The sequence below is a fragment of the Paramormyrops kingsleyae genome, chromosome 12, assembly GCF_048594095.1.
Source record: "Paramormyrops kingsleyae isolate MSU_618 chromosome 12, PKINGS_0.4, whole genome shotgun sequence".
In the NCBI taxonomy this organism is placed as follows: Eukaryota; Metazoa; Chordata; class Actinopteri; order Osteoglossiformes; family Mormyridae; genus Paramormyrops; species Paramormyrops kingsleyae.
In genome coordinates, this window is record NC_132808.1 from 11,603,868 (window position 1) to 11,724,412 (window position 120,545).

The window sequence follows — 120,545 nt, forward strand, 5'->3', positions numbered from 1 at the left end:
CCGGGTTCCCCGAGGTGCTCTGTGGGGGGTGCTTTGGGAGTATGGAGTTCAGGGGCCACTACTGTGGGCAATTCTGTCCCTGTATAAACCGAGCAGAAGCTTGGTCCGCATTGCCGGTAATAAGTCGGACGTGTTCCCAGTGCGTGCTTTTTGTGGATGATGTGGTCCTGTTGGCTTCTTCTGCTGGGGACCTACAGCGTGACCGAAAGAATGAGATCGCGGATACAGGCGACCGAAATGAGGTTTCTCCACAGCATTTCAGGGCTCTCCCTTAGAGATAGGGTGAGAAGTTTGGATATCTGGGAGAGTCTTAGAGTAGAACTGCTGCTCCTCCACGTCGAAAGGAGCCAGTTGAGGTGCAGAGCTCGCCGTTCTGCCTGTGTCATCTTCCATGTATGACCCGCTGCCTGCCTTCTGGTTGCCTGGCCATTGGAGGGAGCGTTGGCACCGGCTTGTCATCTCCCTCCTGCCCCCCGTTTGTGTCTCAAATTTTATTGTTTGACTCTCCCTGCTGGCCCCTGGAGGATGGGCTCCCCCTTTGAGTCTGGTTCCTCCCAAGGTTTCTTCCTTCTAGGGAGTTTTTCCTTGCCCCTGTCGCCTCTGTGTTGCTCACTGGGGGCTTTAGGTGGGGATGCTGTAAAGCGCTTTGAGACAATGTAATGTTGTGATAATGCGCTATACAAAAATAAATTTGTTTGTTTGTTGTTGTTGTTATTTGGACACCTGGCACGGATGCCTCCTGGGCGGCTACCCGGAGAGGTTTTCCGTGCATGTCATATAGGGAGGAGGCCTCGGGGCAGACCCAGGACATGCTGGAGGGATTATATCTCTTGGTTGACCTGGGCCTGGCATCCCCCCCGAAGAGCTGGTGGAGGTGGCTGGGGAGAGGGAGGTCTGGGTATTTCTCCTGAAGGTGCTACCCCCGCAACCCAAACCACGGACAAGCGGATGGTAATGGATGGATGGATGGATGGATGGATATATATATATATATATGCACGCACATTATGTATATCGTCAATCCTGGCTGCATATAACGTTCTATTTACTCGGCTCTGGTCCTCTGTGGTCACAGTGTGTGCAGGTTATTACACAAATGTCCCCCCTCCTCACTCAGAACATCTGAGACAAAAAAAAATAATTGTAGGTTTAGTTAGACTCCAGAAGAATTGGAGTCATAGTGAAGTGAAGATTATATTATGTTTAATAATTATTAATGGTTTGTTTTTTACTTTTGTAAAGTTAAAATTGTTACTAATGTACATTAAACTACAGGGCTGTAAGATGCAGGGGTGTGGATGTCAGATTCTAGTAGCCTGATATTCATACAGATACATGTAAATGTGCAAACTGAAGGGAATGACAGGCTGGGGATAAAGCTGCCATTTCTATGGCTGCACAAGGCAAAGTCTGGTGACAAATATACAATAACTTTTACTGATACGTTAGTTTCAATTTTAGTTTTTTTTCTTGTGCACCCAGAGCTGATATCCAATTCCTATTGTAATTAGCAGTGTATTGTAATTAGCATGTAGTCCATCTTAATTACAAATGTTTTACAATAAACAATGGAGCTGAAGACTGTGAAGAGTGAGGATTTATTTAGAATGTTGGTAGTGCAAAGGTAAGTCAGATGATCTGTCTTGTTAAGCAGTATCTCCTCAAATGAAGTATACAGACCTTTATGCTAAGCAGATATTCTGAGGCAGATATAAAATGCTGTAAAGTTCTATGTAACAACTTCACATTATACCAAGTTACATTTTGAAGAAACAAGAGGATTTGAAGAAGCCTGTGTTCTTCACAGGTGACTTTATCCTCAGGTGACTGACTAAAGATACAACATAATGGTCCTTCCCAGTGTAGTCTAGGTCAGGAGGCTATAACATTAGGAGTACACTCTTAGCAGAAAGAAGACAAACATAGTTTACAAAGGTTTGGGAAGGTTCAATATCATGGGCCTTTCATTCACCCAGTGTCACATTGCAGATAATCATGCCACTGGCCAGTGAGGGGAATAAGGGACAAGGACAGTGCAAAAGAAAAGAAAAAAGAAAAGAAACACTCTAAATAGATCTTATGGCACCTAAAACCCATCCTGATCCTGAGCAGATAATGGAACTGCTTTACTTAATTGGTTAATTGGAATAAAATTATATTATTTTAATTAATGATCTTAACTGAATAATGATCCCCCATAAAGTTCATTTGTTGTTTTTGTTATATTTTTTGGATATTGCACCCGGCAAAATTCATATTTCAAACTAGCAAGTAGATTTTTGTTACGATCGCGGTCCGACAAGCAGGCAGGACACGGGGAAATGATCACGCAGGCAAGCGAAGATCAACGGTGATGGGTTTATTCCAGACGGGCAGGACAACACAGTTACTAACATTAATGACGGATCTAGGGATACTGACACAGACGCAGACTAAATACACAAGAAAAGCCAGAAATAACAGGACACAGGTGATCACAAGCAGGAATTGACACGAGGTAATGAGGGGGCGTGGCGCACACAAGGATCGGACGGAGCTGGGCGTGACAATTTTAGTAGTTTGTCCTCATAAAAAATATGATATCAAGACTGTGTTAGCATGTAAACATCAAATTATAATATATCTGAATATCCTAGAATGTCCTGAAAACAAAGACATAAAACATACGTGGCTAACTCATGTACATACAATAGAAGCCATCAGTAAGGAAACCATGGTTTCAGTTGAGCTGGGGTACGTTTACCAAAAGCATAGTGTTAGCAAATGACATAGTTGGAACCATGCAACTGAATGGGAGCTTCTGGGTAGTGTACCCCCGGTTAGCGTGGGGTAACATCAGACCAATAACAGGGAAGACAGTCAGCTCAAGAGCTGACAATCATACAAATATACTCAGTGTGGCAGCACCAAATATCTTAATCTAACAGCAAACGGCATAAATTTCTTTAGATGTATCAATTTATAGTTCATAAGACCCAAAAAACATCGTGTCAGAAAGAGCATAACAGCATAGACAAAAAAAAACAGTGAGGATTTATTCAGAATAGTTACAGATGATTATAATGTACATATTTTTAAAAAATGTAACAGAGGTGAGATAATCACATATAAATATTAACAAGAGCCTGCTCCCAGATTGTCCTGAATTACTTCATCTTTCCCAGAATGTGTCTGTAGACACTTTTCCATGATAATTTGTGCAAGGAAATTTTGTCTGCTACCTAGCAAAGTCTCTCAAATTAAATAAAATGAATTGTAGCAGATCATGGATAATCTGGTGACCAATTATCTGATCAGCTTGGCTATCCAACAGAGAGATTGGCATCCAACAGAGTGACTGGCTTGAAACTGTAAACAATGTAAAAACAGCAAACTGACTAGGATTCTTCAGATATCGGTGCTTCTTTCCCTGTAACCTGTGAACAGCAGAAGGTGAATCTGTATTACGACAAAGGAATGTTTGCGACACTCAAAAGTCAGGAAATACCAGTGCAGACTGAAGGATGTACAGATTGGGTATTTTATCTAAAACTCAGGATACAATTTATAGCCCTCTGGAATAAAAATCAAGTTTTTATCAGAATGGTTACTCAAATTCAGAACGATCACACGCTATCTTCAAACGTGAACTCTGCCAACATTAGCCTGCTTCTAAAGCCTGGTAAAGACCCAACACTAATATCCAGCTATCGCCCAATCTCATTGATAAACGTAGATCTTAAAATAATTTGCAAAGTTCTTACCAAAAGATTAGAAAAAGTCACGCCATTCCTTATACATCCCGACCAAACAGGTTTTATCAAGGGTAGACACGCAGCCAATAATACACGTAGATTAATAAATGTTATAGACTACTGCTCCATTAACAAATCAGAAACCACAGTTATCTCTCTAGATGCGGAGAAAGCATTTGACAGAGTCAACTGGAAATTTCTATTTGCAGTTCTACACAAATTTGGATTTGGGTCATCCTTCATAAGCTGGATTAAAACACTATACTGCTCCCCAAATGCATGTGTTAGGACAAACGAATTCATTTCCCAAAGCTTCCGTTTGCAGAGGGGCACCAGGCAGGGCTGCCCGCTCTCTCCCTCGCTTTTTGTTATCTTCATTGAGCCACTAGCAGCAGCAATTAGACAAAATGTAGATACTAAAGGAATTCAAACAGAAAAAACAGACCATAAGATAAGCCTTTATGCAGATGACATATTACTTTTTCTTAGGAATTCACCAACCTCTCTTCTGAAGACAATATCACTTAAAGATAAGTTCTCATCTATATCAGACTACTCCGTCAACTGGAGCAAATCAACAGTTTTGCCTTTGAATTGTAGTTTCCAAAACACAACTACTACTCCTTTACAGTCAGGTAACCTTAGATACTTAGGCATAAATTTTCCCACCAGGCTCTCAGATCTAGTACAGATGAATCATATTCCAGTATTAAAAAAGGTAAAAGATGATCTCATGCGATGGAAATCTCTACCTATATCACTCATGGGTAGAATTGCCACCATTAAAATGATGGTCCTGCCTAAAATCAATTACTTGTTCTCAATGATCCCTAATAAACCCTCTATGGCTTGGTTTAAATCACTAGACTCAAGCATCTCGTCATTTTTATGGAAGAACAAACCATCACGAATAAGCTTGAAAACTCTGCAAAAAGCCAAAGGTAATGGTGGTCTAGAACTACCAAGTTTCTATCACTACTTCTTAGCCAACAGACTGCAGTATATATCAAATTGGATCAAATCAAGCCCGGTAGATAGTCCATGGATGGACTTAGATCAAGCAATCTGCAGAGACGTAAAATTGTCTGATTTGCCTTTTATAAGTCCTACTATTAAGCGGTATAAATGTTTTAAGAGCCTTAGTATTAACACCTCATTAATAGCCTGGTGGGAATTTTTAAAAATGACTAGGTTTCCACTTATTCCCTGCAAACTAACACCCATTTGGAACAATCCAGATATTTGCCACATTGAACTTTCCCTTATGGCATGATAAAGGGATTAGAAATCTTGAACATGATATTAAAAATGGGAAATTTATTTCATTCGACGAACTAGTCTCAAAATACGGAATTAGCAACAGTAAATTTCTTGAGTACCAGCAACTGAAGTCCATTATTCAGGCTAGGTTCAATCTTAATCAGTTTAACTTAGAAATACCTCCATGGGTGCTAGTATTTTTAAATCTTTCTAGCCCCAAATTAGTCAAAAATGTATAAGTTATTGTCAAAAATGGATGACTCAATTTCCCTTCCAATCTCAAAATTGGAGAAAGATCTATCCATCAATTCAGATCAAAACTTTTGGAAAGAAATATGTTTAAACACCTTCAAAATTACTAAAAACCCGAACTTACAGCTTATACAATACAAAACTCTGCATAGAACTATATACATTTATACAGGACAAAGGATGTTCCAAATGGGCCTTATCCACTCAAACCTATGCACCCACTGCTCAGGTGAATTTGTGGAGAACTACATGCATGCCATATGGTACTGCGCCCCAGTTCAGAAGTTCTGGCAAAGGATATGTGAGGATCTAAAAATCAAAAAATTATTTATGTGTTACTCAGTATAGAAATTTAATTCTAGATCGCATAAGTCTGGAGAGAATGTCTGATTCCCTCCAAAAAAATCAATTGGGCAAATTGGATTCTCTCTGATCCATTCTGGCCAATTCCATTACGTAGGGGGGGTGGTCGGCTGTGGTCTCGTCTCCTCTGGCGGGTGGCGGGGTTGGGCCCCCAGGCTGTGGGCGGCTAGTGGCTTCTTGGGGCTGGGGGGGCTGTGGCTGTCGTCCTGTGATGTCTGGGTGTCTGCCCTGGCTGGTGGTGGTGGGGGGGGGCTTGGGCGGGTGCTGCCTGGCAGTCATGGGGCGTGGGGTCTGGGGCGCCAGGTGGTGGCGGGGGCTGGCTCTGGGATGGGTGGTTGGCCTCTTCGGTGCGGGCTTGGGTGGGGGGGTCTGGGGCTCTGGTGCCCGGGGCCTGGCCGTTTCCTCGGTGGGTACCTTCCTGCGCAGGGGTGGCCTGTGCTCCCTCCGGGGCGCTGCCAGGGGGGGTGGGTCGGTCCATGTCTGGGGGGCCAGCCTGCGCTGTTTGGGGGGTGGCATGTCTCGAGCCTGGGCTGGTCTGCCACTTTTTTGTTGTCGAATGAGTGGGTGACTGAGTGCGGGCTGCCCTTCGGGGTGGGGGCTAGCTCTTGGCGTTGGCACTGCTCCGAGTCCACTCCATCCCATGCCGTGGTGGGGGGCTGGGGTGCCTAATGAGCCAGCTGGTTAATCTCTCTCCCTACCCCTTTTCTTCACTCATTTGCCTAATCTATCACTCCCTTCCGGGCAGCACGGCAACTGGAATATTTTACATGTATTAAATAAAATACAATAAATATACGAATAAAAAGAAATTGACCAACATGAAGGGCCTATACAGAGTTTATAGAGCCCCTCATGGTAAAGCAAATATGTCTGACACAGCAGTGCATTCAGACCATTATTCTGCTTGCGAAAGCTGCCGGACAGGACACATTAAAAAAAAAAAAAAAAAAAAAAAAAATCAAGTTCAAATCTCACATATTAATGATTTCTTCTTATACAAAAAGACTGCAGTTTCCCTTCCTAAATTCAGTCCAAAATTAACATCAACATATTAAATCAAAAAGTATTCTTCTGTTTAAACATGTATAACTGCCCCTAGTGCATATTTACCTCCTCAGTCTTTGGTTCATTGTGATCAGCAGGTGATAATGCCACCATCTCCTGATTGTCATGTGATCCCTGCAAAAGTGGATATCATTTGATTTATTTAATGTTGATAGTTTTTTTTCCAAACACAATGTAATGACAATGAAGTGAATACAGTTTACAGGACTCAAACAACCCAAGATTTATAACACTCATACTGTATGACTGTTAGAGTGGAAAATGTATTACTTTTATCATATTAAGTATGTGTGTTAGCATTATGTAATATATATGTATCAGCCCCTGCGTCTAGTGACAGGGCAGAACAAAGTGGTCCCTAGACGCCGAGGGATGAGAGAACAGGAACTATAACTCTGGGTGGGGGATAGGCTTGTCAACATGGCCAAGGAGGCCTACCCTGGGTTGTATAGCGTTTCCTGATAAACCTTTGTCTGTAAAGGTACTAGCAGTATTAACAGTTTAAACTACGCCCCATGTAAGCCCCTCCCGCCAAGTATAAATAAAGAAGCCAAGGGACTGCCCGGTGTGACACTGAACTGAGGCGCAGATACTGTCTGTTGCATCTAAGTGAGTGGGCACCCTTGCGCAAGTAAAAGATAAGAAGTGTGCTGTCTCTTTAAGTCCTGAGTCCCAGAAGTGCATGTGTGGAGTGGCAAGCGACAGCGCTTCCTCCACATAGGTGAGGGTGAGAGGGGGTCAAAGCTACGGCGCTTTCCTCCAGCTCCCCAACAATGACTACTCAGACTACTTAAATATTCACAATGCTTATGCATGGAGACAGATAGTAAAATGCCAGCTTCCTTGTGAAACACATTTTAGTGCCAGCTATCATTGTTTATAAAGGAAGGGCACAGGGTGGGTTATAGGAACCCTGGATTATAGAGAGTCCTTTACTTACCTCTGTGTTTTTTATTGTGCGGTTTGCAAAAATCCTTGAGACCATCTGTTGATGGATTTAGTATTGAAAGATTTAGTCAAACAAGTAATGTATTCACCATGAAGTGATATTTATTTTTCAGTTAATGTGCTCTTATGTACAGGTGTTAATCTTATTGAAATGGCCATAAAGTGCTATGTCCTTTATTTATATATTTACCTTATATTGATACACCTTAAAACACACTTTTTTAGAAGTCCTTTACTTACTTCTCTGTATGATACAAGGACCGCAGGATTTGCTCCGTCTTCCATCTCCAGGTTGTCATGTGATTGCTTCAAAAGTTAATTTCATATGAACAGATTTAGTCAAACAAGTAAAGCAGAGACAATGACATGGTATTTACTTTTGTTTACAGCAAGGTTAAAGGTTACCAAATAAATTCTACTTACATAAGTACTCATCAAACACTAAAACTTGTAAAATAGTGTTACGCCCCAACTCTAGACTGGGGTTGTCCGTGCATCACAACATTGATGCATGGATGGTGTAAGACATTAGCTTCCTTTGAGATTTTGACAGAGGTCTGATATAATGACCTTGACAATGTGAACACAAAGATGGCAGCATGCATGGGTGCAGAGCCTCTTTGCTCTCCAATCGGGTGCTTTGTGTGTTTGTTTGTTTGTTTGCTTGTTTTTGTGTGTCTAGCTGTGTTATGCACACTTTGTGTGTAGCCACCATGACCTAATCAACATTGGATTGCTGTACAAATCAAACATCAAAAACCACTTTCAGCTGACTTAAAACATACGAAAAGACATAGTGAAAACACCAGAGATGCCATGGATTGTAACTGGACCCAGCAAGTCGTGTAGAGTTATAGACAGACATTGTTCTTTTGACTTTTTGTCCTGCCAATCACATGCAGACCATGCTGTTCACTATGAGAGCTCACAGTGGGAATTGTGACTGCTATCTATATTCCACCAGACACAAATGTTAGCACGACTGTCACCATCCTTCTTACCATAATAAATAAACAGCAGCATGCTCATCCCTCAGGAGGAGTACAAACCAATTGCAAAGACCATCAATACAACAACAAGAACTAACAACAACAAAGAGGATCCATGAGTTTTCAAATCAGAAACCCTGGATGACATAAGAAGTACAGGCACTCCTCAAAAACTGCAACACCACCTTTAGGTCTGGTGACAGGGCAATATACTGTACACCACTGTCAGAGCCAAGCTGAGGAGAGGAATCAAAGAAGCCAGCGAGGCCTATAAGAGGACAATAGAAGGCTGCCTCACAGATAACAACCCATGGCAGATGTGGCAAGGAATTCTTCTTTCATGCTCAGCACTGGATCATATTTTGCCCCCCCGCAGGGGAAACTCAATTGAATAAACTTTAAAAAAAAAAAAAAATTCAACTGCAATGAAAAAACTAAACATCCCAAAGGTCCTATATTTTGTTTGGTTACTTATGGTTATGGTTAGGATGGGGTAGGGGGTAAGGTTGTCATAGTCTCATTAGGGTTATTCCTACATAAATGAATGGACCCTAGATATGGGCAGGCCTGTCAAACTATCAGTGATGAAGAGAGCCGGCCGGCCTGGGTCCCAGCTGACGACGGGGGGGGACTTACATTATAGTGCCATCTGTAGCCCTCGTTCTTCAGTGGCAGGCAAATGGGACAGTCATCCTGCGTGCAGTTCTCCCAGTGTGAGATGCTCTGATGGGAGGAAGCGCAGTGCTTCACTGCAGGGGCAGAAAAAGCGGTTTAGACTGTTAGGTGACAGAGACAAACCTGGCACTGGAGCAAAGGCGAATACGTGACCAAAGGTAAATTAATCCTCCTCTAACCTGAATCCACCCAGAATAGTGTAACAGAAGTGCGGTCCTGCACTCACCCTGGCAGGATGTGCCGGCCTTGCAGTAGGGCAAGTGGTTCAGGAGCTTCCTCATGATGCGACACTGGGGCTTGGAACACGACCACACTGTTCTGATGGCCAGCTTGTGCCGCTTGCACCTGCTGGCGTGTTGCAGGAGCAACAGCCGCTCGCGGAACAGTTCAGGCTTCTCCTGGTCAGTCGAGGGGCCAGGGGGGACAGTTTTTTTACAGTCACCGAAACAGCGTTCATGCAAAAGTTGTGCTTTTTCTGGTTTCTGTGTCACTGGAAAAGCTCAATATCAGGGCACAATGAACTCGCAAGACTACCAAGGCATCCTGGAGCGAAACATACTGCCTAGTGTCAGAAAGCTCAGCCTCAATCGCAGGTCATGGGTCCACCAACAGGATAATGACCCAAAACATACAGCTAAAAGAACTCAAGAATGGTTGAGAAAAACATTGGACTGTTCTTAAATGGCCCTCTATGAGCCCAGATCATAATCCTATTGAACATCTATGTGGAGACACCACCCGTCAAACCTGAGACAGCTTGAGCAGTTTGCTCAGGAGGAGTGGGCCAAACTACCCGCTAGCAAATACAGACATCTCATTGTGAAGTACAAAGATCACTTGTTGGCAGCGACTGCTGCAAAAGGTGATGCCAAAAAATATTAAATTAAGGGTACCATCTTTTTTGTCTATGTCATTTTCATTTGTTTAATTCTTTAATTCAACTGAATCAACAATCAAAAGCAAAGTCTGATTTGTGTCATGCCCTGCTCATCCGATCCTCCTGTGTGCCCCCCTTGATACCTCGTGTGGAATCCCTGTGTTACCAGCTGTTTCTCGTTGTTGTTAATTAGTCTGATGTATTTAAGTCCATGTTTGAGTATGTTTCCCCAATCCGGTCAATAATGTAATAGCCTGTTCTCTGTCCTGCTTGTCATCGCCCTGAATTAAACTCCGTATTTCCCCGATTCCTTGAGTCCTGCCTCTGCTTCCCCGGACCGTGCCCCGTGCAAACCGTGACAGATTTGTGTTAAATTTGGAATAAACATGAGCGAGAACTGAGGAGGCAAGGGATGCCATTAAACAGTGTCATAGTTCATGGCAGTTTGGAAGTTTTTTCAGATATACAGTACTGTGCAAAAGTCTTAGGCAGTCCAAAGAAATGTTTAAAGCTGTTTATCTGGGTAGCAAGTGTACTTTGGCTTAGAACGAAAAACATAATTTAACATTAGAACATGTGCAAATTAAGAGTAACAATAAAAACTAGTAATAATTTCTTCTGTTTTCTAAAAAGTTACTGATATCTAGTTGGATGGCTAGATGAACACCGCTTTGGTTCCCAAACCTCTCCTCAGGGGCACCTCAGCCATTCCATGATTTTGTTAAATTTCACCAACAGCTCAATTAAATAATTAAATAAATTTGTTTAAAAAGTCAGTGACAGATTGACTCGCTGTATGAGGTGTGCTAGTGGCCAAGTCAAAAAATACATGGCTGCACTGGACGGTCGCTTCAAATACTGGGGTGATTTTAGCAGAGGTTCTGAAATGGCTAAGCTGACACACTTTGACAGGAATAATATAGTTTTACACCAACACGAGGATAAATTAAACATCATTTTCTTTGGACTGCCTAAGACTTTTGCACAGTACTGTATATACATACTGTGTAAATATACTGTGTGTGTGTGTGTGTGTGTGTGTGTAATTTTAATGTGTTATGTCTACTCATATGCCGAGTGTGTTCCTGTCATTTATGTAAATAGCTACTGCAACAAGAATTTCCACTTGGGGGATAATTTTTTTTTTTTTTTCTGCCCACCACCACCCTTGCTCACTTGGGGGATAAATGATGTAGAGAAACAGGTCTTAGGATACCAAGCAGAGGGGCAGATGTATCTTGGACACCTACCTGGTCCAGCTCAGTGTCATGGTGTCTCTCAACCAAGTTCATCTCTTCTTTTATTCTAAGGAAAGATAATACAGGTATTACAACAGAGCTTTGTCTGTTTAAAACGTTATTATGTATATCTTATTTATGTCCAATATCACCTTAAATTTAGGTAATTCCATGATCTATAAAAAGTAACAGGATTCCTATACAAGGTTGGATTATGGAGCTGAACCGCAATGTACTGACTGAGGTGAGCTAAGGTCAGGTTGGGGAGCATGCATTGATGCAGCATGTTGCCGCACCCACCACACGGCGAAACTCCTCAGGATCCCGGCTGGTGACCCCCCAGGCAGACACATAGTCTAGTCCCACACTCCGGAAATGGTCGTCCATCTGCTTCAGACAGGTGTCACGTAGGTGTCCCCTCAGCCTGGTGCAGCCGCTCGGGTCCTCAGTAATGCAAGATGGATCACCTTCAGGGAAATGCGCCACATGGCCATAGTGCCGTAACTGACGCTCCCTCACAATGCAGGTAATGTGCCTCATTCGGGACTCCTCTATCAACCTCTCATTCAACACAAAGTCAAACCAGCGACTTCATGACCCCCCATGCTCTTCCAATCCGTCTGCTGACTTCGTAGAAAGAGACATGAATGTTGCTGCTGAGGTAGGTAAATCTCTCAACAAGGTCAACATTCTCCCTGCAGACAGACACACTACTGAAGTCATTAAAAGCCTGGATCTTGTTCTTTATCCATGACACCCGCAATCCCAGACACTCAGACTCTTCACTCAGTCACTCGAGAGCCCCAATCAGAGCCTCCTTTGACTCCGCTAAGATCACAGCATTGTCGGCAAAATCAAGATCAGTAAGTCTTTCTTCGCCAATAGACGCCCCACAGCTGCTGGACCCCACAACCCTGCCCAACACCCAGTCCATACAGGCACTGAACAGAGTAGGAACAAGAACACACCCCTGGTGAACCCCAGAATCAACTGGGAAGAATGCAGAGGTCCTCGCTGCTAACAGCTTCTGTCAATATTTGGGCTTGTGTTCAGTGTCAGGATGCGGTCAATATTAGATTTCTAAGGTGTAAAACCAGACTGCTCTTGACTGAACATTTTAACGTTTAACACATGGTTACACTATTTTGTAACATTACACTCAACTGTAATATTTTTTATTTGCTATCAAATACCAACCATGATCATTATGTTTAATGTAGATTATGCTTGTGTGTGAAAGTGGAATAAAGCATTACATTATGTTTAATATTGCACAACTACAATTAAACAAAACCCTATAGTATGGCACCCTGTAAGTCTGCCAAAAATGTAGCATGTTAACACAAGAAGAGACGCTGTAAAAAGTGTGACTGTTTTTTGCCCCCCAGTGACTCAGTGGGTAACACTGGCACCTCACACCTCCCGGCTTGGGCTCTGTGTAGTTTGCGTGGTGACTCAGTGGGTAACACTGGCACCTCACACCTCCCGGCTTGGGCTCTGTGTAGTTTACGTGGTGACTCAATGGGTAACACTGGCACCTCACGCCTCCCGGCTTGGGCTCTGTGTAGTTTACGTGGTGACTCAGTGGGTAACACTGGCACCTCACACCCCCCGGCTTGGGCTCTGTGTAGTTTACGTGGTGACTCAGTGGGTGACACTGGCACCTCACGCCCCCCCGCTTGGGCTCTGTGTAGTTTGCGTGGTGACTCAGCGGGTAACACTGACACCTCACGCCCCCCGGCTTGGGCTCTGTGTAGTTTACGTGGTGACTCAGCGGGTAACACTGGCACCTCACGCCTCCCGGCTTGGGCTCTGTGTAGTTTACGTGGTGACTCAGCGGGTAACACTGGCACCTCACACCTCCCGGCTTGGGCTCTGTGTAGTTTACGTGGTGACTCAGCGGGTAACACTGGCACCTCACACCCCCCGGCTTGGGCTCTGTGTAGTTTACGTGGTGACTCAGTGGGTAACACTGGCACCTCACGCCTCCCGGCTTGGGCTCTGTGTAGTTTACGTGGTGACTCAGTGGGTAACACTGGCACCTCACACCTCCCGGCTTGGGCTCTGTGTAGTTTGCGTGGTGACTCAGTGGGTAACACTGGCACCTCACACCCCCCGGCTTGGGCTCTGTGTAGTTTACGTGGTGACTCAGTGGGTAACACTGGCACCTCACACCCCCCGGCTTGGGCTCTGTGTAGTTTACGTGGTGACTCAGTGGGTGACACTGGCACCTCACGCCCCCCCGCTTGGGCTCTGTGTAGTTTGCGTGGTGACTCAGTGGGTAACACTGACACCTCACGCCCCCCGGCTTGGGCTCTGTGTAGTTTACGTGGTGACTCAGCGGGTAACACTGGCACCTCACACCTCCCGGCTTGGGCTCTGTGTAGTTTACGTGGTGACTCAGCGGGTAACACTGGCACCTCACACCTCCCGGCTTGGGCTCTGTGTAGTTTACGTGGTGACTCAGCGGGTAACACTGGCACCTCACACCCCCCGGCTTGGGCTCTGTGTAGTTTACGTGGTGACTCAGTGGGTAACACTGGCACCTCACGCCTCCCGGCTTGGGCTCTGTGTAGTTTACGTGGTGACTCAGTGGGTAACACTGGCACCTCACACCCCCCGGCTTGGGCTCTGTGTAGTTTACATGCTCTCCCCATGTTTCCCCAGATACTCTGGCTTCCTCCCATTCCCAAAGCATGAGGTTAAGCGAACTGGCAGCTCACTACGACAGATGGATGTGTGAATTTTCTTCTACATTTCTAGCATTGTATATAAAAAATGACCTGTACATGTACTATGTAAAATGTCTACTCACTTTGCTTTTTTGGCCAACCCTGTAATTAAAAAAGATACAATTAATCATGTTGGATCACAAAATAGTAAGACATCAGTATAGAGTTTATTATAGCTGCCAGGTTATAAGTAATGACTACTTGCATATTTATAACTACTGTATAATAATGGTTACTAACAGTTAACATTTTCTGTATTACACAGACACACTTACAGTATGCAGACATCTGTAGAACAAACCAGCTAAAGTGGATGACAGATGCAGAAATCAAGACAATCAGCCGTAGATCCAATGGCTGTTTTCCTGTGTCTGAAATGACCGCATCATAAAAATCACTATGAGCAGAGAGCTGAGTAAATGAGCAATAAGTGACAGAGATCAAAGCACAGGAATCCATATAGTATTTCCTAAAGGCTTTGTACAATTTAATTGCATTGTTTAAAGTTCAAAGTTCTAGTGTATTTACCTGCTTTGAGTTTCAATACTACAGCCAAAGCAACAGAATTCATGAGAGGGAGACCAAAAGCCCCTGAGAAATATATATATTTATGGGGTTCGACTGAAAAGGTAGAGAGTAAAGCATTAGTTAGCTGATATAAAGAAAATGAAGCCTGATTTTGCAATGGCATTGATAAAAAGCAAATGGATTCAAAAGTTGAAATAATAACAATCAAATACTTAATCAAAATTTTTTAAAATATCAAAAATAAAAAATTATTGGTACCTAGTAATTTATCCCTATGCCAGTCTCGAAAGCATGATACAACAGTAACAGTGTAGATGAACACAAACTCGCTCATCTTTACAGGTCGTCCTGTGGTCAAAATGAGTTAATTTCAGTTTTTAGTAAAACAGAGGTTATTATTATACTACACCTATGCACAGAAACAAAATGTTTACCTTAAAGCACAGCCAGAAACTATTTCATATGGACAACATTAGAATAAATGTATTTTTATTTAAAGCACAATACAATTGAATTCAGCATTCATACCAGAAATTATTACAATGCTCTATTATTTGCATCGAAGAGAATAATTTTTGATTTAAAGAATTTACAAAAACCATTAACCAAAACTGGCTGACAGTTAAATCTCTATTACAGTTGGATGGTTTGCTTACAGTTAAAGGTTTTCCTTACCTTTGTCATTTTGTAGAATCACACTTAGATACAAGAAACTTAATATTAGGTGAAGCATGAAAAAAATCCCCAAAAGGATTTTCTGAGCCAAATCTGAAAAGAATAAAAACATTATAAACAATAGATTGAATGAACAGAAAATAAAACAGGCCTTCATGAAACTGTATCCCTCTGTTTACCATTGGTGAGATATCTTTTAAGGGTGGGCACTTACAGGGGATGGATACAACAAAGGAAATATCAATATACTGTATTAAGGGCCTAATAAGGACAACAGCTTCAATCTTCCTTGGACACCCCCTGACCTGTGTGCAGTGGGATACTGGGCCATTCAGAAAGAAAAGCCCCCAGCTCTTTGGAGCATTAAGAAGGTGGGAATCGACTTCACACACTGTGCTCTAGAACTTCCCATAAAGCTTTAATGGTGTTTAGATCTGGTGGCTGGGAGGCCAAGGAAGGCATCTGACTCCATCCTGGTGCTCATGAAACCTCTCCTGAATGTGTTTAGCAGGGTGTATGGGGGCATTATCATCTTGGGATAAGGGAACATCATGAGGGAACAGTGTCTGAGCCACAGGGAGCAGCTGCTCTTGTAAAAAGCCCTCATGTTCCTTGGATGTTATAGGACCATGCAGAGCATCATCAGACCTAATGACTCCCACAAGATGGCTGTACTTTGATATTTACCAGCTACCCTGTCTGGCTGTCCCTGTCTGTGAGCTTCAAGGTGCAATCACTGTTCCTCTTTGCCAATGCAGTTTGTTTGTGTTTGGCCTGTGCCGTCATGGTTGTTCAAACTGTGCCCCTTAATATATTAATTGTCCTGCTTTTGTGACCATTGCACTGATTATTTGGCCCCTTTGGGACTATGTGTTTGATAACACACATATCCAATGCTGATTGGTTTTTATGGGGCTCACATCAGTTCTTTTCCAGTTATTTTGTCCACCCTCTATATATCTTTAAATTCAGTAAAAATGGGGACCATGAATCAAATCATTAAAATGTACTACATCAACTGATACTCAAGTCTAATCAATTAGGCAGACTAATACAGTGGTTAATACAACTACTGATTTACTACACCACTGTTATTAAATTAGTTCTGGTCCTCATTTTAATTTTTAACTTTTTAACAAAGACAGAGAATAACTGCTGAAATTAAGATATTTACATATTCACTTTTTTAGGTCTAACTTTTTAATTTAGTTTTAATTTAGTACTACACAAAAGTATTTCAAATTTTACATTTTGTGCAATGATTTTCTGGATTTTTCCATCTTGATCTTTTAATCTCACACATAGCCACACGTTGCCCGCTTTATCAAATTCTGCCTTACAATAAATTTTATTTGTAAATGAGACGGAGACCTATACTTAACAAATGTGTTGTTTTAACTTGCTGAGAGAAAAAATTAAACAATATCCTGGACTTCGGGGTAAAGGATTGCTGTTTTTAGACTTGTAGTAGAGTTTTTATCAAAGATACAGACGGGGGCTGCGTGGGCTACAAGTTAGAATTAAGTTTGTATTTTATTATCCTGCACGGCTTATTGTGCCTCATGCTGTGCAACCATGCACATGTAGTGGCCATGTAGTGAAATAACACTTTCGAACAACCCCCCCCCCCCCCCCCCCCAAATATACCTATCAGACATACAGGCAGTTACAAGACTGACGAGTTTGAACACCCCTCAAAATCCTCTTGCACTTCAATCAACAAAATCGACCAAGGGAATATACCCCCCCCCCCACCAATAATCTGGCTCACCCATAGCACCTACAACATTAAATCACTAAACTGCGCATATAAAAGTGTGTCTGTACTTAGGATGTAGGGTGGGCACTATCTGAGCTAGAGTCCTGTTTCAGTCCCATGGAAGGGTGACATCATGGATGGGAACCTACGAACTGTAACATTGTGGATAGAGACTTCAATCTGTCACCATACACAGGCTGACATTGAGAACTGACTCATTGATGTACTTTGGGTTTGCTCTTGATCACAGTTTACACTTTGCTGTTAGCAAGCAAGCCCGCTGAATGTAACAGAATGACTGAAGCCTAGTTCATACTTCACTTTTCCATGGGCACTTTCAGGCTTTTTTCTGTGTTTCACATAAGGTTTTTTTTTGCCATCCAGCACCGGATATAAAGTAGACGGTTTTCTAACCCAGAGAGCAGTGATGCATCATCTGATTTAACAGACATAGATAACTGTGTATCATTAGCATAACAATGGGACTCAACACCATAATTTCTAATAATGTTACCAAGTGGTAGCATATATAAAGTGAGCAGTAGCGGACCCAGTACTGATCCCTGTGGGACACCATATTTGACTTTAGTAGGCTTGGAAGATTCATTGTTCACACGGACACAACGATCAGTTAAATTGGAGCGGAACCAAGAGAGAGCTGTCCCCTTAATGCCAACCACAGATTCTAGCCGGTCCAAGAGGATATTATGGTCCACAGTATCGAAGGCTGCTGTTAGATCTAGTAACACCAATAAAGCCATTTCTGATGGAAAATCAGATCGGTTTCTTACTCCTCTGTTCTACCCTCCACCCCCCCAACATCCAATCCAGCATGTTTTGATTTACTGTAGCAGTACACATTACAACTATTTAGGGAGCATCACATTTTGAGAACTACAGTATATGGGTTTTAATTGTACTCTGATGGCTGATCTTTAAGACTGGTTCATTTTAACTTTGTATGTGAATTAAGACTGATTATGGTTTAGTACGACATTTCATACTTACAGTAAAATCCCTCCAAGTACATATCATAATACCACAAATAATGCCCAATAAACATGTAGGCACATAATCCTGAAGCAGCTACTGCAACTGAAATGGAATAGCCTGAAACAAAAAAGATCACATTAGTCTGTCAAGTACAATTATCCACCCTAGTCCCACATCCTATGACCTAATATGGATATAAAATATAAAAACAGACCTGTTTGTATTTCATAAATGAAATGTTTTCCTCATTTAGACAATTGTCTTTCCTTCAGCTCTCTTTACATAAGTACAATTCACAGTCCCAGTCACATGACCCAGAATTACATTGATGAGTAATAATGAAAGAAATAAACTAATTTTTCCACTATGAATACATCCATCCATCCATCCATCCCCATGCACATGTCATATTTCTTACATGTATTTACATTATTTATGTAATACATTATGTATTTGTTTCCTTTCTTTACAGCATTTACAAATGTATTTATTTCCATTATTTAAGTGATAAATACATTTATTTCCATTATTTCCATCAAAAATGTATTTAAATCATTTTACATTATTTCCATTTACATTAATTTACATTTATTAAATCTAATGTTAAAGTGATCAGAATAAACATGCTTCCACTTAAAAACACGAACAATTAGTGATCATAAGTATGAAAACTGCAGGGAAACTCACCTAATATGAATGTGTTGTGCATCCAAGCAAAAATTTGGGAATAAATTGCAAGGAACAGCATGTTAAGCAGTTTTGAATTATCTGTAAGGCAAACAGAGCAAATCAGACAACCTCATTCTCTCATCAGTCTATACAGATATAACATGATATTAAATAACAAAATGTCCTTGGGCTTTTTTTCCCCTGAGATAAATCCTGCTGTCCCCAGGGCCCGACTGCACTGTGAGGTCATGCACAGTAAGGTCCATGATCTGAGGGCAGCGGGGGTCAAATCAAAGGCCAAGGGCTTTATACTTTCCCAGATGTGTACATGTGGACATTTCTGCATCAATGGTTATGATGCTATTGATGTAAATGTGGTTCTTTGCGGTCAAACGTTTGCAGCATCAAGATTTTATGTCTGCCTAGCCAGCGACTGCGCTGGTCCTCAATCACTGCACGTTTCACATGCCCACAAAAACACAAACATGGACACGTTTGAAGAACATCTATGTGAAGAACTTCATTTGTATGACAGAACATGTTTGAATTATAAAGACTTATATACAAATTGAGATCTAAAGTAAAATTTAAAATACACCAAGTCATTTATGAAGAGAAGCAGAAAATGTACCTGAGCCAGACTCTTTTGTTGTAGTTATGAGAGTATTTGTTCTTTTGTAATAGACGGTTCAATTTGCATAACAGTTTCAAACACACAGAATTTGCAGTTCTGATAACTGTTTAATATATTTTTGTTTCACACATAATTTATAATTTTGATACTGCTTTACCTCCTTTTTAACCAAAAAAATGTAATTATTCAGAAGTCCTTTCTGTATTGCCATTTATTGCCATGACACTTTCTCATGATATGTCTGGAAAAAAAGTCATTAAATTGTATTTTGTGTTCATTGCAGCTCGTGTGTCTCTGCTTGACCACAGAAGTATAAAAAGTTCCGTGTCTAGATTCTGTGGCCGGATGCACAAACACAGTCCATGTGCAGAGAAATATGTCCAGATCTCAAAAAGCCCAACTTGCTGGCTTGGAACCTGAACGTAGAATGTGAGCCACCTAGTGGCCACTTTGAGTAAGAAGAACTGGTGCCATAGCATGAACTGAAAACTGAGTTTAGTCACCTCATGCCAATAGTCATTAGACTCCAGAGATTCATCCAACAACCACCCTGATCTAAGGCTACAGGGAAAGGTCTAAGCTACAGGAAAAATATAAGGGGGAATAAATTACCTGTATGCTAACTTGCTAAAGGTTACATTACAACAAATTTTGCTGCCCCTATATCATAGAAACTCATGTAGCAAGAATTCTCATAAATACATAAATATGTCCCAGTCAGCTGGTTTCCTTATTTTTCTCAATTTGATGAGAAGATTCCAGGGCAATCAGATGTGAAAAGTTTAAAGTTTGGGAAGTCCTTCAGCTTGCATCATTAATAATGGTATGTTACTATGGTAGCAATGCTGGCACAGTCCTTTGTTTATGGTGTTTTGATTGGATGTTTGGAAATAAATGCTTATTTCTGACACAGTAATAAGCAATTCAGCACCTTTTGCTTCTTTCACCCTCTCTGGTTCTAGCTAGATGCATTTTGACTCCACAAATCCTATTGACCCCCGTGACTTTATTTTCTGTAAGCCAATGACTGAGCGCTTGCTAATATTTGATAGGCCGATTATTGTACTCTTCCTCCAATTAGACAGATACCTTCCCTGTTTTTTCGGATTTTTCCCCCCAATAAATAGTCTGTCTGGGCTGATGTTTGTTCACCCACCACAGCCTGTATGTGATTGTTTAACATAACCCTGACACAGTACTTACACATGAAAAACACCCAGATTGCAAATATTTCTCCAGGATGGACTTTCCCAGTTGTCCTATGGGAGCGTATTATCCAAAACACACTGAAACAAACTGAAATCAAGGAAGAATCAGTAACCATGATATTCATGACAGACACAAACTAAAATACAGTACCCTATGGGGTTCTTAGTTTGAATCTCACATTGTCAATAAATGCAGATTTTTCGGTTATGAAAGGTTAAACAGGGGTGTTTCAGTTGGGTACTGTATCATAGTACCCTAACTGTGTACATGTTAATTATGGAAAATACACTTACAGTATCGATGCCATGCAAATGCTCAAGTTCAACATCAGTGTGTTTAACTTATTATAATGTAGCAAATGCGTCTAAATCTAATTCTACTGCAATTTTTTTTGTATTTCCAAAGTCTAACACAGTTTTTAAATTAATACATTTACAAAACTTGAAAACATACTTACGTGGCAATAAAACCATAAGGACTGGAATCATTAACATAGTTAAAAATGTTCCAAGTTGTTCTTTCGAAGCTGCATCTGAGTGATATTTTGCCAGGAAAACACTGACAGCAACTAAAATAATGCAAGAATAGAGTCAGTCACCATGAAATTCATGTCTGACAGAAAACAAACGCAGGCATGCTTTGTGGTCCTGTGTTTAAATCCTTGTATAGCATAACCCTGTTACCTGGGAGTTCGGAGTTTGAATCCCATGTTGGACACTGAGGTAATAAAAATACATCTCAGGATATGAATTTTGACTGTGGAAAAGTAACAAGGTTGTTTGTGTTCTGTATTTCATCATATATCCCATAATATAAATGTTAGCAAAGAAAGAAAAATATAGTATGTGTCAGGATTGGTGCTCATTTGGTCCTGTTCTATGTGTCTTGTTCCTGTTTGGCCAGCAGGTGTTGCTGGCCATCCTCTTCCCTCCTCTATCTTGTAGCCCCTTTGTCCCTAGTGTGCTTGCCTCCTCCCTGTGTGGCTTAAGTGGTTGGCCACTGTTAACAGCTCCTTTTGTGTGGTTGTGGTTTCAAGGCTGGCCAGAGGCCAGTCTCAACTAATTAATGTTTGTTGTTTTTTTAGATATCCTGGTTTAACGTTTGTATAGGTGTTTCAGTTACAGTTCATTGTCTTGCTCCTTGTTCCTGTTCATTCAGTTGTCCAAGTTATGTTCCTCTTAGGGTTTGGGCCTTTTCCCCCCTATCTGTTAATTGACCTTAATTGCCGATTAATTGTCTGTCATCCACCCCACCTGTTTCTAGTTAATCTGTATTCCCTTCGATTGAGTTGATTACAAGTTACACCTGTCATTTGTTTACTCTGATGCCTTGTGTGCCTGCCACGTTTTTTAGTCGGTCATTGTTGTAAAAGTTAGATGTTACTCTGTGTGCGCTAAGTACTGTAGCTGTGTATTGCCGCTCTGTTTAGTTCCTAGTTCTGCTCCCAATGTTATCTAATCTATCCTTATCTTTTTCTAGTTTGTTTTGACTCCTCGTGGTCCTGTTGTTTTGGTGCTTTTCCTTGGGTGTTCCATGTATTCAATAAACCCCTGTTGTCTTGGAGCTGCTAAGTGGACCATCACCCCCTGTTCCCGTCTGCTCTATGCCGTGCCGTAACAGTTTGTCCTATTTTACACTGGCCGCAAATCGTAAATTGTTAACATAGGAGCCATAATGTAATCATCCATGTTGCCTATTTCTGAAACCCAAGTTCTCTAAACAAACATTAAAAATAACAAATACATTTATCCTTCTATACGTCCATCAATCTCCCACATACACAATGGGCCGTTTTAGTCTCCATTTTACCTAAATGCATGTTTTTGATGGGTGTGGGGTGGGTGGTAGAGAACCAGTGCAAATGCAGGGAGAACATGTAAATAGCACATGTGAACTTATAAACAGACTTACTTATGGATGAAACTGTGATGACTGGATACAGAAGTGCGCATATTACTGCTATGCAGCCAAATATTAAGGAATCCTTTACCAAAAACAAATAGGTCACAACTGAAATGAGATGAGAATACAGTCATGTACCATGATATTCATGCCAGGCACAAAGACACAAAAACAGATGTGTTCAATGGTCCTGTGTTTAAAACTCTGCATCACACAGCCCTGTTAACTGGGGGTTCTGGGTTTGAATCCCATGTTGGACATTGTGGTACTAAAAGTACATCCCACTTTAATTTGCTGATGGGATTAAATGGGTTATTAAAAAGGTAACAATGATATCTGGCAAAAAGTTATATCACATATCCTATTAGAGAGTTTGCAAACCATGCTTAAAATTTGAACAGAAATATTTGTGCCATCCCCACTTATTCATTATTTAGGATATTCAAAAACATTTAGTTTCTACACATCATCCATATCTAATACATGACACCAAAACGTAACACTATGTATGTCTGCAAGTTCATATTTTAGGGCTATTTATTGTTTTTTTTTTTTACAAAATTTAATGATATGGAACATGTCATAATTTGAAGTTTAATTGGCAAATCTTAAATATATTAAAGACAGACACACAGAAGTGGGACTCAAACCAGCAGCCTGAAGGTGTCAGGCAACATTGTTGCCCACTGAGACACTGTGCTGCCCCATGGATACAGATTAACAGTGAACAAAACTGATATTTAAACAATTAAAATTACATAAATTGTCATATTTCTGTGCTTAAATAAAATGTACAAAAGAAATACCTTTATGCTTAATTCTGGTGAAATATTCCTGAAATATATTTATAACTATACTTACTTCGGAATACAAGGAAAAAGATGAACATAAATATGATTCCACCAAAAATGCTTCCAAATGTTGCTTTCTCCACTGGAGTTGCGGAATATTTCGCTGAAAACTCAATGATATAACCTGAAATGAGGTCATAATAGTCAGTCACCATGTAATTATATATAGCCCCACGTATTTTAGCCCCAATGCCAATCTTCGACAGTTTTCAATAGCTAGAAAAGCCCCTGGGTTAATGTTACTGTTTTTGTTGTGTATAGGGGTAGTTTTAGATTAAATCAGCATTGTGCCAGTGATTTAGCTTAATGTTGCTTTATTTAGTTAAATGTGGTGTTTCTTTCATTGCTTTGTCTCTTTGCTGAGCAGGTGTGGGTCTTCCGGCAGCCAGAACTGTGGGGTACATTCAGGAGGGTGCCTGCCAGGATGGGCCTGCTTTTCTGTGCTGTGGAAGAGCCGAACCTGTCTCAGGACGGGGATGATTTGCTCAGGTTTTGCTTTATTTTTATTTTTATTGATTTGCTATATACTTAGTGATGTATCTTCCTATTTTTCTTTTTTTTTTTAAGGTTATTATTGCTCATTTATGTTGGGAAAAACCATTCATTTCACATTCTGAGAAATTCCTTTTTTTCCCCTCTTGTTTGAGCTTATTATTGTTATTGTCTTTGAAATTACATTGCAAATGTAGGATGTGTGTGTGTATATACATATGACTAATTTGCATTACCAATGTTGGGTAATTACTGGGTGGGAATGGGGTGGTCTCTCAAGAGCGCACACATGCAAATGATTCTATGACTTATAACCTGTGGTTTACTTTTTGTACAAACGTTTAGTTTTTGTATGCATGTTTCCTGTCCCACCAGAATGTATGAATGTATATGTCACGTCCTACCTGCCATGTCCACCTGACCCTCCTATCTCCTCCCTAGTGTAACCCTGAGGAGCCGTGCCTGTGACTCGTGAGTCTTGCCTCTCATTCTTATCCCTCATCTTAATTACTCCCAGCTGCCTCTCCTTGACCCCCTCATTAGTCCTATATATGTGTTCTTCCCAGTTCTTTGTTCCCCAGTCCAGTTATTAATGTCGCTCCTCCTGTCTATCAGTGTTCTTCCTTCTATTATTCCTCCTGTTTTGACCCCTCACAGTCCCATTTGTTTCCTAGACCCAATTAGGTTCAGTTCAGTTTTGAGTTCAATAAAACCCCACTTTGTCTGCCCACATACCTGCCTTTTCTTCCTCCGTCCTTGTCTTACCCACCATGCTATGGACCCACCCTCTTAACTGGGTTACTGCATGAGTGAACAACCTGGTGATTCAGGTGTGGCTTGAGCACTATAACCTGTAGCCCCTAGTGACACTGCAGTATGTTTGGCATCTTCAAAAATGCACCACAGTGTGTTTAATATTTATCAGGAACTGCTGCTATATTCTGATTTACTGCTCAAGTTTCAAAACCATAAAATTACATTTTACTTATTAGTAAAACTTAGACGTTTCTTTACAGACACACACAAGTGAGAATCAGGGTTTAGGATTAGCCAATTAACCAGTGGCCTAAAAGTGATATTGTTACTCTACCAGCACTATGATTTGAACCCACAACCTTCCAGGCATGGGCACAGAACCATAACCTGCTGAGCTGTAAACCGGCCCACATAGTTACACTCAAACTTACCAGTGAATACCGCTGTGACAATGAGGGTGTTTCCTACAGACAGGGTCATATATTTCATAGAACCCACTTTATCTGCAAAATAAATATAAGAGTTACTTTAACAAATACAGCACAACACAAATACAATGCATCTCAAGTTACAATATGCATCCTTGATGATTTGGGAAGAATTATTGGTACCACTTTACAATAAGGTTCCCTTTTGCCCCTTGTAAATGGTAGTAACTCATTAATAGAAAGAAAACTGTGTTATAACTTGTTTAAAATTGTCTATTAATAATTTACAAAGTCTTACAACTTAATTAATAACCAGATTATAAACCATTTATAAACCCATTATATGGGTAGCCTTATTGTAAAGTGGCACCTGATTATTTGTGCTGATCATTATTTTAAAGTTAAACTAGATTATATCAGATTTATTAATGTACAACCACTGGATTTGCAACCATTAGATTTAATTAAAAGGTGCATGGAGGATATTGTACCCTTTAACACAAAAGTTTACCCCAACCAAAAACCATGGATTACCCGAGAGATTCATGAGGCTCTACAGTACAGGGACTGGGTGGAATCACAATTCAGCAACCGTGGGAGCATGTGGCAGGGACTAAAACCCATCACAGACAGAGGTAATTCCAGTGCGCTGCTGAGCGATGTCTCTCTCTCAGAGGGTAAACGTTTTATATTCAGTTTGAGGCAGATAACGTCTCTTGACCTGAGGGAATATGCACCACAAATACCGTCACCAAGTTCTCGTTAACTGAAGATGACATGCGCAAGACTTGTGGGTTAAACTAACAATGTGGCTGGCCTAGATTGCATGGCCTGTCATGTCCTCAGCGCCAAGCACGGGCCAGCTAGCTAGATTATCACGGACATTTTCAACCTCTCCCTCTCAATATCCATAATCCCTGTATGCTTCAAAATATCATCCCTGTGTCAACAATCACCCCAGCAACATCCCTGTATGACTGGCAGCCAGTTGCCATGATCCCCATTGTAAGCAAACGCTTCAAGAAACTGGTCAGGAACTTCATCTGCTCTGCGCTGCCTGACACAATAGACTCTCTTCAATGCGGAAATTGCCAGAACAGGTCCACCAACAACGCCATAGACCTGACACTCCCCACTGCCCTCTCCCACCTGGACAAGAGGAACACATAGGTGAGAATGCTGTTTGTGGGTTACAGCTCAGCATCCAACACCATAGCTCCCTCCAGGCTCGACAGGAAGCTCTGAACTCTGGATCTGGACAGCTCTCTGTGCAGCTGGATCCTGAACTTTCTATCAGATCAAAGCCAAGTGGTCAGACTCCCTGACCCTGAACACAGCAGTTCCCCAGGGCTGCGTACTGAGTCCCCTGCTGTACTCACTCTACACCTATGACCACACAGCCACTAAAAACTCCAACATCATTGTGAAGTTTGCTGGCAACACAGTGGTAGTGGATCTCATCTCTAACGTGGATGAGACAGCACACAGAGAAGTCGTCAGAGCCCTGACACACTGGTGCCAGAAAAACTGCCTTTCCCTTAATGTCAAGTGGACTTCCACAAACAGAAAGAGGTACACACCCCCAACGCCAACAATGGGTCTGCAGTGGGGAGAGTGACAAGCCTCAGGTTCCTCAGGGTGCACATCAATGAGGACTTCACATGGACAGTTCTCATCAGAAAAGCTGTGGATCTTCTACCTACAGTGACTAAAATGATTTGCCAAGCATCCCTGCATCCTTAGGGCATTTTACTGTACCAGCTGTAACATTGGGAGCATCCTGGATGCATCACCGCCTATTATGGGAACTGCACCCCCTACCAGTGTAGCAAATTTTAAACATATTCGGCGGAAAATTCTAGAAAAAGGAGGCATTTACAAAATTTTGGGAGTACTTTTAAAAAAATAGTAATTAGTGCATAAATTTGCTGTGTATAATAAGTAATTAGTGCAAACAGTTTCCCTAAAATGCATACAGTATTCACCAACTTATTCCAACATGAATAAATACAAAGCATATTACTGCTGTTACAAAGAGAAGTGTGCAATCATCTGTATGTGTACAAAATACCATCGATATGTGTGAGAGAAAGTAGGAGATAGTTCCATTTAGGTTTTTATTTAGCTCTTGTCTTGTGTGTGGAGCTGATGTGTCTGTAATGAAAGAATATAAGACGACAATATGAAAGGAAACACCAGGACAAGTACAAGGATCTTGTCATACAGCAGAAACTCCAGAAGGTAGAAAAATTAAAAAGAAGTCTGGTGTCACGGCAGTCTATGTTCACAAAAGCAAAATTTCAAAGTGAGGCTGCTGTTAAAGCCAGTTTTATTGTGACAGAAGCAATAGCTAAATCAGCTCAGCCATTAACTGAGGAAGAGATGCAAGATTAAAGTACGTCCAGCCAAAAAGCAAGCATGTATGTAAGCCTAAGCAGGAACACCATTGCTGATTGTGCATATGAGCCTGCTGCCAATATAAAAAAGGTGATGGGAAAGGGAAAGATTTCATCGCTTGTTTTCTTGCTCTGGATGAGAGCAGCAACTGAACCGATACTGCCTAGCTGTCATTCTTCATCTGTGGAGTGGGCCACACTTTATGCAGGCACCATCTCCCAGACGACTCCTTCCCAGCTTGCCCTGCCTGCGGTGGTCGCCTTGTCAGCCCCTGGCTCATCCGAAGCCGTTGCCACCCAGACATCTGCTGCCTGCACGTACGAGGCCATTGCTGCCAGATGTTGCTCCACACCTGAATCTTCCATCTGCTCGCCAGAGACAGTTGCCACCCAGATGGTTCCTGCCTGCTCGCCTGCAGCTATTGACGGCTTCTGTCTGTCCACCTGTGGCTGACGAGTCGGCTTCTACCTGCCTCGCCTGCGGCCATTGCCCATTGCTCCTGCCTCGCCTGCTCCCACCTCGTCAGTCTCTGCCTGCTCATGTGTGGCTGCCCCCTCTGGCCTTGCCTGTTGAGATTCTATAGGCCTCTGCCTCGCCCCCAACGGTCCCAATGGCTTCAGTCATATCTGCAGCCACTTCTGCAGCATCAGCTTTCCGGGGCTCCGTAAAAAAACAAATCAGAAATCACAATCAGTGAAAAAACCCGGGTGCATTAGTGTGCACACACCTAAGCTAATACTTTGTTTCAGCTGAAGCACTTTCTGATTTTATTTCAGCACTTCTTGAGTCTTTTTGAGTAAGAGTCTGTCTGGCACACCTGGACTATTGCAATTTTTGGGAGGGCATCTCTTGTGCACAGCCCCTCTTCAGGTCACCCCACAGATTTTCAGTTGGATTAAGGTCTGGGCTCTGGCTTGGCCATTCCAAAACATTGATCCTCTTTTGGTGAAGCCATTGCTGTGTTGATTTAGATGTATGCTTTGGGTCATTGTCATGCTGAAGCATGAAATGCTTCTTCATCTTCTGCATCCTAGCAGATGCTTGAAGGTTTTTCTCCAAAATAGACTAGTATTTGGAGCTATTCATGATTCCATCCACTTAAAGTCCCAGGTCCATGCTGCCGCCACCATGCTTCACTGTGGGTATGGTGTCCTTTTGATGATTCACGGTGTTATTTTTGCACCAAAAATACTTACTGGAATTATGGCCAAATCAGATTATCAGATCATAAAACATTTTTCCAAATGGTTCTGGGAGACTGGATAAATCTTTTTGCAAAGTATAGCAAGGGCTTGGATGCTTTTCTTTGTGAATATCTTTCTACCCTACCCCGCAATCCAGACATATGGAGAATATGGGAGATTGCTGTCACATGTAGAGAAGAACCAGTATTTGTCCGTTCCCACAATGTTGCTGTAGGCCTCTTTGAGGGCTCCCTGACCATTTTTCTCCTAGTCTTCTCATACATCTTAGAGGGACATCCTGATTTATTTTATTTGTGCTACTTCATCACTGCTGTGGGACTTTGTAAACAAAGCTTTTCCACTCACTTGCACATACCAAGTGTGAAGTGATGTGACAAAGTTATTTGATTTGATTAAATGTGTTGTATATAGTTCATATAGTGTATATAGTGCTTTTGTGTATAGTAACACATATACATGTAGTAACATATTAAACATGAAACACAAATTGGTTTTTTATATACTGAACAGCAGGACAATAAGGCTGTAAGACAGACTACAGTGTAATCATTTGAAGCGTCACCGTTATTTGTTTTATTTCACTGGATCCTCATGTAAAATGCAAACTGACAATGAGCATGAAGAAAACAGAAATGAAACATCACTTTAGCTAAAAGAGCTTTTAGGGCAAATATGCCCTAATATATGTCTTATAACTGGATTCTCACAGGGAGGACAGCTTCGGTCAGCTGGCTGGAGTGAGATTATGAATTTGAGACAAGTCTGCACACACATGCACACGCATCTGCACGCATGTCATAGTTTTATTACCTTGTAAACAGTGTTAATTTTGACAGCAGATTTCAATTTAGTTTTAGTCATAGTCTTTTGACTAAAATGCAATTTTAGTTTTAGTCATATTTTAGTCATCTGTTTTGTTTTAGTTTTAGTCTAGTTTTAGTCGACTAAAAAGCATAAGATTTTAGTCGACTAAATCTACTGTAGATTTAGTTGACTAAAATATATTGGGTTTAATTTAAATGTAATTTAGTTAAACCGTGGTAATATACAAAATATTCTAACTTAAAATTAAATAAAGCCAAGTCTCATTAAATATGTGGAATATCGTCTTTCCATAAAAACCAAAAATTAGATATGCATTGTTTAGAACTTGCATATGACATTCTGTAAAGCAAAAGTGCAACTCCAAATTATTTAAAAGAAAAACTGTATTTGGCAGTAATGCCATTGCAAATACTGCATGACCTGAAAAAATTACCTTGCAGATGTCGCTTTAGATTTGTTGTATTTTTACCAGCGATTTCCGCTCCACACGGTTTACACAAGGTCTTGTTTGTCTTGACATCAAACGTGAAATTATTCCATATATCTTCTCTTCTTTTTCTCCCAGCCATTGCCATGTCATTTTAGTTTAAGTCAGACAGACACCCACCAATGTATGCAAGATGTACTGTCGCATCTCGCGTCGCAAGGTGAATCAGTATCTTAATTTTCCAAATGTGCGTGTGCGTCTCACCGCGCCACGCACCAAGATTAATTCTGATTGGATCATTTCCAAAAACGTCCCTCACTCACATTTTCGTCTCGTTTTTATTAGTTAACGAAAATGTCAATATATTTTTATTATAGTTTTCGTCATCATCACTTAATTTTTATTTAGTTATCGTCTCGTTTTCGTCAGTGAAAATTTGTCGTTGACGAAAATTATAACGAAAATATTTCGTCAACGAAATTATCACTGCTTGTAAATAGTCTGTAGGGTTTGCAAATTACTCCAATGCTTTTCATGTGGCTAATTTTAGGTTTATAATGGAACAATATAGATTTTCCTTAAGACTTGTATGAACGTGAGAATCAGAAAGCGCGAATGTCACGTCAGATGCACGACAGTTGGCAACCCTGTTATCATCATCAGATTAACTGCAATCCACACAATAACGTTCTACAAACATCTATTTTTGACAGCAAAAAACTATAAATAAAACTGCAGCCAAGACATTAACTACATTTGGAACATTTTAAATCTGTATGTAAAATCATGCACAAGCTGCAACAAATCAAAAAAACAAAATCAAAAATCTCTTTGACTCACAGCTGAAAAGTGCACCTGATAGCAATAGCAATTAGGCTGCAGGAGAACCAGCAATCATATGGAAACACCTCATATGGAATAATGTACTATACATTAATTTATTCTAAAACTTATTATAATAATTATTTTTTCAAACTGTCACCTTAGTTTACCAGTGTATATTGGAAATTGAAGAAACCATGTGAAAATAAGCAAACATACCTGTAAATAATGCCAGATATGGAGCCATATAAAACAACAGCAGGATACTCAGCAGACTGATGACAGCACAAGTAACAGCCTCTTCTGAGGATCCTGAGAAACAGCATGAACAAGATAACTTTAAGGCCGTATTTAGGTGTAGTTCTGCAGAATGGATCCCACTTTTCCTGTCTAGGTCTTGTTTTGGTCTTGCTTTGCTGAACTGTCCAGTGAATCTTGCATTAATGATAACATGACTGACTGTTTTTGTTCTAAATTCTATAATTATTCACCAGGTGGCACTTCCCTGCTGTTGTAATTTTTTTCTGGTTGTTTATCTTATCATGCTGTGTTTATTGCTCTGTTTATACTTTCAGGGAATGAGGAAAAGCCGATACTCATTCTAAATAAGTAGTAGTAACTACAATCTGTACAAACCTACACAAAATATTTATATTGCCAATACAAATGATTCTTTGTGGGATGCTTAGAGAAATATAAGCAGTTACGTTAATGGATAAAGGATTTAAAGATGTTTATCAATCTTAAAGACAAAACAAAAGTAACCGATTCAAGTAACTATTCACAGTTATATTAACTCCATCAGTGTAACCCAGTAAATCTGGTCTTGTTTTGCTACCTGAGTAACTAGTTTAGATAATTGAAAATAGAATTTGTGTTGATAAGTTATCATGTAGCTAGATAACTGTATACTTCTAACAAATATTATGTTGCAGTAAATTGTTTTTTGGTTGGCAAGTCTTATTCTATAAAGTTTGTTTAGTGGGGTCCACCTGTCAGCCAACCAAAAAAAAAGCCCATAATTTTTCCATGAGTATTTTAGTTGGTTCACCAGCAGCAGGCACTCTCGATGGGTTCTCCCATCTTACAATTACATAAAATGAAATTAAAGAAAGGACTTATTGTTATTCTCCATTAACTACAATCATCTACTTTTGCTGTTATTCAGATACTTTAATTAAGAATACTCTCAACATATTATTTTTCTTGATTCCTATTTATATACCCATTTACAGTTTGTATGTACAATGATGATGGACACAAGGGTGCATGTACAATTCGGCAATGGAAGTACGGCATGCTTAAAATGGTTAAAGTATGGCATGGGTAACCACCAAAGATTGTGAATGCTACCTAAAAACTTGACTCTGACAAATGGTGACTGACTTTAAAATCCGTATGGTATTAGTGGGTAGAAGACATTAGCAAGTGGCTGAATATTCAGTGGCCAGATATAAACACACATTTGGTGGAGAAACCTAGCATGTACAATAAAGAGAAATTATGGGCAATCAAGTCACCAGATGCTTATGACTATGCTTTCCGTCGTCATGTACAGAACATCAAATACCATGATACAGACTCAGTGTTTTGTGTCTTGAAATCAGAAACCCTCCCTAGCCAAAGACAAGGACACAAAACCACTATGTATGAGACTTGGGTCATAATTAACACATTTTAATTGAAAAACTCACAAGACACAAATAATGAAAATCTGTCATATTTCTAAGCATTCTTTATATTTAATGGGCTCACCTTCAGTTACACCCCACAGGATGAATGCTGCGGAAACCATGATCTGCGGAACTGTGACTTGTGAACAGTGACACAACAGAGCCTGTCTGCTTTTACCTATAGATATAAATTAGAACCAAATTTAACCACAAGTTCTAACATTAAATGATAGTTCAAGCAAAATTTAATGATCTACAGTTTCAGATGGTCATTCTGCTGCATGTTCCCCTGTAGAGTGGCAGTCTCACTCTACGCACCTTAGGCCTAATCTGTGCTTCATAAAGATTGGATGAAAATGAAAACATGTTTTTGAATCACTTACCTTCTAAATTCCTGACAGAAAAAACACCGGTAAGTAGGACTACAGGTGTGACAGCGATGCACAGCCCCATAAGCAACCAATGCAGGGATGAATAACCTAAAAATGAACAGATATATCCTTTATTTATTTTCTGCATTATGCTGTTTGTGATGTTAGAGTATAATCAGCACATCCAACCCACTATTAGTCACAAACTGGAGCAGAAATTTATGATTAAATGTTTTTCAGTGCCGTGTGATTCCTAACTGTTGTCCGGCCTAAACACAATCTTATTAGAATATGAGATTTCTCATTTTTCCATATATCGTTTGGCCACATTTACACCACGTCACAGTATTGACTCAGTCATAAAAAAGGTATGACCTTTGGTCATTTGTGTCAATGCCAAACGTCGGTTTCAGTGATGCCAGCACTGCAAATCTGTGGATAATGTGAAACGTGTATTGTTCTCCGATGAGTCCACCTTCACCGTCTTTCCCACATCCAGGAGCATTATGGTGTGGAAAACAGTTGATTTGAAACAGTTTATCAGAAGATTTGCATGAGTGATGTTTTAAAATGTTCTACACAAGCTAAAGACTGTGATGTACAAGTAACCCCTGCAGATAGTGTGTCTGCAGTATGAAAGACAGTCATTAAACACTCTAGCAGGTAAGGTTCTCAGTGTGGAAGTGTAGTGTCTGCTGCTTCGTCAGCCAAGGTGAAGGCAGAAATGGAGAAAGCTGCACTAAAAGCAAAGACTGCAGCATTAAAGGAAAAGTTAGCCATTAAAAGAGAAGAAGCAGAGTAGATGAGGAGAGAAGCTGCCATAAAGGCTATAAAACAGGTACATGAACTTCAGTCTGCAATGACTGAGGCAGATGCAAAAATGGAGGTTTTGCAAAAATATGAAAATATTCAAACAGACAGGAGTGTGGCATAAGTTAGTGACATTCTGACCTCTCCACCTGTATCAGGACGTCACATCAAAGTTGAAAATGCTCTCCAATCACAACTGCCTCAAAGAGACTCATCCGCGTGAAGTGTAGAATCCAGTGTTAGGCCAGTGCTGATTTGCCTATTCAAAGCAATCACCCAGCAAGCTACCATAATAGAATATCTGCTGAAGAACCACAAAGCATCTTTTTTTTTTACCAGATATAAACATACCTACATTCAGTGGTGACCCACTTGAGTACCTGTTGTTAATACGAGCCTTTGAGCATGCAATAGACAACTGTACATCTAACAATGTATATCGCCTCTACTTCTTACAGCAGTATACAGGCCACCAGCTGCATGAACTACTGGGAAACTGGATCCATATTTAACCCTCAGCAGGCCATGCAAGAGCCAAACAAATATTAAAAGTATTATGGCGATGATTACAAAATAGAGGAAGCTTATATAAGAAAACTCTTGGTTGAGACAGATTAGATTCAAGGTTCAAGATCGTTTATTTGTCACATACATGTTTTGCAGTGAAATGTATTACCTAGGTCACTACTGGACTGTGCAGTAAAAAGAAGTAAGAAGGAAGTGCCAGCAATAACATTTTAAAATAAAAAATAACCATTAATAGGCAATTAGCACTGCAGTCTTTCTCACTGATCCTGACGGGCTGTTACAATACAATGTCTGACGTAAGTTACATGTAAGACTTGGACAATACAGTTAATATAAGGGTGCTTGCAAATAAATTGCCATACAAGCTCAAAGAAAGGTTGTGCAAAGTTACATGGGATTTACAAGAATGCATAAATAAAAGACATTCAAAGACTTCATGGACTTATTGTCAATAAGCAAGTCAAGCACATTTTGCATCCACATCATAGGAATTTAAAAGATACTACAAGCGCAAAAGAAGAGCATAAAACAAAGGCAAGGCCTTACTTCAAGGAGAAAAGTGGAACAAAGAAAGAACTGAATTTATAGAAATACCTAATTGAAATAGAAACCAAAACATGGAAGGAAAACAAGGACGTAGACCTAAAGCAGAAACTTTCTCAGTTGATGCAAACAGCAAGCTTTGAGTTTATTGCAATGGAGGGCAACACGGTCTTGCAGCATGCAGAAAACTCAAAAACAAGTCGCATAAAGAAAAGACTGAGTTCCTGAGAACCAAAAGTTTGTGTTTTGGACACATCCAATATCTAGTGTATTCGGTCACATCCCACACTATTACACATAAAGATCAAGACAATTCAGCACAAAATACACACAAGATGACAAAAAATGCTGCGAAACATAATCAGTCTCAAGTGCTCTTGTGCAAACCGAAACTTTTGGTGTCAGTGGGGCCAGCAAGGAAGATTATGCTCTTATGATCATTCCAGTATACAAGAAAGAACAAAATGGAACCAAGACAGTAATTATGTATGCATTTTTAGATCCTGGTAACAGCACTCCGTTTTGTACGGAGTCACTGATGAACTGAATGTGGACAGAGCACAAAAATTCTCATAAAAAAAGGAATCTCTGGTCCACAACCAAGCGGCCTGGACTGGAGATCAGTAGCCTGAATGCTGACCAGTTTATTGCACTTCCAGAGATGCTCACAGAAAGTGATTTCAGTAACTGAAGATAATATCCCATATCAAAGGGGATATTAATAACTGGCCTTGCCTGAAGAAGGTGAATCTTCCCACCGTTGAGTGTAAGGTTGAATTTCGCATAGGAGCAAATGTCCCCAAGGTTATGGAGTCGCTTCAGGTTATCAACAGCATGGGTCATATGCCGTAAAAACGGTCTTGGACTGGATGGTGAATGGTACACTCTGAGATGGATGTGGCACAGAAACATGGAAGTGGACTAAAGTAGCTGCAAATCAAATCTCAGCAGCAAAGCTAGAGGACCTCTGGTAGCTGCAGTTTAGGCAGAACTTCCCTGATGCAGAACAAAACAAATAATTCAAAATTTCTAAGGATGGTCACCTATTTATGACCTTAATGTCTCAAACTTCAAGACTGGTCGATAGCCATTACAGAAATGGTTCACCAGAGAAATCAAATTTCAGACAAAGTATGTTGCATTTATGAATGACATTCTTAGAAAGGACTAGGCGGTGAAGCTTGATGATAGTGAGCTCCCCTGAAGGAAGGACGTGGTATCTGCCTCACTGTGGGGTCCAACATCTTGTCAAGCAGAAATTGCATGTTGTTTTTGATTGTGCAGTGAGCTATCAAGGAACGTCATTGAACCAACAACTCTTGCCAGGTCCTGACTAAATAAGTTCACTGGCATGGTTTGGTCCGACTGCCTCATACTGTACAAAAACCTGCTATTTAGACATTGTGGGGACCATTATTTTGGAACAAAAAAATCATTTTGCAAGCAAAAGACTAAGAATGCCTGAAGACTAGTATTGTGTTTGGTTACATGTGGTTAAGGTTAGGGCTTGGTAGGGGTTGGCATTGTTGGGATTAGGGTTTTGCCCATAGAAATGAATGGACAGTCTCCAGAAAGATATGAGTCCATGCCTATGTGTGTATGCATGTACATAGTTGATTATTGTTGCCAAGTTTTACCCCTCTCTGGGTTATGTAACTGTTCACACTAATTAAAGTTTACCTGTTCTGCTCAAACGATGTTTTCATCATAATGTTATTTTTGAGAAAGCAATAGTTTTTAAATCAGAAAAGTACTTAGGCTCTTCCAAAAAGATTTGCTGCTTCAAAGCCATCTGAAATAGCGATTACTTTGAAAATATACATAAGCCTAAGGAACTATGAAACAAACCATTTTTTAACTGTTCAAGTGGTGATTCCAATTTAGTCGCATCAGTTTCTAATAGAAAAAAAACAAATAGGCGGCTACATTTTTGTTAAACAGTAAAATCAAATTGGAACCACGTTGGACACTTGATTCAGACTCTAATTTTGTGGCTCGTGAACATCTTTGCTGCTAGATAACTGTTGCCTAGTGGCCATATCAGTGGTACACAGATAATACACATCTGCTTCATAGACTTACTGTTATATGGTGGTTAACTGAATCACAGGTCTGCCATTGTATAATGGTTACAGTACCAACCAACCAACCATTTCATTTATTATCTATTCTATCTATGTTCATATTTATGTTCATTTCTATTATTTATCACTCTACTGATGCAGTTACCTTTTAAACTATGAACATATTTTCCAGGAAAAAATATATATTTGCAAAAGAACAAAGCTTGGCCAATGTAGCAAAGGCATATGATATATGTTATTAACAGTTGAATAAACTCATAGGAAATTGTACGCTCAGGTTTTTGCTGCCGCTTTATTTTAATCTTAATTTTCATACACATGAACCATGGACATATCTACAAAAAGAACAAAACTACAATTGGGTATTTGATCTGATTTCTAATCTAGATCACTGAGCATCCTTAGACTCCACATCCTGACTAAGTGCTGGGACCTGGGCAGGTATTTGATTTAAAAGAATAGGCAGCAGAAGGCCAAAGAGATGGAGCACCTTATCTGGCGACTTGTGCTCATAGCGCGCTTAGCCATAGCCAGCCGTAAACCACACCTGATGTGTAGAAGGGAGCCCAGTGTCTGAAGCGACATGCTATTACTTAGTTTGCTTGTGACTACACCCAGTCTTTCTACTGCAGCGTTTGAATGAGGGAGAGAGAGAACTGCCGTGGAGGCCAACTCTTCAAATGGGTTTATGCTGCTGCATCCCAATACCTTTTTATCTCAGCCCATAATCCAGTGGTGTTGGCTGTTTCCTCCCATCTCTGAAGGTGAACAGACCTCCACTGACTGTTGAGGTCAGTTGTTGCTGGACAATATCCTAAAAGTATCATTAGCTTAGCCATTTCATCCAAGGCCTTGACCGTGCTCTGCACCTCACTAGGAACTGACTGCAGGTAAGTAAGGTACAGGAGGTTCTGTGGGTCAGCGTGCATTGAGTGTAAAACATCTACCATGTAACAGTGCTCGCTTGCCATGGTCCTCCCACTGATTGAGTATTCTTAATACAGCAGCTCTATTGAAAGCAAGTGTGTGGCACAGACTCTTCCTATTAATGGCCTCTCCCCACAGTTTATGGTTTCGTATAGTGGCCTGTCACTTCCTTTCTTTTAGACGAAATGGAGAACCAATTGTATGTTTCCTTGACCAGGAACTCAACACTACGATGCCGTGTGGTTTTTGAGACAGAGCCGACTGCCAGTTGTAAGGAGTGACACACACGACGGATGAGAACAAGATGTTTCATTTCTTCTTTAAGAATTTTGTAAACACCATTGCACGCCCCTGTCGTGGCTGATGCATTATCTGTGCCAGCGTCCAGCAGGTTCCCCTTCTTGAGGCCACACTGATCAAGGAAGGAGAAAACTGCCTTGGTGATGGACTTTGCATCTCCTCCCTCCAGCTCAAGAAAGCCAAGGAAAGCATCCATCACTTATCCCTTTACCTCACTAAAGTAACGAACCACAACGCCCAGATATTTGGAGACACATCCATACTTTCGTCAAGCAGGAGGCTGTATCTGTTGCCACCAATATCAGCCACCAGCCTTTAAATAAAGTATGAAGCCAAAACACCATTAATCATCTTGCTGTACTTGGTGCGGTACATCCGAAAATTCTGGCCTGGGAGTCGGGGATTTGGTCACATGACAAAACATAGCAGTGCACTGCGATGGCCAAACTAATTGTTGTCTCTGCTGTTTCAGGGTTTCTGTGCTTTTTTTTGTAAAAGACTATTTGTATTGGGTAGCCTGATTGTATGGCTTTGCCTTTTCAAGATGCTTTTGGGTAGCTGTATGCTTTTTAGTGTCTGACAGCTTGGCATAAAAGTTTGTTTTACAGTACAGACAGTAAGCCCTGATGTCGCTACTACTGATATACGGATTCAGCCATCCTTTGAATTCCGGTAGTAACTCCCATTATTTTCGATATTTTTGTTTATAGGTTTTAGGTTGTGTCATTTTTTTTTATGTATTTATATTACAAATGTGTGTTTTAGTTGTTTAGGATTGTATACAAGACCAAATAAAGTTTGATTTCAATGTGTGTGTAATTTTCTTATAATGAGTGTTACTATGACAAAGCTGGCGTTAGTAGTTAGAGAATGAGACACAATGAGAGAGAAACCCTAACCCTTAATAAAACAGTCCTTAGAAAGAGGAAGGAGGAATATAATAAAGCATCAAGAGGATGAAAAACAAAATATTAAAAAGAAACTTTGTGACTGGTTTTGCAAATAGCTTGCATCTGAAACACGATACAACTGCCATCATGAAAAAAGTTGTCAAGTGAGAGAATAATGACAAAGTAAAAAAATAAAATAATAATAATAATAACAGCTGTATGGACAAAAACCCAAACTTTAAATGCAATCTAGTTGAAAGAACAGATACACCAAGATCAGGACCGCAGTGACAAGAAATAAAGTATTTTCTATAATATACTAGGGTGGCACAGTATTATTTTGTTGTAATAATTATTGGGATATTTATAAAGAAGCATAAGTTCAACATAAATTTCTCACAAAACCGTCTAGGAGTGATTTAATCAGCAATGATGAAAATAATTATGATTGTCTCGGAGAACGCATTATTTTTAAACCTATATTAGGTAATCTATAAAAAGGAATAATAATTAAAATTACAAAGCTAGCTAAGTTTTTTTACTATGACAAAGTAAAAATGTTTAATGAAACAAACTCCCTGCACTATAATGTCTGTACAGAACTGAAAGTAAAAAAAAGCCCAATCTTAATCTATCCGACTAGCCATGTAAGAATTGAATGTGCATAACATGCAATGTTAGTATTTGTATCGCACACTTTCCAGCTGTTTAATTTAATATAGCCTTTTTTCGAATTCAGTACAAAATACCCCGCCCTACGTTGTGCTGTTATTCAGCGCCAGTGTCAGTTTTTACGCCAATGGAAAACAAAAACATTCTTTAAGTATCAAAAGTATGATACTTGGTGTGGTGAAAAAGCACCCTTAGAATGAATTAAAAGGCAAAAATAGCAATAGTGGCACCATTTGTCCAGGAGCTTATCGATAGTATCGATATTGCCCAGTCCGGAACCATTACCAATTCAGTACCGGTTCTCAAAACCCAACCCAAAACAATCAACTTCTATTTATTGTGAAAATATGTGCTGGCACACATCAGCCCGACTAGAGGTAACATTTTACCTACAGATCAATCAGGGAGCACAGTTTCAACAATTAGTTTCAACAGCAATTTGACATCCTCAATCAAACAAAAAAGTGTAGATGGGAACTGACCGTGTCCAGCCATACCACACACAGCAGTGCAACAGGCAGTCAAGGAATTGTACCCACAAACGACAGCTTTCGTCGGCAACAAATCAACCTGGTGTGTTCCTAGCTTTATAGTGAGTTGACTAAACCCAGTTGGACTATGGCATGTGCATAGAGATCAGTCTACAGCAGAACCACTGACCCTCAGGAGAATGAAAATGTGATTTAATCACACAGAACTATGCTGAGATGCATGTTAAAACCAGTCCTTCTAGTGACTCACCCAGTGCTGCTATCCTGGTAGTTGTACTGACAGAATAAGTATCTGAGTGGACTTCACACCTGAACTCTCCTTTGTCTTCAGTCCTGACTTTCCTCAGTTTCATTGAGAAGTTTCCTTTGGGAATTTCCTCAGTGAAGAATTCAGCTCTTCCAGAGTATCTCTCATCCTGAGAATCTGGTCTGTTCTCTCCATCATCATACAGAAGCACCAAGATGTCACCGTCATCGTCTGTCTTTATCCATTTCACCTGAATCGCTGTCACATTACCATGGGTGTCCACAGAGCAGCTGAGAGTCACATCCTCTCCAGCATGTGCATAGACAGGCTCATCTGCACCCGTCACCACCAGCCGCTCTGGAACAAAATAAAATAAAGTAACATAAAGATTAGAAAAGCAATGCAATTAAACTATCTTCAAGAATTAGTCAAGTATTTGAAAGACAACAAAACCTACTGCAGCAAAACAAGTCATAAAAATTAAATTTATAATTTGCCAACAAAACTATTGTTCTTTTGATAATAGGACCTTAATTTTGTTTACAGTCCCCTCTGCTTCTTTCTCACTGATCAGACTTTTGGACTCACTGTTGGCGTTATGGTTGCACTGTCAGGTTTGTTTGTTTGTGCTGCTTGACTAGTTTGTTTGCATTTCTGACACAAACCTCATGTGTGAGCGAGGTTTCTCAAAGTTGTGTTACCATTGGCTAATGAGTAGGGATGCACCGAATGTTCGGCAACCGAAATTATTCGGCCGAAAATAGCCAAAAAAAGCACTTTCGGTGTTCGGGCGAATAAATAAAAAGGCAGAATAAATTTTGCCGAACAATGACGTTTTTAATGACGCGATCAAATAGTAACCCGCGTATAGTGAGAGGCACGCGCTTTATGCAGCAAACATGTCAGCAGTGTGGAAGCACTTTAAAGTGTCAGAGAAAGAGGCAAAAACGGCCGTTTGCAGACACTGTTCTGCTGAATTGTCCAGAGGGGGTGCATCTGCAAAAACGTACAGCACTTCAAGTTTAATTTATCACTTAAAATCAAGACACCCCGAACATCATGCATGCAGAGTACGAGAAAGACACGGCGGCGGCTACGGCAACAGCAGCAGCGAAAAGGAAAGTAGCTCCTCTCAGTCCTAGGACACCCACTCTTTTATTTTACTAATTTATTTATTTTAAGTTATATTGTGCTTTGTTTGTATAATATCTGCTGGAATGTTAAAAAAAATGTTCAGTGTTAAATAAATATTTTGAAATTGTATTTTTGTTATTTGATTTATTTCTCTGAAAAGCAACACAAAATAGTAAAAAGCAAATTTTTACTATTTAATTATTGTAATGGTGAAAAAATTGGCAAAATAAATGGGAAAAAATGCGAAACACCGCGTTCGGTATTCGGCCTTTGGCCTTCGGCCAAGCATTTCATTATTATTCGGCTTCGGCCAAGCATTTCATTATTATCCGGCTTCGGCTTCGGCCAAGCATTTCATTATTATCCGGCTTCGGCTTCGGCCAAGAATTTCATTTCGGTGCATCCCTACTAATGAGTTTTTGAATGACAGCTCAGAACCCCTGATGTGTGTTTTTTTTCTGAAATGAATTGGAACAAAACAACATGCATGCCAATATGGCGTCATGAAACTACCACACATAATGCATACCTTTTGGGCATAAATGCATGGAATTCAAACCATGAAGTGATAAGGAGAGAGATTTGTCTAATTATTATTGACAAATGCTATGTTGCGATGCATGTTAAAATCTGTTATTTTGCAACATTTTCAAATGTACAACAATTTTTGAAAGCTTTGAAGCACATTTATGGATCATGTAGCACACATGAATTCAGGGATGTATTTTTGAGACTTTCCTCACACTATTTTTTAAGCTCAATCCACACACACAGAGCTGCTGATCACCGCGTAGCTTCGGCCAACAGGATATCGCTAGGAGGCGCTGGTGTGTACAAACCCCAGACACAATCAATTTATATTTGGAGCACTGCTGACTATTTTAGAGATATCAATTTTTGTTTACCATGAGGAAATTATGTATTTGTAGTGATACATACCCATCCAATATGTTGGTTTCCGCCACCATTGAGCATTGTTTCTGACCATGTCCATCCCTTTATGACCACCATGTACCCATCCTCTGATGGCTACTTCCAGCAGGATAATGCACCATGTCACAAAGCTCGAATCATTTCAAATTGGTTTCTTGAACAATGAGTTCACTGTACTAAAATGGCCCCCACAGTCACCAGATCTCAACCCAATAGAGCATCTTTGGGATGTGGTGGAACGGGAGCTTTGTGCCCTGGATGTGCATCCCACAAATCTCCATCAACTGCAAGATGCTATCCTATCAATATGGGCCAACATTTCTAAAGAATGCTTTCAGCACCTTGTTGAATCAATGCCACGTAGAATTAAGGCAGTTCTGAAGGCGAAAGGGGGTCAAACACCGTATTAGTATGGTGTTCCTAATAATCCTTTAGGTGAGTGTATGTTAATCCATCCATTTCCTGTAACTGCTTGTCCTAACTACAGTAGGTTTCCAGAGCCTATTCTGGAGGCTACGGGAGTAAGGGCGGGAAAAACCCAGGATGAGGAGCCAACCCATCACAGGCCACACTCACACACCACTGAAGATATATATGATAGTTCGAGGTATCTGTAAATAGCAAATTTAGAGTATATACAGACGCTCCTCTACTTATGAACGAGTTACGTTCTGAACGGTTCATAAGTTGTTGTTCATCATCATCTTAAGGGTATACACAAGTACAATGAACTACGATGCTGGGAGTTCGCAGGCTACGCTGCTGCATGGCAGGAGCAGCGGCCAGAAGTCAAACTAGGCGGAATTGGTGCGCAGAAAAAAAAAATTGATGTTGCGGACAGGAAACAGGAGCCCAAGGAGCATAATTTGGACTTACAGTCCTCTTCATTTGTATGTCTGAAAGTTTGTAAGTTGAAAGTTTGTAAGTAGAGGAGGGTCTTTACTAGAGATCAGAATAGCATATCTGTAAATAGTGACGTCTATATATTTTGTTGAATAAACCTCCCCTTCTAATTAAACTTCCTTATACTTTTGTGCCTTGTACTAAACTGTACTGCATATCCTTTAAGTATTCTCTCTCTTGTACTGAATTGTACTATTGTTTGTTACTGTCATCTGTGTCCTTTAGCTATTTATTGTCTTAATTTTGTTGAGGCTTGCTGAGGTCTTTTTCAAAATGTTCAAGTAATTTATCTTCTGGCAGCAAGATCATAATGTCTACTAGATTTAATGTAATTGTAGTGGACCAATTGAAATCAGACTGTATTATTATGCTGTTCTGTGCCAGCAGAATGAACAAGTCCAAAAAAGAAATAATACATGTTCATATGTCTTAAGCCATGAATCAGAAAGGCTCACTTGCCTGCTTCCTGTATTTCCACCCGTGTTTCACGTTGCTCCTGCTCTGTATAAACCACACACTTGTAAACTCCTGCATCTGCAGTCCTCACACCATCAAGCAGCAGAGAGAAGTTGCCTTTGGGGATTTCCTGAGAGAAGAAGTGGGCTCTGTCCCTGTAGGCGTCCCCCTGTGATTCAGGTCTGCTCTGACCCCCCTGGAATAGGTGCACGATGGTGTCTGAATCAGTCCTTCTCCAGTCCACCTCCAGCTCCTCCAAAGGCAGGGGTCTGTCCACAAAGCAGGGTAGTAGTACAGCTCCTCCCAGCCGGGCTGTTAGAGGACCAGCAGAGCCGTGTAGCAGGAAACCTACCGCAGGAATAAGAGATATAAAATCACTTTATGACAACAAAGCATTAAATAATACGCATAAAATATCAATTACAACTCAAATACTTGAATATTTGTTAAGCAGATATATCTATATTAATTAGTATACCCAAAACAAGACCATCTCGATCATGTTAAACATTATACGAGTTACCAGAAACATAAAGCTTAAAATCTTTAACATGGTCTTGATTGTAAGCAATACATACCGTCAGAATTAATGACGCACTTGAACAAGATCAAAATAATGCTGAGGCTTTTTATCTGCATCTTCAACTATTAAGTGCTGACTACCCTTTGTCTTACACAAAGTAACATTTCCATAAAGTAGGCGAATTTCGCTAGGTATTTTAAATATATATATACGCTTTGATTAACAGAGATAAATGTCTACACGACGTCTATTTCTGAGTGTACTTTCACTTTCAGTTTGCATCAGGAGCTGAAACACGCTTGAACTAAGGCAAAGGGTAGATCGCATGTGAAATCAGTGTTAGGTTGGATATTCGAAAGACATTCAGATTCACACTCCCCAGACCTAAAGCGGAGGCCTAAACTCCAGGAGGCCTAAAGCGGTCGAAAGACGGCCAATCAATTCCACAGCTTCGCAGATTTAGCGACCGTCAACAAATTACTGGCAGAATAACAAAATACTAATTGTTTGCGATAGCGTCCATGTCATGGGATCCAGTGCAAATTGTAGTACTACTTGATACTTAGAGGACACAGCAACTTGTATTCATTTTTAACCCTTTGTGTAGTTTATATTATTTATTTTTTTATTTGTTTATTTATTGCAAAAATGTTTTTTCCAATAGCTTCTAGGCTGTGGGAGCCAGTGATATTAAAACATAAATAGTATTACTTTACTGTTCAGTCATGACTCTTGTTGATCGGACCGTTATGGGCACCTGGTACAAGATGTTTGTTAGGAGGTTGTATACCACTCCCATGCTGTTCAGGGGCCTCCTCCCTATAAAGATCTGGGCCAGTGGGACCATCCATCCAAACAGGATTGCCTTTCCACAGGCAGTTGTGAACAGCTTGCCTCAGAATGCCTGCAGGCAAAAGCATCTTAGCTTGCATCCTAAGATAGAACATAGTTAAGTTTGTCATGAATACGTCTCCATCTGCTTTGCTTGAAGAACTCTCCCGAACCTTAGAAAAATCTGCACTGTGTCACCAGCATCCCCATCAACAGCATCAGAAATACTTGTATCACCAGACACACTAAATGTAGAGGCAGCCTGTCCAACTGAATGCTATCTGCTCACAAGTGAGAGGAGAGAAGATCTGACCCAAAAATTACTTTTAGTTTTCAAAAGGGCATTCAATTTTCTTTCCATCTCTAATGTGCCATTTTAAATGTTCACATAAACTGGAAAAGCTTGTGGGTATGAATGCACATCCCTCAACATGGCAGGTCATATCAATTCCTTTGTTAGACCTCTTGACAACTGCCTTGGACTTTGAAGGGCACTCAACCAGTCCACAAGAAAGTCTAAAGTTGGCAAGATTCCTTTGTTCTTTAACATGCCTGATAAATACAGTGATAGTTTCTGCAGAATAACAACAATGACTGCAAGAAAAACCCAATTCTAAAGATCAGATTCCTAACTAATCAATATTTTTATCTTTATATTTAGCAATCACAAGATGTAGGAGCCCGACATACGGTGGCACTGGCTGGAATCCAAAAATGGTCTTGGTCCTGCAAAAATTGCACAGTTCTTGCCCTGTGGACAAAAGAGAACAGACAAGCCAGTAAAATAAAATTAATGGCTGAATGTTAATATCAATATTACATGTAAGCATTAAAACCAAACTCAAGCTCAAACTTCCTTATTTATTTTAATTAAAAATCCTTCAGTAATGGTTCCTTTGCTACACCCTGATTCAAGTATATTTTAAATAATTCTATCTTAGATTTTACTCATACAATGTAGCACTATATTCAGCCATATCAATATCGATAGTTTAAAACATGTCCTAGCAGAAGTCAAAATGAAAATTTCATTGATGTCTTTTTCAGTCATATTCTGAACGTCAGTTCTCAACGTCGAGTGGACATGCGGATAAACTTAAATCATCACTACATTTTAGAGGCCTTTAGTTATAATCAATAATTGTTTAAAGTGGAAAACCCTGAATAATGGAATAAATTTCCTCCATACAATTGGGGATAGACCCTCACATAAAATTAAATAAAAATCTTCAAATATTTTTATGTTTTTATTGGTAGTCACACTTTAAAAAAACTAGTTAAGTAAAAAAAATTACAAAAATTGCTCAGGTTGTCAAAAAATTTTTTTTTTAAATCCAATCCCCATAATTCAATTTTAATTATCTTCTAGTGGTTAAATATTTCAAAACATTTTTCCCTGTTTAAAAAAATTGTTTTATGAATACCTTTCTGCCTTCTGCCTTTCAAAACACTCTCGGTCAACTTCTGAGTGTGCTCTCCAAAAACTTTGTAACTCCCTCGCACAAGCCACACTCTACCTGCCAATATTTTATTGTTTTAACTTTTTTTATCACCTTGTGCTACAGTTTAAATCACTTCAGGGCTGGCGTGTGCCAATGAATGAATCAGGGGATTAACAAGTGAGCATGATTTTTGAGAAACAAAATTTGAAAATTTGAATGCATGGACAAGCCTTGATCTCTGGCTTGCCGCTAATTCTGATGTCATAGCCACATGTGCAGGTTTTGCAGGGACCGTTTTACTTGGAATTCTTAGTTTTGCTTTGTATTAATTCATAAAGTGACAAAACCATTGTAGATTTTACTCTGATATTTAGGATACAAATTAGAAATGTATTTTAAGTAGTGCTGTCAAACGATTAAAATTTTTAATCAGATTAATCACAGGGTTGCTGTGGATTAATTTAGATTAATGTCAGGGTCAGCCCCTGCTGTGGTCCTTCTGTGTCCCTTCCCCGTTTGACCAGCAGGTGTTGCTGGTCATCCCGTTCTTTGTGTTAGTCTTTGTTCTCCCCTGTTACCTGTCTGGTCATGTGGCTCAATGTGTAGAGCATGTGGTTGTCTGTGTACCCTTCTGTCCTGAGTACCCTTCTGTCCTGTGTTTGAATCCTGCCTCCTCTGTTTTTGTATTTTGCTCCCTAGTGTTTCATTTGAGTTTTGTTAGTCCTTGTGTCTGATTTTGTAGTTGGTTTTGTTCCTTGTGCCCCTGCTTGTGTCTTTACCTGTTTAGTTCCCTAGTGTTGGTTTATGTTTCCTTGGTTAGTTCTTAGTTTCCCTGTTTTTTAGTTCCTTTGAGTTTATTAGTTTCACCTGTGCCCTGTTTTCCTGGTCTTTGTTAATTAGTCTCACCTGTCCTGTGTTAGTCTCGTTACCCCTTAGTATTTTAGTTCCTGCTTCTGTTCAGCTCCCCAGTGGTTCACTTTCTATGAGTGCGTTGTTGGTTTGTGTTTCATAGTTGATGGTAGATGTGTTTCCGGTTTTTGTTAATTAATCCCTTTTTAGTTTTTGACCCCTCGTGGTTCTTTTTGGTTTTGTAGTTTTTTTCTGTTTTATTTAATAAACCCTGTTTGTCTCTGAGCCGCAAGTGGGTCGTCCGCCCTTTTTGTGCCTGCACTATGCCTTGTTCCCCTGCCCGAGACGCCCGGATCCCTGACAATTAATCACTATTAAATATCATTCATTTTTTTATCTATATTAATCACAATTCATTTTGCATGAGAAAACAGACTCAAGAAAAAAGGGAATATAAATGCAGTTAAGATGTTTATTGAACATCTTGAACACGAGTCGGATGCATTCCATCTGCCACAGAAGTGCAATAACATGGACCCATATCAAAAAGCAAGATTTTTTTGCTTAGCCGGACAACTTGTCGTATTTAAGATACCTCAGTTTAAAAGGTCTTTATCTTCGTTCACTTACAATTAGCCCGAACTACCGTAAATCCGACAAATAATCTGACTAATCATAAAATCCAATTCTACCCCAGTTAATTGCCGTTGTTAGCAATATCAGTTGATAACACAATAAACACATTACGCGCGGTGCTTTACATATAAAACTCCGTAGTAACACGTCCACAGATAAGTTGGACGGTATAGTGTGTGCCAGTGATTCCCAACTGGGGGTACGCGTACCCCTAGTGGTACGCGAGCACATTACAGGAGGTACGTGGAAAAAATTTTTATATTTAATTTCCCTGATGATGGGTAAATATTATCAGCCATTCCATTAGCTGTGCCCTGGTATAGAAAGAAAATCTGTCTGGGATGTGTTGCTTAATGAATAACAAACCCAGCTTTTATCAATGAAAAGAGCAAAAAAAGACATAAACAACAACTACATGACGGAAAGACTAGAGCAGGGCTGTGCATCTGCACGACACTCCGCTACCGACAGAGGGTATGAGAGAAAGTACAAGACAGACAAAAGTCACTGACGGGTCAAAGCAGCCACAGTCAAATATGGATAAATGGCTGAAACGTCCCGTTGCTCTGGATCCAGGAGAGGGTTCAGCAGACCCCAAGACACGCAAAAAAGAAACCAAACGTAAACCTAGGCAGTACAATGACAATTATATTTTCTTCGGGTTCACTTCTACGTCTGCGGACCTGCCACAGCCTCAGTGCTTCTTTTGCGGGGAAATCCTAGCAAATAGCGCAATGAAGCCGGCCCATTTACAGCGACATCAGAGCACCAAACACTCGGGAAGTATCGGTAAAACAGAGGCTTTTTACAAACGAAAGTTATCGGAATTTAGGTCAGGTCAGACTGTAATGATGAAAGCTACGTCTGTATCAAGCAAAGCACTGGAGGCATCATACGCCGTATCCCTGCTTGTGGCTAAGTCAAAAAAGCCACACTCAATTGTCGAAGAGCTCATTCTCCCTGCAGCTAGTGTTATGGCTGAAATTATGATTGACAAGAAAGCAGCTGACACACTAAAAAAAGTCCCCCTGTCGAACAACACTGTGTCCCGTCGGATCAACAATATGTCAGTTAATATTATTGGACAAGTGGTGAAGAAAATAAAACAAGCCGGTCAGTTCGCTTTGCAGCTGGATGAAATGACAGATGTGAGTGGAGATGCTCAGCTCCTGGCTTTCGTTCGTTACAAAGATGTGTCGGACATAAATGAGCATATTTTATTTTGTAAAAAGCTGCCAGGAAAGACAACCGGAGGAGAAATGTTCCAGGTTATAGACAGCTTTTTCAAAGAACATGATCTGCAGTGGAATACATGCAGCCACATCTGTACTGATGGTGCGACTGCGATGACGGGAAGCGGGAAGGGACTGTTCGGACACATCAAAAAGGTAAACAACGACATTAAATGGATGCACTGTATTATTCATCGTGAAGCACTCGCTAGTAAGAGGGTTTGTCCTGATTTATGTGCTGTTATGGATGATGCTGTGAAGATGATAAACTTCATCCAATCCCGACCACTGAATCATAGACTGTTTGAAACTCTCTGTCATGAGAATGGCGCAGAGCACGAACAGCTATTGCTCCACACAGACGTGCGCTGGCTTTCACGTGGAAAAACGCTCCTGAGACTCTATGAGCTTCGCAATGAAGTTTTTATGTTCCTCAAGGAGCATCTGCATCCTCTTGCTGTGGTGTTTGAGGATGCAAACTGGGTGGCACGCCTTGCATATCTCGTTGATGTGTTTACCAAACTTAACGAGCTCAACCAATCACTTCAGGGGAAGGAGTCACACATCCTTAAAATGTATGACAGAGTGAAAGGATTCACTAAGAAGCTCGAACTATGGGAGAGGAAATGTGATGAGGGAGATGTGAGCTGTTTCCCACTACTTGATGCCCATCTTGCCACCACTGATGTTGCCTGGGGTCCAGTGGTCAAACTGGTGAAAGCACATCTGTCCAAACTCAGCATGTATTTTAGCCAGTATTTTCAGGACATTGAAAAAAATTCAGAAAGACTGGACTGGGTGAGGGACCCATTCATTGTGAGTGAGAGCAGCAGCAACCTTCATGCAAGGCTGCAGGAGCATCTCATGGATTTGTCATCTGACCGTGGGCTGAAAATAGCATTTGCTGAGAAGACATTGACTGAGTTTTGGTGTGATGTGAAGAAGGAATATCCTGAACTGGGAAAACATGCACTGTTTGAACTTTTACCTTTTGGTTCTACCTATATGTGTGAGGTGACCTTCTCAGCTTTGACACACATCAAAACCAAGCAGAGGAATAGACTGGATGTGGAGAACAGCCTGGTAACAGCTGTTTCCACACTGCCCCCAGATCTATCAGAGCTTATCAAAGATAAGCAAGCTCAGGTGTCTCATTAAACTAAACTAAGTTGAATGATGAAAACAAAGTAAAACTGATATGGTTATTTATTTTAGTGTTTTGCTCCTGATGTTCTAAGTTTAAATGTCTGTTTAAAGGGGACTCATTCAGCTTTTGTTATAACAAAGGGAGGTTTATTTACTTTTTTTTAAATTTAGTATTTATTTTCAGATTTATCATTCACTTTCGTGGCAACATATATATTTATGTTAAATTTAAACTGAAAAGAATAAAATGCCCAATAATTAAATGTTCAAGTTATGGAGATTTAATAAAATGTTTTACATTTGATAATCAGTTGTACGTTCTACTTTTATTGAATCATCAACACATTTGACAAAGGGGGTACTTGTGGTATGAGAAAATCTCTCAGGGGGTACACAATTCAAAAAAGGTTGGGAAACACTGGTGTGTGCGACCGATTTAATGAGTCACAAATGAGAATTAGTGCTTAAACAGTATAAAACTACAACTTTCCCTTCCGTTGATAAGAGGCACAGCCATCTCAGATTCTGAACTCGGGATCCTCTGTGCTTCTCCGAGATATTTCTCGGATCTCCGAGAAACGGGAGCACACATGTTCTCACTTCCGGTTTCAAAACTCCGGAATACGACTCGGAAAGTCGGAATACGAGTTCCCAGGGCAAATGGAACGCACCAAAACTGCCCGAAATGGGTTGACAGAGACATTTCAGGGATTTTGAGTCATTCTGCGCTGCAGATGGGTTAATTGCATTAAACAAAATTATCAGATTAATCATGATGATGGATTAATCCGCGTTAACCCGTTAATTTTGACAGCCCTAATTTTAAGACAAACAATTACAACAACACTTCAAGAATCATACTGAATTATACATGGGATTCTCAAGTAGCAAGATTACAACAGTATTTTCTTGTAAAGCGTACTTCAGTAATCTTTGTTGTATTTACAAATTCAAAAACAATGTTTTTTCAGTGTCTATGGCAGGGATCCCCAACTCCAGTCCTGGGGGGCCGGAGCCCTGTGTAGCTTAGTTCTTTCCCTGTTCCACCATAAATGATTCAGCTCAAGAGCTGTGTGGTAATTAGCACAAGGAGTTGAATCAGGTGTGTTAAATGAGGGGAAACCCCAAAATGTGCAGGGCTCCGGCCCTCCAGGACTGGAGTTGGGGATCCCTGCTATAGTATATTTCTATTATTTATTTATTTATTTATTGCAAAAATTTGTTTTTTTTCAATAGCTTATAGGCTGTGGGAGCCAGTGATATTAAAACATAAATAGTATTACTTTACTGTTCAGTCATGACTCTTGTTGATCAGATTGTATTGGGCACCTGGTACAAGATGTTTGTTAAGAAGTTTAATACCACTCCCATGCTGTTCAGGGGCCTCCTCCCAATTTTGTCTCATTGTCTGGCTGGGTGTATTTACCCCCAGCACTAAAATTTCTCTTTTAGGTTCAGGGTTAACCCTCCCGCATAGCCACCAATCAAATTAATTCATTTTCTAGCCAATCATAAAACCACTGGTGTCCTGCATAATACCATAACCGTACTACTGGATAATTACTTTATCATGAATTACTTGTTTTATATGTTCATGTAACTGAAATTCATTTGATTGGTGGCTATGCGAGCAAATATTTATCTGCAAAGCGCTAGGCAAGTTAGTGCCAAAATTATTTATGTGCGCAAGTGTGAATTTCCACTCGCAAGTTGATATTTGCAAGAAGACTTGGATTTGCAATACAGGTTTTGTACTTGAAAACCATTCTATCTTTGTAAAAAATATTTTTATGAAGATGTTTGGTTTCACATTTACAAAAAATATTGACGTGTATTTGCAAAATATTTTTTTGCGAATGAAAATTGTGTTCAGTGCGAGCAAATTTCTTTTTACGGGTGCAAATTGGAAAGTACACATACAAGTACATATGGCACTATTCTGACTCCATAGCGGTCGCCCTGTCTCGCTCCAATTTCGCTCCGATACTGCTCACACTACAACTCTGAGACGTGCTCAAATCTTCCCAGAATTCATCTATACAATTATCAAGATTTAGATCCGCTTTGGAATCTAAAAAGACCTTTCTCGGAAACATGAGTGTGCTAAGCGAACACGCGGAGGCCAGAGCAAAACGTGAGCAAGTTTTATATGCATATAGCATATCAAGTCTATAAAGTAAATAAAAGTATAAAAGCCTATAATTTGGAAATCAAATAAATTAGTTTGTCATTCAAATTAGGTCTAATATGATTTTTGAAATTCACGTAACGCTGTCAGTGAAATTTTATTTTATAATGAGAGACAGCAATGATTTCTTTATTTTAAGGCTATTTTGTGTGGAATGCCATTACCAAACTTGTCCATTGTTGCCTATATGTTGTTTAAAAATAAATATTTTCTGTTCTGAGTGCCGTTGCTCACATTTCTTTATGATATAAGGCATCGGTTTAAGGTGATATTTGTTAAGCATGCAGATTTGTCCCTCTTTTAAATTGGAGCGAGCGTGAAGCGATTTGACTGGAGCGGGTGGAAATTTTAGTGGAGCGAGGAGCGGTGTTGAGCGGAGCGACTTAGTGCGAATTAGAGCGGAGGAGCGGGCGGAGCCAACAGCCTCATGAGCGAGGAGCGGAAATTCTCACCGCTCCTCGCTCACATGCTCTGATACTGAACTATACAAAGTATTTATACTGTTTTTTTATACTGTTATACTGTTTCAATAGTAATTTACTAAAATTTGAAATTAAATTTCTAATAATTTGTGATGTTATTTACATGTTTTTAAACTGTAGACAACAATTATCACAATTAAAATAGATAGGCCTAATTGCTTGATACCTTTAAATTTATATGTAATGAGTCTAGAACTTTTAAAATTTTCACTTTCCTAAACTACTGATGGAAAATCTTGTGATGGCTAGACAACTGGGATATAGCAGCTCCAAAACTGTAACTCTTGTGGGGTGTTTCCAGTCTGCAGTGGTCAATATCAGAGCATGTGAGCGGAGTGGAGCGGTGAGAATGAAGCGTGAAGCGATTTGACTGGAGCGGGTGGAAATTTTAGTGGAGCGAGGAGCGGTGTTGAGCGGAGCGACTTAGTGCGAATTAGAGCGGAGGAGCGGGCGGAGCCAACAGCCTCATGAGCGAGGAGCGGAAATTCTCACCGCTCCTCGCTCACATGCTCTGATACTGAACTATACAAAGTATTTATACTGTTTTTTTATACTGTTATACTGTTTCAATAGTAATTTACTAAAATTTGAAATTAAATTTCTAATAATTTGTGATGTTATTTACATGTTTTTAAACTGTAGACAACAATTATCACAATTAAAATAGATAGGCCTAATTGCTTGATACCTTTAAATTTATATGTAATGAGTCTAGAACTTTTAAAATTTTCACTTTCCTAAACTACTGATGGAAAATCTTGTGATGGCTAGACAACTGGGATATAGCAGCTCCAAAACTGTAACTCTTGTGGGGTGTTTCCAGTCTGCAGTGGTCAATATCAGAGCATGTGAGCGGAGTGGAGCGGTGAGAATTTCCGCTCCTCGCTCACTAGGCTGTTGGCTCCGCCCACTCCTCCGCTTTAATTCGCACTACGCCGCTCCGCTCAACACCGCTCCTCGCTCCACTAAAATTTCCTCCCGCTCCAGTGAAATCGCTCCAAATGAATGTTCATTTCTCTACCATAAACCGTCTCCAAAGGCGTTTCAGAGAATTTGGCAGTACATCCAACCGGCCCTACAACCGCAGACCACGTGTAACCACACCAGCCCAGGACCTCCACATCCAGCATGTTCACCTCCATGATCGTCTGAGACCAGCCACCCGGACAGCTGCAGCAACAATCGGTTTGCATAACCAAAGAATTTCTGCACAAACTGTCAGAAACCATCTCAGGGAAGCTCATCTGCATGCTCGTCGTCCTCATCGGGGTCTGGACCTGACTGCAGTTCGTCGTCATACAGATTTAGACAGATTTATGGACAATATTTGAGAGTAATGGGTCTTTTGTGTATGTAGAAAATGTTTCAGATCTTTGAGTTCAGCTCATGTAAAATGGGAGTAAAGCCGAAAGTGTTGTGTTTATATTTTTGTTCAGTATTTATGAATGTGATGGCAAATCCAAGCTTTCAGTGATTTCTTTAGACTGTTCTTTTGCTTTCTTAAAATCAATATTGCCATGACATTAATGTCCATAATGAGTGTATGTCAACTTCTAACCAGAACTGTAGATTTAATAAGTATATTATGTGAGATAAATAATACCTACTCTTCCTTTTCAGGTATGTACTGCATTTTATTGTAAAATATTGAATTATTTTACCCAGTAGCTGGTTACACAATGTCATAATGATTATTGAGCAAGTTGGCATACAGTATGTGGGAACTTATTAGTAGAGAAAAGGTGAAAAAAATTAAGTATAAATAAATAATAGTAAAATGTAAAGTGACTTTTTAATTTCTTCAGATTTGAATCTCTTAGACCACATAGAAACAGAAAATCAGCAAGAGAAATTACACAGAAATAGCAATTTAAGAAGTTTCTGGTATTGGAGGTACGAGTAGTATGACAACTGTCCTTCTGCTGCTGTAACACAACAATTTCCCCATCTGGGGATTAATAAAGTATTATCTGATCTTATCTCGTATCCTATCTTACCCCGCTCTCCCCTATTCTGTTGTCTATTTAGTATTTCTACTCCTACCTGCTTTAGGGAAAATATATATCATATAGGCCCAATCCCAAACCGGTCCCTACACACTCCGCCTCACCACTCCGCCTTCGTTTGCGCGTTCCCGAGACCCGTCGCCATGTTGAAGTGTGTCTCAAAGCAGCAAGGGCTAAGGGGGAGTGGTCGATTATGCCCTCCTTTAGCGAGTCGGCAACGATGGTGGCTCGCGCGATTTCACTACCACTTCCATATCCCATAATTCCTAGCGCACAGGAAACAGAACAGCGCGATAATTTAATAATTGGATTCTAACAGCACAGTGAAATACACATAGAAAGTCTATGTTACATGTTATAATTCATCGCTGCAGAAAAAAAATTAGGAAAGCAGTTATTTATAGCTGGTCAGTACAGGTAGATTTTATCGTGATCCGATTACGAGAGATTTTGTGTACTTTTCAAACTAGAAACCACGCGAAGAAACATTCGTACGCAAACTCGATCAACATCACACCATGGCAATAACAATTTATGTTTCATATTTGCCTGTTTTTTCCTCTACATATCTGGATCTGGTATTTGGTACAGAAGTAATGCGTAATGTTTTATGCGTGTAACCTAAGTTAGCTATGGTAGAAATTGTACAATCGTCAATATGACACATGTACATACTTTAAAATTGCTCAGTGCAATAAGACGACGTAGCCGTCGTCTTCTCGCATTAGATAAACTGTGCTTTTTTAAAATAACTGATATGTCATTAAAGAAAATACAATACAGATTCTTGATGGATCCATTTCGTCAAATCACTACGTAATGCATTTCCTCTTTCCGGTAATGAAGACTGTAAAAAGGCGCTGCGAGGGCAAGTCTGTCTCAAATCTTTCTTGTGACAATTTCCTTCAGTTTAAGTGTATAGGGCGTGTTGTGAGGGTGACTCGGCGGGAGTGTGACTCGAAATGAAGGCGGAGTGTCGAGGGTATAGTTTGGGATTGGGCCATAGTTTCAAATTAATTCAGCAATAGATTTGTGTAGATTTGAAAAGCAGTGAGATGCGCCAGAGTGACGTCATTGAGGACTCTCTAGGGTTAAAGTGAAATCGAAAGTAAACTGCAGCAGAGTAACGGACTTGCTGGTAATGCGGTAATGCTATTTCTTTATGGTTCCTCATTTATTGTCCTATACACAACTAGACTACATCGCGCCTAGTGTATATTAAATATTCTATTGATGAAGTGAAATCGATGTGTCAGTCTGACGAATCTTAATCTTTTAACCTTTTTTAATCTTACAATTTTAATTATACGTACATACGAACCGAGCAAGCGCCATGACTGGGCTATTTTTATAAAAAAAAATGAAAAAATAAAAAAAAAGAAAACTGGCTCAGACTTGTGTTTCAATATTTAAAAGAATGTTGCATTAATCAGAAATGGCTTTGATGTTTAGTGTTAATGTTTCTGTTTTTACCGCGTGCAGGTTGAGGGCACGCGCTAGAAGGAGAAAAACCTTTCATTTTGTATGGTTAGGAGGTGATTATTGTTCAACTGATTTCCTGTAAATCATTTACCACGTTCTCTAAAGGAACAGGAAGAAAGATTCAAAGCGCGTCTGACCGCGCGGCTTTTCCCTGACACTGATACTAAATACAAGAATCTTATTAGATTTTAACACGCAGCAATTATGTTTAACACAACTCATCTATTTTTTGTAGGAATCATTTTCAGACATGATGTACCCTGCAAAGGAGAACCAGAGGAAGTTCACGGTAATAATAATAATAATAAACACACATGTGTGTGTGTGTGTGTGTATATATAAATATATATATAAATATATATATATTCCATTATAAAATTTAAAAAATTGTATTTTTTTTTGGAATATTTCTATTTTACATCAGTGTTATTGATGTTGTACACTTATTACACTTATTAACCTGATTACATTTCCAAGAAACAAAACATTTTTTACTCCTTTGCAGGTGTTTATTTACACCTCCAGAGGTTACACATCTCAAATGTCTTTTCTTCTCTCATAAAGCCAAAGTCTGTATGCGAGACATCAGTGAATGAGCTCCTGCATAATTTATTTACATTCATACATTTAACACAACTAGCTAAAAACTTAATAGTTGGAAAAACAGTCAAATTAGAAATAAATAGCTTTTTTGCTTTATAAAGTTTGAGTACATTAAAAAAAATGTTTGACTTTCACTTGAGAACAGGTTGGGCCGGATATGTTAGTTTTTAGTTGAGAAACAGTTCACTCACTACTTATGCTTAGTACTTCATGATCTTATGATGATGTTACCATGATGGCACTTCAAGATGTTTTTTTTAATCACTAATAGAGTCTAATATCACACATTATTATATATAAATATTATTATAAGAGCAAAGGTAAATAGTAAAATATTAAGAAATAAATAATTGAACCTCTTGACAAAAAGGAAAATTGATGTCTTTTGAAGTGACTTTGAAGAACATCTCATTGTATGTCCTGTAAAATCCTGTGAAATAATTTTTTTTGACTTACATTCTTCTCTCCTCTAAAGTGTGCTGGACTTTGTGAATATGTTTTTGTGAATATGTTTTTTGTGAATATGTTTGGTTGTGAATATGCCAAAACATTAATTGATTACATTTAAGCTCTTACTGTACATGTGGCATTGTAAATTTGAAGCAGTATAGTATAGTAAAGGGTGGTTAGTGGTTATTATTCTAATTGCTTCACAAGTTTGAACAAGCCGTGTGTGTGTTTGTATGTGTGGAGTCAGTTATGTACGTATTGAGTTTTTTCTAAAGTTATTTCTTTCATTTTAAGATCATATTTAAAAAAATATTTGGAACATCTAATGAGAAGCAAAGATGTACATGAAAAGTTGGCATTATATCCAACATTTCCTTGTACCTGTACATTGCTGCTTATCTATCATTAGCAAAAGTGTGAGGTGAGAAGGTGTTAATATCCCTATACAGAAACCAAAACTGCACTCATGACTTTCATGCAGAACATGTTCTTTCCTGTTTATCATGAACTGATTAAAAAAAGTTCACTTTTAAGGGGCAAAAGGCTCTTGTAAAGATATTCTGTGTTCAGGTTTGATTGTGGTGATAAAAAATGGCTTTTATTCAACAAGTCTGTTATCTGTTCACTGTTTCTCTCCCTCTTTCTCCAGTGTGCTCCATTTTCTGTCATTTCTTCTTTTTATCTTGTACCTTATCTTTACCTTATCTCCCCACTTTAGTACCCCGCTGTTAAGTAAATAGTTGTGTAAAACTACATATTTTTGTAAATTCATAGATGATATTTAACAGGTTTAATTGGGCTATTCAGTAACGGCCAGTTCTGTGTAAACAAGAGATACAAGACATTTATAGGTCCAAAGAGCGCTAGGCCAAGAAGACATTTTGAGACTGTGGTAAAAATGATTTAATTTTCAACATTTGTAGAACATTCTGCATTTCCATATATATATATATATATATATATATATATATATATATATATATATATATATAAATCACAATTACAGTACTCTGCAATCATAAAAAGGCTTAAGTAAAGTTTTTTAAATGTGCATGATCTGCATCTTTTCGTGTTTTACTGCTCGGAGAATGCTACAATGTGCAGGACAAGGATTGTTAACCTTTGCTATATGGTATATATCCAAAAGCTAATTTGATGAGTTCAGACATTTTATATTCCTATACCAGGATTAAGAGTGAAGTTTGAATTTCTGAGAGAATATCGGGGGAGTGTGAGGAAACCAGGACTACTGAAATGAGTATTCCTGAGGAGCAATATAAGAATCAAGGGTAAGTCAACCAGGTTTATTTAATACTTACATTTAAGTATTTCTATAATATAATCTCTATGTCAGATATCTATAGCCTGTATGTGTTACAAGTGTCTCAACAAGAAGTCAGGATCTCCTCAGCTGCTCTGATGTTTTTGAGAACTTGCTCATCACTACTGAATGTCTCTTCGAATGCATTTTATTTCTGCGTAGGAGGTTATGTCAGGATGTTGCAGTTTTCATATTGAATTTGACAGGAAAAACAAAAATTTCCATAAATACTGAGGTACAAATTAGGTGTCACACATTTTGCCTTATAGAAGGAAAAACGTGTGAGAGAATAATGCTGGCAAAAAATACACTAAAATACTATAAGTACACAAAACAGTGTTTATTTACTGTGTCCATGGTGCTGCTGCTGATGTGACACATTTCTCTCAACTCTTTAGTGAAATAGCGGAAAGGCCAATTTCTCCTGTAACCAGCTATGTGTCCAATAAGAGTGACCATGTTAAAGGTGGAACATCTTCTCAGGAAAGGTATTTATTTCTCTTCCCTTAATCTTGTGACGCACATTTAGAAGCAGTTTCTCAGAATGGAATTTTTAACCTCATTCTAAAGTGATTTGAAAATGAACCTACAATAGACCATAACTTATTGGCATTAACATTGGTGTATTGCTCATTTGCTTTGTAGGATACATAATTTTCTATAATATAATTTCTACGTCAGATATCTATAGCCTGTATGTGTTACAAGTGTCTCAACAAGAAGCCAGGATCTCCGCAGCTGCTCTGATGTTTTTGAGAACTTGCTCATCACTACTGAATGTCTCTTCGAATGCATTTTATTTCTGCGTAGGAGGTTATGTCAGGATGTTGCAGTTTTCATACTGAATTTGACAGGAAAAACAAAAATTTCCATAAATACTGAGGTACAAATTAGGTGTCACACATTTTGCCTTATAGAAGGAAAAACGTGTGAGAGAATAATGCTGGCAAAAAATACACTAAAATACTATAAGTACACAAAACAGTGTTTATTTACTGTGTCCATGGTGCTGCTGCTGATGTGACACATTTCTCTCAACTCTTTAGTGAAATAGCGGAAAGGCCAATTTCTCCTGTAACCAGCTATGTGTCCAATAAGAGTGACCATGTTAAAGGTGGAACATCTTCTCAGGAAAGGTATTTATTTCTCTTCCCTTAATCTTGTGACGCACATTTAGAAGCAGTTTCTCAGAATGGAATTTTTAACCTCATTCTAAAGTGATTTGAAAATGAACCTACAATAGACCATAACTTATTGGTACTAACATTGGTGTATTGCTCATTTGCTTTGTAGGATACATAATTTTCTATAATATAATTTCTACGTCAGATATCTATAGCCTGTATGTGTTACAAGTGTCTCAACAAGAAGCCAGGATCTCCGCAGCTGCTCTGATGTTTTTGAGAACTTGCTCATCACTACTGAATGTCTCTTCGAATGCATTTTATTTCTGCGTAGGAGGTTATGTCAGGATGTTGCAGTTTTCATATTGAATTTGACAGGAAAAACAAAAATTTCCATAAATACTGAGGTACAAATTAGGTGTCACACATTTTGCCTTATAGAAGGAAAAACATGTGAGAGAATAATGCTGGCAAAAAATACACTAAAATACTATAAGTACACAAAACAGTGTTTATTTACTGTGTCCATGGTGCGGCTGCTGATGTGACACATTTCTCTCAACTCTTTAGTGAAATAGCGGAAAGGCCAATTTCTCCTGCAACCAGCTATGTGTCCTATAAGAGTGACCATGTTAAAGGTGGAACATCTTCTCAGGAAAGGTATTTATTTCTCTTCCTTTAATCTTGAGACGCATCTTTAGAAGCAGTTTCTCAGAATGGAATTTTTAAAGCTGACCTGCAGCCCCTGGATCTAGAACTAGATTTATATTCTTTAAGCATATCAGATATGTATTCTGTACCCAGACCATTTTCTATTTCATTGCTTAACATGTTGAAATGAATTCTGTTACTAACTGGCTGCCAGAGTAATAGAACTGGAATAATCTGCTCTGTTCTCCTGGTTTTGGTTAGAACAATATCAGCAGCATTTAAAATGAGTTACAGCTGTTTAATGGTCTTTTTAGGAAGTTTAGTTAGGAGACTGCAGCATAATTTGACCCTGCTAGTAACCGTGCAATCGTTTGTCAAGGGCTTGTAGGGTCAGTAAACCATTAATTCTGGTGATTTTTTTAAAATGCTGTTTTAGAAAATGCTTGAATATGGCTAATAAAGGTCAGATCTACGGTTATGTCTGTTAGAGCACCAAGATTTCAGATTTGAGCTTTCAGATACTCTAATGATGTTCTCTCATTGAGCTGACAAACTGTAAAGACGTTGCAGATTTCTTAACAGACAGTGATGTAGCTGATCAGGATGCTGTCTGTGTACACCCTGTAGAAAATAGTGAAGAAGGAAAGGGTGGGTTTTTGTCAGGCATACTGGCTAGGTGAAGTTGAGACTATGCATGAGCTTCTCAGCAACGTGCACAAAGAGGAACATATGGAGGTCTTTACTGTACTCACAATGGTGCTCTTGATGTGGAGTGGAGAATGATCACCACAAATCCTCCTGAAATCAACAACCATTTGGTTTTGGTGTATCACATTTCTCTCTCACTACAACTTTACTCTTTATTACTCTTTAGTAGAGATGAGGAAAGACCAAACTCTCCTGCACCCAGCTGTGTGTCCTTTAAGAGTGACCGGTCCAAGCCACTTTTTGTCAACTTTCAAGATGGAACAGCTACTCCAGACAGGTATTCACTTCTCTTTCTGTTGCTCATTATAAATCCCATCGTCAGAGGTACATCTTTAGAGGTAGATCTCCAGACTAGAGTTGCTAAAGTTTTATATTTAGTCTGTAATTATTGCAAGACAAATACAGACAGAAAATGCACACAGGTATATATACAGTATATTGTAAAATGTATGTTAAAAAGGACATAATGACTGTGATCATCGGAAACAAACAAACAAAAAAAGCGCAATCAACTTGCAATAATCACAGTAAAGTAGAATCATTAAAACATCTTTTGGTGAGGAGGGGAATGAATCCATGTGTGCAGATGTGACACATTGGAGCCATTAGTATCTATATCTTTTGTAAACTGATTGGGAAAACACACATTTTTATTATTTTAAGTATGTGAAGGATTTGGAATGCATCTTAGACTGTGAAATTTCTAAGATAAAATAGCTGAAGCACATTTCCCTCTACTCTTTCATTTCTCTCTAAGAGAAGGTATTTATTTCTCTTCCCTTAATCTTGAGACGCATCTTTAGAAGCAGTTTCTCAAAATGGAATTTTTACCCTCATTCTAAAGTGATTTGAAAATGAACCTACATAGACCATAACTTATTGGTACTAACATTGGTGTATTGCTCATTTGGTTTGTAGGACACATAATTTTCTAATTCTCACCCAGTTTCTGTTTTGGTGGCCAGAACTGAGCTCTTCTACACTGAATTGGTTGGAACAGCACAGCAGGGGGTGCCATTTGGATGTGAAATCTGTATCTGCAGTGGGATTTTCAAACCCGAACCAGTCCAAGATTTTGCTAATGTTAATTGTATATGGGGCCATTTCTTATCACCCACTTCAGTATGATACAGCAACTTTACCTTCAAATATTAACTAGAATATAAACAACTACAGTAAAACTGGTGTAAGTCGCCGGCTTGTAACTCGTCAATGTGCACAAGTCGACGCTCAAGCAAAAGTCCCGATTTTTCCTAATGATGTTTCCTTTAAAATTCCTTGTGTAAGTCGCCGCTTGTAAGTCATCAAATTCCCTTAGTCGTCACCTAAATCCCGAACAACACAAATGAATGGATTTTCCTACCTGTAAGTCGACACCCCAATCGCTGCATTCCTGCCGCCTGCTTCACATCGCCTGCTTGTCACCACGGCAACGTAGAAACGGGGAATCCCCACCTATCGCACTAGTCGCTCCCTGGGCTTAAGTCTCACGTGTATAGTGCGGTGTAGTAGAGGTATGGTGTTATATTTACTAGTCGGCAAAACGGCGAGATAGACATAAGTCGCCGAAGTGTCGATTTTATAAGTCGGCAAAACGGCGAGTTATATTTACTAGTCGACAAAACGGCGCGATAGACATAAGTCGCCGAAGTGTCGATTTAGGTGTATCTCGTCAATTCTCTAAGTCGTCACTTTTAAGCTGGTCCTGCGAGTGTCGACTTAGACCGGTTTTACTGTATTAACAAGCAGCTAAAAACATTAAACTCAAATAAATCAAAGCATGTCAAAAAATAAATGCTGCTTCACCGTGTTTAGTTTGGACTCTAGGTCCTAAAAGCTGACCTGCAACCCCTGCATCTAGAACTAGATTTATATTCTTTAAGCATATCAGATACATATTCTGTACCTAGACTATTTTCTACAGTATTTCATTGCTTAACATGTTGAAATGAATTCTGTTACTAACTGGATGCCAGAGTAGTAGAACTGGAATAATCTGCTCTGTTCTCCTGGTTTTGGTTAGAAAGATATTAGCAGCATTTCAAATGAGTTACAGCTGTTTAATGGTCTTTTAGTTTAGTTAGGAGACTGCAGCATAATTTGACCCTGCTAGTAACCGTAGATTAGTTTGTCAAGAACTTGTAGGGTAAGTAAACCATTGATTCTGGTGATTTTTTTTTAAATGCTGTTTTAGAAAATGCTTGAATATGACTAATAATGGTTAGATCTACAGTTATGTCTGTTAGAGCACCAAGATTTCAGATTTGAGGTTTCAGATACTCTAATGATGTTCTCTCATTGAGCTGACAAACTGTAAAGACGTTGCAGATTTCTTAACAGACAGTGATGTAGCTGATCAGAATGCTGTCTGTGTACACCCTGTAGAAAATAATGAAGAAGGAAAGGGTGGGTTTTTGTCAGGCATACTGGCTAAGTGAAGTTGAGACTATGCATGAGCTTCTCAGCAACGTGCACAAAGAGGAACATATGGAGGTCTTTACTGTACTCACAATGGTGCTCTTGATGTGGAGTGGAGAATGATCACCACAAATCCTCCTGAAATCAGCAACCATTTGGTTTTGGTGTATCACATTTCTCTCACTACAACTTTACTCTTTATTACTCTTTAGTAGAGATGAGGAAAGACCAAACTCTCCTGCACCCAGCTGTGTGTCCTTTAAGAGTGACCGGTCCAAGCCACTTTTTGTCAACTTTCAAGATGGAACAGCTACTCCAGACAGGTATTCACTTCTCTTTCTGTTGCTCATTATAAATCCCATCGTCAGAGGTACATCTTTAGAGGTAGATCTCCAGACTAGAGTTGCTAAAGTTTTATATTTAGTCTGTAATTATTGCAAGACAAATACAGACAGAAAATGCACACAGGTATATATACAGTATATTGTAAAATGTATGTTAAAAAGGACATAATGACTGTGATCATCGGAAACAAACAAACAAAAAAAGCGCAATCAACTTGCAATAATCACAGTAAAGTAGAATCATTAAAACATCTTTTGGTGAGGAGGGGAATGAATCCATGTGTGCAGATGTGACACATTGGAGCCATTAGTATCTATATCTTTTGTAAACTGATTGGGAAAACACACATTTTTATTATTTTAAGTATGTGAAGGATTTGGAATGCATCTTAGACTGTGAAATTTCTAAGATAAAATAGCTGAAGCACATTTCCCTCTACTCTTTCATTTCTCTCTAAGAGAAGGTATTTATTTCTCTTCCCTTAATCTTGAGACGCATCTTTAGAAGCAGTTTCTCAAAATGGAATTTTTACCCTCATTCTAAAGTGATTTGAAAATGAACCTACATAGACCATAACTTATTGGTACTAACATTGGTGTATTGCTCATTTGGTTTGTAGGACACATAATTTTCTAATTCTCACCCAGTTTCTGTTTTGGTGGCCAGAACTGAGCTCTTCTACACTGAATTGGTTGGAACAGCACAGCAGGGGGTGCCATTTGGATGTGAAATCTGTATCTGCAGTGGGATTTTCAAACCCGAACCAGTCCAAGATTTTGCTAATGTTAATTGTATATGGGGCCATTTCTTATCACCCACTTCAGTATGATACAGCAACTTTACCTTCAAATATTAACTAGAATATAAACAACTACAGTAAAACTGGTGTAAGTCGCCGGCTTGTAACTCGTCAATGTGCACAAGTCGACGCTCAAGCAAAAGTCCCGATTTTTCCTAATGATGTTTCCTTTAAAATTCCTTGTGTAAGTCGCCGCTTGTAAGTCATCAAATTCCCTTAGTCGTCACCTAAATCCCGAACAACACAAATGAATGGATTTTCCTACCTGTAAGTCGACACCCCAATCGCTGCATTCCTGCCGCCTGCTTCACATCGCCTGCTTGTCACCACGGCAACGTAGAAACGGGGAATCCCCACCTATCGCACTAGTCGCTCCCTGGGCTTAAGTCTCACGTGTATAGTGCGGTGTAGTAGAGGTATGGTGTTATATTTACTAGTCGGCAAAACGGCGAGATAGACATAAGTCGCCGAAGTGTCGATTTTATAAGTCGGCAAAACGGCGAGTTATATTTACTAGTCGACAAAACGGCGCGATAGACATAAGTCGCCGAAGTGTCGATTTTATAAGTCGGCAAAACGGCGAGTTATATTTACTAGTCGACAAAACGGCGCGATAGACATAAGTCGCCGAAGTGTCGATTTAGGTGTATCTCGTCAATTCTCTAAGTCGTCACTTTTAAGCTGGTCCTGCGAGTGTCGACTTAGACCGGTTTTACTGTATTAACAAGCAGCTAAAAACATTAAACTCAAATAAATCAAAGCATGTCAAAAAATAAATGCTGCTTCACCGTGTTTAGTTTGGACTCTAGGTCCTAAAAGCTGACCTGCAACCCCTGCATCTAGAACTAGATTTATATTCTTTAAGCATATCAGATACATATTCTGTACCTAGACTATTTTCTACAGTATTTCATTGCTTAACATGTTGAAATGAATTCTGTTACTAACTGGATGCCAGAGTAGTAGAACTGGAATAATCTGCTCTGTTCTCCTGGTTTTGGTTAGAAAGATATTAGCAGCATTTCAAATGAGTTACAGCTGTTTAATGGTCTTTTAGTTTAGTTAGGAGACTGCAGCATAATTTGACCCTGCTAGTAACCGTAGATTAGTTTGTCAAGAACTTGTAGGGTAAGTAAACCATTGATTCTGGTGATTTTTTTTTAAATGCTGTTTTAGAAAATGCTTGAATATGACTAATAATGGTTAGATCTACAGTTATGTCTGTTAGAGCACCAAGATTTCAGATTTGAGGTTTCAGATACTCTAATGATGTTCTCTCATTGAGCTGACAAACTGTAAAGACGTTGCAGATTTCTTAACAGACAGTGATGTAGCTGATCAGAATGCTGTCTGTGTACACCCTGTAGAAAATAATGAAGAAGGAAAGGGTGGGTTTTTGTCAGGCATACTGGCTAAGTGAAGTTGAGACTATGCATGAGCTTCTCAGCAACGTGCACAAAGAGGAACATATGGAGGTCTTTACTGTACTCACAATGGTGCTCTTGATGTGGAGTGGAGAATGATCACCACAAATCCTCCTGAAATCAGCAACCATTTGGTTTTGGTGTATCACATTTCTCTCACTACAACTTTACTCTTTATTACTCTTTAGTAGAGATGAGGAAAGACCAAACTCTCCTGCACCCAGCTGTGTGTCCTTTAAGAGTGACCGGTCCAAGCCACTTTTTGTCAACTTTCAAGATGGAACAGCTACTCCAGACAGGTATTCACTTCTCTTTCTGTTGCTCATTATAAATCCCATCGTCAGAGGTACATCTTTAGAGGTAGATCTCCAGACTAGAGTTGCTAAAGTTTTATATTTAGTCTGTAATTATTGCAAGACAAATACAGACAGAAAATGCACACAGGTATATATACAGTATATTGTAAAATGTATGTTAAAAAGGACATAATGACTGTGATCATCGGAAACAAACAAACAAAAAAAGCGCAATCAACTTGCAATAATCACAGTAAAGTAGAATCATTAAAACATCTTTTGGTGAGGAGGGGAATGAATCCATGTGTGCAGATGTGACACATTGGAGCCATTAGTATCTATATCTTTTGTAAACTGATTGGGAAAACACACATTTTTATTATTTTAAGTATGTGAAGGATTTGGAATGCATCTTAGACTGTGAAATTTCTAAGATAAAATAGCTGAAGCACATTTCCCTCTACTCTTTCATTTCTCTCTAAGAGAAGGTATTTATTTCTCTTCCCTTAATCTTGAGACGCATCTTTAGAAGCAGTTTCTCAGAATGGAATTTTTACCCTCATTCTAAAGTGATTTGAAAATGAACCTACATAGACCATAACTTATTGGTACTAACATTGATGTATTGCTCATTTGGTTTGTAGGACACATAATTTTCTAATTCTCACCCAGTTTCTGTTTTGGTGGCCAGAACTGAGCTCTTCTACACTGAATTGGTTGGAACAGCACAGCAGGGGGTGCCATTTGGATGTGAAATCTGTATCTGCAGTGGGATTTTCAAACCCGAACCAGTCCAAGATTTTGCTAATGTTAATTGTATATGGGGCCATTTCTTATCACCCACTTCAGTATGATACAGCAACTTTACCTTCAAATATTAACTAGAATATAAACAACTACAGTAAAACTGGTGTAAGTCGCCGGCTTGTAACTCGTCAATGTGCACAAGTCGACGCTCAAGCAAAAGTCCCGATTTTTCCTAATGATGTTTCCTTTAAAATTCCTTGTGTAAGTCGCCGCTTGTAAGTCATCAAATTCCCTTAGTCGTCACCTAAATCCCGAACAACACAAATGAATGGATTTTCCTACCTGTAAGTCGACACCCCAATCGCTGCATTCCTGCCGCCTGCTTCACATCGCCTGCTTGTCACCACGGCAACGTAGAAACGGGGAATCCCCACCTATCGCACTAGTCGCTCCCTGGGCTTAAGTCTCACGTGTATAGTGCGGTGTAATAGAGGTATGATGTTATATTTACTAGTCGGCAAAACGGCGAGATAGACATAAGTCGCCGAAGTGTCGATTTTATAAGTCGGCAAAACGGCGAGTTATATTTACTAGTCGACAAAACGGCGCGATAGACATAAGTCGCCGAAGTGTCGATTTTATAAGTCGGCAAAACGGCGAGTTATATTTACTAGTCGACAAAACGGCGAGATAGACATAAGTCGCCGAAGTGTCGATTTTATAAGTCGGCAAAACGGCGAGTTATATTTACTAGTCGACAAAACGGCGAGATAGACATAAGTCGCCGAAGTGTCGACTTAGGTGTATCTCGTCAATTCTCTAAGTCGTCACTTTTAAGCTGGTCCTGCGAGTGTCGACTTAGACCGGTTTTACTGTATTAACAAGCAGCTAAAAACATTAAACTCAAATAAATCAAAGCATGTCAAAAAATAAATGCTGCTTCACCGTGTTTAGTTTGGACTCTAGGTCCTAAAAGCTGACCTGCAACCCCTGCATCTAGAACTAGATTTATATTCTTTAAGCATATCAGATACATATTCTGTACCTAGACCATTTTCTATTTCATTGCTTAACATGTTGAAATGAATTCTGTTACTAACTGGATGCCAGAGTAGTAGAACTGGAATAATCTGCTCTGTTCTCCTGGTTTTGGTTAGAAAGATATTAGCAGCATTTCAAATGAGTTACAGCTGTTTAATGGTCTTTTAGTTTAATTAGGAGACTGCAGCATAATTTGACCCTGCTAGTAACCGTAGATTAGTTTGTCAAGAACTTGTAGGGTAAGTAAACCATTGATTCTGGTGATTTTTTTTTAAATGCTGTTTTAGAAAATGCTTGAATATGACTAATAATGGTTAGATCTACAGTTATGTCTGTTAGAGCACCAAGATTTCAGATTTGAGGTTTCAGATACTCTAATGATGTTCTCTCATTGAGCTGACAAACTGTAAAGACGTTGCAGATTTCTTAACAGACAGTGATGTAGCTGATCAGGATGCTGTCTGTGTACACCCTGTAGAAAATAATGAAGAAGGAAAGGGTGGGTTTTTGTCAGGCATACTGGCTAAGTGAAGTTGAGACTATGCATGAGCTTCTCAGCAACGTGCACAAAGAGGAACATATGGAGGTCTTTACTGTACTCACAATGGTGCTCTTGATGTGGAGTGGAGAATGATCACCACAAATCCTCCTGAAATCAGCAACCATTTGGTTTTGGTGTATCACATTTCTCTCACTACAACTTTACTCTTTATTACTCTTTAGTAGAGATGAGGAAAGACCAAACTCTCCTGCACCCAGCTGTGTGTCCTTTAAGAGTGACCGGTCCAAGCCACTTTTTGTCAACTTTCAAGATGGAACAGCTACTCCAGACAGGTATTCACTTCTCTTTCTGTTGCTCATTATAAATCCCATCGTCAGAGGTACATCTTTAGAGGTAGATCTCCAGACTAGAGTTGCTAAAGTTTTATATTTAGTCTGTAATTATTGCAAGACAAATACAGACAGAAAATGCACACAGGTATATATACAGTATATTGTAAAATGTATGTTAAAAAGGACATAATGACTGTGATCATCGGAAACAAACAAACAAAAAAAGCGCAATCAACTTGCAATAATCACAGTAAAGTAGAATCATTAAAACATCTTTTGGTGAGGAGGGGAATGAATCCATGTGTGCAGATGTGACACATTGAGCCATTAGTATCTATATCTTTTGTAAACTGATTGGGAAAACACACATTTTTATTATTTTAAGTATGTGAAGGATTTGGAATGCATCTTAGACTGTGAAATTTCTAAGATAAAATAGCTGAAGCACATTTCCCTCTACTCTTTCATTTCTCTCTAAGAGAAGGTATTTATTTCTCTTCCCTTAATCTTGAGACACATCTTTAGAAGCAGTTTCTCAGAATGAAATTTTTACCCTCATTCTAAAGTGATTTGAAAATGAACCTACATAGACCATAACTTATTGGTACTAACATTGGTGTATTGCTCATTTGGTTTGTAGGACACATAATTTTCTAATTCTCACCCAGTTTCTGTTTTGGTGGCCAGAACTGAGCTATTCTACACTGAACTGGTTGGAACAGCAGGGGGTGCCATTTGGATGTGAAATCTGTATCTGCAGTGGGATTTTCAAACCCGAACCAGTCCAAGATTTTGCTAATGTTAATTGTATATGGGGCCATTTCTTATCACCCACTTCAGTATGATACAGCAACTTTACCTTCAAATATTAACTAGAATATAAACAACTACAGTAAAACTGGTGTAAGTCGCCGGCTTGTAACTCGTCAATGTGCACAAGTCGACGCTCAAGCAAAAGTCACGATTTTTCCTAATGATGTTTCCTTTAAAATTCCTTGTGTAAATCGCCGCTTGTAAGTCGTCAAATTCCCTTAGTCGTCACCTAAATCCCGGTCCCGAACAACACAAATGAATGGATTTTCCTACCTGTAAGTCGACACCCTAATCGTTGCATTCCCGCCGCCTGCTTGTCACCACGGCAACGTAGAAACGGGGAATCCCCACCTATCGCACTAGTCGCTCCCTGGTCTTAAGTCTCGCGTGTATAGTGCGGTGTAGTACAGGTATGGTGTTATATTTACTAGTCGGCAAAACGGCCAGATAGACATAAGTCGCCAAAGTGTCGACTTAGGTGTATCTCGTCAGTTCTCTAAGTCGTCACTTTTAAGCTGGTCCTGCGAGTGTCGACTTAGACCGGTTTTACTGTATTAACAAGCAGCTAAAAACATTAAACTCAAATAAATCAAAGCATGTCAAAAAATAAATGCTGCTTCACCGTGTTTAGTTTGGACTCTAGGTGCTAAAAGCTGACCTGCAACCCCTGCATCTAGAACTAGATTTATATTCTTTAAGCATATCAGATACATATTCTGTACCCAGACCATTTTCTATTTCATTGCTTAACATGTTGAAATGAATTCTGTTACTAACTGGATGCCAGAGTAATAGAACTGGAATAATCTGCTCTGTTCTCCTGGTTTTGGTTAGAAAGATATCAGCAGCATTTCAAATGAGTTACAGCTATTTAATGGTCTTTTTAGGAAGTTTAGTTAGGAGACTGCAGCATAATTTGACCCTGCTAGTAACCGTAGATTAGTTTGTCAAGAACTTGTAGGGTCAGTAAACTATTGATTCTGGTGATTTTTTTAAATGCTGTTTTAGAAAATGCTTGAATATGACTAATAATGGTCAGACCTACGGTTATGTCTGTTAGAGCAGCAAGATTTAAGATTTGAGCTTTCAGATACTCTAATGATGTTCTCTCATTGAGCTGACAAACTGTAAAGACGTTGCAGATTTCTTAACAGACAGTGATGTAGCTGATCAGGATGCTGTCTGTGTACACCCTGTAGAAAATAATGAAGAAGGAAAGGGTGGGTTTTTGTCAGGCATACTGGCTAGGTGAAGTTGAGACTATGCATGAGCTTCTCAGCAACGTGCACAAAGAGGAACATGGAGGTCTTTACTGTACTCACAATGGTGCTCTTGATGTGGAGTGGAGAATGATCACCACAAATCCTCCTGAAATCAACAACCATTTGGTTTTGGTGTATCACATTTCTCTCTCACTACAACTTTACTCTTTATTACTCTTTAGTAGAGATGAGGAAAGACCAAACTCTCCTGCACCCAGCTGTGTGTCCTTTAAGAGTGACCGGTCCAAGCCACTTTTTGTCAACTTTCAAGATGGAACAGCTACTCCAGACAGGTATTCACTTCTCTTTCTGTTGCTCATTATTAATCCCATCATCAGAGGTACATCTTTAGAGGTAGATCTCCAGACTAGAGTTACTAAAGTTTTATATTTAGTCTGTAATTATTGCAAGACAAATACAGACAGAAAATGCACACAGGTATATATACAGTATATTGTAAAATGTATGTTAAAAAGGACATAATGACTGTGATCATCGGAAACAAACAAACAAAAATAGCGCAATCAACTTGCAATAATCACAGTAATGTAGAATCATTAAAACATCTTTTGGTGAGGAGGGGAATGAATCCATGTGTGCAGATGTGACAGATTGGAGCCATTAGTATCTATATATTTTGTAAACTGATTGGGAAAACACACATTTTTATTATTTTAAGTATGTGAAGGATTTGGAATGCATCTTAGACTGTGAAATTTCTAAGATAAAATAGCTGAAGCACATTTCCCTCTACTCTTTCATTTCTCTCTAAGAGAAGGTATTTATTTCTCTTCCCTTAATCTTGAGACGCATCTTTAGAAGCATTTTCTCAGAATGAAATTTTTACCCTCATTCTAAAGTGATTTGAAAATGAACCTACAATAGACCATAACTTATTGGTACTAACATTGGTGTATTGCTCATTTGGTTTGTAGGACACATAATTTTCTAATTCTCACCCAGTTTCTGTTTTGGTGGCCAGAACTGAGCTCTTCTACACTGAATTGGTTGGAACAGCACAGCAGGGGGTGCCATTTGGATGTGAAATCTGTATCTGCAGTGGGATTTTCAAACCCGAACCAGTCCAAGATTTTGCTAATGTTAATTGTATATGGGGCCATTTCTTATCACCTACTTCAGTATGATACAGCAAATTAAAAATGGAGCTTTTTAATAAGCCTACTTAAACACACAGAACAGGGCCAAGGCCACTAACTTAACACCTCGCTAACCAGATGGTGAACACATGAACACGCCCCTACCCCATAGACCGCCATGTTAAGACGGCACAAGCATGCTGGAACCAAATCAAAACCCGCCCACGTTACATTGCCCGCACCCGAGCCCTGACTGTCCCCAGTCAGCCAGAACCTGATTACAGTCTCTGAAACGGGGCGGGGGTTGACACCGTCTTTGCGACCGTCTGAGCCCTGCGGTAGGAGGTGAGGAAACACTTACCCCGATCGGGGGATTTTCCGCTACAGCCGAGTCACCTGGGTTTCCGGCGTGCGGTTGTTAGGGCGCGAGTCGATCTCGGTGGAGAACTACCACTCGCGCCCGCCTTGCCAACCGCACCCGGTATGCAACGTCCGATAATCGTCCGAGCACCCAACACAAAAGTCTCATCCCCGGCTATGAACATCGTAAACACGCCGCTGCTTTGTCCCATTGTCTTACATGCCAGCTAGTGCACACGGAGGAGTTTGTCCTTCAAACAACAGAAACAGTCCATACCTGGTTTCGTGGGTAGGTCCGGCTGGGGGGGTGACCCGAACACGAGGTCCACGGGAGTGCGCAACTCACGACCTAACATTAAGGCAGCTGGTGTTAACTGCGTAGACTCCTGAACCACTGTACGGTACGCCCACAGCACAAGCGGTAAATGTTCGTCCCAAACTCGCTGCCGATCGCTGGTAAGCACAGCGAGCTGCGTGGTGAGAGTTCGATTAAAGCGCTCCACTAAGCCGTCACTTTCAGGATGGAGGGGCGTGGTGCGTGTCTTTTTCACCTCTAGATGCTCACACACAGCAGCAAACACCTCCACCTCGAAATTGCATCCCTGGTCGCTGTGCAGCTCTTTCGGTGGGCCGAACTGGCTGAAAACTTCATCCACCAGCACTCTTGCTGTGGTGGACGCACTCTGGTCAGGCACCGCGAAAGCCTCCGGCCATTTCGTAAAGTGGTCCATAGCTACCAGCACATAATGGTTACCGCGATCAGACACAGGAAACGATCCGAGAATGTCCACCCCAATTCGTTCCATTGGTGCCCCCACCCTAAAGTCCTGCAACGGGGCAGACGAGCGCTGCGTAAGGCCCTTCTTTGCCGTGCAGGTGTCACAATGGTGAACAAACAATTCACTGTCCGTATGGCAGCCTGGCCAATAAAAGCGCGCACGTAAACACCGCAGAGTCTTACTCACCCCAAAGTGACCCACCCCCGAGTGTCCGTGAACCAAATCCAGCACGCACTCCCGCAGAGTCCTCGGTACCAGCAGCTGCAACAGCTCGCCCGAGCCGCACACCCGTTCCCAGCGATGATAAAGTAATACGTCATACAGGAGGAGGCTAGCCTACTGAGAACACAAAGATTTAAGTTCCAGCCCCTGATGTGCAATCGCTGCATAATCCGGACGCAGGCCCACTCTAACCCACCCCAACACCTCATGCAGGGCCAGATCGTTCTCCTGCTCCGTAACGAGCTGATCACGGTCCAGCTGAGGCACTGGCAAAACAGCTGGTGATGTAGCCCTCGGGGCCGCTGTCACTCGGCTGCACGTAGACTCGTTCGGCTGGTCTTGGTGGCTGGTCTGGTTGGGCGATCTGGGAGGACGATCTAGGAGGATGATCTGGATGGATGATCAGAGTGGATGATCTAGGAGGACGATCCTAGATCATGGTATGGCCGGAAGTGTTTCAAGGCTGCCACTACAGCTAGCAGTTCGCGCTGTGTGACGCAGTAATTCCTCTCTGGACCAGACAAGGCGCGACTGAAATAAGCAATAATGCGCTCCTCTTCCTCTGAAACCTGAGACAGCACAGCCCCCACTCCCACATCGCTCGCGTCCATATCCAAAACAAAAGCACGTGACACGTCTGGGTATTACAAAACTGGGGAGGAGACTAAAGCTGCCCGTAACTGAGCGAAAGCATGCGCATGCACATTGTCCCAGCGAAAAGGTTTGTTCTTTTTAGTTAGTTCGTGCAGAGGGCTTGCAATTGTGGCAAAGTCTTTCACGAAACGGTGATAATAAGAGGCTAATCCCAGAAAAGTTCATAACTGTTGTACACTCACCAGTACTGGCCAATTCTTTACCGCAGAGATTTTAGCTGGATCCGTGGAAATTCCTTTTGAACTAATCACATGGCCCAGAAAAGCAGTCTCTTGCCATAGCAGCTGGCACTTTTTGGGGTTAAGCCACAAGTTCGCCCGCCGGATTGCCAAGAACACTTCCCTTAAGTTAGTGAGTGTGCCCTCAAAGTCTCTCCCGTGCACCAACAAATCGTCCAGGTAAACCACGCAACGATTATGGGGAATATCCGCAAGAACTTTGTCCATCAACCGTTCAAAAGTGGCTGGAGCATTACATAGTGCGAAAGGCATACGCCGGAACTGCCATCAACCTTGCCCGATCGAAAACGTGGTTTTGGGATGTGCCTCCGGAGCGAGCTCTACCTGCCAGTAGCCGCTCCGTAAGTCCAATGGGCAAAGGATAAGAATCTTTACGCGTTACCTCGTTCAGCCGCCGGTAATCCATGCAAAACCGCCAGGAATCATCCTTCTTTCTCACCAGCACAACTGGTGAAGACCACGGTCGGTCCGCAGGCTCGATGACCCCCGACTCAGCCATTTCCCGTAGCTTCTGCTCTGCGATCGCTCGCTTGGCTAAGGGGAGGCGCCAAATGGGAGCTGCATTTCCCGTGTCGATCGTGTGCTGCACCAGGTTGGTATGGGTGCATTCGCTTTCGTCCACCGCAAAAATGTCTGCAAACTCGCACAGGAATAATTCCAATGTCTTTGTCTGTGTCTGACTCAGTCCCGCGCTACCGTGCTGCAACAGTTCGCTCAGTACACTCGCCTTATCTGCGACCGGATGTTTACATGGCGCCTCCACCGGAAGTTCCACCTCTCGGGTACGTGCTGCTACAATGTCCACGCACCCCGTAAAATCCCAGCTGATAAGTCCACCACAGTGTTCCATTTCACCAAAATGTTCAAGCCCAAAATGCAGTCCTCCTCAATATCCCCCACGAAAACTTGTGTAAATAAATCCGTTCGCCCATTCTGACCTGAACCATTACGGCATGCCTTCATCTCTGCTCGGCTGCCCGTGACGGTGCGAATGGTTAAAGCTCGGTCAGGCACTCTGGAAACCTGCTTGCCATGCCCCAGTATTCCACAGCGCAGCAACGAAATAATGGAACCGGTATCCACCAGAGCTCGCAGCAAAACATTGTCCAGAACACAGTTCACGTAAAGTCCAGCATGATTGCCCAAACGTCCCGAACAAAAATTTAATTCACTGGGTGGGGAAACAAAGATGGCAGCGGAAGGCGGCTTCCCCTCGGCACCCCCTGGAACTAGTTTAACTGCGGCTGGGGTACGGCGTCCTCCGGCTCGAGTATGCTGGACACACGGGCCCGGTGTCCTGTCTCCCCGCAGCGGAAGCACGCCTCACGTCCCGCCGCTCTGCGCTGCCAAGAAGTTGCCGGCGCTTGCTCGCCGCCTGGCCGCGGCGGGAATCCCTGCCCCCGGCCAGGTTCCTCTACTCGCTGTTCTACCAGAATCAGTTCTGCTCGCTCCGCCTCACGAAGCGCCTCGGTGAGCGAACGTGGTGCAGCCAGCCTGGTGTGTTCACGAAGACGTGGCGGCTGGAGTCCGCGAAGGAATGCCCGGAGCGCCAGCTCTTCTTGCACCTTGTCCTCGAATTCTGGATAACCCCGATGTGCGAGGCACCTTAGGTCCATGGCGAATGCGCCTAGCTTTTCTTCCGCGCGCTGCTCACGCCTCGCCAGCTCCTTGTACGCCGCCTCTTTTCGATCTCCGGCGCCAAACCGGAAATGGAGCGCCTCCTGCAGTTTCGACCAGTCTTGGCGCTCTCTGGCCCACAGGTCCTCCAGTACACGCAGTGCCTCCTTCCAGCGAGAGCACGACTCTGACGGCGGTTTCAGCGGGGGACCAGCCCGAGACGGCTAACTCCACCTGTGCAAGGTATGCGTTGGGCGCCACGGTGCCATCTTAGGTGGGCAGACACAGCTCACTTCGCCGGCCGTCCACGCACAGAGCTGCCACCAGCTTCGGCGCCAGGTCTTGCGGAGACTCTACGCTGGACTCCGCTCCGAGATCCAGTGTCGGGACTTGCAGTGCGCTCTCTCGCCTCGGCTGCCCTGCTCTTTCTTCCTCAGCAGTCACTCTGCTACCTGACGACCCGCTTGGATCTTTCGTAGTTCCTCGACAGTGTGCTTGAACTCATTCATCTCCATCCCACTTCTGACACCAGTGTAACGTTTTTCTCACGCCGGAACACACTTGGAGAGAGACAAGTTAGCTTGGTTGCTGCCCAATGCAAATGGCTGGGAGAAGTTTATTCACCACACAGTCACAGTACAGCATGGGAAACACATTCACCCCGAGAACCACACTCAGTACAGCGCCACGGCATGAACTAGAGAACGGGTAGCATGGAGCTTTTTAATAAGCCTACTTAAACACACAGAACAGGACCGAGGCCACCAACTTAACACCTCGCTAAGCAGATGGTGAACACATGAACACGCCCCCTACCCCATAGACCGCCATGTTAAGACGGCGCAAAGCATGCTGGAACCAAATCAAAACCCGCCCATGTTACAATATAATATAGGACACCTGGAAGGTGGCTGGGATACTGAATTTCCAATGTGAAGATCCAGCACTTCTCCTCCATCATTACTGTCTTGCTCATCATAATTTCATCCTCAGACACATACTGTATGTAGAAATAGCTTGCCAGAATAGAATTGTTAGCCTCAAAGCAAAATCCACTTTTGTAGTTTTGACTTTAAAATTTTGTCATACGGGTGAGCTGTGCTTTATAACAGTGAGTGATTTAACTACTAATTGTAACTTATTGGCCAGTTTTTTCTTGTTCATGATAATTTTTATTGGTCAGAAATAAACTCATTTATGCTGACATGGATGGAGAAGTAAAGCAGGGGCTATGACATCCATCCATTATCCAAACTGACTTCGGGCTAGAGGTGGGTGTACACCCAGCAATTTATTGCAGTGTTAATCACAAAGGAATCCCATGCATGCATGGAGAGAACATACAAACTCCACACAGCAAGGCCCCAACAGTACAGCAGGTTCCAACCCAAAATCTTCTTGCTGTGACACTAGGGGTGCATTCTGACCATTGTGTCCAACAGTAATTTGTGGTGAAAATGTCCAAGATGCTGTCCTACTTGACTCCCATGCATGCTCATGATGTACCCAGAATCACATTTGCCCCTGGGGGAAAATTCCCTACCACTTCTAAATCAAATGGTAACAGTATAAACCCCTGACGATCTGTGTCTAAAATGATTCTTTGGAAGAGATGAGAACTACTTGAACTACCTCAGAATTGGGACAGCTGTAAGAGTGTAGAAACCCAGACACTTGGTCCATGCCATAGACTCCACAATGAGCATGACCAGCGTGAGCTCGTTGCAGCGTAGTCAGTGTGCCTTTTGGACTTTCACTTTGGACAGTAGCTCCACCTAATGTTAAAACTAAGAAGTACAATATAGTAAAGCACAAATTTCATGTGCGGGCCATATTCCATTATATATTTAGAATTTGCTGCGCTCCAATTAAGAACGGACCGCGGGCCACAGCTGGCCAGCGGGCCATAGTTTGGACACCCCTGTTCTAGCCTTCCTGATCAGTGTTGTGAATAGCGATCAGAGACGAAGCGGACCCCGGAATGCAGGAGAATGTTTTATTTAAGAATAAGCCGGGTGCATCCAAATCCGAAGGGGCTAGACAGGCGGAGAGTCGGGTTGGTCGCGGGAGGTCAGAAGCCGGGGTGGTCAATCCTACAGAAAGAGACAAGACAAGGGAGCGATGGGACTGGACGGTGGACGAAGGGAAACCAGGACAGCAGGACAGGCAGGATCGGGTGGACAGGTGGAGATGATCAGGGAAGCTTGGCAGGGATGACAACAGGAGACAATGAGGTAGGGAGGACAGGAGGGTTCGACGGAAGACAGAAAAGCGCTCGGTATGTGTCATGGGTAGGCAACAATACTTCGCAACCCGTAGAGCTTTGCGTTGGGCTTAAATAACTTGGCTGGATTGTGATGAATGCCTGCAGCGGTATGGCCCCGCCCCTGTGGGCGTGACAATCAGTTTGTTTGTTTAATCATCAACCTATTTAGATTATTAAATTTACTTGAGGTTGCCAGAGTTATCAGAGACAGGGTTTGTCAGTATTGTCTAGTCCACCACCTTTGAACACATGCTTACTTTTTGGTTAACATACATAATACACATGAGAAATAATTAGAAAATCAGCAAAAAAATAAAACTCTAAAAAAAAAAACTTTGAATACTACAAAGAGGAAAAAGGCAAATATTCAAATACTGTAATAAGAGACTACTAGGCTAACAATATGTTAATGGTTTAATTCTCCTAGTAGTAAGCACCTCTATTAGCTCTCTATAGTTAACCTGTTGATTATGAGGAGGGTGAGGGTGAGATTTCCTCGGCTTTTTGGGTAAGTAGGTGCTTCTGGAAGTCTCCATGAGGTCCTCTTTTATATGCACACAAAGGAATTTGGAACTCTTCACTGTGTCCATGATGGTGCTGTTAAGGATCCTTGTGATCCACCTGATAATCTTTATTTTGCGAGAATAACTAGACCAGGGGTCGGCAACCTTAGGCACACGTGCCACTTGTGGAATGTTGGCACGCTGACGGACTTTTCGTGACGTCACATGCCACAACGTGGGATAAACACGATGGAGTACAAGCATCAGTACACGATCTGTGCCACCTGCCGATCCGATCTGCGCATGGGGGTTAGGGTTAGGAGCAGATGTTCAAAGGGTTAGGGTTAGGATCGGATGTTCAGCGTGACACGCAGCCCCTCGCTCGCTAAAGATACTCTAACCCCTCCCTCCTCCTGGCCGCACAATAGCCCCCCTCCCCGGTAAATACGCGTCAACCCCCCTCCAAGAAAATATCTAATTGGCACTCCATGTCAAAAAGGTTGCTGACCCCTGGACTAGACTTTATCATATACAGGTGCTTCAGAATTTATTCAGCAAAATATGCTTTCTCTGTACTCTTTAGTGGAACTGAGGAAAGGCCAAATTCTCATGGATCCAGATGTGTGTCTCTTAAGAGTGACCAGTCCAAGCTGCTCTCTATTTTAGATTCAACTCAAGTAAACAGGTAAAAGATAAGCTTCAGTGCTTTCTCTGCTCTTCATCACAGTGAAAAGATCTCAAATGACAACATACCAGGTCATGAATAAGCTTATAAACCCAGAGGAAAATCATCCACTAGTAAAGTTACCAAATACTGAGCCTTACTATTACATACGAAAATAATTAATTATGCTCAGTGCTGTCCAGAAGAGGGCAAGCTGATCATGGATGGCTGAAATGGTTGCTTATACAGTATTATTTTTTAAAACTCAAACAAATCACTATCTTCCCAAAGGTTTGTGGACCCCTAATCATCACACCCATATGTGCTTGTTGTACATCCGATTTATTTTAGATTTATTTTATTGGTATTAAAGGCTTCACATTTTCTATTAGATTTTCATGAGGAGGTCTGGGGTGTTCCACTTCATCCCAAAGCTGTTCAGTATGGTTGAGGTCAGGGCTCTGTAGACCACTCAAGTTCTTTCACACCAACCTTAACACACCATGTCTTTATGGCTTTGTGCACAGGGGCATCATCATACTGTAACAGGTTTGGGTCTCTTAATTCCAGTGAAGGGATCTGTAATGCTACAGCATACAAATGCTTTCTATACAATTGGGTGCTACCAACTTTGTGGCAACAGTTTGGGGAAGAACCACATATGTAATGTAACGGTCATGTGTGCATACTTTTGGATATATAGAGTACATACAATATGTACGGATTATTTATGTTTATTGAACATTATTAGACAGCAAAGTGTTTTTTTTAAAGTACATTCTTCTCTCTCTCTCTATCTCGACAAAATTCCTTCCGAGCTAGACCGCATACACCTAGCAGTAAGAAAACAACAAGGATACCCTCTAAGGGAAGGTAATTATGTTTTTCATTTAACACTATCGTTTATTGGAAGAAATTAAACTACTAATCATAAAATTATTTATTTTGACTGCAGAAATTTTCATGTGGCTGCTGAAAAGACCTCCAAATTAGATAAGAAGATTACAGACTTTCTCTGCAACATCTTTAATGTAAGACTTACATTATCTACATTAATGCTTCCCACGGTGTCAACCAGTACACTTTTCAGAAATCATTTTGGGATATTTATTTCAGATGATAAGCATCCAAAAAATATCTGTCACATTAAGAAGAAAGAAAGTAAGAAAGTACTGTCGTGGAAACTCGTCCGTTAATTTAAATCCACAAGCAGGCAGACAAATCGAAAACATGAGACAGAAACGTAATCCTACTGTAGGAAAAGCACGGATCAGGCGATCAACAAACAACAATAAAGGGGCTAGGCAGAATATCAGAAATCCCGGAAAGGCTATGGTCAAAAAAACAAAACAAACACAGATATATTGTTCAGCAGAGATACTCTCAAGGAAAACACTCTATAGCTTCGCAAGGAGCCACTGACTGAATCTCTCCTTATAAACAGTCTTAGAATGTCTGTCTTGATTGGATGCACCTGCATCCAGTTCGTAGTCCGGAGAGCCAGAACACATGCGCACGTTGGCCATCTTGATCTGTAGTCCATAGCCAACATGTACCTGACAGATAATTGTTAACATCAATACAAGATTTTTGTTATGCAACATTCTACCCTGGCTCTGCAGCGCTACGGAAAAGCTGCGCTCCTCTCAGCTGCGTCTGCGTAATAATGGATACTATTTAAGGACTCGCTCGCGCAAAGTAGCTTTAAGGCTACTTTCAGTTATTGCCGAGCTTTTGATTTATGTTTCTGTTTACGGTTTTTGCCCTGATTCATATTGTGATTTATATAACTTTCACTTTCTGCTCTGTGATCCCTGCACATGCATCCTGCACACACCCTGCCTAACGTGACAATTTAACATAAAGAAAGACCTCTCTATTCTTTATGTACCTGCTGTGTGTAGAATGTTTTTCATAAAGATTCAAATGAAATATTAGAATGTTGCAAAGAGGGCAAAAAAAAATTATGTTCTGCATTTAATTTTCTCTGTGTCTTTTGTAAAGGATCTTGAAAATAAAATGATCGTATTTATAAAACATGAGCTGGACATGTTTAAGAAATTCCTGAGAAAAGAAAACACAAGTTATTATGGAGATGTGAGAGAAGATATGTGGAGTATTAAAGAAGCAGCTCTTGATATGGCATTGTACTTTCTAAACCTGATGGAACAAAAGGATCTTGCTGATGCACTCCTAGGTAAGAGATCAAATGAGGACAAAACCCAGTAGACAAGTGGACCATCTATAGCTTCTATACTTTCTTACTATTTCAGAACAGTTATTTAATTAATGTTTTCTTGTGTTTTATTATCATATAACTATAGATGCACTAATAGGATTTCAGCAGCGTGCTCTCAGATCAAATCTGTGTAAGAAGTTTCATCATGTATGTGAAGGAATTGCAAAGCAGGGAGAGTCCAACACTCTGAACAAGATCTATACAGATCTGTACATGACTACTGCTGGAAGTGGACAAATGAATGAACAACATGAGGTGACACAAATTGAAAAAGCTGAAAAAAGTCAAATGGAGCAAGAGAAAAAAATTGAATGCAACAGCATGTTTGAACCATTACCTGAAGAAGACACACCCAGGACTGTGGTGACACAGGGGGTCGCTGGCATTGGAAAATCCATCTGTGTGCAGAAGTTTATTCTAGACTGGGCTGAAGAGAAAGAACATCAGGACATCAAGTTCATATTTCCACTGCCTTTCAGAGAACTGAACCTGGAGAAGAAAGTGCGCAGTTTAAAGGACATCATCTACAATTTTTTCCCAAAAGTAAAAGGACTGAGATTCACAGATAGGTATAAAGTCTTGTTTATCTTTGATGGCCTGGATGAGTGTCGACTTCCTCTAAAATTCCATGAAAATGAGAAGTGGACTGATGCATCAATGCCAGCCCCCCTGGACACTATACTGACAAACCTCATTGCAGGAAATCTGCTTCCATCTGCTCTCATCTGGATTACCACTCGACCAGCAGCAGCTGCTAAGATCCCTGCTGAACATGTGCACCGGGTCACAGAGGTGCGTGGCTTCAATGATGTACAAAAGGTGGAGTACTTCAAGAAGAAAATCATGGATGAGACTCTGGCCAACAAAATCATCGATCATCTTAAAAAATCAAGAAGTCTCTTCATCATGTGTCATATTCCAGTCTTCTGTTGGATTTCAGCTACTGTATTTGAGGGGATTTTAAGAGACTCCGAGAGTGAAGACATTCCACAGACTCTGACGGAGATGTACACATATTTCCTGATCTTTCAGACCGTACAGGGGGACAAGAAATTCAATAGAAAGAATGCTTCAGACATTCCATGGGATCAAAAGGAAATTCTTTCACTGGCAAAACTTGCCTTTAGTCACCTGGAAAAAAATAACCTGATTTTCTATGCAGAAGATCTAGAATCCTGTGGACTTGACCCTAATAACATAACAGTGTACTCAGGATTGTGCACTCAGGAGACCAGCAGATTTCTAGGCACAGTTTTCAGCTTTGTGCATCTCAGCATTCAGGAGTTCATTGCTGCTTTACATGCATACGCATGTCTCAGAAATGAAAACAAGAATGTTTTTGAAATATCAGAGGAGAGCAAAGAAACAAAAGTGATTGATGTGCTGAAGATTACAGTGGACAAGGCTTTGGAGAGTGAAAACGGACACTTGGATCTTTTCCTTCGCTTCCTTCTGGGCCTGTCACTGGAGTCTAATCAGAAGCTCATTCGAGGTCTACTGACACACACAGGAAGCAGCTCTGACTGCCAAAAGGACATAGTTCAGTACATCAAGTCCAAACTTGAAGAAAATCCATCTCCTGAGAGAGCAATCAATCTGTTCTACTGTCTGAATGAGTTAAATGATGATTCACTAGTGAAAGAGATCCAAAACTCCATGAGCTCAGGACGTCTCTCTCAATCTGAGCTCACACCTGCTCAGTGGCATGCTCTGGTCTTTGTGCTGCTGACATCAAAGAAGAATCTGGAAGTGTTTGAGCTACAGAAGTTTATAAAGTCAGATGAATGCTTTAAGAGACTCCAGCCAGTCGTCCAGGAAGCAACAACAGCTCTGTAAGTAAAACATTCTTCATTCGGCTGGTTTTCTGCCCCTAAAGCTTGGTCATAGTTACACTAATGGCAAGAAATATTAATCAGTTGGCATAAACACTATGAACAATGAAATTACATAAACATTGTGTCATGCTTTTTCCTGCTGTCTGCAAATTGCATTCAAATGAATTTGTGGTGTAGTATATAATTATGTGGACACCAAAATATCAGAAGCTTATATATGTGTTTGCTGAGTATCTCATTCCAGAACCATGGACATTAATACAGATTTTCTTTTTGCTGCTATAATGGGTGAAAAGATTAAGCGAGGTTGTGGTGGTGCAACTAAGGACAGATGATTTTATTACTGCCAAATTCTGCTTTCAGGCTCAGTGAGTGTAACCTGACAGAGAGAAGCTGCTCGACTTTACACACAGTTCTCAGCTCAGAATCCTCCAAACTGACTGAGGTGGAGCTGAGCAGGAATCCGCTGAAGGACTCAGCAGTGACGCTGCTTTGTGCTGGACTGAAGAGTCCAAACTGTAAACTGGAGAAACTCAGGTCAGTTCATCTCTCCTATTAAACTAAACCTCAGCAGAAGGATTGCTTTTATATCCTCTTTATACCACAAGTGAACACTGAATGAAGTGTTTGGAAAAAGAATTTCAGGTTAATGACTAGATACAGCTTACATGTTCAGATGAGATAAATATTTCTTTCTGATATGAATCCATACTAAAAAAACAAGCCCTGATATAATTATTATATTAAAAACCTTAATGATGCTGTACACATCAAACAATGAAAGAACTGAATGAAAAAGGAGTCATAAGTATACTTAATTACATTAAGAAATAGAAAGTAGTTGCAAGGTGACTAAGTGTGAATCACGTGTGTGCAAATCTTATAAAAAAGAAAATGTTAGATTTCATGTTGTGATCTTCACAATTAAATAACAAAAGGCTTTTATCCTCTTAGACTTTCAGACTGCAGTATAACAGAGGAAGGATACGCTGCTCTGGCTGAAGCTCTGAAATCATCACACCTGATAGAGCTGGATCTCAGAGGGAACGACCCTGGAGCATCAGGAGTGAAGATGCTCACTGATTTACTGCAGGATCCAGACTGTACACTGGAGACACTGAGGTGAAAAATATGTACCAGGGTTAATTACCTCAATATAAAATCCACTTTAATACTCTAACAAAACACTAACCATATACAGTTCAATGTAAAGAGAATTATGCTAATAATGTAATCTGTCTTTGTTCCGTCACTGCAGGTTGTTGAAAAGTGATGATGCAGTGAAGGCCTGTAATTTTCTGACTGGGGTTCTGGGTAAAAACCCCTTACTGCAGACAGAACTGGATCTGAGTGGAAAAATACTTAAAGACTCAGAAGTGAAGCAGCTCCCTGCTCTACTGGAGGATTCACACTGCAGACCTGAGAAACTCACGTGTGTATTGTAATATTATTTATGACATCACTGCTGTCAGCTCTGTTTATTATTCTTAAACTAAAATGAGTTTGCCCTCAATCATTAGGATAAAGAACAGCGGTGTCACAGAAGAAGCCTGCTCTGCTTTGACTTCGTCTTTCCAATCAAATCCTGCACACATACAAGAGCTGGACCTGAGTGAGAATAAATTTGAAAACTCTGGAGTGAAGGAGCTTTGTGCACTGCTGCAACATCAGCCCTGTAAGCTGCAGATACTGAGGTCAGGTTCTGCTTCTGCTCTTTCAAATTTACCAAAGAGCTCATGATATCTACATGCAAACTGCAAACAAACATAGAACATATCAGTTCTTAAATGGCCTTGGCATTAAGTATTATATTGTATAGATGTTCATCAGACTATTATAATAATGGCATCCAATGTTCTCTGTTTAGACTTTCAGACTGCAGTATAACAGAGGAAGGATACGCTGCTCTGGCTGAAGCTCTGACATCATCACACCTGATAGAGCTGGATCTCAGAGGGAACGACCCTGGAGCATCAGGAGTGAAGCTGCTGACTGATTTACGGCAGGATCCAGACTGTAGTCTAAAAACACTCAAGTGAGCAAATTGTAAATAACAAATGTTTAAAAGGAAAATGTTCAATGTTTAAATGGAAAGAACCAAAATGGGTTGCTTTTATTAAGGCCCATAATAATTTCTTATTCTAACAATCAGTTTTTTTTATAACAGTATAAAATGTATTCTTCTATTATAAACCAACATTTGAAACGTTTTATAATTTTTTAATAATTTAATGATAAGGTCAAAGATATTTTCAGAAATAAAGATAAAAACTGGCCTAAAAAATGAATAGTCCAGAATACTATGGTGAGGCAGACTGGGGTGGTGGTCCCCTTATTTAAGAAAGGGGACCGGAGGGTGTGTTCCAACTACAGGGGGATCACACTTCTCAGCCTCCCTGGGAAGGTCTATTCCAGGGTACTGGAGAGGAGGGTGAGATCGATAGTCGAATCTCGGATTCAGGAGGAACAATGCGGTTTTCGTCCTGGTCGTGGAACACTGGACCAGCTTTATACCCTTGCAGGGGTACTGGAGGGGGCCTGGGAGTTTGCCTATCCAGTCTACATGTGTTTTGTAGATTTGGAAAAGGCTTACGACCGGGTTCCCCGAGGTGCTCTGTGGGGGGTGCTTCGAGAGTATGGGGTCCGGGGTCCACTGTTGTGGGCGATCAGGTCCCTGTACGAACGGAGCAGAAGCTTGGTCCGCATTGCCGGCAATAAGTCGGACGTGTTCCAGGTGCGTGTTGGGCTCCGCCAAGGCTGCCCTTTGTCATCGGTCCTGTTTATCATATTTATGGACAGGATTTCTAGGCGCAGCCAAGGCGTTGAGGGTGTCCAGTTTGGTGACCTCAGGATTGCCTCGCTGCTTTTTGCAGACGATGTCGTCCTGTTGGCTTCATCTGCTGGGGATCTCCAGCAGGCACTGGGGCGGTTCGCAGCCGAGTGCGAAGCGGCAGGGATGAGGATTAGCACCTCCAAGTCCGAGACCATGGTTCTCAGCCGGAAACGGGTGGTTTGCCCTCTTCGGGTTGGGGAAGACGTACTGCCTCAAGTGGAGGAGTTTAAGTATCTCGGGGTCTTGTTCACGAGTGAGGGTAGGCGGGATCGGGAGTTGGATAGACGGATCGGAGCGGCGTCTGCAGTTCTGCAGGCGCTTAACCGGTCCGTCGTGGCTAAGAAAGAACTGAGCCAAAAAGCCAAACTCTCGATCTATTGGTCCATCTTTGTCCCTACCCTCACCTATGGTCATGAGCTATGGGTAATGACCGAAAGAACGAGATCGCGAATACAAGCGGCCGAAATGAGGTTTCTCCGCAGGGTGTCTGGGCTCTCCCTTAGGGATAGGGTGAGAAGTTCGGATATCCGGGAGGGCCTCGGAGTAGAACCGCTGCTCCTTCACGTCGAAAGGAGCCAGTTGAGGTGGTTTGGACATCTGGTGCGGATGCCTCCTGGGCGGGTACCCAGGGAGGTTTTCCATGCCTGTCCTACAGGGAGGAGGCCCCGAGGCAGGCCCAGGACTCGCTGGAGGGATTATATCTCTCGGCTGGCCTGGGAACGCCTCGGTGTCCCCCCCGAGGAGCTGGTGGGGTTAGCTGGGGAGAGGGAGGCCTGGGTGCCTCTACTGAAGCTGCTACCCCCGCGACCCGAACCCCGGACAAGCGGAAGATGATGGATGGATGGATGGACTATGGTGAGGTAGAGTTAAGATAATACTCTTGATATTTATAATGTTGTTAGAGTAAACTTTTCCTCCTTCACAGACTGGTGAAAAGTCCTGAAGCAGAGAAAGCTTGTGATAATCTGAGTAAAGTTCTGGGTACAAACCCCTTACTGCAGACGGATCTGAATCTGAGTGGAAAAATAGACGGAGACTCAGGAGTGAAGCAGCTCTCTGCCCTACTGAAGGATCCACACTGCAGACCTGAGAAACTCACGTGTGTACATTAAATTATTATTATTTCATTGTAATTTATTTCAATTTACTCGGTAATATATTTAGATGTATACTGTAAGTAATTAGAAAACACAGTGGTTCAACAGGTAGCGTTGTCTTGCAGGACCAGGGTCTCTAGTATGGAGTTTCACATGTTCATGCTTATGTCCATGTGGGTTTCTACTGGGTTTCACTGGGGTGGATTGGCTATGCTAAATCAGAACCTCCCAGGAGAGCATTCTGAGTTTCCTGCGAGTGTGAGCTGGGAAGCTTTCTAGAGAAGAGACTTCAGACTCAATAGTTGAACCCAGGAATCTGAAATTATATCATGGGCATCCAAGCCATGAAACATTGGACCAGCTCTTTATATTTGCTGTTTTGTGAAGAGAATCAGAATTATTTTAATCCACATTTCTACATGTATTTAGTAAATTTGAAGAGGATATATGATCATGTGCATTACCTTGATTTTTTGTAGGTGGTTCTATAGATAACTGGGTCTCTACTTCATGTGGTCCAGTCTCTATAAGTAGTCAAAATTGTGTCTGTATTCATGGCATAAAGTCAGAATTGTTGGATTTTGTTAAGGGTGTGTCTTTTTGTGCAGACAATATTGATGGGTTGTTCAGTGTGGAAGGTATAGCTCACATCCTTGCTATTTTTATTATCATCTGAGGTTGGCCTTCGATAAACATTTGAACATTTTTCTGCTGAATATGAACCAGCTGGGATAGATATTAGCTCCTCCAAGTCTGAGGGCATGGTTTGTTTCTTGTAAAGAGTGGGGAAGGGAGTCACCTTGTCCTGGACTGTGTCAGAGCAGCAGTGATAGTCATAGTGAAACTGGTCTATGGTGATCTACTGTATCTTCCTAACCTTACCTGTGATCCTAAGCTGTGGGCAATAACTGAAAGAAAAGGCTGTGAGTTCAGACAGCAAAAAAGGTTCCTCTGTGGGAGTGCTGGCCTTAATCTCTGTGATAGGGTAAGAGCTCTAGCACCCAGGACAGCCTGAGAGTACAGCCAATGCTAATCCAAAACCAGAGGAGAAGGTCATGGTGGTTTAGACTGCTGGCAAGGACACCCCCTGGTCAGCTTCCTTTACAATGTATCAGGCCCATAACAGTGTCTTCAATTGAAGATGAAATTCATAGTTGTGGCAGTGTTTAGATCCATAAATATAAATTAAGAATGACAGATCAAAACTTAAACATTGAACTTTTATTACCTGAACTTTCATTATTTTACATGCATTCTGTGGCTGAACTCACTGGAAAAGTTGTGACATTTTTCTTTTTAGACTTACTGAATGTGGTCTAATGATGGAAAGCTGTCAGTCTCTGGCTGAAGTTTTCAGCTCAAACCCCTGTTTTCTAACGGAGGTGGACTTGAGTAAGAACAGCCTACAGAATTCGGGTGTCCAGCAGTTATCTGAAGGACTGAAGAATCCACGCTGTAAACTGAAGAAATTAAGGTACAGTAATACCTGTCTATTTTATACAGTGTGATAGTAATACTGGTACTATTAATAAAAATAATATAAAATCATGTAGTAAAGCGTGTGGTTATTGTTATACAGATATTACAGATTAGGTTTTTTTAACTTTTATTTTGAAGCTTAAGAATGATCAGTTGTCCGAATATATAAAACAATTTCACCATGTTATTATTATTATTTTTACTGAAACACAAAAATCTAATTTCACATACTGTATATACACTCTTTTAAATTAAGTCTTCAACACATACATATATGTAATTATGTAAATGTAATTTTTGAAAGAATTCTCATTTAGATGTAGGCTGAAGAAATCCATGTCAAATGTTTATCCTTTCTCAGCGTAGATTGTTTCATTAAAGTACATCACATGCTTGGTTTTGAATGTATAATTTTCAAAATATAAATAAAAACTTAGTGCCATATTTCTCAGTGTATGAAAACTCTTCTTAATTCTATATTGCTTCCATAGATGTTGATCCATTTTATTCTATATCCTCTATGACCATATTTTACACAGACTTTCAGACTGCAGTATAACACAGGAAGGATACGCTGCTCTGGCTGAAGCTCTGAAATCATCACACCTGATAGAGCTGGATCTCAGAGGGAACGACCCTGGAGCATCAGGAGTGAAGCTGCTCACTGATTTACAAAAGAATCGACATCACAAAACAGTGACACTGAGGTGATTCTTCTATTAACTATAGTAAATTTATACTGTACAAAGAACTGTGAGAGTTTCTGTGAAAAAATGGATAAAATTTATAATTGAATGCAATTTATGCAGTTTATTTGACTAGACCTTAATTTTTTTCTGGGATGCTCCATCCAATGGCCACTTTCATTTAAATTTTAAGAGAGAAGTAATCATGAAATAAACAAAAGCAGCCATACTGTTCTTGTTATTCCTATTATTGTAGAAACACCAAGTACAAGCAAATATTTATTTTTTACAGTTTGTTGAAAACTGCTGCACAAGAGGCATGTACTTGGCTGACTTCAGTTGTAAATCAGAACCCTTTACTCCTGAAAGAGCTGGATCTGAGTAAGAAAGATCTAGGAGACTCAGGAGTTGAGAAGCTCTCAGCTCTACTGGAAGACTCACACTGTAAATTTCAGAAAGTTGTGTAAGTATTTTTATTTTTGCATCACTATCAGATGAGTTCTACTAACAAAATGTTTTCTAGTGGGATTAATTACATATCAAGTATGCACAAATGTATTTTAAACTACAAAGTTACAGACGAGTAGAAATGTGCAATGTTTGGCGTTTTCAAATAAATCTCAAAACAGGATTTAACCTGTTAGACATAACAGACAAGACCAATTAAAAGAGGAATAAATTAATACAATTTTGTTAGAAATAATCTTGAATCCAGAATGTGTTTGAACTTTGCTGATGATAAAATTTCTTGATTTTAATGTAATATCTGCAGAATGATGATTCAGTATGTAGCTCTGTTAACATCATATTTCATATTTAGGCTGAATGAATGTAATGTGACTGTGGAGAGCTGTTCAGCTTTAGCCAGCGCTCTCAAGTTAGAGTCCTGTAGTGTGAGAGAGCTGGACCTGAGCTACAACAGTCTGCAGGATTCAGGAGTCACTCAGCTTTCTGCTGGACTGAAAAGTGCTCACTGTAAACTGCAGATTCTGAGGTAAGGTCATTTCTCATAGAGTGATGAACAGATAGAACAGAGTCAGATATAACACTATGGGTCGTATCTTACACCTGGTGCAAAGCAGAGCCAAGCGTGATGCAATATTAGAGATGCGAGTGACAGTTGGAAAGGACACAGTTGCTATTTTCCCATCCAGTGCCCTGTGGATTAAATAACAAATGCACTTGTTCCTACCTGAGCACCCATCGGAGTGTTGATCTTAAAATGAGGCGTGGTCAGTTGCATTGAGACAGTGGAAAGTGATTGTGAAATTGACCATCAAAACCTGATCTGAAGTCAGTGACGCAGTATTTTGCTGTAATTTTAAGGACACTTTATCAGTAATGTGTGCCTGCATAGGCGGGTTCACAATGTACACACACTCTGCTTGTTACACACACAAGGAAATGCAGCAGTGTACAAACATACACAAGATTAAAGATAAAGATTACAATGTGAAAGATTCTTATTTTATTATTGGTGCTGTTGCTGTAGATGATCTGCTCGAACGCTTTCACGTCACAACAGGAAACAGCCACGCCCAAAACACACTCATGTATACTCCCTAATGCATGAGCTTCAGTCCATGAGCTTACAGTAGGTCATTAAAATAGGGCCGAATGACTCAGTAAATGTTGCTGATTACAGTTCTTAAATACTAAAACTGTATTTTATTCCTAATTTCATGTTTAGGTTTAACACGTGTGGTATAACTGAGGGAAGCTGTTCAGCTCTAGCTGAAGTTCTCAGCTCTGAGTTTTCCCAGCTGAGAGAGCTGGACCTGAGCTCCAACAGTCTGCAGGATTCAGGAGTCACTCAGCTTTGTGCTGGACTGAAAAGTGCTCACTGTAAACTTCAGATTCTGAGGTAAGGTCATTTCTGTTATAGTAATTTAGTCAGGACAGATACAAATAAGCAAAATGTGCGTGAATTTTGGTATATACTGTAACATGCTTATTGTGCTGAATTTGTATGTTCATAGTTGTTCTTCCTTCCTCTGATTTCATGTTTAGGTTTAACACGTGTGGTATAACTGAGGGAAGCTGTTCAGCTCTAGCTGAAGTTCTCAGCTCTGAGTTTTCCCAGCTGAGAGAGCTGGACCTGAGCTCCAACAGTCTGCAGGATTCAGGAGTCACTCAGCTTTCTGCTGGACTGAAGAATCCACAGTCTCCATTCAGAATAATGAGGTGAAGAACAACAGTTAAAGAGCTGAATTAAAAGACTGCATTCTTCTCCGCCAGATGAGATCTGATGTGTTGGTTGTGCTCCTTCTTTCCTTCTGCAGACTGTGTAAGTGCAGTGTAGCAGCTGAAGCCTGTGCTGCTTTGGCTACAGCTCTGTCAGAAAATCCCTCACATCTCGTAGAGCTGGATCTGAGCGGGAATAAAGTAGGAGACTCGGGAATAAAGCACATCTCTGATCTACTACAGAACTCACACTGCCTCCTGGAAAAACTCAAGTATGACATTTCACAAATCAGGACTATTACACTATTACACTATTACATTTGAAATGTTTTTTACATTTTTTGAGACACAAACTTCTAGTCGTTAATTATGTAATCTTATATAGCCTTTACATTCCAGTTAGAAATCGTCTATGGTGAAATAATTAAACATAAATTATATGATAAATGCAAAGTTTATAGAATTGATAAAGTGTGTAATTTGTAGTAACATTCAATTATATATCATAGTAAATGTTAAAGTTTGTTCATGTGATGACTTTCCCCAGACTCGTATATGAAAGATGCTAAAACTACACTTTCATTTTTATTCTTCTTCAGTGTGAATGATAATAATATCACAGGGGAAGGATACGCTGCTCTCGCTACAGCAGTGAATTCAAACCCCTCATCACACCTGATAGAGCTGGATCTCAGAGGGAACGACCCTGGAGCATCAGGAGTGAAGCTGCTCACTGATTTACAAAATAATCAGGATTACAAACTGGAGACGCTGAGGTGAGAAAATAAAACAATTTAATTCTGCTTAATGGTTTAATCTAGAATTATTTGAGGCCACTACATCACACTGTAGTGTTCCGCTGGTTTGCTGATTATCCAGGAAACAGTGCTGGATCGAGTTTTGTGCTTGAACAGTTATGAATAGTAAAGGTAAAGACTGATAATGAAGCATTTGATTAAGGAATGAAGATTAGTGTGCACTGATTGTGTAACAGATATAGCTGGATAAGGAAAGACATTGAGAAGAGAAACTGAAGCTCAGCTAAAGCCCATAACAATCAGGACAAAATTGATAACATCTTCAAAAAGCTTTTCAAAATTATGTTGCATTACCTCAAAATAAGAAATTTTAAAGTCATGATGTAACATTGCTGTGGTAAAGCTAGTTTTCTATTTGTATTTAATTTTTACATTATTTTTTTTTTTGCTAAAAGTGAAGCGTAAAAGAACTCTAAATTTTAAATTTTGGGGATTCCATATTATCAAGAAAATTTAAGAACTTAGTTTAAAGCTACCCAGTGCTTAGTTTAGTTTTTTTTGATTGGAAGACTCAAAATAAATCATTTTCAACAACAGATTGAACCATAAAAACGAAACTCAGCAAATAGAAACATGCACGTGTGATTTTAGCTAATCAATGATTGGATTTATAATATACCAAAGTTTCCAGTTTCCTGATCATGCATATTCTGATTTAAAATTTGAGTTTTTACCATGTCTAATATATTCTTTCTTTCTCTGCAGGTTGTTGAAAAGTCCTGCTGCAGAAAAAGCCTTTGATTTCCTTGATAGCATCCTGAAAAAGAACCCCTTACTGCAGACAGAACTGGATCTGAGTGAGAAAATAAAGGGAGACTCAGAGGTGAAGCAGCTCTCTGCTCTACTGGAGGATTCACACTGCAGACCTGAGATACTCAGGTTAGTGTTTCTCAGTTATTCACTTACATTTAAATTAAAACAGTAAAGTGAATTCCTTTCAGAATGTAATATCTGTGTTTAATGTTTAACTGCATATAACCTAATTAATGAATATTTTCCATTTTTAAACCTATATTTTACATTAAGCACAACATGACAATGTTTAAACAAAAGGCTTCTCTTACTTGTTCTCTCTCTCTGTATCCAGGATTAATAACTGCTGCATGGGAAGTGAAGGTTGTTCTGCTCTGGCATCAGCTCTGAGTTTAAACCCCTCACACCTGAGAGAGCTGGAGCTGAGTGGGAATACACTGGGATCATCAGGAATGAAGGAGCTCTGTGCTCTGCTGAGCAATAAACAATTCAAACTGCTGAAACTGGGGTAATGTTATTCATTACAATAAAATCAATAATATCAGAAAACTTTATGAATGCATTCTGGCAATATACACTATCTATAGTGTTACTGTTTATTCTTGATAAATGTAATTATTATTATTACAGAAAAAAAATATTTTATTTATTCTGTTTTACCTACAACCACAAGCTGGATTAAGTGAAACTATAATTATTACTAAAAGTAATAAAAAACCTTCTGGAAATGTTAAACACTGGTCACAAACTATCAGATAATCAACAGATTATAATAATATATTATAATTCTACAGATTATAATAGGGTGGTACATAGGTTTGCAGTGATTTTGAAGGACATTTATTCGTGATTTTCTAAAATAATACACAGAGTTAGTCTTTAGAGTAATCGTCATTAGATTCTCCGGTCCATTGTGTCGCATCTTCCTCCAACCTGTTACGCTTCGGCGAGCGAGCGAGCCGGGAAACAGGCGAGGCAAGCCGAGAATGCAGGAAAACGGGGCTTTATTCGGGCAGACAGGGGCAAGACAGCGACAAACATCAATGACGGATCTGGGGAAGACTGACTCAGACACGGACTAAATACGAAAGACAAGCCGAGACAACAAGGAACAGCTGGGCACGATCGGGAAAGCACACGTGGATAATGAGGGGGCGTGGCACACATCAGGAGCGGACGGAGCGGATCATGACAGAACCCCCCCCCAAAGGCGCGCACACCGGGCGCGCCTGGGAGGAGGCGACGGACGAGACCGGGGAACAGGACCTGGAAGACAAAAGCAGAACGTCAACGAGACACTGGAAACAAGACAGAGGTACAGAACAAGAACAAGGACCAGAAAAACGACAGGACCCGACACAAGACAGGAAACGCAGACAGGCAGATCAAGAAAGGAGACAGAGAGGGGACAGAAAATGAAGGAACAAAAGGGCCGGGAGTGAACACGGGAGGCACAGAGGGACGAGAAAAGGCAGGACGAGCAAAGGGACCAGAAGGGAACGGAGGAGGCACAGAGGGACGAGGAGCCAAAACTGGAGGGACAAAGGGACCAGGAGGGGACGGAGGAGACACAGAGGGACGAGGAACCGAATCAGGAGGAACAAAGGGACGAGGAGACGGAACAAAGGGAGGAGAAAGAATAGGGCGAGCTCGAGGGAACCCAGGCGGGCGAGGGAAGGCAGCCGCAGGGGCCACAGGTGGAAGGGAGACCGGAGCAGGAAGGGACCACACAGGGGAGACGGAGACAGACGTAGGGACCGACAAAGGACACAAGGAGGGAGCAGGAGGGAACACTGGCACAGGTGGAGGCGTAGCCGGAGCCAGGGTAGTCGCCCTCCGACGCCCAGCCGAAGTGGGAGGGCCCGGAGGCGGCCGACGAGGCGCCGACGGAGGGACCACAGGCGGGCGACGAGGCACCGGAGGGAGCTCCGGAGGCGACAGCCGAGCCGGAGCCGTAGGACCCGCAGGCAGCCACCGAACCACGGCAAGGGGGCGCACGGGCGAGCCAGGAGTCAGGGTAGGCGGTACCAGGGACCGACGTCTGTGTCCCCGTCCCTTACGGGAAACAGACAGGCGCGGTCCTGGGGTGTGTCGGCCTTGCTGAGGCAAGGGTGAGGGAGTCAAGAGGGAGGTTAGTGTTAGGTGAACAGAAGTCAAAGCCTCCGCAGAGGCAACAGGTGGGGCAGTCAGAGCCGCGGGCGTGGCCGCAGGCGGGGCAGCCGGAGCCGCGGGCGTGGCCGCGGGCGGAGCAGCCAGAGCGACGGCCTTAGACGGGGCCGCGGGCAGAGCGGCGGCCTCAGGTGGGGCCGCGGGCCTGGCTGTGGCAGCGGGCGGAGCCGCGGGTGCGGCCGGCTGGACCGGCGAGCAGGGCTGGACCGGCGTGCAGGGCTGGGCCGGCTGGACCGGCGAGCAGGGCTGGGCCGGCTGGACAGGCGAGCAGGGCTGGGCCGGCTGGACAGGCGAGCAGGGCTGGGCCGGCGAGCAGGGCTGGGCCGGCGAGCAGGGCTGGGCTGACGAACCGGGCTTGGGCGTGCGGCCAACAGGAGGTGCGGCAGGCAAGGCAGCCAAAGCCGCGGGCGTGGCCGCAGGCGGGGCAGCCAAAGTCACGGGCATGCGGCCAGCAGGAGGTGCCGCAGACAGAGCAGGCACCTCGGCGGGCGTGGGTGCAGGCGGGGGTCGCACCGGAACCTCCATCACAACCGTGGGTACCGCCAGCACGTGGCCTGCAGGGGGCGATGCAGCAGGCACCACCAACACATGGCCAGCAGGGACCGCCCTAGTAGGCACCTCGGTCGTGCGGCCAGCACGGGGCGCCTCGGCGGGCAGAGCTGAGGCAGCTGTAGGCGTGTGACTAGCAGGGGGTACCTTGGCGGGCTCCTCCGGCGTCCGGTCAGCAGGGAGCGCCTCGGCGGGCTCCTCCGGCGTCCGGTCAGCAGGGAGCACCTCTGTGGGCGCCACCAACCTGCAACCGGAAGGGGGCGCAACCGCAGCCGCCTCAAGTAGCTCAGGCGTCGGCAGGACAGGCGAGACAGGCACGTCAGGTGCCGGCGGAACAGGCGAGACAGGCACTTCAGGTGCCGGCAGGACAGGCATGACAGGCAGTTCAGGTGCCAGCAGGACAGGCATGACAGGCAGTTCAGGTGCCGACTGGACAGGCGAAACAGGCACTTCAGGTGCCGGCAGGACAGGCGAAACAGGCACTTCAGGTGCCGGCAGGACAGGCGAAACAGGCACTTCAGGTGCCGGCAGGACAGGCGAAACAGGCACTTCAGGTGCCGGCAGGACAGGCGAAACAGGCACTTCAGGTGCCGGCAGGACAGGCGGAACAAGAGGGAGCGCCTCTGCGGCTACCGTGGACGCCTCAGTCCCTTGGCCAGTAGGGGCCGCCTCGGGGGGCGCCGCAGTCACTCGGCCAATAGGGGACGCCTCGGCGGGCGTCTTGGGCGTTCGGCCAGCAGGAGGCACCTCAACGGGCGCCGCCGTCACGCAGCCAGCAGGGGACGCAGCCATCATGCGGCCAGCATGGGGCGCCTTCGTGGCCACCTCGGGCAAGCAGCCAGCAGAGGGCGTTGCCATAACGCGGCCAGTAGGGGGCGCCGCCATCACACGGCCAGCAGGGGGCGCCTCCGTGGGCACCTCAGGTAAGCAGCCAGCTGCAGGCGGTGCTGCAGGCAGAGCGGCGACGGCAGTCGCGGGCGTGGCTGCAGTGCCGACAGGCGATCCGAGCTGGACCGATGAGACGGGCAGGGCCGGCGAGCGGTCCGCAGGGGCCGCCGTAAGCAGCGCGGCAGCATCAGCAGGGGAAGCTGCGGGCGTGGCTGCTGGTGAGCAGGACAGGACGGGCAGGTCAGGCGAGCAGGGCAGGACGGGCAGGTCAGGCGAGCAGGGCAGGACGGGCAGGTCAGGCGAGCAAGGCAAGCGACCAGCAGGGGCCGCCCCAGCGAATACCTCGGGCAGAGTGGCGACGGCCGGAGCTGCAGGGGGCGCTTCAGCAGACACCTGGGGCGTGAGTCCAGCAGGGGGCGCCCCGGCAGGCGCCTTGGGCTGAGCGGCAGCCAGAGCTGCAGGCGGTGCCGCAGGCAGAGCGGCCTCCTCGGGCGTGCGGCCAGCAGGGGGCGCCTCTGCGGGCACCTCAGGCGTGCAGCCAGCAGGGGGCACCTCTGCGGGCACCTCAGGCGTGCAGCCAGCAGGGGGCGCCTCTGCGGGCACCTCAGCAGGTACCTCGGGCAGAGCAGCGGCCTCAGCGGCTGGTGCTGCAGGCGGTGCAGCGGGCAGTGCAGCAGCAGCAGGCGGTGCCGCGGGCAGAGCGGCGGCAGTAGCGGCTGTTGCTGCAGGCAAGTCCGGAGCCGGCGGTGCCGCTGGCAAAGCGGCGGCAGCTGCAGCAGGTTGTGCCGCGGGCAGAGCGGCAACGGCAGCAGCAGTAGCAGGGACCACAGGCAGGGCAGGCGGGTCAGCAAGAACAGGCGGGTCAGGCAGGACAGGCGGGTCAGTCGTAGCCGCTGGCAGAGCGGCAGAAGCTGCAGCAGGCGGTGCCGCGGGCAGATCGGCGGCGGCAGCAGGCAGCGCAGCCGCGGGCAGAGCGGCGTCAGCAGCAGCAGGTGGTGCCGCGGGCAGAGCGGCGGCAGTAGCATCAGCCGGTGCTGCTGGCAGGTCCGGAGCAGGCTGGTCCGAAACAGGTGCCAGGATCGGCGCCGGGCGTGCATGCGTTGCCCCTTTAAGGGCCTCGGGGATCCGGGGAATTGCGTCCCAGACGGCCCTGGCCCCTTTAAGGGCTAGTCGCGTACCCTGGAAGGGGGCAGCCGCCCGCGAAGGTGCCTTCGCGGTGGCTGTGAGGTCCTCCGGGGTGACGGAAAGAGGAGCCGGAGAGAGAGAGCATGCCCTCAGGAAGATCGCCGGCTTGGTCTCCGGTAACCTCTCCTTACGCCTCTTCTTCTTTCTCCGGCCGTGGCAGGATTGAGGTAGGGCTGTCACGGAGAGGGTGAGCGGCTGGAGCCGCCTCTCCGTTATCCTCTCACACACCTGCCTTAGATTGTCGCGTACATCTGCCAAGACGTGCGCTTCCGTGAGCGGGGTGATCTCCTCCAGAAGAGTCCCGCTCCGGCTGGCTAAGTCCAGGGACACAGGATCCTCCTGGATCTCTGGTTGGGACAGCCAGTATATAACCTCTTGTAGCAGATCGAGGCGTTGGTCCTTGATCCGCGGAGGTTCGTCGGGGAGATCCGTCATTCTGTTACGCTTCGGCGAGCGAGCGAGCCGGGAAACAGGCGAGGCAAGCCGAGAATGCAGGAAAACGGGGCTTTATTCGGGCAGACAGGGGCAAGACAGCGACAAACATCAATGACGGATCTGGGGAAGACTGACTCAGACACGGACTAAATACGAAAGACAAGCCGAGACAACAAGGAACAGCTGGGCACGATCGGGAAAGCACACGTGGATAATGAGGGGGCGTGGCACACATCAGGAGCAGACGGAGCGGATCATGACACAACCGTTTCTGCAGCTCCTCATCTTCTGTCTTCTTTTGGTCTAACACTTCTTGGTTTATCATCGAGCTCCAATTCATCTTTTCAAACAGTGAACAGCTTCTTGAGAGCAGAAATGCTGATTGCAGCGTTGCTGTAAACTTTGCAAATTTCTCTTGCTTTCTCTAATCTGTCCAGTCTCTCTCCCCCCTCTCTGCAGGTTGTGTAAGTGTGGTCTAACTGAGGCAGATTGTGCTGCTGTTGTATCAGCTCTGAGAGCAAACCCCTCACACCTAAAGAATCTGGACCTGAGTGACAATACAGTTGGAAACACAGGAGTGAAGGAGCTCTCTGCTCTACTGCACAACTCCAGCTGCATTCTGGAACAACTCAAGTACATTATTTTCAGTCTATGTTCAGTCTAATATAACTGACTATCTGACATAGTTTAACTCTACAAATAAGTCAAAGAACCTATACAAATCCTTTAATTATAATCTGTACATGTATTTAAATCCTTTAATTAAAGTATTAACATGCTTTATTTACTTTATATTAATTAATCTGAGTTTCTGAATCTCCTGTGAAATGTAACAGTACCTTTGTTTCCTGTAAATAATGGTTATAATTAGGGGTGCACCGATTGCAGTTTTCTGGCCGATCAACGATCACCGATCCTTAGGCAACCTTACCTGCCGATCTCGATTTTTTTTTGCCGATCTTGTTTCTTTCATAACTAAAAGACAGTTACTTCAATGTTTCCATTTTTATTGAGTAAATTGATATGAATACTCACAAAACATGAGGTAGTGTCCTCAAATATAAATGAACATATAAATGAGCATTGCTGTTTGAACTACAAAATCATATTTTTTCTTCCAGACTTTAATTTCTCTAATTTTGTAAAAAAAAATATATATATATAGCTGTTATGACACACTTGTCCAAAAAATAGGGAGGGAGGCAGCCTGCACTGCACCTCTCTCGGGAATGGGAGAAAAGGCTGATTTAACCCTCTGGGGCCTAGGGGTAGGAAACACACTTTCACTGACTGGGGCATGATCACACATTTCATCACACTTAATTCATGGCAAATAAATTATTTCTTATATATTTGTTTTGCCATTACACTCATCTTTATTTTAATATATATTGTAAATATGTCAGATTTTTGTTAAGTTTGAAATTTGACATCAACGTATAGACATTGCAAAATGCAGTTTGGAACACTTGCAGAAACATTATAAAAGTACATAGTAAGCAATGCTGGCAGTTTGTTTTGATCCCAGATATCTGATCACCAAAGTCTTGGCTACATGAAGATGACTAAATGGTGTAGATGCAACATTAATTTGGATAAATAAATAAGAAAAACCTAACTCATGTAACTATTTCTGGCTCCTTTCATTGAATATGTAGCAACTTTCATGTGTATGAATGAGCCATTGTCACCTGGCCACGTCCCCAACCCCCTTTTATGGCGCTGAAGGGGATGTATCTGGATCGCGTTTCACCGTTGCGCTGTTAATCAAATTACCATGCGAATGCGATTTGAATACGCGCTAATGCGGCTATTTAGAATGTGAATAGCGATCTTCGGGTGAGAGCGGTACTACACGCCCCCGATGCAGGTAAAACAAAGTAAGATGACATGGTTTACTTTTTTGCCGATTTAACCTAATTAAAAAAACTTTAATACTTCCGACAATGGACGTTTTGAAAAGAAGACAGATTACGGATTTAGCCAGCGTTTTTTTCATGATTATACATTAAGATTTCAGCGAGATATTTATAAACTGAAATAGACGAGAAAAGTACGCGATGTCGTCGACGACATACTCGACCCCAAAGAGTTAAAAGCATATAACTAAGATCGGTGGATCTCATGGGAATATGGTCGATTTCTGATCCCCTCAAATTAACGTGATCGAGGCCGATCGATCGGTGCGCCGATCGATCGGTGCACCCCTAGTTATAATTGTTGGTTGCTGCAGCCTGCACTGAAATTACTGTTAATTATAAACCCTTCAGTGATGTTACACTGTTACTGTCATGTTATTGTCTCATCATGTAATGTGATTTATTATGGTTTACTTTTAGACTAAGCAGATGTAGTCTCACAAAAACACAGTGTGGTGATCTGGCTGAAGCTCTGAAATCAAACTCCTCATTACATCTGAAAGAGCTGGACCTCAGAGGGAACTACACTTTTTCATTGAACATTTTTAGTGATTTTCTATGGAATTCAAACTCTAAATTAATTGTGAGGTGAGTTTTTGATTTACACAAATGTCATCTTTTACAACACTGGAAATAACTTCATTTTTGTATCTGATATGTTATGCCTTTTTATGTCTCTGTCACTAAGTTATGCTTTCAGGATGTCCCAAGATATTCATTAGCATGATGTCTCAAGTGCAAGTGGTTGAAAATATTTAAGATTTATATGGTATAATCATCTTAACCAACAGATGAACTGGTTAGATTCTGGAATCTATCTAAACAAGGTCAAGGTCACAGCAAGGTCAAATGTCTGAGATAATTTTTCTTCAATAGCTTTCTTCAAGCCTGAACTTTATCTGAAGGGTACTTATATCATACCAGTTAATAAGAAGATGAAGTAGACTTGTTGGTAGCGGAGGTGTCCCTGAGGTGAAGTTCTACACACTTTAGCAATTTAGCATAAACTAAAGACAGTCCATGCCCATTATTGGTGTTGGGAGTAGCTATTAGTATTATATATAAGTATTTTGAATCTGATATTTTTTCTCCTGAAGTTACCTCAGAGAAAATCCTTCACATGATCAGATTAAATTTTTTTCTAGTATATTAAGTATATCAACTAACAAGGACAGAGAGTTAGAAGAGGTTAAAATGAGGAATCCAGCTGACTGCTCAACAAATTCACTCATTTATTATTAGCTGTGAGACTGTAGGAGGAAACCAACACAGTCACAGGGAGGACCTGTAAGCTCCTTGCAGAAAAGCCCCAGTCACTCCTCAGTGGTGCAAAAGAAAAGCTGTCACTCCTTTATCAGGACATCACAGGTTTGAACACCACTGATGCGAAAACCATCTGTGACCAGATCCTGGAGAGAGAGAAACTGGCCTGTGCTCTCAGGGAGAGAGGAGTAGCATTCTCTCTCTCTCTCCAAGTGACAGTAGTTTCAAAAGATATGGCTTCATGGATGAAGCATGTGCTAAACTTAGCGGCCCTGTGTGGTAATTGTTGTGTGACAGGAAAGGCGTCTGATGGGTAGGAACTGGATATGACGAATTACAATTTAATTTTTTTGCCACCTGGTCAACAACTCCAAGTGGCAAATACAATAAAAAGAAAGCAGAACAAACAAAGTCAAGATCAAGATTAAAATAACTCTGCTCATAAGAACTTTTAAAAAGATTGCAAGACCTTTTGAAGGCACAAGATTAACAAGTAACCTAAATTAAGTCATTTCCACATTGTTAATGCCAAAGTATCAAAGTACGTTATAAGGAATAAAATTCAGCTGATGGCATTTGACCGTTTTTTTCTCCCAAACCTCCTCACAAATTTTGCTATGACAGTGTTTTAGTTTATATAGGTGCATACTGTGGTATCAGTATCATAATGAAATGTGTTTTCTCTCTCCAGAATTTTAAGTCCTGAAGCAGAAATGGCCTGTGATTTTCTGACTGAGGTTCTGGGTGAAAACCCCTTAATGCAGAAGGATCTGGATCTGAGTGGGAAAATATCTGGAGACTCAGGAGTGAAGCAGCTCTCTGTTCTACTGAAGGACCAGCAGTGCAGGACTGAGAAACTCAGGTCTGATCTGACTTCCTCACCAGAGGCCTCCTTCTCCGTCTCGGCCAATTTCTGTAATAGTCTTGATAATTGTATAGATGAATTCTGGGTAGATTTGGGGACGCCTCAGAATCGTAGTGTGAGCGGTATCGGAGCGAAATTGGAGCGAGACAGAGCGACTGCTCCAGCCTTAATTAAAAAAACCGCTCCGCGCTCTGACTAAATTCCGACCGCTCCGCTCCTCGCTCACGCTCCGCTCCTCGCTCACGCTCCGCTCCTCGCTCACGCTCCGCTCCTCGCTCACGCTCCGCTCCTCGCTCACGCTCCGCTCCTCGCTCACGCTCCGCTCACATGCTCTGGAACACAGGATTCCAAGCACATTTTATTAGCACATAACAAATCAAAATCAATCTGCGTGCACATGGATGACCATCACACTTAACCCGCACTCCTCCTACAATTACACCATTTAATATACTAATGAGGACTCTCTTCAGATTCAGGAGAAATGGCAAAGAAAGTCGGCCAAAAATTTGCAAGGTGAAAAGTACAAGGTGAAGGTGCTACCTTCTGAGGTACAATTCAGAAAGAAAATAATTTGGCACTCTGTCCTCTGGCATTACTAATAAAAGAGGTGGTGGAAAGTTTTTTTTCACATGTAGCATGACATTGGGTTTGTGAAATGTGCTACATAAATACAACACTAACATTAAGGTCAATGTCAAGCAGAAGATGTTGTTTGAACAGACAGTTGCCTCTGTTATTGTGACACTGTTCTCATGTTAATGTTGGCAGCATGTGAGGGAGACTCTGATTTTCATAAAAGATTGCTATAAAGGTAAAGAAATGTATATTTATAAGCTTCCAAATAGAACCCCAATTTATAATGAATATGCTGCAGCATATGTTCTCTCGCTTTAGTGTGATTTCTTTTTTATTCCAAGCAGACAGTGAGGTAGACTTGTAAATATTTATATTTATAGCATTTGGTAGATGCCCTTATCTGGAGTGACTTACATAGGTGCAGTGCGGGGTGTGGTAAGTGCTTTAAGGTAGGAGCGTGCTGGTCCATTTTTGCTTTGTAGGCAAGCATGAGTGTTGTAAATGATGTGGGCAGCTACAGGAAGCCAGTGAAGGCAGTGTAGTGAATGGGGTGGTGTGGATGAACGTACAGTAGGAAGATTGAAATCCAGTTGTACAGCTGCATTCGTGATCAGTTGCAGAGGTCGAATGGCACTCAGAGGCAGACCTGAGAGTCCAGGAAGAAGTTGCAGTAGCCTAGTCTCAAGGTATTGAACAAGTACCTGTGTGACCTGTGTGGAAAGAAATGGACAAATCCTTCTGATATCGAAGAAAAGTTGACATGAACGTAATTCTTAATGTTAGCAGTTTCACTGCACCACCTCTCACACATCTGACCATGAGTGTGACAGATGACGTACACAATGTTGGTATGAGGCCCCTGGTACTTTAGTTTGTGTTCACGTTAAATCTTTAAAGATATCAGTGTAGTGTGAACACTGTTTATCACAATCAGCACTGCTGCAGAATCTCCTGTGCTTCTGAGAGTGTGAACAGTCCACTGTACACCTTCTCACCACTGCATTATAACTCTATTATTTCTTATACATTGGTATTATGTCTGATGGATGATCATGTGGGCTGTTTAAAGACGTTTTCTCAACTGTGTTCTCTGTCTGCAGGCTGAGTAAGAGCGGTATTACAGACAGAGGCTGTACTGATCTGGTATCAGCTCTTATTTCAAACCCTTCACACCTGACTGAGCTGGACCTGAGTGAGAACACACTAGGAAATGGGGGAGTGGATAAGATCTCTGCTCTACTAAAGACTTCATTCTGCAAACTCCAGAAGCTTCTGTAAGTCGTGTAATAATATAAATTACTAGATCAATGATGTTTTTACTTCACTATAAGTATAATTGCAGCATGTAGGAACTGATTACTCATCCACTCATCCAGGGGCGTATTTCCCAATAACAATGAATCTTATTCAATAATGAAGAGTTTAACAAAGAACGTGTTACACATAAGCCTGTTTGCAAATGTTACCCAAAAGCCTTCATTATCTGATATTTAAGCCTAATTTACAAAAGAAATTGCACTGTATTAGAAGTGAGTGAAGAAAAAGAAAAAGAAAGAAAGAAAAATAGTTTGAGGGGAAACTATAAGGAAAATTTATACTAACATTAAAAGCAAAGGTTGCAAAGCAAGTTGTTTTTAGAGGATAATGTTAAAGACATTTTCTATTTTTATCCAAACATCTGCAACATGAGATATTATTATGTGCTATTTAGTGACAACAAATATTATTGTGTGCTGATTTATTGTGCACAAATGAATGATATGAAATAATAAAAGACTAATAAAACCTGGCCACGTCACTGCTCACTGTCACTGAGATGGGCAGTGGGTTTAGATTTGATCACACAGTGTTAGGACACCGGCTCTGCTGCTGCAAAATCAACATCATCTCTGTTTACATTTTTTTTTATTTGAGTGATGTGAGCTTCACTGATAAAGGCTACATTCACACGTCAAGCCAATTGAACTTCATTGTTCAATTTAGATTTTTAGTTCAGGTCGGATTTGCCCATCTTGACATCTAACATTCATAATTACAAGTGACCTGTTTCTAACTGTAATGTGATGTGACAGATGTGACCGTCTGTCCTCCAAAACATCACGCATGTGCACATTGATATGTTTCTGCATTCAAAACGTCGTGTCACCACCAACAAAAAATAATTGTGAGATGACTCATGGTATTAAAACCAACTAAATGGATGCATTAGCAGCTAATTTATACATGGCATTTTGCACTGGAGGAGGCAAACAGTTCATCAGCTGCATTGCTGGTGTTCTGACGATTTGTGCCTTTATGAAAAATGCTACTGGTACATGAACAAATATTACCAACACCAGAGAGACTGGATCTTAGGCAAAGCCCTTTACCGAACCAAAATGTTAACCCTAAGACTTAAAGCTTTAATGTTAACCTAAAATCTTAATTTTAAACAAAACATGCTATCGCTAAGTAGCATATCTCGATAAATAGCACAAATCTGCAGAACACCGTGATAGCTGATGACAGCGTTCAGCAGGTGTGTATAGACAAAAAGCTGCATAAATTCCCATCTGCGCGCTCTCATTAATGTCACATGGCCACAAATGTATCGGATTTAGGAACACCTACAAAAGTGACTCAAATTTGATGTGAAAAGATCGGAGTTGTGTGTTCACACAGCACTGAAACGATCAGATTTTTTTAAAGCAAAAAATCTGGTTTGAGTCACTTTAGCCTCGTAATGTGAACGTAGACAGTCTTAATTTAGCCAAGTAGACTAAATAAAGTAGATCTAAGATCTGCTTTTTTATGGTAGAACAATAATAATTGTAATTTATTAATGAGTTTGTGTTCCACATTAGGTAAATAAAGAAAATCCTCATGAACAAATTAATGAAGTACTTATCATTAGGAACATTTCCCAAAAAACACCTGAGAGTGGTTACATTTTTGCTCTTTCTCCAGACTTTCAGACTGTGATATTAAACAGAAAGAATACACAGCTCTGGTTAAAACTCTGAACTCAAACCCCTCATCACACCTGATAGAGCTGGACCTCAGAGGGAACGACCCTGGAGCATCAGGAATGAAGCAGCTCAGGAGTTTAATGAATTATCCAGCGCGTAAACCGGTGACTCTGAGGTGAGCGCTTTCCCCAGTGTATATAAAATACAGCTTTAATTCTGAGTTATTAGTAAAGTTTTGCTGTTGCGCCACTGTACAGTGTGCAGACACTTTTGTGCAATTTATTACAATGTTTTACAATTTTAAATAATTAGCTATTTTTATTCTCATTTATATAAAGTAAGAATAAAGAAAGAAATTTGAAGTAACAATTATACTCGAATGCTAAAATTTAAAACTAGTTTCCACTGGGGACCAATCAAATACTGAAAAAGCCACACTGCATTGGTGTAAATATAATTAGTGTTATTATTTCTCTGTTCTTCCTCTCTACAGGTTGTTGAAAAGTCCTGATGCACAGAAAGCTTGTGATAATCTGAGTAAAGTTCTGGGTATAAACCCGATACTGCAGACGGATCTGGATCTGAGCAGGAAAATAGACGGAGACTCAGGAGTAGAGCAACTCTCTGCTTTACTGAAGGATCCACACTGCAGACCTGAAACACTCCAGTAAGGAATTTCATTCTGTATTAATGTGGAAACTTTAAAAGGGTTTGTCTTTATAGTAGGTTATCAATCATTCATCTAGTTTTCATGTCTTTTTCAGTAGTAATGAATAGTTTGAGGAGAAACCCCACAGTTAAGTGTTATTAATTGTGCTTTCAGGCTCAGTGAGTGTAATCTGACAGAGAAAGGATGTTCAGCTCTGCTCACAGCTCTCAGATCAGAATCCTCCAGCCTGAGGGAGCTGAATCTGAGTAAGAACAGGATTCAGGATTCAGGAGTGAAGCTGCTCTCTGCAGAACTGAAGAATAAACACTGTACACTGGAGACTCTCAGGTGACGTCTAATACACACTTCACTTATAATCCAGATGCTCTGATAGAGGTGTGAAATACAGTATGTTATCTTAAAGTGTTGTGACGTCTGTGGGTTTCTAACAGTGCAGTGTCATACTGTGTTTCTTTGTCCTACTCTTTAAACTGTCCCTAATGCCCCAAGCACAAGAGGGAAAAAGGGATTATAGATGATGGAGGACAGTCTCACATCTGTTTTTATATAATCATCCTTGTATTTTTGGAAGGAGTCTCCAGTGTCAGTAACTCTACTTTTTCTGACACTGTAAACTCTTCAGAAGAAATAAGTTTCACATGCAGTGTATATTTAGCTTTATTAAAGCAGACTGAATTTAAGGGGGCGTGTCAGACATATTGGAGAAACATATAATTTGCATTATACTTTATATTTACTGCTTTATAATGTTTGTTTTCTAGTTCAAAAAATTTCATTCATCACAAATTGTTCATTTGGCACGTGTTTCCAGAGGGGACAAAACCAGCAAAAATTGTTTAGTTCTACAATGAAAGCCACATTTTTTACTTCAGTTTATGTTTAAGAAGACTTAGAGCTTTCCTTCATAAAAATAGACAATTGTTTGCATTTTTCTTCTAGACTTTCAGACTGCAGTATAACAGAGGAAGGATACACTGCTCTGGCTGAAGCTCTGAAATCATCACACCTGATAGAGCTGGATCTCAGAGGGAACGACCCTGGAGCATCAGGAGTGAAGCTGCTCACTGATTTACAAAAGAATCGACATCACAAAACAGTGACACTGAGGTGATTCTTCTATAAACAAACATTGGCATATAAAACATACATAGTGTTAAAATAACTTTTTTTCTTCAAACCCCTACAGGTTGTTACAGAGTCCAGATGCAGAGGAAGCCTGCAATTGTCTTACAGGAAAAGGGTTTTTTTCTAGTAAAACCCCCTTACTGAACACGGAGCTGGATCTGAGCAATAAAACACCTAAAGACAAAGTCAAAGTGAATCAGCTCTCGGCTCTGCTGCAGGATCCACATTACAGACTGAAGAAACTCACGTAAGAAGTGGTTTTGTGAAAGGCATTATGGGGAAGGGTTTTCTCTTTTCTGGTGGTTAAATATATTGTTCCACCACACAACTGATTAAGAAACAGTTCTGATATGAATAACAGTCCTGATTTATCCACCGCTGGACAGGAAGCTTAACACATGGTGTGAGAGACTAACCTGACCTCCTTCTCTCCCTCTCTCTCTCTCTCTAGGTTGTATAAAGAAGACAGTATTGAAGATGCTGAGTTTGTCAATCTGATTTCTGCTCTGGATTTAAATCCTTCTCACCTGAGAGAGTTGAATCTAAACAAGAATAAACCAGGAAAGTTGGGACTGAGAAATCTCTGTGAATTCCTGAAGAATCCTAAATGTAAACTACAGAAATTAAAGTGAGTAATAATGTCTTTATAACTGAACTAAACATTTTAAACCTATCAATCAGTTTAAAAACATCTTATTTTAACAATTTGGAAAATTCTATTCTGGGGTTTCTGCCATATTCAGACATTTATATTTCATTTAGAAAAACTTTCTGGATGTTTATTAGCACATGTATGTTTAACACTCAAATAAGTATAACATGGACATTATATATAATAAACTCTATACTATAATAAACTAAATGTCACTATTTTATATTCACTTTCATATTTCTTTTTGTGTAACATGATCAAGTAAAATAAACCCTAGTCATTAGTATCTACTGTGCTTTAATATTTATGATTAATTTTAGTTATTAATAACTTTTGTCTTTACAGCACTTTGGTCAGTGAAAGGTGTTCTTAAATGTGCTACATAAATACAGTTGGCCTGACTTTAAATCACAGCACTGCTGAATTCTTGAATCTGATTGGTCAGAAGGTGTTGATTAGTTTTCTATAACAGCAGCTCTGACAGTAACGCAGGTGTAAATCACAGATTTATATCAATGCACTTGTTTTAATGTAATCATTTCTATAGTAACGGTTCATATTATTTAAACCTTACAATTAAAGGATTAAAAAGTTTTATTCATTTTTTATTAATTCATTTTTGTTTATGTACCAATCAGTGAAGGAGTCTCCAGTGTCAGAAGTTTGTAACAGTCACTATTGTTACTCTAAAAGCAACACACAGTGCTTTATTCCCTACTTACTTACCTTAATGTTAGCAAAGTTCAATTCACTCTAATAAATCTGTCTCTCTCTCTCTCTCTCTCTCTCCCTCCCTCCCTCCAGTCTACGGAACAGTGTAAGTGAATCCTGGGCTGATTTGGCTTCAGCTCTCTGTACAAACCCTTCACACATCAGAGATCTGGATCTGAGTGAGTGTAAACTAGGAGACTCAGGAGTGGAGAAGCTCTGTGATCTACTGAAGCAACACGAGTGTAAACTGGAGACACTGCGGTGAGGAACTCAGTTATGAAACACACTGAATTTAATTGATAAACTTTACAGTTATTTTTTCTGTGATTCAGAGCTTTCCTGATGCCCAAGAACAAGACTGAGACAATCTTCATCTCTATGTTAATATAACAGCTGTGTTTCTGTTACACTGAATCTCATGAACTACATCATTATCTCTCTGTCCGCAGGTTAAAAAAGTGTGGAATAACAGATAAAGGCGGTGCTTCTCTGACTGAAGCTCTGAGCTCAAACTCCTCTCATCTGAAAGAGCTGGATCTGACAGAGAATAAAATAACAGATTCAGTCACACGGAAGCTCTCTCAGATACTGGAGCATTCAGGAGGAAAGCTAAAGTAAGTAAACACACACTGAATGTGTATTTTGTGTAGAATATAATGTAAGTGAAAGCGTGTCATGTAAGAGTAACGTAAATGGACAAATCAACAGCATGTAACAATAATCATAGTGACAGAAACAGAGGGATTCTTTACTTAATCTTTACACAGAAGAAAAGTCACAGAAGCTTCACACAAATGTGATAAATGATGAAGTCAGTGACTAAATGCTAAACCCAGTGACATCTGTGTTCTTTCTGTTTTGATCTTACAGACATGACACGGCCTCATTGGCAACAAAAGCGGTGAATTTCATTTTTGGTAGTACATCTGATGAACAGCAGAGTTCAAGACCTGTCCCATCTACAGTAAAGACAGAACAAAGAGACAGAAAGATGCAAGACAAACAAGATGAAGGAAGCAGTGTGGACAGTTCAGCAGGTAGTATGGACCGGGGTAGTTCTGAGACACTGACTTCAGGAGCCCAGGGACTTCAGGCAGTTTTAGAACCACATAATAGTACGACTGTGACAAACACAATACACCGAAACAACAAACCAAACAAAAAAACCCCACTCATACCTCCATACCATAAAAAAGGTCCTAGATAAGGACCACAATTCAAACTAACCCACCAATGAAGGATCGATGGAGCTTCTTCACACAGTGATGATCTAACTGCAGGTTTCACCCCAAGGTGTGCAGACTGCCTCTAGGGGGAGCACAAGAGTAAATTTTAATAGTGGAATTTAAAAATATAAATTTTTAAAGATATAAAACTGTATGAAGTCGGATTTTTTTATTGTATGCATTTAAAAATATTATTAAAATTGTATTGTACTATAATCTAATTCTGTTTCTGTGTGGCTCAAGCTTCCTCACCCTCACACATTGTCTTTGGGCCACGGCTCATGTCATGCTGGAATTTGTTGCAATTTGTTGAAACATTGTTGCATTCTTCCAATTATTATCCATTAAAACAGTAAACTTGAAGCTATCACACAGCTGTAAATGTGCTATGTTGTGCCTTTTCTTTTGGGTGGGGGGATGGGGCGTGTCAACTTGGTCAGGATGTAGAAGGGGTGTCTGACCTACAAAGTTTTGGAACCACTGTTCTAATCCTTCTAATAGAAAAATAAACTGCAATTCCATGATATAAATGAGACCAAACCTGAACAAAAGGAAAGTAGGAACTCTAGCTGTACAGATGAGGAATTCCTTCAGAGGTTAATTGTATAGTGCAAGTGTATTGAATATTGTATGATAGGAATTAGAGTTGTCAGAAATGATACTCAGATATTAAAAATCAGATAAGATACTCATTTGCAACAGTATCGATACCAACAGTGCCGTTGTCACGTCCTACAGTTTATGCACAACTTCACACAGCACTGCTGCAGACAGCCACACACACAGCCCCCCCCTCACTAGCAGCAGAACACATGAACGCTAGTTAGCATTCACAACACTGAGCTCAAAAGACAGACATGCTGTTAGTCCAATTTTGACTGTATTTTGACTAGGGCTGGGCGATATGACTGAAAACTGTATCACGATATGAGTGTTTCATATCGGTCGATATCGATAATTATTGACATTTTTTATGACCCATTTACAATAAAGACCAGGAGAAAAATATATTACATTTAAACATTTTTATTTTAAACATGTCAACAACCATGGAAAATAAAGTGTTTTTAAAATATGTGCAGTGTTTTGTAAACATAAATAAAACTGACGTAGACTGAGATACAGTACATCTGTAATATAAAAAAACAAACCTGATACAGTACAGTAACATTGTTTGAAATATAAAACCTGCAGAAATATGAAAAAGTAACTCTTCAAGTTATTCTTACTCTAATCATACTTGAAGTTGAACTATTCAAGTATATTTTCAGTCCAGGTTTTGTGCTAGGAAAAGACACACATGCAAACACTAACGAGGAAGACGCGATACGTAGGGAGCCGGAACCCGGAAGTGCGCCGTAAACACAGAGAGGAAAGAGAGAAGGGGAAACAAAAGACACGGCAGACTCGAAACGAAACACGGGATACGCGAAAAACCGGACAACATGACACATACAAACCGAAAGGATACAGACCTATAACTTAATATTCAGGAGACGGGGGGCGAGCGGCGTTAGGGAAGGGCGAGGCGACCGTCACAGTGATTCACAAAAAACCGGCAGAACTTCCATAAAGCAGTTGTTTTGCTGCGCTACGACCATTTATGACAGCTGCGTTTCCGGTGTTCCGGGCAATTCAGTTTCCCTATGTTTCCCCTGTCGCGCGCTGATTTGTACACGGTTTCGCTGTTGTTTTCATGTCTTTTTACGAAGCTCTTGAGGTAAACAAGCCACATATTTTAAAACATCACATGTTTTTTGTTTTTACTGATAATAAATGAAAGTATTTAATTCGCTGGATAGAGATATTTCTTGATGAAAACGGTATAGTATTTCTTATAAGACTATATTATGCGTGACGAACTACTGTATTCGCATGTAATACTGTACCTGAGTGATTTTCAGACATCCCACATACATATTTGCCTAAATATTAGGAGAAACATTATTTCCTGACATCCAGGATATTTGGTTCCCCCCTGTTAAAACAGGTATACAGCAACTCTGGGCCTCGGTACTAATAACAATACAGTATTCACATGTAATAATGTACTTGAGTGATTTTCAGACATTTCACATACCTCTTTGATTTAATATTAGGGGAAACATTATTTCCCGATAGACAGGGGAAACATAGGGAAACCGAATTGCCCGGAACACCTGTTCGGATCCAAACTAGCTTCGCAACCTCTGTTTTCTTCCGACGAAGAATAAAAAATATCGAACGTTTTATCGAACACATTTTTTATTGATATCGATCACGTGTCTATCGCGATACATATCGTAATCGTTTTATCGCCCAGCCCTAATTTTGACTATCACGACCTAAAACCAGACAGATGGCTAATCTGACCAGTACACACATTAACATTAGCTGTTTAACTATTAGCAATTAGCCAATAGCCGCATTAGCCATCTGTTAAGTTCAAGTAGCAGCTAGCGACTATGACTAATAATACATCAATAATATTAAAATGGGAGCTAGGCAGCAAATGTTATCAGTCCTGCCTTCTAGAACAATAAAAAAATATTGTTGTCTTTATTTTTATTGCACTACCTTAAGATAATCTTAAAATATTTGTCATATACACACTATGCAGTTATGTGTGTTATTTAGTGTCATAGTGTTGTCACTGATGTTAATGTATTGTTCTAATCTTTATTTTTTTTTTAATTATAAATTTTTTGTAATTTTCCCCCTGTGGTAGAGGAAATGGTATTGAGTGTGAAGTATTTCCTTGGTATCATCATTGAGTTTTAAATTCTAGTACTGTGACAAACCCTAATCATGCTATAATGCAGACACTATTTGCCCTAAAATGGCACAACTAAAGCACACTGTCCTGCCCACAAGACAATGAACAGCTTAACACAAAATTAAAAAAAAAAAACTACAAGTGTAACCCAAAAATAAAACATTGATGTAACTTTTTACATTATACTGCTCAGAAATAGATAGACGGACCTGTAGTTATTTGCTTAAAGATTCTGTTTTGCTGTAGATAACTTCTTCCTACTTTGCTGTAGGATACCTGAAATATAAGAGAGTTTTAAACATTATACATTATTAGATCTCCTTTCTTAATTACTTTTTTTTTTATCTATTTTCTAAGAACAGGACTACAATATTTTAATGAGCGTTAAAATGGTAATTAAAAAACCCAGAAGATACACGGAGAAAGAAAAAAAAAATACTTTTGAGAGATCTTGCAAAGTTTTTAATTCAAGTGAATGTACTTCCTGTTGCGGCATGGTGGTGCAGTGGTTAGCACTGTTGCCTCACACCTCTGGGACCTGGGTTCAAGTCTCCACCTGGGTCACATGTGTGTGGAGTAGAGCCCTGCATTGGGAGCGGGATCCCGCGGGTCCCACGGGACCCAACGCAAATCTCACGGGATTGGGCGGGTTTTAGATTGTCGTGGGCGGGAGCGGGCGGGAGCAACGGAGATAGCGGGCGGGATAAAAATAGACAGCGGGTCCCAAAATTGTTAGCTTAGCAGGATGGAGGATGCAGCTGATGTTGTTAATAAAATTGCAAAGGGAGAATATAAAACAAAACTAAAATTGGGGAAATCGGAGATATGGAAAAACTTTAAAATTGTAACAAACAAAGAGGGTAAAGAACTGAACTTTGTGTGTTGTGTGAAGTGCGGCAAAGCGATAGTGTACAACGGGCACAAATCTGGCACTTCAGGATTGAGGCGACACACCTGCTCCGTTGCTGTACTCCCAGGTAGAGCCCTGCATTGGGAGCGCAAATCTCACGGGATTGGGCGGGAATCGTCAGAAATTCAGCGGGAGTCGGCGGTAATGGTCAGAAATTCAGCAGGAGTGGGCGGGAGCGGGATTAAAAAAATAGTCCCGCGCAGGGCTCTAGTGTGGAGCTTGCATGTGCTCCCCGTGTCGTCGTGGGGTTTCCTCCGGGTGCTCCGGTTTCCCCCCAAAAGACATGTTAAAAACGTGTTAAAGACATGCTGAGGCTAATTGGAGTTCCTAAATTGCCCTTAGGTGTGAATGGTGTGTGAGTGTGCCCTGTGATGGGCTGGCCCCCCAGGGTTGTTCCCTGCCTCATGCCCGTTGCTTCCGGGATAGGCTCCGGACCCCCCGCAACCCAGTAGGATAAATGGGTTGGACAATGGATGGATGGTACTTCCTGTTCAGTTTGGTGCCATGGAAACCACAACAATCAATTGCACACTAGGGTTTGGTACTGAACCAGGGTACTGTCTGATTTACTTTGGCACATCCAAGTACCAATTTATACCAATCTGTGCCAAAGTTTGGGACCTGAGAGGACATCTGAGTGACAGTAAATGGATTTAAAAATAGATTGCTGTTTAACTAAATAATTCTTATAATTGCTGATGTAGTGAAGTCTTTCTTCAGAGACATTTAGGTAATATTTATGGATTTATCTCGGTTGCAAGTATTCTCCATCTTGGTACCATTTTCTTTTTCTCCATTTAATCAGTAAAATGACAAGCCTAGTGTGTGTGTGTGTGTGTGACAAGTGTAATTAGTGCTTGGAGGTAGGCACAGTTTTCATATAAATGAGAGCAATCTGAGGAGAATACAGTCATCACAAGCTTGCTAAGCAAGTACATTGACCTAAATGAATAATTGTTGACAAGATCTCACATCTTTCACTGAACTTTATTTTAATATATAAAGATATTAATCGGGCTTGGCAGCAGGCACAGTTTGCATACAGGTAAGAGAAATCTGGGGCATATACAGCTCATCATGAGTTTATCATGAGTTTATCAAACTGACCATGAACTGCACTCACCTAAATGAAAAACTTTGTGAGATCCCCAACCTGTCAAGTAGGTTTAACTTCATATGAACAGAAGTTACACGATACGTCTACGACATGACGCCCACTTCGCAGAGCTGTTATGTTGCACATCAGACTTATAGAGAAACGGCAACAATGTCATGTGCATTGCATTCTGGGTAGTGGTCTCCATGTTTTAGGACATACCACTGAGAGTAAAAAACAGGGACATAACTTTTTATATAGTTCAGCAGTGGCTTCAGTTCACTCACCAGCTTCACTTTTTCTTTAAGTCAATGGAAAAAAAGGTAATTTCCTTGTTACAGAGAAACTATTAAAAAGTGCGATGTGTTGTTCATTAGTGAATAAAAACTGTAATCATTCACATTGTAAAAGTAAACTATCATTGACAAACAAAAGCTACTCAAAATACTTTATTTATTTATTTATTTATTTAGGCTATATTATGATTATTATGATTATTATAGGGTCAGTGTGCTTTTGTGTCAATTCACTTTTCTATTGTAAAAATCTGAAATCAAATTATGAAAAATGTCTTGTTGGTTTTCTTATACATAAGAATAAATAAAATAACCATTAAAGATTTTACTTCGCTTTCTAAAAACACTATGATTACTGAAAGTAACTGTCAGGATTAACACGCAGATGCTGTTACTGCAGGTGCGATTCACGAAGTTTAAAAATAAACCTTGGGCAGAGGTACAGAATCACAAAGACAATCAGAACCCAGGAAACAGACTCAGGTCAGAGATCACTCAAACAGGTATATGTAGGTAAGCAGGTAATCATAGTTCTAATATAAAACAGAGGTCAGACGCTACGGCAACACTGTAACGTATTGGCACAAGCAGAAAGCAGAAACCAGAGACAATCCAGAGTCAAATACACAGAACAGTAAAATAGAAAGGCTTGGCACTACTGCTACAGAGAAACAGCTATTACTTCACAACTAGATTGTGAATGAAACAGTTCAGTGAGTGAGTGAGAGCTAATTAGATGCGGCTGAATCCATTTCGTAGTCCAGGAGGCAGAAAGCTTGTGTGTGGTGGCCATATTGTCTGTAGTCATGGGAGTTTGGGAGTTTGAGTCCATGGTTGAATGCTGCTTGGACAAGACAGGTTCTGGTGATTCACAATTTTCCACATTAGGTAAATAAAGAACATGCCTGAGAAAGAACAAAAATGAAACCATTCTCCAGACTTTCAGACTGTGATATTAAACAGGAAGGATACGCAGTTCTGGTTAAAGCTCTGAATTCAAACCCCTCATCACACCTGATAGAGCTGGACCTCAGAGGGAACGACCCTGGAGCATCAGGAATGAAGCAGCTCAGGAGTTTAATGAATGATCCAGAATGTAAAGTGAAGACTCTGAGGTGAGCGCTCTCCCCAGTACACATAAAATACAGCCTTAATTCTGAGTAATTAGTAATTAGTACAGTGTGATGCCATGGAGGAAAGGTTTATGGTCAGATGAGACAAAGGTTTGAGATGTTTGGCCACAGTGACCAGAGGTACAGAGAAACACTGTATTAACTGTTAATCATGGTGGTGGCAGCATCATGTTCTGGGGCTGTTTTGCTTTCAGTGGAACTGCTGCATTGCACAAAGTGGGTGGAATAATAAAGAACCTCAAAATTCTTCAGTAGAACCTCAAACCATCAGCTAGATGATTGAAACTTGGACACACTTGGGTGTCCAACAGGACACTGACCCCAAACACACATCAAAGCTGATTGTGGAATGGATAAAGCAGGCAAACACTAAGCTTAAAACAACTACTGTCCTCAACGCCATCAAAAATATGTGGACTGTGCTTAAAAGTCTGTGCCAGGAGACACACTAATTTAATTTAATCTGTGTTAATATAACAGCTGTGTTTGTGTTACACTGAATCGCATGAACTACATTATTGTCTCTCTGTCTGCAGGTTAGAGCAGTGTGGAATAACAGATAAAGGCGGTGCTGCTCTGACTGCAGCTCTGAGCTCAAACTCCTCTCATCTGAAAGAGCTGAATCTGAGGGAGAATAAACTAAAAGGATGGTTCATGTTTTATTTAATTTACTAATAATTTAATAAAAGGTTCATGTTTTATTTAATTCATGTTTTTCTGTATGTAAGACCATTATCATCAGATGAAGGTCTGAATAATGTTTGTTTAATGGATTGTGCAAATGCACTTTAACGGCAGTAATATTCTGATTTACCGATTGATCTGTTATTAATTGTGGATAATTGATCATCTTGAGAAACATCTGTCATTTTGAAGTGAAATAATGTTGAACTGAACTGAAAGAGATTGTAATGTTGTATCTGAATAAAGTAGTAAAGATGCAGTCAGTCTCTCCTCTCTGCTCTCACTGTACAGCATGATTAGGGGGAAATATATTAGCATCATCATTTAGTCACTTAGCTTAACTAGTTTAAATACACTAGCATTATAATTTAATCATCTAACAGCTGCAGACTTTTCTGAAACCTCCATATGTCATTCTCACAATATATTCAAAATGAATTAAAACACGAGAAAGTCTCATTGTTTTGAAAAACTGAGACAACCATACAGTTGCCCTTCTATACCAGACTGCTCACTTCTCTCAGCTCAATGTGCCGGTGGTTCCACCAGTTCACAGCTGCACTGAAGAGGAGCAACAGTGGCACAAACCTCGGACTGCTGTAAATTTCATAATTCCACATGTTACAAAGATGATTAAGGTGACCTATTTTACAATGAAGACTCGCAACACTTACTTTATTTATTTCTCAGGGTGTAAAACCAGGACCAATTGCCAAGATGGTTGTCACAAAGCCTGTGCAAGGCCAGATGTGGAAAGGCGGCTTATGGTACATTAATGCTTAATTGCATTACATTGTACATTTTTTTCACACACACCCTTAATTACATCACATTATACATGTTTTTTTTTTACAGCAGTGTCGCTCCCAAACCTTTGTGGGGATTAATAAGGTATCTATCCATCTATACATGCAACTCACCTTTGACTCACCTGTGAAAGAGAGCTGCATCTCCAGACTTATTGGCTTTGCTAGTGCTACACACACACACTCACACACACACACACACACACTTACCTGTATACCTTACCTGTTATGTACATCAGTGTAGTACCACACATTCATACATTTTTTAATATGCTTTATTCAAAGGAGTACCCTGACGAGAGGAATGCTCGGGCCGCTTCCTGACCTGTCTGTGCTGCGGGTGGCAGAGGCGTACAGTGAACTGGATCCTCTAGATAGGCCATTGGTGACTACTATGGGTATGAGTGCAACCAAACCACTTGTAGAGTCAGAGTTCGGACCGGTGCAGAGAAGGAGTATCCTTTCTTATCAGCAGCCCAAACTCCACTCCAAAAACATTGTCATACACCGCAATGCCCCAGCCTATCCCAGCCTTCCCCTGGAGGCCCACAGCCTCACGCCAGAGGAGTGCATGTGGATGTGCACAGAAGAGGAACAGTTGCACCTGCGAAGCTTGACCATAAAATTGAGGCATCCACACGTGACCAAAGCACAGTTCCAGAATGGCATACAGTATGCTACAAAAGACCAGAATAACATCATCGAGGTTTCGTGAAGTGTGCCGTGTGCGTGGCCACAGTACCTCAGAGTCTCTGGCTGAGAGGAGGATTCGTGGCACCAGGCAGACCGCAGATACTGTATGAGAAGGGGAGCAGAGATGGAGTTTGAGGCTGCTAAGGAGTATGTCAAATATACACGTCAATTTTTCACCTTGCGGACTGGTGATCCATCCACAAGCACCATGGCCTGGCACGTTTCCGGATGGACTGGTCTATGACCCCACTGTTACCCCATCATCTGGTTTAGTTGAAATCAGTGTCCCAATGTAAAAAGTTACGTGGAATATAAATATTTGTCAATGTCTAATGGGAGTTTTCAGCTAAGAAGAAGTCATGCTTACTTTTGGCAGGTCCAAGGACAACTTCTCTTGACCAGGCTAACATGGTGTGACATGTCCATTGATGTTACCACTGATTGATAGTGGGATGATGGAACTGAAAAGCTTGTTCTCCTTCACTCTCCTAATCACCCTTTCAACGTGCACTCTTAGACGTGCTATCTTTTGTGTCTGGAGGACACTCTGGGCAGGCATCTGTCTCCTTTTTTGTAGAAAAGGGGGACAGTAAACTTTGCACTTCACCACATCTGAGATCAAAAATCCCTTGTCAACCATGATGGCCATATCATCCGTGAGTAGGTCTGGTAAGCCTGAACGTCTGAAGGGTTCTTTGTCACTAACAGACCCCTCATACAAGGGAGACACAAAGGTTATTGCACCATGGGGAGCCATCCCATCAGTCCCTTCATGGTGCAGTGAGACTTGTAATTTGAATACATCTCACTCTGTAGTAGCAGGGATGATGGGGTCTGACATCTCAGCTCAGTACAGTCCCCAGTGACCTGGGTGTTGGAGAAGTCCTGGAACACTTCAGGGAGATTGGCTCGTACGTCTTCCTTTTCCATCCAGATGCCCACATACATATACATACATACACACAGTAATTTGTCCATGTAGATATTATTTGGCTAACAGTGGACTGGTGCACTGAAAACCTGTTTGCCAGGTCCCTCTCCGTTAGGCCAGCTGCCAGATACATTAAGAAGAGGAAGAACTCATCTATGGGTTGTAATGACTGTGGAGGGAGATAATGTGTGTTAGAGCAATGCAGAATGTTGCCTGAGCTTGTAGAAGAACTATATGCAACAATAACACAAATACAAACCGTATGTGCAGGACGGACCACGGAGATGGTTTCATTTTTCCTCTCAGCAGCTGTGGCTCTTGATGTCCGAATCATTAGGGGCAATGATGGCTCGATCTATGAATCTATGAAAACAGAGAAGACAAAATGATTTAAAACAAGACAATTACAAAT

General features: G+C 41.2%; 4 protein-coding genes across 4 annotated transcripts; 3 read left to right on the plus strand and 1 right to left on the minus strand.

The window, feature by feature from the left end:
- Nucleotides 1–2,356: 2,356 nt before the first annotated feature.
- On the minus strand, nt 2,357–44,440 carry LOC111834527 (uncharacterized). Its single transcript, XM_072718441.1, has 25 exons — nt 44,246–44,440; nt 43,671–44,015; nt 40,245–40,598; nt 32,762–32,857; nt 32,461–32,556; nt 30,925–31,017; nt 25,033–25,104; nt 23,364–23,477; nt 22,512–22,610; nt 21,058–21,168; nt 20,595–20,687; nt 18,776–18,856; nt 18,104–18,205; nt 15,337–15,429; nt 14,920–15,009; nt 14,662–14,754; nt 14,409–14,504; nt 14,217–14,235; nt 11,414–11,468; nt 9,513–9,684; nt 9,248–9,360; nt 7,863–7,928; nt 7,615–7,659; nt 6,720–6,788; nt 2,357–3,416 (listed from the first exon to the last, which is right to left on the minus strand). The coding sequence occupies exons 1-25, from the start codon at nt 44,304–44,306 to the stop codon at nt 3,378–3,380; spliced, it is 2,667 nt and encodes an 888-aa protein (XP_072574542.1). The 5' UTR covers nt 44,307–44,440; the 3' UTR covers nt 2,357–3,377.
- Nucleotides 44,441–48,484: 4,044 nt separating this feature from the next.
- On the plus strand, nt 48,485–50,338 carry LOC140593541 (SCAN domain-containing protein 3-like). Its single transcript, XM_072718459.1, has one exon. The coding sequence runs from the start codon at nt 48,485–48,487 to the stop codon at nt 50,336–50,338; it is 1,854 nt and encodes a 617-aa protein (XP_072574560.1).
- Nucleotides 50,339–55,826: 5,488 nt separating this feature from the next.
- On the plus strand, nt 55,827–102,154 carry LOC140593642 (uncharacterized). Its single transcript, XM_072718691.1, has 37 exons — nt 55,827–56,148; nt 56,720–56,773; nt 58,326–58,429; nt 58,725–58,826; nt 59,257–59,346; nt 59,905–59,994; nt 60,553–60,642; nt 61,508–61,618; nt 63,972–64,082; nt 66,516–66,626; nt 69,135–69,245; nt 71,503–71,613; nt 79,641–79,742; nt 80,544–80,594; nt 80,677–80,752; nt 81,726–81,918; nt 82,046–83,792; nt 84,159–84,332; nt 84,750–84,917; nt 85,054–85,227; nt 85,316–85,489; nt 85,663–85,830; nt 87,554–87,727; nt 89,026–89,199; nt 89,744–89,911; nt 90,183–90,353; nt 90,711–90,884; nt 91,581–91,754; nt 91,901–92,074; nt 92,173–92,346; nt 92,674–92,850; nt 93,598–93,771; nt 93,980–94,153; nt 99,331–99,504; nt 101,211–101,378; nt 101,667–101,762; nt 102,033–102,154. Exons 4-36 carry the CDS (start codon nt 58,792–58,794, stop codon nt 101,680–101,682), a joined length of 6,153 nt encoding a protein of 2,050 aa, XP_072574792.1. The 5' UTR covers nt 55,827–56,148; nt 56,720–56,773; nt 58,326–58,429; nt 58,725–58,791; the 3' UTR covers nt 101,683–101,762; nt 102,033–102,154.
- A 488-nt stretch (nt 102,155–102,642) lies between these two features.
- On the plus strand, nt 102,643–111,211 carry LOC140593643 (ribonuclease inhibitor-like). Its single transcript, XM_072718692.1, has 6 exons — nt 102,643–102,915; nt 104,598–104,771; nt 108,055–108,222; nt 108,302–108,487; nt 108,692–108,868; nt 109,697–111,211. The coding sequence occupies exons 1-6, from the start codon at nt 102,767–102,769 to the stop codon at nt 109,866–109,868; spliced, it is 1,026 nt and encodes a 341-aa protein (XP_072574793.1). The 5' UTR covers nt 102,643–102,766; the 3' UTR covers nt 109,869–111,211.
- The last annotated feature ends 9,334 nt before the right edge of the window (nt 111,212–120,545 follow it).

Excerpts from the sequence above, each read along its gene's own strand:
- LOC111834527 (XM_072718441.1), bottom strand. The coding sequence starts at position 44,306 with ATGCAGATAAAAAGCCTCAGCATTATTTTGATCTTGTTCAAGTGCGTC. Across the intron at positions 44,016-44,245 it reads GTGCGTCATTAATTCTGACG|GTTTCCTGCTACACGGCTCT; the intron begins GTATGTATTGCT and ends TTCCTGCGGTAG. Across the intron at positions 14,505-14,661 it reads AGTATTGAAACTCAAAGCAG|ACACAGGAAAACAGCCATTG; the intron begins GTAAATACACTA and ends CGGTCATTTCAG.
- LOC140593541 (XM_072718459.1), top strand. The coding sequence starts at position 48,485 with ATGGATAAATGGCTGAAACGTCCCGTTGCTCTGGATCCAGGAGAGGGT.
- LOC140593642 (XM_072718691.1), top strand. The coding sequence starts at position 58,792 with ATGAGTATTCCTGAGGAGCAATATAAGAATCAAGG. Across the intron at positions 66,627-69,134 it reads GGAACAGCTACTCCAGACAG|TAGAGATGAGGAAAGACCAA; the intron begins GTATTCACTTCT and ends ATTACTCTTTAG. Across the intron at positions 85,490-85,662 it reads TGTAAGCTGCAGATACTGAG|ACTTTCAGACTGCAGTATAA; the intron begins GTCAGGTTCTGC and ends TTCTCTGTTTAG.
- LOC140593643 (XM_072718692.1), top strand. The coding sequence starts at position 102,767 with ATGGCCTGTGATTTTCTGACTGAGGTTCTGGGTGAAAACCCCTTAATG. Across the intron at positions 108,223-108,301 it reads CACAAAACAGTGACACTGAG|GTTGTTACAGAGTCCAGATG; the intron begins GTGATTCTTCTA and ends AAACCCCTACAG. Across the intron at positions 108,488-108,691 it reads TACAGACTGAAGAAACTCAC|GTTGTATAAAGAAGACAGTA; the intron begins GTAAGAAGTGGT and ends CTCTCTCTCTAG.